The sequence below is a fragment of the Solanum verrucosum genome, unplaced genomic scaffold (assembly GCF_900185275.1).
Source record: "Solanum verrucosum unplaced genomic scaffold, falcon-dt-bn FXZP01000247.1, whole genome shotgun sequence".
Taxonomy (NCBI): Eukaryota; Viridiplantae; Streptophyta; class Magnoliopsida; order Solanales; family Solanaceae; genus Solanum; species Solanum verrucosum.
In genome coordinates, this window is record NW_026020125.1 from 1 (window position 1) to 144,179 (window position 144,179).

The 144,179-nt window shown below is 34.5% G+C and overlaps 4 protein-coding genes and 6 pseudogenes across 5 annotated transcripts in view; 2 read left to right on the forward strand and 8 right to left on the reverse strand.

Moving 5' to 3' along the window:
- Positions 1 to 3,695: 3,695 nt before the first annotated feature.
- LOC125825826 (ubiquitin C-terminal hydrolase 22-like) lies at positions 3,696 to 6,031 on the reverse strand (annotated as a pseudogene).
- A 555-nt stretch (positions 6,032 to 6,586) lies between these two features.
- On the reverse strand, positions 6,587 to 12,906 carry LOC125825829 (cyclin-A1-1-like; annotated as a pseudogene).
- Positions 12,907 to 13,631: 725 nt separating this feature from the next.
- On the reverse strand, positions 13,632 to 17,253 carry LOC125825830 (probable monogalactosyldiacylglycerol synthase, chloroplastic; annotated as a pseudogene).
- Positions 17,254 to 17,508: 255 nt separating this feature from the next.
- LOC125825831 (ubiquitin C-terminal hydrolase 22-like) lies at positions 17,509 to 31,972 on the reverse strand (annotated as a pseudogene).
- A 922-nt stretch (positions 31,973 to 32,894) lies between these two features.
- LOC125825832 (cyclin-A1-1-like) lies at positions 32,895 to 35,958 on the reverse strand (annotated as a pseudogene).
- A 790-nt stretch (positions 35,959 to 36,748) lies between these two features.
- LOC125825834 (monogalactosyldiacylglycerol synthase, chloroplastic-like) lies at positions 36,749 to 42,769 on the reverse strand (annotated as a pseudogene).
- A 4,325-nt stretch (positions 42,770 to 47,094) lies between these two features.
- Positions 47,095 to 50,459, forward strand: LOC125825828 (40S ribosomal protein S3-3-like). The gene is made up of 6 exons (XM_049505120.1): positions 47,095 to 47,260; positions 47,337 to 47,484; positions 48,685 to 48,856; positions 49,722 to 49,776; positions 49,863 to 49,994; positions 50,109 to 50,459. The coding sequence occupies exons 1-6, from the start codon at positions 47,228 to 47,230 to the stop codon at positions 50,283 to 50,285; spliced, it is 717 nt and encodes a 238-aa protein (XP_049361077.1). The 5' UTR covers positions 47,095 to 47,227; the 3' UTR covers positions 50,286 to 50,459.
- A 17,677-nt stretch (positions 50,460 to 68,136) lies between these two features.
- On the reverse strand, positions 68,137 to 69,354 carry LOC125825835 (uncharacterized). Its single transcript, XM_049505121.1, has 4 exons — positions 69,208 to 69,354; positions 68,980 to 69,165; positions 68,472 to 68,640; positions 68,137 to 68,351 (listed from the first exon to the last, which is right to left on the reverse strand). Exons 1-4 carry the CDS (start codon positions 69,352 to 69,354, stop codon positions 68,137 to 68,139), a joined length of 717 nt encoding a protein of 238 aa, XP_049361078.1.
- A 13,813-nt stretch (positions 69,355 to 83,167) lies between these two features.
- On the forward strand, positions 83,168 to 86,964 carry LOC125825827 (thermospermine synthase ACAULIS5). The gene is made up of 10 exons (XM_049505119.1): positions 83,168 to 83,434; positions 84,392 to 84,458; positions 84,576 to 84,670; positions 84,841 to 84,943; positions 85,196 to 85,284; positions 85,860 to 86,016; positions 86,123 to 86,198; positions 86,276 to 86,334; positions 86,428 to 86,564; positions 86,822 to 86,964. Exons 1-10 carry the CDS (start codon positions 83,253 to 83,255, stop codon positions 86,898 to 86,900), a joined length of 1,044 nt encoding a protein of 347 aa, XP_049361076.1. The 5' UTR covers positions 83,168 to 83,252; the 3' UTR covers positions 86,901 to 86,964.
- Positions 86,965 to 103,267: 16,303 nt separating this feature from the next.
- The window catches only part of LOC125825796 (mechanosensitive ion channel protein 10-like), a 676,215-nt gene continuing 635,303 nt past the window's right edge, over positions 103,268 to 144,179 (reverse strand). Inside the window, exons 1-6 of one of the 2 annotated variants that reach the window (XM_049505083.1) lie at positions 108,126 to 108,210; positions 106,210 to 107,693; positions 105,937 to 106,057; positions 105,133 to 105,426; positions 104,852 to 105,054; positions 103,268 to 103,771 (exon numbers count right to left, since the gene is read on the reverse strand). In XM_049505083.1, coding sequence (XP_049361040.1) covers positions 103,525 to 103,771; positions 104,852 to 105,054; positions 105,133 to 105,426; positions 105,937 to 106,057; positions 106,210 to 107,666 — 2,322 coding nt within the window. In that variant the 5' untranslated portion in view covers positions 107,667 to 107,693; positions 108,126 to 108,210 and the 3' untranslated portion in view covers positions 103,268 to 103,524. Of the gene's footprint in view, positions 103,772 to 104,851; positions 105,055 to 105,132; positions 105,427 to 105,936; positions 106,058 to 106,209; positions 107,694 to 108,125; positions 108,211 to 144,179 lie in introns of those variants that run through there. The other variant, XM_049505082.1, reaches the window with a different exon arrangement.

Sequence of the window (144,179 nt, forward strand, 5' to 3'; positions counted from 1 at the left end):
AGTTTAAAAAATATATATTATTTAATATATACTACTTTCATCCTGAATTGTTAATAATTCAATTTATTTAATTTTGTCACTGATATAATTTGAAATTATTATTATTATTCACCATGTAGAATAATGAAAAACTCCGATTCAAACAATTTTAGCTAGACATAAAATATTAATGACAAAAAATGCTCATTTTAAACCCCGTAATGCATTAATTAAGCATTTATGTGAGCAACATAATAATCTTGAAAGTTGGGTATTCATATAAAGTTTATATAATTGTATTTCATTAATGATTTTACTTTTATTTGAATTGTCCATTAATATGTATATTATATAATATTTGCTTGCAATTTATGTTATTCAGAAATTTAAAATAAAATCTAATTTTATCTCAAATAAAGAATTTGAAAAGAATAAAATCTACATTACATGAAGATTATATAGGGTGATTATTTGAAAAAAAGAAAGAAATGATTTATATTATGAAATAAGAAAATAAAAATTAAATAAAAATAATGATATAATATTAAGGAGAGGGAAAATTTCTTTTTTTAGTGAGTACAATAAAAAATTGGGTTGGAGTTGGTTGTCTTTAAAAATAAGAGAACTCTATATTTGGAGAGTAAAATAGAGAGTAAGTTGAAGATGTCAACGGGCATCTCCAACCCTACCCTCTATTTTACTCTCTAAATATAGATTTCTCTATTTTTCCAGACAACCAACTACAACCCAATTCTCTATTTTACTCTCTAAAAATAAAATTTTCTCTCTCTCCTTAATATTATATTATTATTTCTATTTCATTTTTATTTTCTTATTTCATAATATAAATTCTTTCTTTCTTTTTACAAATCATTACCCTATAATCTATATAATCTTCATGTAATATAAATTTGATTCATTTCAATTTTTTAATTAAATGTAGAATTATATTTTATTCTAAATTTCTAAATAACATAAATTACAACAAATATTATATATAATACATATTAACAAACTATTCAAATAAAAGTAAAATCATTGATGAAATACAATTACATAATATATAATGCATTATTGTAAAATTTAATTTTAAATTTTACAAAAATACTCGACTTTCAAGGCTATTACGTTGCTCCCATAATTCTCTATTAATGCATTACAGAGTTCAAAATGACCAATTTTTTGTCCTTATTTTTTTTATGTGTAGCTAAAAATTGTTTAAATTAACAATTTCATCTTGCATCCAATTATTTTGTGTACTAATTTACTTCCCCTATTCCATTTTGAACTATTGCAAAAAATATTTTCATGCTCATTAAAAAGTGTAGTTTAATAATTTATCACTATAACATAAAAATAGATTGTTTGAATTATCATGTAAATTTTGTGAATTCTTCATAGTGAAAAATAATTATAATTTTAAATTAAATATTTAAAGTGACATTTTTTTAGAATTTTTTTTAGAAAATTTGTTAATTCGGGATGAAAATAATATACTTATCAATAATATGTTTTTCCGATTTGATATTACTTAGAAAATAATTCAACTATTAAAGACTTGAGTCGTATATTAAAAATAGATATTTTATTTTACTTGTCAATTTTAATAATCAGGTTAAGTTTTTTTTTTCTATACTATACGTAGTATAAAATAATGGAAAAATGGATAAATATACCTCCGAACTTTCTTAAATCGTATGCAAATACCCTCCGTCATACTTTTGGGACATCGGTGCCCTTGTCATCCAAAAACTAGAGCATATATACCCTTTATACTGACGGACATACATGTGTCATAATCTTATCCATCGAGCCGACATTTATTAAATATCGGATCGACGAATAAGATTGCACCACGTAAGTATATTTAGTCTTCTGTTAGAGTGACACACTCTATGACTCCACGTGGCACACTCCATGACTCCACGTAATTGAGGCGCGTGGGAGCTGTTTGGATGCCACATAAGCTAAAAAGGTGTACAAAATTATAAAAAATGGGTTCAAGGGTAATAGGACGTTAGTTTAGTTAAGGCGTGTCTCTGAGATTTTGATTATAATCTATGAGATGCTTGTGTCATATCTCATATATTTAATTAAAGTAGATAATATTTTGGAAAAATTATGCAGAATAGCAAACATATAGCCTATATTAGGTACTATAGCTATAGAAAGTTGTAATTCGCGGCTACAATTTCCCCAATTCTTGTTATTCATTTGATTTGTATAAATCCAGTATTTGTATAATTCAATTCATGATGGTATAAATTCAAAATTTTGTATATGCTTACCCTAGTTAGTATTATGATTGAAGAAAAGTTTATAATAAATTACCTTGTTTGTATATTGACAAGTGAAATAGAAAAAATGGAGTTCTAAAAAACTCCTACATGTATAAATACAAAATTTGTTTATACTTTCCCTAATTGTATATTCGCTAGCGAATATAAAAACGGATAAAAATATATAAACCGCAACCTCCATAGCAATCAAAACTATAGCTATGGAGTGCAATTATTGAAACTATAGTTATAGAGCCTTATTATGTCTATTATGTTTGTTATTTCTAAAATTTTCTCTATTTTTTTTCCATTTCCTTGCCAACTTAAAAAATATTACAAAAATCAATTAAAAAAGTTAAATGGCCTGAATCTCGTTTTATGGAAGTCCATTTTAAATTATTATTTTAAAGGGGAAACTAAGCAAAAATACCCCATAAAATCAAAATAATTACAAATATATACCCCTTTACATTCATACCCTACTAAATAATTACACTATATAAGGTTGATAGTTTCACTTAACTAATACTAAATCGGTATCATATACTGTATTGATATTATTACGGTTGATAATTTTACTTAATTAATACTAAATCAGTATATATACTGCATTGGTATCATTAGACATCCCTCGGTAAATTCTTATGTGCTCACTCAAAATCCAAATCTAACTTCATACCACAACAATTAAACGTCTTTTAACATCTTCTCCCTTCCGCCAAAACACCCAACAAACATCCCTCTGTAAATTCTTATGAGCTCACTTAAAAGCCAAATCTAGCTTCACACATTAAGACGACGATGACGCAAATACATTTCGCGCTTCTAATCCAATTAATCGCGCAAATCTTTGGGGCTAATCTTTTTCAACAATCACAAGTTACATTTCTTTATGTTATTTGTTGGTAATTGATTTTATAGATAGGATCATCTCTCTGGTGAATAGGAAAAACATATTGATAACTTCTCTATCATAATAACTCTTTGACATTTACCAAAAATCAGCTTACATGTTATAAGTTACAACACAAATTCAAACAAACCAACAGGAAATGAGATCACTTTTAAGAAGCCAATAATGACCATTTGCGAAATCTTGAATAGATGAGACAAGGGGACCAAGCAAAAGATGGCCCTCCTGGCCCTAACATTGTTAAGTTACTGTGCATTCATAAGGCTTCTTTTAAGGCCTTAAAAGGAAAACTAATGCTAGTTGCATCTTTGTAAGAACTCTCATAAGTTAACAACTTTCTATCTAGAAATCCAAATTTTGAGTTATACTACCATACAATTTTTGGTATCATGCATCTAACGGAAATGCCTTGGCAGGTGAAGAGTCCCTAGACAATCATGCTTCACGGCCCCTGTGTACTATTTCTTGGATGGCCAGAATTATGCAGAAGACCGATCCAAGTCCGACACACAAACTCTGAAGTTCTAACAACAACCAACTATCGAAACAAATGTGTCTGCTCGCAGAGACATCGGCTGGAGCTAACATCCTTACAACTCTTGTGGTAGAGCATCTTCTGTACATAGTATATCAGATAGCACTATGAGGCCTAATTACTTCTTCGTTGACTTCAGTTATCCATGCATCGTCACATTTGTACCATTGGTTTTTCAAATGCAAATACGTCACATAGTGACCAGATTCTAACATTCTTGAATGTGTGACCACTGCAGAAATTTCATATTGTGTAGAAACATTTGATTCATCACCGTCAAACGAAAAGATTCTGTTCCCGTATCTTTTCCTTACAATTGAAGATGATAAATATGGCTTCATATCCAAAGGAAAAAGAAATTGCACATGGCGATCGATCTTTTTGGATATTTTTCTGGTGGGAGAATGTTCAAACCATTTTATATGAAAGCAGAGCACAAGTGGGAGCTTTTTGATGGACATTTGTTTCAACGCGTCTTGCTATTCTTGATAATTTTCACAGTACAATTTCTGATCGGATCCCAATTTTTCTGGTCTTATGAAGAGGTCCAAGCAACCTACAAGAGATTCATTTGGCTTACTGGACTTGCTAGCAAAATCCTTTTGGCTGGAGTTGCATGCACTCAAGTCAAGAGAAATGTCCATACAAGGATCATGAGTAGTTGACGTGAAACCGCATGATGCACTGGTGACATCAAATCTCAAGAGCCCATAGAAAGCCCTATGAGCAATACACTAATAATCTCCATTACCTGTATAAGAAATGTTTCTTATGTTATAAGAGACAATGTAGAAGAGGAAGCCACAAAACTCTCAAGTTCTCAAGGTCTTAATACACAAATAACCCATTTCTCATCAATGAAATTGAACCTAAATAGAAGTACAGGTAGAAATTTTGAAATCGGAAATCGAGCATATACATGACAAGATTTGTACTATATCTACTCACTGTATTGCATTTCAAACAGAAAGAGATGAACCATATGCATTTTCATAGGAACAGACCCTAGACCATGTCCTACATATAGACAAGAAGTATAAGAACCATTCTCATCAAAATATACCTTTGATTTCCAAACTTGCTTTCCCCTCTTTGTCATGGATCCTATCCAGCATTTAAATGAAGAAATCATGAGCATTTTGTTGCATGTAGGTAGCATGATTTTCCGAATGTTGCCACTAACTGCAAACATAAATTGTTCAATCAGAAAGAATCACTATATAGGTCTTCAACATGTCAAGTCTCTAACCAATGTGAAGAATTTCCATGTATAAACATCTGATCTAAGCCGACAAATGATGATATCTTACTACATCATAGAGATTTTAATTTTGCCATTATAAGATAATTGTAAACTTGCATATAGCCCCGTTATAGAGGAAATGCATCAAATATTAGTTTCACAATTACACTTATAATTAATAAGACAAATCTAATATATTAGCTATAAAGCAAGGTTGTGAATTTATGGGGATTAAACATCTTTTACATTTTAGCAGATCCTGTTATTACCAAGATCAAGTAGCAATAATTTAAATGGCAAAGACAGATAGAAAGCGATTCGAGTTTAATGATAGGAGATAAATCCAACTAACAATCACAAACCTATAAAGAAACTAAGCTGGACTTAAGGAGTATTAATAATAGGAGATACATATAGAAAACGATCCGAGTTCAATGATAGGAGATAAATCCAACTAACAGTCACAAACCTGTAAAGAAACTAAGCTGGACTTAAGGGGTTTGATCACAAGAAAATATAGCTGAAAACCTGAGATCAATGTCACAAGGTAGACACAATCGATTCGAGGAAATCTTTCTGCAAATTTTTTGGTTATGTCCCCCCACAACCCCTATCCGCCTCAAGGTCCCAACCCTGCCCGCCTCGAGGTCCCCTCCCCACCTCGAGGTGTCGTGCCCTAAGGCCCCCTACCCCCCTCGAGGTTTTGCGTTTACTTTTTTGGTTTGTTTTCCTTAAGCAATCAATTTATAAAATTTAAATATAAAAGTTATATATGCTGGATACACAGTTCATATGGTAAGGAGATACAATTACATCCCAAGATATATTGTGTTCAGCACAGACCAAATTTACATTCTTATTGCTGAGAGTTTATTTTTGTAAAGATATAATACTTGGCCTAACTCAACCTCAAAAGCTAGCTCATGAGGGGAGGATTGACCAAGTTCAAATAAACAGACCACCAATCCATTCCCCTACCGATGAGGGACTCTAACCCACTCTAACGTTTTACAATAATAGTTCACCAGAGACTAGCCTTGCTTTCTCTCTCTTTCCTCACCTATTTGCTTCATTCTTTTCATGTTTACTCCTACGGAGAGTGCAGGACCTGCTGAAAACTATAAAACTGTTGTGTTTCCACATCACCTATTATATGTCATATGAGAAGTCAATCTTTATGTATTAATATTAATCTTTTTCTTTAGAGGATTGAAAAAGAAGAAGTCATTCATCAGTACTTGACCAAGACGGTATCAAAATTATGTAGATAAATATATTAAGATGTGGCTCGACGAGAGTACTTAAATCGAGAAACATTCATTTTGATTCTCTTATCAAATTGAATACTTCTGATTTAACTATTGTGGTCTTGCCACATCTTAATATCAACAGAAGTTTGACACCATCTTAAATAGTTAAATCAGAAGTAGATATATTAACTATTGAGACGAATGAGAGAAATATATTCAATTCATGTTGATATTATGACATTCTTATTCATATCAGAATCTGGATACTGGTATAATTCAAGCCATGGCATATATAGTGGTCTCTCCTCTCCCTCCATACTGTATTTAGTGAAACATAGTATCTGCCGTAACTATTAATGCTTGCACTTCTATTGTAAATTCTCAACATTATCCAGCAGAAACCATCATACAAGTATCTACATATTCTATAACTCCTTCATTTTCCTTATCAAAATTCTTAACTCTCACCTATGAGATACCACACAACCATATAATTCTCTTATTCTCACAAAAAATCAACTAATGACAGAATAAAATAAAAATGGAAATACAATGAAGCTACGAGCCATTTATAATTTAAGGAACCACTTTCCATTTAAAATAAATGCACAATTATAACAGAGACTCAATGTTTCAATGTGTAGTCCAACCAAGGTAAGGTGGGGGAACTTCACTTACCTTTGGGCAAACATGCTTCACAAATGACGGTCGCACAGGAAGGCCAAAATCTTTTATTTGAGATGGTTGGAGGCCAACTTTCAGTGCTCGTCTTGCAACTTCTTCCGATGGATAGTAGCACCTTGTAACAAGTTTATGAAACCTGAAAGTGGGGGGGAAATCAGTACTAGTGTTCAGATTACACATTTGGTGAATACGTGCAAAATGTACAATGTCTGATGACGAGGGCATAAATCAATTAATATGTGTGTCAAATATACCATGTTGGATGACAAGTACATAAATCTGTTACAACAGTAGTAAATATAAATCTTCTTTAAGAGCCCCTTGGACCTCAAGAGACGTAGAGACACATGTTGCATTAGAGGATGTACACTAATAATGATATCCGGCTGGTATTTCATTATATCTTTAGCAACCTTCTTGCACACAGTATGAGAGAAGAACTCTAAGGTATATGACAGAAGCAACAATAATGAGCAAATGTCAAGTTAGTCAACTGTAAGCTGGGTGTATGAGTGAGAATATAGAGGTTCAAAAAGTCTAGCTCTATAGAGAAAACCACAAGACTATTTTTTTTTTAGCCAAAATGGTTAAAATGCTGTGAGATCCTAAGGTCAAAATGATGACAAAATATTCAAAGTAACATGCACGATAACAAAGAAAGTGGGGAAATTGATAATAAATTAACAATGTCTGATCAGTATGAGATGTATCAATAGTGTAATTTGATTTGTGTTGTTATGTGACACTTTTATTTTGACCACAACAATTAGAAAAGGTCTTACAGAACCCAACAATCAAGAGAAATTCATTGTCGCTCGATAGTGATTCAAGACACACAATTCTATTGTAAACATACTCATAATCATATTTGAAATTAGACCACGCCAAGTGGTTTGTTATTGACACGAATAACGATATGTAGCTCCAAGTCTATAAAATATTTGCTAGAGTAAAACATGAACATGGATTTCAATATTCAAAGATTAGTAACCGCATACACATTGAGCCTCTAATGAATTCAAGAAAAAGACATTCAAGAAGGTACATAACACTCGCCCAATCCCCCGCACCCGAGGCACTATTGTGTATCGAGACCCCTCCACCCCCTTCTCACCCCGAGGCACCATCGTGCACTGAGCCCCCATCGCCCCAAGGCACCGACATGCACCAAGGCCCTCCCGCCCCGAGGCACCGTCATGCACCGAGGCCCCCCACCGTTATGCCCTGAGCTCCCCACCTCGAGACACCGTCGTCCCCCGAGGCCCCCCACCACCCAGCCTCGAGGCACCATCGTGGCTTGAGTCCCCCCAACCCCACCTTGAGGCACCGTTGTGCCTTGAGGTCCCCCCCCACCCCTGCCCGCCTCGAGGCCTCGTGCCCCAAGGCCCTCCCGCCCGCCTTAAAGAAAAACAAAGTTAGAAAAATGTACTTAACAAAAAGAATTGAGAAGAAAAACTGAGTTGGGTAAAGTAATTATCAAATATTGTGATTCTTACCTTAATGCAAGTTGTCTCTCCAACCTTTTTACAATGAAGGGGAATGAAAAGGAAGGAACCAAGGGTCTCATTTTATCCCATCAATCTTGATCCTCTCTGCATGTACATGATTCTGAGTAAATAAATCACTATGGAAACACTAAAGGACACAAGTTATGCTGAAGTTTCACAAATTAATCAAGAAAAGGGAGATGAGAAAAGGAACACTTGTACTGGACAATAGCAAGGAATGGGCAAAAGACATGCTTAAGACATTCACATTTAAAATGACCAATCTGGGAAATTTGGAAGAATTTTAATTCATGTTGAGCAATTAAACTCAAAATCATGTTTTCAGTTCTAATGATGACTAATCAAAAGTCAACTGATCAATGGATTAAAATAAAGACAACCACCCCTCTACTTAGTTTCTTTCTGATTTAAGAACCAAACAATAATATAGCTGATACAAGTGACATATTAATGATAAGAAAATGTCATGAATGAATTTACTACTACTTAAGGAAAATAAGATTCCTTATAATAACTAATTACTAAACTAGTACTACAATCGTAAAAGTACATATTTGCCTCTTAGTTTGCAATCTAAAGTATAAATGAGAAAAATGTTCTGGGGGATAGCAGGACAATCAAATGAAGAATGACGGGTTTGCATATACAAAACAAGAAGAACGCAGTCATAAGAACTATTAAGAAGTAACTAAATGATTCAAACTACATATGCATCATAATTTGTATAGAGGAGCCTGACTACCTATTAGAGATTTGAGTAAATGCCCGAAGTCAGAAACTTTTAAGTTCCCTTGGAAATCAAGAAACAAATTTTCAAGCTGGGGAACAAGGAACAATAGTTAAAAGATTAAGATAGAGAATCTTCACAACTGATTTTCCAATCAGTAATCGCAAACCTTCAGATCTCGGTGGTAAACACCCTGGCTGTGACAATGTGTTGTTGAAAGTTTTTTGGGGAGGAGAGGTTTAGGCTATGTTTCAAGCTATAATCTTGAAGCAAAGCAAAATGTTGTGTTTCATGCTAAATGATCCATAAGGGTTTCGTTTGAAGGGGTCTTATTATGGACCTTAAGAGGATATATCTCAACAATAAGTTCCTAAATCATCATACTCAAAAGCAACTACTAGATAATGGAAATATATTAATAACCTCAGAAAACATTTGGCTGTCGAACCTGTAATTTCAAGCTTCAAGTAATTTAAAACAGCCGACTCCATTTGCAACACCCGCATAATACGTAAGTTTTAGTGTCACTGCAAAGTTTAACCACTGCGGGTCCTGTGAATCAGGATCATATACCTCCTCCTTGAAGTAAGTGTTGTCTGTTATGTAGCAAACTCTTCGACTTGAGGTGCACAGATCTCCTCATATTTTTCTGCAATAAAGCATTTCCCATATTAATATCTTAGAGCATTTTCTTTCAGATATTCTTGAGATATTTGAGGAAACAAGAATATAAAAAGCACTCAAGGAAAAATTTGTAAAGATTATGGCGAAAACTTACGCAGTAGAGGGTCAGGAGGTAGTTTCTTACGATGCGATCATCACGCAAGATACTCCAAGCAACTGTAGTTGTTGTCTGTCCATCAAATTGCCCGAAAGATATTGATCAGTAGTTAATTGTCAAATGCAGTGTGTCTGGGACAAGCCTGTACACTCCTTGGCAACCTATACCACCGAATGAGTTCTGTATCAAACTGACCAATTTCAGAGCTCATCCACATTAATTATTTCTTAAGTTGGGCACACTGACATTTCATCAGGGACACAACTTTATAGAAGAAAGATATTAGAAGTTTACCTCAACAAGCTAGTTAATTAAGATAACACGCATGCCAGGATTGATGTCTTGCTGTACTTTCGTCATGAAATATATGGAAGGCCTTTTCTTTGCCTAGTACAATGAACAAAGTTGACATTAAAACATATTCGACAACTGGCAGCAAATGTTAGTAAAACTGCAATTTAGTTAAAGTTAGCAGCATCATCCAATTCAAAGAGCCAAAGAGCTTAAAAGAGATAAGAGGGTAAACATTTTTATACCTTAGAGGCTCTCAAGTGGTTGTGTATGTCATAGGTCATTGTAGCACATAACTGTGGGTCAACAAGATTGTTATCAATGTTGACAATTTTAGCCTATGATTCCAAGTCCATAAGTGCATCTCCCTTGCATATATTTGCTGTAGGAACACTACTCTCTGCTGAATAAATCAAAACCTGCTTCTTTGACATGTTCTGAGATCTAGAGGGTGCTTCACACCTTCTTCTCGATGGAATCAACTGCAGTCGATTCATGGTCATCTACGTATTCGACCTCTAGACTTCTCACTATGTCAAAAGTTGACATAGATTCATCCATGATCCATCTGAGTTAGATGGAGAAATGTCCATGCTGCAAGTGGCAGAAAGAGGAATGGCAGTGATCTTAGGAACAATAGTTTGAATAGAAACAGGTTTGTTGTTTGGTCTGATAGAGGAGGATGCTGGCAGAACAGCAGTCCCTGAGGAAACTGCATTACTGTTGCAAGTTTAGAAATGTTCTTTCTTAATGCCAAAAATGATTCCAAGTTAGTCACAATTTCAGATACAAGAAACAATCTTTTTTTCAATTTACTGTTACATAGAACATAGTCAATATCTTTTTTCTCTCCTCTCTCAATATCTCAGAATCATAATCTCAATACAGCCTACAGAAACCATTAAACAAAAACAATTCCAAAGTTTCCAAAGCTTCCAAAGCAAGACAACATGACAATAAATTCATAACAGTTTCATCATCTAACACTACTAAGAAAAAAGTCAGATACTTCCACGCAATAAAAAGTCTTTCATCGAATTCACAACACATAAATTCAAATTTATTTATAACGAGAAAGTGCATATACATTAAGGCAATTCATGAATGCTACCACTACTTACATACAATGTAACATCTTTCACTTTGTTATACACTCTCATTGCAAAACAACTTATAAAATATAACATTAGAACTTTCTTCAAATGTTCAAAATGCAAAGAAAACAAATAAACAAAAAACAGGAATTGGGGGAAGATGTTTCAAATTTTCCATTCATAATACTTTTTAACCATTAAAAGAATACTTAGACATAATCACAAACAGTGAAGAATTCAACTTCCAAATATCATAATCTCGACCAAAAAAAAAGGAAAAAACCACGCAAATCCCCTCATATCAAACCCTCAAATCACTCCACTTTTTTCTCTCAAATTTAATTTTTACTCAGTATCTTCAATCACTTTACTTATTTAATCCAAGAAGAAAAAAACCCAAAAAAAATCACAAAACTGACCTACATTTCCCTTGCATTCACAAATTTATACAAGAAACCCCATCACCAACATAGAGAAAATGAATCATCGAACCAGTAATTAAAAAAATACGCAAAAAAAAGAAGATAAAACCCAATACTCCAATTATTTTCCTATAGTAAAAAAAAGTACACATAATAAACAGAGACCAAAAATAGAGAAACACTCACAAGTTTGGAGGAATGAGAAATCGAGTATACGAGCAGAGACAGTTGTATAATTCGAGATATTAGAAAGTTCCCGGCGTTTCTTGGCCACTCCAACATTCAATTTTCCGGCCTGATTATTCTCCAACCCAAATGAATTCACAGCTATTGCTTGTCTGCACTCGAAACGATCAAAAATTTTGAACCCTTATCAAGACAACGAAGAAGAAGAAAAAGAGGAAGAAGAAGAAAAAGCCGTTGCTTGAAAAAGACGTTAGGAGCGGACAAGGAAAAAAAATATTCACAAGACGTTTTTCAAACTTGAAATAGATGGAATACTATATTACTATGTTCATGTGTCCTATGTTCAAATCTTCACTTCCTAATTTTTTTTATAAATAGTTGATTTTACATTCTTTTTGAGATTTTGAGATTTTATTTCTCTTAAAATAATTTTTAAAAATGAAATTGTATGTTTCTCCATCATCTATATTTTTATTTTTCACTTCTCACATTATTTTATTGATGTTTTTGTCTCCTTTGTTGATTATATACTATCTTTCTTATTGGATGTTATGTTTTATACACTGTTTTCCTCTCCTTTTACTTGGATTTGATGTACTTGAGCTGAGGGTCTTTCGGAAGCAACCTCTCTACCTCCACGAGGTAGTGGCAAGGTCTGCGTACACTCTACCCTCCCCACACCCCACCTAGTGGGATTTCACTGGGTATGTTGTTGTTGTTGTTGTTGTTGGAGTTAATTTCCATCAATTGCATATTAAAATTACTTTTGTTTCATAAAATGCCAGTTGAGAGAGAAAAAAGTCTTTGACGTGTTACATATTTTTTTGAGAAAAAATAGAAGTAGTTGAATGGTATTTTTATTCTAAAAGAAACACAAGTAATTTTTATAGCTAATTCTTAAAAAATGAGTGAGCATCCACACAAATAACTCTTTAATTGAAAAACAAAACTTATTTTCTCAAATAGGTGTAATTCTCCCTTAGTCTCAACATATATGATATACTTTAATGTCATATTTTATACGGATTAAAAAAATATTTAATTATTAACCTCAATGAAATGATGCATAGTCAAAAAAATATCTAAGATTTGTTTTAGACTATAAATTTCAAAACCATTCTTTTTTTAAGAAAAAAAAAATTATGTGTATTTGAGAAGAAAAAATGATAATTTCCTATTTATGTGTATTTATTAATTAAAGTGATTTTAAACGAAAGGAAACAAGAACTAAATTCTTTAATAGGAATAGAGCATTTTTATGAAGAAAAAGTGCATCTTGACCTATTAAGTAATAATGACATTTTTGAGTCAAATCATTGGCAGAATGAGCATTTTTGGACCAGATTATTAATAGTAGACATTTTTTTAAACATTTTTCCATAAGAAAAATTACATGATATATTGTTTATACAGAGAGAGAGATGGTTAGATAGATTGATTTTGAATTCATAAATTACAAGACTCGAGATCGACTTAGTGGTAATAGAATCTCAAAATTCACCTTCACTGAGCTGGAGGACTTTTTTTTTCTCCTCCCTTTTTTCGTTTGTCAAGAATGTTTGAAACAAATCCAGATGATTCAAAGTGCACTATTAACCAAATGAACAGATAGAAAATAGATACAAAAAAGGGAGTGAAAGATGACAAAGTGGCAGGTTTAAGGGGTGGACAAAAATTGAGTTGATGCATGTCAGGGACAATCTTATATACATGTTTAAGGGGTGGGCAAAAATTTAAATTTAAGCAGGTGGTACAAAGCTTCTCTGTCTGAGCAGTTCATGCATGTCATGGACAATCTTAAATACAACATCAGGCTTTGCTAGCCTTAAAGCATTTAGAGACATCACTTTGAGTTCATCTTGTCTCGGACCAAACAACTCACCAACTATTATGGCCATCTCTTTAGATGATTTTGAGAATTTCCTGCATCCGTTCTCGATAACATGTGGCACATTTCCAGCTTCCTGCAATGACCATAAGATTAAAAAAAATATAGTGAATACTGAAGTACCTGACCAGCAATGTTGCCATTTAAAATTATAGTCAATCCTCGAATCATGGGTTCTGCAATAGTCCCTGGACCAGCCTATAGAAAACCAAAATAATCGGACTAGTTCACTTGTTTCCTTCCGTTCCTTTGACGTGAGGCATATATCATCTTCCCTCTTCACAATTTGTTTACGGAAGTAGACAGGTGGAAGAAGCTTGATGACATCAATAAGAGAGCTTACCTTGGTAATAATGCAATCACAAATGCCCATGCATTCCTCCATTTTAGTGACAAATCACTCAACCTACAATGTAGGTAATACATAAGAAACCCCGAGAACTCACAAGAAGTTCAACCATATTAAACCTTTATCAAAGTGCACAATATGTGGCATAAGTGTTAATGTTAACCGAACACACACACACAAACACCCATACACAGAACCAGCAATACTCAAAAACAAAACAATTTTTTACTCCAAGAAGTTTAGGGGTGAAGGTGGATTTTTTTACTACTTAAATGATAGTTGAAAAGGGGTTGATTGAATGGTCAATGGAGAGCTTCATAAAGAATATTCAACAACCTCATACACCTTTTAGATAATACGATAAAAGTCTAGTAGAAAACCTTCTAGAAAGTAAAGTTTCAAGTGAGACATACCTGGACAGGAATTTTCCAGTCTACTGAATTCAATCTATCGCCAAGCTTCTTGTTCCGCCCACATATTACAAGGACCTGGCCTATTGGCTCCCCAAGCCTTTCATTATATAGTGCATCTGCAAGTGCTCGAGCTGTAGCCTCTATTGGCCCCATTTCTTCCCCACCACCCATTAGCAGTACGACAGGTAGATGCCCCTCAATTTCAAGTTCCTTCCTCAATTCAACCTAGCATTTCATAACAAAACAATCAAGAAACTTTAATCATATTGTCATTGACAACCATGCAGAAATAATAACTGTTTCTACAAATCTAAAGTTGATTCAATCAAAATTCTCGATTGAATCTCTATAAATGGTGGAGAAATTAAAAGATATAGCATATTTACTGAGCATTAGATAGCATCTCTTTTCTACCTCATTACTAGATGTATTAATAAATCAGGAGTCCTAATGATTTTAGTTTCTCCACCTTTATCATCAAAACTTCACTTGCTCCAGTCCGATCTAACTAAGATAATTCATAATCCCGACACAATCACAAGTAGTAATAAATAGAGATAAGAGTTATGTGTGGTTTAAATAGAATGCCCGTAGTTCTTTGACATAAAAAAGAAAGTGGGTAAACATGAATTAAAATCATCTATTGTACTTGAGTTTGACATGATCCTGGACATGGGGAATTGGAACTATCTGACAAGAATTGTTGCACAGTTATTGATAATGACCATCATGAGGTACGTTTGGCGTTTACTTTTTCAATTTATATAATTTAAATATAAAAGTTATAGATGTTGGAAACACAGTTCATATGTAAGGAGATACTATTACTTCCCAAGGTATTTGTGTTCATAGACCAAATTTACATTCTTATTGCTGAGAGTTTATTTTTGTAAAGATATGGTACTTAGCCTAATTCAACCTCAAAAGCTAGCTCATGAGGGGAGGATTGATCAAGTCCAAATAAACAAACCACCAATCCATTCCCCTACCGATGAGGGACTCTAACGTTTTTCAATAATAGGTCACCAGAGACTAGCCTTGCTTTCTCTCTCTTTCTTCACCTATTTGCTTCCTTCTTTTCATGTTGACTCCTACGGAGAGTGCAGGACCTGCTGAAAACTATGAAATTGTTGTGTTTCCACAGCACCTATTATATGTCATATAAGAAGCCAATCTTTATGTATTACTATTTTTTTTTCTTTCGGGATTGAAAAAGAAGAAGTCATTCATCAGTACTTGATCAATACGGTATCAAAATTATGTAGATAAATATATTAAGATGTGGCTCGACCAGAGTACTTTAATCGAGAAGCTATCATTTTGATTCTCTTATCAAACTGAATACTTCTGATTTAACTACTGTGGTCTTGCCACATCTTAATATCAACATAAGTTTGACACCGTCTTAAATAGTTAAATCAGAAGTACTTATATTAACTATTGAGCGGAATGAGAGAAATATATTCATTTCATGTTGATATTATGACATTCTTATTCATATAAGAATCTGGATACTGGTATAATTCAAGCCTGGCATATATAGTGGTCTCTCCTCTCCCTCCATACTGTATTTAGTGAAACATAGTATATACCGTAACTATTAATGCTTGCACTTCTATTCTCAATTCTCAGCATTATCCAGAAACCAACACACAAATATATACATATTCTATAATTCCTTCATTTTCCTTATCAAAATTCTTAACTCTCGCCTATGAGAAACTACACAACCATAAATTCCTCGTATTATCACAAAAAAATCAACTAATGGTAGAATAAAAAAAATGGAAATACAATGAAGCTACGACCCATTTATAATTTAAGGAACTACTATCCATTTTTAAAAAATGCACAATTATAACGGAGACTCAATGTTCCAACCAGGGTAAGGTGGGGGAACTTCACTAACCTTTGGGAAAACAGGCTTCACAAATGACGGTCGCATAGGAAGGCCAAAAACTTTTATTTGAGATGGTTGGAGGCCAGCTTTCAGTGCTTCTCTTGCAACCTCTTTCGATCGACAGTAGCACCTTGTAACAGGTTTATGAAACCTGAAAGTGGGGGGGGGATCAGTACTAGTGTCCAAATTACACATTTGGTGAATACGTGAAAAATGTACAGTATCAGATGACAAGGGAATAAATCAATTAATATGTGTGTTAAATATACCATGTTGGATGACAAGTACATAAATCCATTACATGTTGCATTAGAGGATGTACACTAATAATGATATCCGACTGGTATTTCATTAAACCTTTAGCAACCTTCCTACACAGAGTATGAGAGAAGAACTCTAAGGTATATGACAAAAGCAACAACAATTAGCAAATGCCATGTTAGTCAACTGTAAGCTGGGTGTATGAGTGAATATAGAGGTTCAAGAATTCTAGCTCCATAGAGAGAAAGCCAAAAGACTAATATTTTTTTTAGCCAAAATGGTTTAAATGCCATGAGATCCTAAGGTCAAAAGGATGACAAAATATTCAAAGTAACATGCACGATAACAGACAAAGTGGGGAAATTGATAATAAATTTAAAATGTATGGTAAATATGAGATGTATCAATAGTGTAATTTGATTTTTGTTATGAGACACATTTATTTTGACCACAACAATTAGAGAAGGTCTTACAAAACCCAACAATCAAGGGAATTCACTGTCGCTCGATAGTGATTCAAGACAAACAATTCTATTGTAAACATACTCATAATCATATTTGAAATAGGACCACACCAAGTGGTTTGTTTATTGCCACAAATCACGATTTGTAGCTCTTTGTAAAAACTCTTACACGTTAACAATTTTCTATCTCGAAATCCTAATTTGAAGTTATACTACCATACAATTTCCAGTATCATCCCTCTAACGGGAATGCCTTGGAGGGTGGAGAGTCCCTAGACTTCCCTGGCTAGCCAGAATTATGCAGAAGACATATCCAAGTACGACGCACAAACTCTAAAGTTCTAACAACAACCAACTATCGAAACAGATGTGTCTACTTGCAGCGACATCGGCTGGCAGCTAACATCCTCACAACTCTTGTGGTAGAGCATACATCAGATAACAATGTGAGGCCTTAACAACTTCTTCATCGACTTCAGTTATCCATGCATCGTCACATTTGTACCATTGGTTTCTCAAACGCAAATAAGTCACGAAATGACCAGATTCTAACATTCTTGAATGTGTGACCACTGCAAAAATTTCAAATTATGTATAAACATCTGATTCATCACCGTAAAACGAAAAGATTTTGTTCCTGTATCTTATCCATACAATTGAAGATGATAAATATGGCTTCATATCAAAAGAGAAAAGAAATTGCACCTGGCAATCAATCTTTTTAGACATTTTTCAAGTGGGAGAATGTTCAAACCATTTTATATGAACGCAGAGCACAAGTGGGAGCTTTTTCATGGACATTTGTTTCAATGCGTCTTGCTTTTCCTGATAATTTTCACAATATAGTTTCTGATCGGATCCCAATTTTTCTGGTCTTGTAAAAAGGTCCAAGCAACCTACAAGAGATTCACTTGGCTTACTAGACTTACAACCAAAATCATTTTGGTTGGAGTCACAAGAACTCAAGTCGAGAGAAATGTCCATACAAGGATCATGAGTAGTTGAAGTGAAATAGCATGATGCACATGTGACATCAGAGATCTCAAGAGACAATGGGAATTTCCATTATCTGTTTAAGAAATGTTTCATTATAAGAGACAATGTAGAAGAGGAAGACACAAAACTCTCTAGTTCTCTCATCAATGAAATTGATCCCAAATGGAAGTACATGAGGAAATTTTGAAATCGGAAATTGAGCATGTACATGACAAGATCTGTACTATATCTGCTCACTGTGTTGCATTTCAAACAAAAAGAGATGAACAATATGCATTATTATCTAAGCAGCAGTCCCAGATGATGTCCTACATAGACAAAAAGTATTAGAACCATTCTCATCAAAACATACCTTTTGATTGCCAAACTTGCTTTCCCCTCTTTGTCATGGATCCTGTCCAGCATTGAAATGAAGAACTCATGAGCACCTTGCTGCTCGTAGGTAGCATGATTTTCTGAATGTTGCCACCAAATGCTAACATAAACAACAATTCAATCCGAAGGAATCACTACACTACATATGTCTTCAACTGTCAACTCCAACCAATGTTATTTCAACATATAAGTATCCAATCTAAGAGAATTTCAACTTGCATATTGTTCAGATTTCAAGGAAATGCATCAAATCTTGGTTATAAAACTCACAGTTATACTATAATTGATGAGACAACTCTAATTTTAACTAAACGTAAGGTTTTTCAATTTGTGGGAATTATTATCTTTTACATTTTTACATATCCTGATCCATAAAAAAGTGAGGACAAAAAGGAAGCTGCCTCGACCACAACCCCCACCCCCCGCCTCAAGGCCACAACCCCACCCCCACCCCCCGCCTCGAGGCCACAACCCCACCCCCCGCCTTAAGGCACTGTTGTGCCTCTATCCTTTCACTACCCCACCCCCGCGTCAAGGCACCGTCGTGCCTCGATCCCCTCACCCCCGCGTCAAGGCACCGTCATGCCTCGATCCCCCCCTTGATGCATAGTTAATTTCTAAGTCCTCGACAGCGGCTCTGAAAACTTGTTGCTCCCAATTGCACACGCAAGTGTACGTGGTCGCGCAAGTAATATAGTGGCTCTTAAAATAACCAGATTATCGAACCCAAAAGACTTGTCAATTAACTATTTACTAAATTATACTAGTCTAATTATTTGTAATTGAAGAACCATGTGTACTAGTTGAACATGCGCATCAGTTTCTTTCAGGATTACAGTCATCTTTATACTCGATTTTAGACGATATTGAATGACCATTGAACGCGTTGAGATACAAAACGACAGTGAAAGTGAGACAAACCTGGTTAACAAAGCTCTCTAATGCTTCAAAATTTTCCATAGAAGAAACCATTTGGGAAGTGTAATTTCCAGCTCCTGTGTTCATATTTAGGATGCTCTGAGCCAAAGTATGCTGAAGTTTATCCATTCCCTGTGTGAGAGCATCTTCAGCTAGCTAGCAACAGTGTCGCAAATTACACACTTTAATGATTTGTTGATCCACCAAGGGCTCGAGTTGTGGCATCACCACCTGTGTAAAGTTGATATACAATTAAAAATCTCGCGTTCATAATTTTTTTGCTTTCCATTTGGTGACAAATGAAGTAATATAAACTATATGGTATCTAATGACCTATACATCAGATATGATTTGTGCCTAGTTAAGGATATTTATGCATGAAAAACGCTACGAGAAAGTCAAAAGCAAATGAAGGTAAAATAGTTCAAAAAAAGCAGTAAAGTGCACCAGGGACTACATTTATGAGTTCTGATGGCTTGAATCCTCCAATCCAGAGGAAAAAGCACTCGACAAGAAACAATAAATATCTTTCTTCTCTCCTCTCTCAATATCTCAAAATCATAATCTCAATACAGCCTACAAAAACCATTAAACAAAAACAATTCCAAAGTTTCCAAAGCAAGACAACATGACAGTAAATTCATAACAGTTTCATCATTTAACGCTATTGAGAAAAAAGTCAGATACTTCCACGCAATAACAAGTCTTTCATCGAATTCACAATACAGAAATTCAAATTTATCAATAACGAGAAAGTGCATATACATTGAGGAAATTCGTGAATGCTACCACTACTTAAATACAATGTAACATCTTTCACTTTGTTATCCACTCTCATTGCAAAACAACTTATAAAATAAAACATTAGAACATTCTTCAAATGTTCAAAATGCAAAGAAAACAAATAAACAAAAAGAAGGAATTGCTGGAAGATGTTTCAAATTTTCCATTCATAATACTTTTTAACCATTAAAAGAATACTTAGACATAATCACAAACAGTGAAGAATTCAACTTCCAAATATCATAATCTCGACCAAAAAAGAAAGAAAAAATCACGCAAATCCCCTCATATGAAACCCTCAAATCACTCCACTTTATTTTCTCAAATTTATTTTTTCCCAGTATCTTTAATCATTTTTCTTATTTAATCCAAGAAGAAAACCCCCCCCAAAAAAAATCACAAAACCGACCTACATTTCCCTTGCATACACAAATTTATACAAGAAACCCCATAACCAACATAGAGAAAATGAATCATCGAACCAGTAATAAAAAAATTACGCAAAAAAGAAGAAGATAAAACCCAATACTCCAATTATTTTCCTACAGTAAAAAAAAGTACATATAATAAACAAAGAAACACTCACAAGTTTGGAGGAATGAGAAATCGAGTATATGAGCAGAGACAGTTGTACGATTCGAGATATTATAAAGTTCCCGTCGTTTCTTGGTCGCTTTGGCATTCAATTTTCCAGCCTGATTATTCTCCAACTCAGATGAATTCACAACTATTGATTATCTGCACTCGAAACGATCAAAAATTTTGAACCCTTATTAAGAAAATGAAGAAGAAGAAGAAGAAGAAGTCGTTGCTTGAAAGAGACGTTAGGAGCGGACAAGGATAAAAAATTTTGTGAATGAATTTCACAAGACGTTTTTCAAGACTTATTTTAAAACTTGAAATAGATGGAATAATATATTACTATGTTAATTTGTCCTATGTTCAAATCTTCACTTCACAATTTTTTTATAAATCGTTGATTTACATTCGTTTTGAGATTTTGAGATTTTATTTCTCTTAGAATAATTTTCGAAACTGAAATTGTATGTTTCTCCATCATCTATATTTATATTCTTGGATTGCATATTAAAATTACTTTTGTTTTCATAAAATGCCAGTTGAGAGAGAAAAAAGTCTTCGACGTGTTATATATTGTTTTGAGAAAAAAATAGAAGTAGTTAAATGATATTTTTATTCTAAAAGAAACGCAAGTAATTTTTATAGACAATTCTTAAAATACGAGTGAGTATCCACACAAATAACTCTTTAATTGAAAAACAAAACTTATTTTCTCAAATAGGTGTAATTATCCCTTAGTCTCAACATATATGATAGGGAAAAAGGACAAATATACCCCGAACTATCAAAAATGGTATACAAATACCCTTCGTTATACTATTGAGACACTAGAGCCCCTGCCATCCAAAAGTGGAACATTTATACCCTTCACTCTAACGGAAGGACACGTGTTGTCATCCTATGCATCTACCCTTATTATTCACCATATTTTAAACCCACAAAAAAAATCCACCCGAATTAAAAAAATACCCACCCAAATAGTAAAGCAAAATTAAAGTGATATTTGGGTCCAAATTCCACACTGTATAAGCATAGCCACGGAGCCACCACTGCGACAGCCACCACGACGGCCATAGTCATCGTCATCCTCATCAAAATCATCGCAGCTTCCATACACATCATCAAAGTTCTTCGATCTCCAATAACAATTGTGCAAGTATAGGATGTGTGGTCCGCCGGAGCTGAAAGTGATGAGCGTATGAGGTGAGAATGTTATGTGAAGTTTTCTGGAAAGATGAGGATTGTTGGGCCGGTGCACCAGAAAATTATTACATAAGAATAGTCGTTATGTGTTGGCGGTACGTTTGTTACACTCATTGGGCGAGTGAGATTTTTTTCGGACATATTTCGATAAAATCATCTTCATCGGCAGCGGCGGGGCGGAGGAGATGGCGGTGAATGAGATTTTTGAGTGAAGTTTTATTGATTAAGCTTTGAAGCCTAGATAGAACAACCATGGTTGCTAAAATTGTTTAGCTCTCTAAAACCTTAGCTTCTCCCCATCCTCTAATTCGTCCTCAACTTCTTGCTCAATCACGTCATCTTCTTCTTCTCCACTCAAATCCGAGGTTCTATCCCACTCCATCACGAGATTCACCCTTGTATATCTTCTTCTTCACCCATCTTCATGTTTGAACTTGAATTCAAAATCAAATGCTTACCCTTCCTTTCAAAACCAATTTTGGGTTGATTGTGTTTTTAGGTTTTTTTTTAGGAAATAAAATGAGTAGTCGGAAAAATTGCATGAGATTTTTGAAGAATTAAACAGAGGATCAAGGCGTGTATTTTGGTTGGTTTGGGTATATTGTTAGGTGTTAGTAATGGGTGGGTTAGGGATTATTTGGGTGGGTCTTTTTAATTCGGGTCGTGGGTTTATAATTTAATGAATAATAAGGGTAGATGCATAGGATGACGACACGTTTCCTTCCGTTAGAGTGAAGGGCATAGATGTTCCACTTTTTGGACGGCAGGGGCTTTAATGTCTCAATAGTATAACGAAGGGTATTTGTATACCATTTTTGATAGTTCGAGGGTATATTTGTCTTTTTTTCCCTAGATGATATACTTTAATGTCATACGAATTAAAAAATATTTAATTTCTAACCTCAATGAAATGATTCATAGTCAGAAAAATATCTAAGATTTGTTTTAGACTATAAATTTCAAAACTATTCTTTTTAAGAAAAAATGATTATGTTAAATAAATGATACCACATATACTGAGACGGGATAATATTGTATATATAGTACAACATTTTATCATACGATTTGAATTGATATTTCAAGGAATGGTCAACAAAGTTTTGTCATTTTTGTTGGTCCTTGCTATTTAGATAGTCCAAAAGTAATAATTCAAATATTTATACATTGTTAAGATGCTAAAGAAGCTATGAACATTGTTTTGTCTATAAAAAAATGAAAATCCATAGATTCTCTGTACTTTGAAAAAGTAATAATTCAAACAATGTTGATCCAATAGATTGCTAGTAGTAATTTGTTAAGTAGTAGATATATATTTCAATTAATAATAATTATTTTTAAAAGTCACTCAATTTTCTTTTCTTTTTTTGTTCCACTGAGAAAGTCTTTTCTTATAAAAACATTTAACTCTACGAGGGAAGATGTAGATAAAAGGTCAATAGCATGAACAACATAAACTTTAGATCTATCAACAAGTGACCACATATCATAACGTACTCTTCGCAAAAAAAATCCACTTTGAAGTTGACTTATTTGCTCGGCCAGTCGTCGAAATGTGTACGAGATACCATAAGGGCTCAATATCTCAATAGCACATTTGTCTAGAGGTTCGAAGGAGACTTCATATCCGAAACACATGAACGATCTGACGATAAAGTCATTCAAAACTTGATCGATCCAAGAACTAAGAGCGGTAGAAGTCTTGTCTCATGGAATGGGCTTGAAGGCTAGTGGTCATATTATTCGTCTAAGGGGAAATGCCTTTTTCGAGCCTATCCCCATTCGCCAATCGCTTTCTTGAGTTGATGTTTAACTTGCACCAAAATCCATCTCTATGTTCACTAAACTTGCTTCATTTTTTGCTTTCATCAAAGCCGACCTTAACAAACATCTCTTCCATTTTCAGCTCTTCCTATTCCATACCATAAACAGACAACTTTGTTTCATCGACATTGACGCTAAAGGCTCTATTCCCGCCCACCAGCCCTTTATGGAGTTAGCCTACCAAAAGAAAAAATTCTCCAATATAATAAAGAAGTAAGAAGGGTTTCGGACATTTGCAAAAAAATAACAAACTATATACAGTTTGAAAATTGAAATGCTGTTATTACAATTTGACCATAGTATTATCATAGGGAAGAAAACTTTGTTTTTCTACCATAGTATATATATATATACACTTTGGACTAAAAATTTCTCACCTTCTACGGTATGAACATTTGTCAGATAGGTTAGCTATGAAAAATCCAGCGAAAACCTTGAAAACAGAAGCAAAAGAGAAAGGTGTTAATGAACTTGAGTTTTTAACATGTTAATTTTTCTCAGTTCCTAAAACATACTCCAAGCATGTAGAAAAGTAATAGATTTATTGAAGAAAAACCTAAATGCATCCAAGAATGTACACTGTAGAGTAACGACGTCCATTAACTAGCATGTCAGCGATCATAACAAGGGGTATGGTCCATGACATACCCAGTGTAGCAACTAATGGTGTTGTCCATACTACTAAAAGAGCCCGGTTTCATATTCCCAAAAATTACGTGTGTTAATCTAAAAGCATATAGAGAAGATATCAATGTAGAGAAAAGTGAAGGGCAGATTCTGGAAGAGTTTGAGCAGCACAAATTTAAGACAGTGATCTTCAATATAGCAAAAATAAGGACTCTGAACAACCTGTCCTAGCTAATTAATTTTCTCTCGTTGTGGTTTAGTTTCATTTCGCCTCCACTATCATCTGATTAGCTGATGTGCAGAGAGGAAGGCTCAACTCCAGGAAATATTTTCTCCAGTGTTATTTAATATGTATCGAGTAATCGAGATGATAAAGATTATCTTAACCTTAGCACCAAATGAAAAAGGTGGATCTAACAAATTAAAGATCCAAATGGGTTCATTTGAAGTCGAGATTTAATGCAACTTTATTCATACTCTAGATGTTTTCTATTGATTTTGCCTGTCATTTCATAAGGAAGAAGGTCAAGGTTTGTGTTACTAGTAGACGATACGTTCACAAAAAGGAGCAACTAACAGATATCTTGATTAAGAGCCTAGAAAAGAGTTGGCATAAATCCTTCTTGTGCAAGTTGGGTGTGAAGAATATCTTCTGTCGTCTAACTTTAGGATTACTAAGCATGGTGTGGAAGAAACGGGAGTGGAATAAAGGCGGTGAGGAATACGATAAGCCATAGCTGTGGTGTGATGTAGAAAATAGTTTCTGAGCTTAGTTAAGTTAATTGGTCGGTTGGAAGCTGGTTTAGTCGATTAGCTAGTGAAGTTGCTATATTCTAATTACAACCAGACCTAGATGATGGAATGAACCATCTTTATATCTTTTCCCATTCAGTTGCAACTACTCAAGTTTCTTTCCTCTACTTTACTCGTCACTCAGTTACATCAACTCATGATATCCATTGATGGAACTTTCTTAACAAGATTAATTGTATAGAAAGTTTTCCTAATTCTGACATAATAAAGAATCTCAAGATTCAAGTAAATTTTCCTTATTTAACTATTTATCTCATTTCAAATAGTTTAAGTTAACTTATTTCTGGAGCCAAGCATATATCTTGTTTACAATCAATTCGAGAAAAGTTATTTGTTCTTATTTTTTACAAGGATAAGTGCTCGTACGTACCATAAGTAGTCACAGAGAAAACTCCCTATAAATCCATTCAGCAGCACAATCTCGGCAATAGAAGCTGAGCTTGGGAAATCAAACTTAGGTTCCAACCCAACAACATTTAATGGCCACACTGGGAAAAAGAATAGGGTGTGATAAAAATCAGTAATACACAACCATTTCTTTAAGGTAGATATTCAAATTAAGGATGGAAATGATATGACTGGTTGTATCACACTTGAATTATGCAAGTTCTCTTCCACTGGCTTACCAAATATTTGCATTCCACGCATTACGGAAAAGATCGTTTGTCTTTCCCTTTCAAGATGCACCAAAAATTATCAAACTTCTATCCTTATAAAAGGTCAGACTATGTAAGAAGTAAACTCTAATTGGACTAGATATATTATAATTTCTACATGAAGCCTTCAACTCTTCACCTACTCTTAAACTCCATTTCCAAGTCAAAACTAAGATGATTAAACTAGAATGGTGCTATTAAATGGAACACTATATCACTGTTACATCAACTTAGACCTAGAAGTACCAAAATGACACATTTTCATCACAAAGACAATTATGAGGTACAAATAGATCAACTCCAAACCTAAAAGGCCCAAAAGAACTAAATGAATTCAGTTCCAAAATTTGAGCACTACCTAAAGGACATCGCCTTCCTTAGAAGAACAATGGTGTTACCTTTTATTAGATACCCGAAGAATTTAATCTTTTGCATGGTTATCCTATATTTTCCCTCTTTCTATCCCTTCGGTATATACTTGGGGTTTTTTTCTGCGTCCACCTCCGATCCCGAACAAATTTAAAAGATCAAGAACTGATCACATTGTTCAATTCTTGTGCTTTTCAATTTATACCGACTCATAAGAATGTTATTACTTCTTAATAGACCAAACAGAGAGAAGAATGGGAAGCATCTCTAATTATGACAGAACAATTATAAAATTCATGCTGTCAGTGGTTTCCAAAATGTACATTACCAAGCCACCAAAGGCCAACCAAAGTGAATAAGCCTAGATATCCGAAGGACCTCTCCATATTTGCCTTTTCTCCTGATCCAGTAGATTTCATGAGAAGCACTGAGTACATCGAGAAAATCGTACACAGATCAAAATAAGGACCATGAAAATAGAATTATCAATGTAAAATAGAAGCGACAATATCATCCCAAACCTGATAAATATCCTACCTGTGAATAGGCCATAACACACTACTGAAAGAAGACCAAAAACATCGCCGATAATGGAATATTTAGCAATCCTGTCAGCGGCAATGAACCCACAAAAATGATGCACTAGTTTTAGCCACAAAAAGTAGCAGATAGAAGTAAATTGAGAATTCCCTAATATTTGTAATCCATACAAATTGAAAAGCCAATTATGTCAAGAACCAGACAGATTATTTTGTCTTAAGTAATATAGAAGCAGCACTTTTGCAGTAATAACATAACATCGTATAATGGAAGAAAAAAATGTTGCAGTACTGAAGAATTTAAGATGCTATAGATGGTAAACTTGAATAATCTACCGTTGCACATGTAGTCTGTAATATTGTTTCCCGACAAACGCATCAATAACACACCCATTAGCACTACGACAGGTATATGCCCCTCCATTTCAAGTTCCTTCCTCAATTCAACCTAGCATTTCATAACAAAACAATCTAGAAAACTTTAATCATATTGTCACAGACAGCCATGCAGAAATAATAACCGTTTCTACAAAATCTGGAGTTGATTCAATCAAAATTCTCGATATGAATAAATGAGGTGCAAGAAGAGAATCTCTATAAATGGTGGAGACATTAAAAGATATAGCATATTTACTGAGCTAATATTAGATAGAATCTTTTTTCTACCTCATGACCAGATGTATTAATAATCATGAGTCCTAATGATTTCAGTTTCTCCACCTTTATCATAAAAAATTCACTTGCTCCTGTCCTATTTGACTAGGATAATTCATAATCCCGACACAATCACAAGCAGTAATAAATAGAGGTAAGAGTTATTTGTAGTCTAAATAGCATGCCCGTAGTTCTTTGACATAAAAAAGAAAGTGGGTAAACATGAATTAAAATCATGTATTGTATTTATTAGCAAAGAGTTAATACCTAATCTTGAGTTTTACATGATCCTGGACATGGGGGAACAAAAACTATCTGATATGCAATGTTGCACAGTTATTAATAATGCCCATCATGAGGTACGTTTTGCGTTTACTTTTTTGGTTTGTTTTACTTAAGCAGTCAATTTACTCGAGGCACCATCATGCCTCGAGGCCCCCACCACACATCTCAAGGCACTGTCGTGCCTCGAGGGCCCCACCCCAAGCCTCGAGGCAACATCGTGCCCCGAGGCACCATCGTAACCCAAGGCCACCTAAACCCCCACCCCGAGGCATCGTCATTCACCGAGGCTCCCCACTGCCCCATCTAGAGGCACCGTCATGCACTGAGGCCCCTACTGCCCCCCTCTCCGCCCCAGGCACCGTCGTTCCCCATGGCCCCGAACCGCCCTGCCCCGAGGCATCGTCGTGCACCGAGGTCCCCCACCCCCTACCTAAAGTCATCGTCGTGGGCTGAAGACCCCAGACCTCGCCTTGAAGAAATGTCGTACCCCGACTCCCCCCCTCCCCCCGTTCCCGCCTCGAGGCACCGTCATTCCCTGGGGCCCACCAGCCACCCGCCTCGAGGCACCATCGTGCCTTGAGGCCCCCTCCCACCCCCATCTCAAGGCACTGTCTTGCCCCAAGGACCCCCTTCCCCACACACACACCTTGAGGCACCATCGTGCCCCGAGGACGCCCCACCACCCGCCTGAAGGCACCGTCATGCCCCAAGGATTCCCCCATCCGCCTTGAGACACCTTCATTCCCCGAGGACCCCTCCCACCCGCCTTAAGGCACCGTCATTCCCCGAGGACCCCTCTCACCCACCCGTCTCGAGGCACCGTCGTTCCCCGAGGCCCCCTCCCACCCACCAGTCTCGAGGCACAGTCGTTCCCTGAGGCCCTCTCCAACCCACCCACCTCAAGGCACCGTCGTACCCCGATGACCCCCCCACCTGCCTCAAGGGACTATTGTTCCCCGAGGACCCCACCCCCACCTTGAGGCATCGTTGTACCCCGAGGCTCCCTATTCCCCACCTCTGGGGACCATTGTTCCCCAAGCCTCCCCCCTACCCCCCACCTCGAGGCACCATTGCTCTCTAAGTTCCCCTCACCCCCCGCCTCGAGGCACCATCATTCCCCAAGTCCCTCCGCCCCAAAGCACCATCGTGCCCCGAAGGTCCTCACCCCCCTCGCTTCGAGGCACCATCATGTCTTGAGCCCCCTCTTCCCCCGCCTTGAGGCACCGTCGTTCCCCGAGGACCCCAACCCTCCCCCGTCTCGAGGCACCTCCATGCCCCGAGTACTCGATCCCTCCCTGCCTCGAGGCACCGCCGTGCCTTAGGACCCCACCCCTTCCCTCTCCTCAATGCATCGTTGTTCCCTTAGGACCCCACCCCATCCCTCCATCTCGAGACAGCACCATCTTTCCCCATGGCCCACCCCCACCCTGCTGCCTCGAGGCATCATGCCCTAATTTCCCCCTCCTGCTCGCCTTAAAAGAAAAAACCAAACTTAGAAAAATGTACTTAACAAAAAGAAGCGAGAAGAAAAACTGAGTTGGGCATAGTAATTATTAAATATTGTGATTCTTACCTTAATACAATTTGTCTCTCCTAGTTTTTACAATGAATGGGAATGAAAAGGAAGGAACCAAGGGTCTTGTTTTATCCCATCAATGTTGATCCTCTCTGCATGTACACAATTCTGAGTAAATAAATCACTATGGAAACACTAAAGGACACAAGTTATGCTGAAGTTTCACAAATTAATCAAGAAAAGGGAGATGAGAAAAGGAACACTTATACTGGACAATAGCAAGGAATAGGTAGAAGACATGCTTAAGGCATTCACATTTAGAACGACTAATGCAGGAAATTTGGAAGGATTTTAATCCATGTTGAGCAATCAAACTCAAAAAATCATATTTTCAGTTCTAATGATGACTAATCAAAAAGCCAATTGATCATGCTAATAAAAGGGATCAATGAATTAAAATGAAAACATAGCACAAAAGGGAGCTTTTTGATGGACATTTGTTTCAAAACATCTTGCTTTCAATTGAAGAAAAAGCTTTTTAATCCGTATCTTTTTCTTACAATTGAAGACGATAAATAAGGTTTCATGTCTAAAGAAAAGGAAAATTGAACGTGGCAATCGATCTTTCTGGACATTTTTCTGGTGGGAGAATGCTCAAATCGCTTAATATGAAAGTAGAGCACAAGAGGGTGCTTTTTGATGGACATTTGTTTCAAAGCATCTTGCTTTTCATGACAATTTTCACAGTACAGTTTCTGATGGGATCCCAATTTTTCTGGTCTTGTGAAGAGGTCCAAGCAACCTACAAGAGATTCAATTGGCTTACTAGACTTGCTAGCTAAATCCTTTCGGCTGGAGTTGCACGCACTCAAGTCAAGAGAAATGTCCATACAAGGATCGTGAGTTGTTGAAGTGAAACCACATGATGCACATGTGACTTCAGATCTCAAGAGCCCGTAGAAAGCCCTATGAGCAATACACTGGCAATCTCTATTATCTGTTTAAGAAATGTTTCTTTGTAAGAGACAACGAGGAAGAGGAAGCCACAAAAATCTCGAGTTCTCAAGGTCTTAATACATGAATCACCCTTTCTCTTATCAATGAAATTGATCCCGAATGAAAGTACATGCCGAAATTTTGAAATAGGAAACGAGCATCTACATAAACAAGATATGTACTATATCTACTCACTGTGTTGTATTTCAGACACAGAGATGAGCCATTATCTAAGCAACAGACCCCAGAAGATGTCCAAAATAGACAAGTAGTATAAGATCCATTCTCATCAAAATATACCTTTGATTGCTAGACTTGCTTTCCCGTCTTTGTCATGGATCTTGTTCAGCATTGAAATAAAGAACTCATGAGCATCCTGCAACTCGTAGGTAGCATGATTTTTTGAATGTTGCCATCAACTGCAAACGTAAACAACAATTCAATCGAAAAGAATGACAACATAGGTCTTCAACATGTCAAGTCTCTTACCAACATTAACAATTTCCACATCTAAGCATCTGATGATGATATCTTACTACATCATAGAGATTTTTATTTTGCCATTATAAGAGAATTGTACACTTGCATATTGCCCGGTTATAGAGGAAATGCATCAAATCTTGGTTGTACAATTACACTTATAATTGATAAGAAGAGAGATTGTGAATTTGTGGGGATTAAACATTTTTTACATTTTTGCAGATCCAGTTATAATTCAAGTATCTAGTATCAATAATTTCAGTGGCAAAGATAGATAGAAAGCTACTCGAGTTCAATCATAGGAGATAAATCCAACTAACAGTAACAGACCTGTAAACAAACTGAGTTGGACTATAAGGGGACCGATCACCAGAAAATACAGCTGAAAACATGAGAAAATGTCACACGGCAGACACAATCCATCCAAGGACATCTTTCTGAAAATTTCTTGGTTATGTCTATCACTAAGGAAGTAATTTCTCAAAAGGGGTGCATGAAGCAACACTTGCAACACAGAATTCATGAAACAAGTATTCCCCAAATTGTTCAAACCTCTTAATCCCAATGGAAAACATGATTTCGATTTCCGAATAAATAATCTCTTCATATTCTTTGAATCTAAATCCATCCCAAAACTCAACCTTCTTCTCTTACTCAATCGCATCTCACTCTCCTCAGCCCCATTTTCACTTCTTGAAAATCCCTTCATATGTTTACATATCACAACCTTATCAAAATCAGGATCATACACATGATCACAACACACAGAGCAATAAAGCTCAGCCCTTTCCATAACTACTAAAATCTCATGTCCATCTTGAGAGTGGCCATGCCAAAGGACATGGTTTGATTCTGTTGACAAACAACAAAACACTGATGAACAAATCAAACCTATGTTGCTCAGACTCTTCAAAAATGTCAAGGGGTGAGTGCCAGATTCTCCAAAAGTAGTGCGTTCTTGGAGAATCCGACATGAGTGCGGCATCAAAAGTGAAGAGCATGCAACTTAGGATCAAACACATGTATAATCTGCCCTGACACCCACTACAAAAAGTACATCTAGGTATCTCCAATTTCGACATCTCCAATGTTGTCCTACCAATGGAGTTGTCCTAAAACAATCTTGAATCAAATTGTACCCACATATACCATTTTTCACCATGTACTCTGCAAGATGCTTGCAGGGCTTTGGATGGAAGTAATATGACCATCAGAGCAATGATTCTGGGAATCACAAGACAATCAATTTGGTTTGTCAAGACTAAGTTCCCATGGATGAGTGGTGTTCCTAACACATGGCCAGAAATGGTTTAATATCTATAGGATTACAGGCCATTAATTTGCAACAAAATAGTGATATAAAAGGCACCATCTAGTAATTGTTTCAAAAGTAATACTAATGGGGCTAGTAGGGGCAACCCTGGGCCTGCCTCAGTAGCATTCTGTATCAGAAAATCAGATGGAGATTTTATTATGCTGAAGCCACAAAGTTGAAAGATTGTGTAGCTATTGAGGCTCAAATCAAGGTTATTGAGGGTGGCCTGGAGTATTGTCTAGCTAATGGATTGACACCAATAATCATGGAATTTGATTCATTAACAACTATGAAGCTCCTAAATGGTATATGGTAGGTACCTTGGTTGATTTCTGTGAATGTGAGGGCTATTCAAAAGATGATGAACAATGAGCATGTGGAAATAGCTCATGCATACAAAGAGGGGAATAAGTTGGCAGATTTTTTGCACTAACTATGCCTTCACTTGTGCAGGTACATGTATTAATTAGTTTCAGAGCATACAAGATATTTCACAAACAGCTAAAGCTATTGTACAATTAGAGAAAAACAAATGCCCAAATTTGAGAATCCGTAAATATCAAAATAGGGCACCATACAATGTAAATGAATAAAGCGGAGACATTTGATTACAAATGCTACAAACAAAATGTCTAATGGATTCCCACAGGCTACTAGAAAAGGCATTCTGACATTCATGAAGGTGAACTCACAAATACAACCTGAATGTCTAAGGATTCCCCCCGCTATTTTGACATTTCTTTACTCTTATATTTGGGACGCCCAAATTTTTCTAGTTATAACATTGCTCCTGCAGTATATCTCAACAATAAGTTCCTAAATCATCATACTCAAAAGCAACTACTAGATAATGGTAAGATATTAACCTCAGAAAACATTTGGCTATCGGAGCTGTCATTTCAAACTTCAAGTAATTTAAAACAGTCGACTCCATTTTCAATACCTGCATAATACGTAAGTTTTAGTGTCACTGCAAAGTTTAACCACTGTGGGTTCTGTGAATCAAGACCATATACCTCCTCCTTGAAGTAAGTGTTGTTTGTTATGTAGTAGAACTTTTCGACTTGAGGTGCACAGATCTCCTCATATTTTCTGCAATAAAGCTTTTATCATATTAATATCTTAGAGCATTTTCTTTCAGATATGCTTGAAATATTTGAGGAAACAAGAATATGAAAAGCACTCAAGGAAAATGTTGTAAAGATTATGGTGAAAACATATGCAGTAGAGGGTCAGAAGGTATTTCTTACGATGCGATCATCATGCAAGCTACTCCAAGAAACTGTAATCATTGTCTGTCCATCAAATTGCCCGAAAGATATCGATCAGTAGTTAATTGTCAAATGCAGTGTGTCTGGGACAAACATGTACTCATTGGCAACCTATGCCGTCAAACAAGTTCTGTATAAAACTGATGAATTTCTGAGCTCATCCACATTAATTAAGTCGTAAGTTGGGCACACTGACATTTTATCAGGGACACAACTGTAGAGAAGAAAGATATTAGAAGTTTACCTCAACAAGCTAGTTAATTAAGATATCACGCATGCCAGGATTGATGTCTTTCTGTACTTTCACCATGAAATCTGTGGAAGGCCTTTTCTTTACCTAGTACAATGAATAACATTAAAAATATTCGACAACTTGCAGCAAATGTTAGTAAAACTGCAATTCAGTTAAAGTTAGTAGCAACATCCAATTCAAAGAGCCAAAGAGCTAAAAAGAGATAAGAGGGTAAACAATTTTATACCTCAGAGGCTCTCAAGTGTTTGTATATGTCACAGGCATTGCAGCATATAATTGTGGGTCAATAAGATTGTTATCAATGCTGACAATTTTATCCCCTGATTCCAAGTCCACAATGCATCTCCCTTGCATATATCTGTTGCAGGAACAAGGACTACTCTCTGCTGAAAAAATCAAAACCTGCTGCTTTGACATGTTCTGAGATGTAGAGGGTGCTTCACACCTTCTTCTCGATGGAATCAACCATAGCCGATTCATGGTCATTTATGTATTCGACCTCCGGACTTCTCACTGTGTCAAAAGTTGACATAGATTCATCCATGGATACTAATGATCCATCTGAGTGAGATGGAGAAATGTCCATGCTGCAAGTGGCAGAAAGAGGAATGATAGTGATCTTAGGAACAACAGTTTGAATAGAAACAGGTTTGTTATTTAGTCTGATAGAGGAAGATGCTGGCAGAACAGCAGTCCCTGAGGAACAATCTTTTTTTTTTCAATTTACTCTCATTGCAAAACAGCTTATAAAATAAAACATTTGAACTTTCTTCAAATGTTCAAAATGCAAAGTGGACAGATTAACAAAAAGCAGGAATTGGGGGAAGATGTTTCAAATTTTCCATTCATAATACTTTTTAACCATTAAAAGAATACTTAGACATAATCACAACAGTGAAGAATTCAACTTCCAAATATCACAATCTCGACAAAAAAAAATTCCCGCAAATCCCCTCATATAAAAAACGCTCAAATCACTCCACTATATTTTCTCAAATTTAATTTTTACCCAGTATCTTCAATCATTTTACTTATTTAATCCAAGAAGAAAATCCCCCCAAAAAAATCACAAAATCGACCTACATTTTCCTTGCATACACAAATTTATACAAGAAACTACATAACCAACACAAACAAAAAAGTAATTCATTGAACCAGTAATAAAAAAAATACACAAAAAAGAAGAAGATAAAACCCAATACTCCAATTATTTTCCTACAATAAAAAAAATACACAGAATAAACAAAGACAAAAAACAGAGCAACACTCACAAGGTCGGATGAATGAGAAATCGAGTATACTAGAAGAGGCGGTTGTATGATTCGAGATATTAGAAAGTTCTCGTCATTTCTTGGCCGCTCCAGCATTCAATTTTCCGGCCTGATTACTCTCCAACCCCGATGAATTCGCAGCTATTGCTTGTCTCTTCGCCACCACACTCGAAATATCAAAAAATTTGAACCCTTATCAAGAAAACTAAGAAGAAGATGAAGAAGAAGTCGTTGCTTGAAATGGACGTTAGGAGTGGACAAGGGTTCAAACTTTTGTGAATGAATATCACTAAGACGTTTTTTCAGACTTCTTTTCAAAATTGAAATAGACGGAATAATATATTATTATGCTAATTTTTCCTACGTCCAAATATACACTTCACATTTTTTCTATAAATAGTTGATTTACATTATTTTTGAGATTTTGAGATTTTATTTCTCTTAGAATAATTTTCAAAAATGAAATTGAATGTTTCTCCATCATCTATATTTTTATTCTTGGAGTTAATTTTCATCAATTGCATATTAAAATTACTTTTGTTTCATAAAATGTCAGTTGAGAGAGAAGAAAGTCTTTGACGTGTTACATATTTTTTTGAGAAAAATAGTAGTTGAATGATATTTTTGTTCTGAAAAGAAAACACAAGTATTTTTTATAGACAATTTCAGAAATACGAGTGAGCATCCATACAAATAACTCTTTAATCGAAAAACAAAACTTATTTTCTCAAATAGAAGTAATTCTCCATTAGTCTCAACATATATGATATACTTTAATGTCAAACGCGAAAGAGCCAAGCTTGGATACAAAATCAAAGGGGTTGGTGGATTCTTGAGTCACAAAGTAAGGTTGTATCATTCTTGAAATTTGAGATAACAATATGTCAAAATCAATCCTTGGGAAATTGTTTCTCTCTTATGTGGGATTTGTTCCTACGAATCTTATATATAACCTGAAAAGCTGGCAACTGAGAGAGTGATTTGTGAGAAATGTAATATCCTCGGAATTTCTCTTTAGTAGAGTAATAGAAGCGACAAATTTATATGCTAATTTTGGTTACGTGAATTCATGGTCTCTTGTAAAATTAAATATTTTATAAAATTAGTAAATTATATGTTGGTCAAGGCTTAAGCCTAAATGATGTCGTTTACTTGTCTTAATATAATACTAAAGCAATAAGATAGATTGTTATAAAACCATTCAATTGTGGATGTTTCTTTTCATCAACCTAACGTAATGAAACTATTTATTGTAAGTCTTAAAGTTGTACTAACATATTTGGTTAAAGGATGTAAACAGATGTTTTCTAAATCTTATAAAAGGATATCTTGTACCCTTGTGAAAGAGACACTTGAAGAAATTAAATAAGACTCTCAACTTTATGCACACCATCACCATTTGTCTCCCTTTCTTGTTTATATTTTTTCAGGTCACCACCCTCAATATTAGAAATCTTATTACCGTTATCTAAATAAAAATTAATGAAGATTATTATGATTTTATATATATGAAATATACTTTCAGTGAAAAAGGTACATTAAATTATCTATTTTAATTGTTAAAATGATATTAAGAAGAAAAAATGATAATTTCCTATTTATGTGTATTTATTAATTAAAGTGATTTTAAAAGAAAAGAAACAAGAACTAAATTCTTTAATAGGAATAGAGCATTTTTATGAAGAAAAAGGGCATTTTGACCTATTAAGTAATAATGACCAAATGAATAGATAGAAAATAGATACAAAAAAGGGAGTGAAAGATGACAAAGTGGCAGGTTTAAGGGGTGGACAAAAATTGAGTTGATGCATGTCATGGACAATCTTAAATACAGGTTTAAGGGGTGGGCAAAAATTTAAATTTAAGCAGGTGATACACAGCTTCTCTGTCTGAGCGGTTCATGCATGTCATGGACAATCTTAAATACAACATTAGGCTTTGCTTGCCTTGAAGCATTTAGAGACATCACTTTGAGTTCATCTTGTCTCAGACCAAACCACTCACCAACTATTTTGGCCATCTCTTTTGGTGATTTTGAGAATTCCCCGCATCCGTTCTCGATAACATGTGGCACATTTCCATCTTCTTGAAATGACCATAAGATTAAAAAAAAATAGTGAATACTGAAGTACCTGACCAGCAATGTAGCTATTTAAAACTATAGTCAGTCCTCGAATCATGGATTCTACAATAGTCCCTGGACCAGCCTATAGAAAACCAAATTAATCGGACTAGTACATTTGTTTCTTTCTGTTACTTTGACGTGAGGCGTATATCATCTTCCCTCTTCACAATTTGTTTACGGAAGTAGACAGGTGGAAGAAGCTTGATGACAGCAATAAGAAGGCTTACCTTGGTAATAATGCAATCACAAGCCCCCATGCATTCCTCCAATTTAGTGACAAATCCCTTAACCTACAATGTAGGTAATACATAAGAAACCCCAAAACTCGCAAGATGTTCAACCATATTAAACCTTTATCAAAGTGCACACTATGTAGCATTAGTCTTAATGTTAGCCGAACACACACACATAAACACCCGTACAAAGAACTAGCAACACTCACCAAGAAATCAATTTTCTACTCCAAGAAGTTTAGGGGTGAAGGTGGAATTTTTTACTACTTAAATGATAGATGAAAAGGGGTTGATTGAATGGTCAATGGAGAGCTTCATAAAGAATATGCAGCAACCTCATACACCTTTTAGATAATACAATAAAAGTCTAGTAGAGAACCTGCTAGAAAGTAAAGTTTCAAGTGAGACATACATGGACAGGTATTTTCCAGTCTACTGAATTCAATCTATCAGCAGGCTTTTTGTTCCGCCCACATATTACAAGGACCTGGCCTATTGGCTCCCCAAGCCCTTCATTATATAGTGCATCTGCAAGTGCTCGAATTATAGCCTATATTGGCCCCATTCCTTCCCCACCACCCATTAGCAGTACGGCAGGTAGACTCCCCTCCATTTCAAGTTCCTTCCTCAATTCAAACTAGCATTTCATAACAAAACAATCTAGAAACTTTAATCATATTTTCACAGACAACCATGTAGAAATAATAACCGTTTCTACAAATCTGGAGCTGATTCAATCAAAATTCTCGATTGAATCTCTATAAATGGTGGAGAAATTAAAAGATATAGCATATTTCCTAAGCATTAGATAGCATCTATTTTCTGCCTCATGACTAGATGTATTAATAAATCATGAGTCCTAATGATTTCAGTTTCTCCACCATTATCATCAAAACTTCACTTGCTCATGTCCTATCTGACTAGGATAATTCATAATCTCGACACAATCACAAGCAGTAATAAATAGAGGTAAGAGTTATCTGTGGTCTGAATAGCAATGCCCGTACTCTTTGACATAAAAAAAAAGTGGGTAAAAATGAATTAAAATCATGTATTGTACTTATTAGCAAAGAGTAATACCTAATCTTGAGTTTGACATGATCCTGGACATGGGGAATTGGAACTATCTGATAAGCATTGTTGCACAGTTATTAATAATGACCATCATGAGGTACGTTTTGCGTTTACTTTTTTAATTTATATAATTTAAATGTAAAAGTTATATATGCTGGAACCACAGTTCATATGGTAAGGAGATACTATTACTTCCCAAGTATATTGTGTTCAACACAAACCAAATTTACATTCTTATTGCTGAGAGTTTATTTTTGTAAAGATATGATACATCGCCTAAACCTAGCTCATGAGTGGAGGATTGACCAAGTCCAAATAAACTGACCACCAATCCATTCCCCTACCGATGAGGGACTCTAACACACTCTAACATTTTTCAATAGTAGTTCACTAGAGACTAGCCTTGCTTTCTCTCTCTTTCCTCACCTATTTGCTTTCTTCTTTTCATGTTGACTCCTATGGAGAGTGCATGACCTGCTGAAAACTATGAAACTGTTGTGTTTCCACAACACCTATTATATGTCATATAAGAAGCCAATCTTTATCTATTAATATTAAATTTTTTTCTTTAGAGGATTGAAAAAGAAGAAGTCATTCATCAGTACTTGACCAAGATAGTATCAAAATTATGTAGATAAATATATTAAGATGTGGCTCGACCAGAGTACTTAAATCGAGAAGTATTCATTTTGATTCTCTTATCAAATTGAATACTTCTTATTTAACTATTGTGGTCTTGCACATCTTAATGTCTACATAAGTTTGACACCGTCTGAAATAGTTAAATCAGAAGTACTTATATTAACTATTGAGCCGAATGAGAGAAATATATTCATTTCATGCTGATATTATGACATTCTTATTCACATCAGAATCTGGATACTAGTATCATTCAAGCCATTGCATAGATAGTGGTCTCTCCTCTCACTCCATACTGTATTTTGTGAAACATAGTATCTGCCGTAACTATTAGTGCTTGCACTTCTATTCTCAATTCTCAGCATTATCCAAAAACCAGCATACAAATACATATTCTATAACTCCTTCATTTTCCTTATCAAAATTCTTAACTCTCGCCTATGAGATACCACACAACCATATAATCCTTGTATTCTCACAAAAAATCAACTAATGAAAGAATAAAATAAAAATGGAAATACAATGTAGCTACGACCCATTAATAATATAAGGAACTACTGTCCATTTAAAATAAATGCACAATTATAACAGAGACTCAATGTTCCAACCAAGGTAAGGTGGGGGAATTTCACTTACCTTTGGGCAAACAGGCTTCACAAATGACAGTCACAGGAAGGCCAAAAACTTTTATTTGAAGGCCAACTTTCAGTTCTCCTCTTGCAACCTCTTCCGATGGACAGTAGCACGTTGTAACAAGTTTATGAAACCTGAAAGTTGGGGGGGGGGGGGGGGGGGGGAGAATCAGTACTAGTGTCCAAATTACACATTTGGTGAATACGTGCAAAATGTACAATGTCAGATGACGAGGGCATAAATCAATTAATATGTGCGTTAAATATACCATGTTGGATGACAAGTACATAAATCCGTTACAACAGTAGTAAATATAATCTTCTTTACGAGCCCCTTGGACCTCAAGATACTTAGAGGCACATGCTGCATTAGCAAACTTCCTGCACACTATGAGAGAAGAACTCTAAGGTATATGACAGAAGCAACAATAATTAACAAATGTCAAGTTAGTCAACTGTAAGCTGGGTGTATGAGTGAATATATAGGTTCAAGAAGTCCAGCTCCATAGAGAAAACCAAAAGACTAATAGTTTTTTAAGCCAAAATGGTTTAAATGCCGTGAGATCCTAAGGTCAAAATGATGAAAAAAAATTCAAAGTAACATGCACGATAACAGAGAAAGTGGGGAAATCGATAATAAATTAACAATGTATGATAAGTATGAGATGTATCAATAGTGTAATTTGATTTGTGTTGTTATGAGACACATTTATTTTGACCACAACAATTAGAGAAGGTCTTACAGAACCAAACAATCAAGGGAAATTCATTGTTGCTCGATAGTGATTCAAGACTCACAATTCTATTGTAAACATACTCATAATCATATTTGAAATAAGACCACGCCAAGTGGTTTGTTTATTGCCACAAATCATGATATATAGCTCCAAGTCTATAAAATATTTGCGACATGAACATGGATTTCAATATTCAAAGATTAGTAACCAAAGCTTATAGCATACACATTGAGCCTCTAATGAGTTCAGAAAAAAAGACATTCAAAATGTATTTCAAGAAGATACATAACACTCAACAGCGTACTAGGGCAACTTGTCCTTACCATTCCCATAATCAAATATACATTATCATTTGATACATTAAAATGGAGTAACTTCCCATTTGTGAATGTGTTAGCTTGCAAAACAGAAATTGTCCCTTTAACAATCTTGTTGTATACTCCTGTTGCAGCAGTAACTAAAAATTATTTTTTCTTACACAAGTTAAGTCTTATATTTTCTGTCAGCAGACGTGCAGGCCAAACTAGGGCATCATTATGGATTCAACTAATGAAGTTGTCTAACCTAGAAATAAAAGCAGATGTAGCAGCAAAATTAGATTGATGAACTACACGAGGCTCATATGCATAATATGTCATTCTCCATAAAGGGTCATATTTCACCAAAAAATTTTAACTCCTTGGCAATTGGCTGAAGGTCCACGGCGTATGATCAGTCCATAAATCAGTAACAAATACCTGCAATGCACACCCTCTTTAAACTAATAAAACATAATTCACAAACATACACATACACTCACATTCTTAATCATAGCTAACACGCATAAATCCTACACTATCTAACAAAATCAACCAAAATGACCTGATATTTATATCTCCAAATTGTTTGTTGAACGTTTCCTTAATGGCTTCAACAGATGCCTTGTGACCCCCACCAGTATCACTCATCAAAATTAGCACATGTTTTGGACATTCTGATTCAACACCATCAATGGGTACTATAAAACATATATTTTTAACATAGTAGACAAATAAAAACAAACGTATAAAGTATTATATTGAGCATTTTTTTACTTTCAAAAAGAAAGAAAGAAGTCACATTAATGTTTCAAAAAATATATGCAATGACAAAATTAATTTTTAGTCGTCGATTTAAATAAAGAAGATTCACGTTCCATAATGTACTATTGATATAACTATGTCTATTTGTCAATTAAGCAACGTCTTTTAATGTCCTCTCCCTCCTGCCAAAACACCCAACAGATATCCCTCTGTAAATTCTTATGAGGTCACTCAAAAGCCAAATCTATCTTCACTGATTAATACGGCGATGACACAAATATATTTTGCGCTTCTAATCCAATTAATCGCGCAAATTTTTGGGGTAACTTTTTTCAACAACCACAAGTTACATTTCTTTATGTTATTTATCGGTAATCGATTTTATAGATAGGGGCATCTCCTCTTGTGAATAGGAAAAACAAAATAACTCTGACATTTACCAAAATCATTCATCTTTCCTGAAATGAAATTCATCAAGTTGTTCGTGTACACTATGTTCTTGAATGAGAAATCAAGTTACATGTAATAAGTTATAACACAAATCTCAAACAAACCAAAAGGAAATGAGATCACTTTTAAGAAGCCAATAATGAACATTATCAGAATCTTGAAGAGATGAGATAAAGGGGACTAAGCAAAAGATGGCCCTCCTGGACTTAAAAGGAAAACTAATGCTAGTTGCATCTTTGTAAGAACTCTTACAAGTTAACAACTTTCTATATCGAAATCCAAATTTTGAGTTATACTACCATGCAATTTTCGTATATCATCCCTCTAACGGGAATGCCTTGGAAGGTGGAGAGTCCCTAGACTTACCATCATGCTTCACGGCCCCCGAATACTATTCCCTGGCTAGCCAGAATTATGCAGAAGACCTATCCATATCCGACGCACAAACTATGAAGTTCTAACAGCAACCAACTATCAAAACAAATGTGTCTGCTCGCAGCAACATCGGCTGGCAACTAACATCCTCACATCTCTTGTGGTAGAGCATCTTCTGTACATAGTACATCAGATAATAATGTGAGGCCTTAACAACTTCTTCATCGACTTCAGTTATCCATGCATCGTCACATTTGTACCATTGGTTTCTCAAACGCAAATAAGTCAAGTAGTGACCAAATTCTAACATTCCTGAATGTGTGATCACTGCAAAAATTTCAAATTCTGTATAAACATCTGATTCATCACCGTAAAATGAAAAGATTTTGTTCCTGTGTCTTTTCCTTACAATTGAAGATGAGAAATATGGCTTCATATCAAAAGAGAAAAGAAATTGCACGTGGCGATCAATCTTTTTGGACCATTTTCTGGTGGGAGAATGTTCAAACCGTTTTATATGAACGCAGAGCACAAATGGGAGCTTTTTGATGGACATTTGTTTCAACGTGTCTTGCTTTTCCTAAAAAATTTCACAGTACAGTTTCTGATCGGATCCCAATTTTTCTAGTCTTGTAAAGAGGTCCAAGCAACCTACAAGAACCATTCTCATCAAAACATACCTTTTGATTGCCAAACTTGCTTTCCCCTCTTTGTCATGGATCCTGTCCAGCATTGAAATGAAGAACTCATGAGCCCCTTGTTGCTCGCACGTAGCATGATTTTCTGAATGTTGCCACCAACTGCTAACATAAACAACAATTCAATTCGAAAGAATCACTACACTACATATGTCTTCAACTGCCAACTCCAACCAATGTTATTTCCACGTATAAGCATCCAATCTAAGAGAATTTCAACTTGTATATTGTTCAGATTTCAAGGAAATGGATCAAATCTTGGTTATCAAAAAACTCACAATTATCCTATAATTGATGAGACAACTCTAATTTTAACTAAGAGCAAGGTTTTTCAATTTGTGGGGATTGTTATCTTTTACATTTTTACAGATCCTGATCCATAAAGAATGAGCATGCGGAAATAGCTCATGCATACAGAGAGGGGAATAAGTTGGTAGATATTTTCACTAACTATGCCTTCACTTGTGCAGGTACATGTATTAATTAGTTCCAGATCATACAAGACATTTCACAAACAGCTAAAACTATTGTACAATTAGAGAAAAACAAATTACCAAATTTGAGAATCCGTAAATATCAAAATCGGGCACCATACAATGTAAATGAATAAAGCGGAGACATTTGATTACAAATGCTACAAACAAAATGTCTAATGGATTTTCACAGGCTATAAGAAAAGGCATTCTGACATTCATGAAGGTTAACTCATAAATACGACCAGAATGTCTAAGAATTCACACATGCTGCAGGAAAAGATAACGGCACTCAAAGTAAATTGGAATCCGCTGATAGAGATACCAAATACTGAAAGGGAAATGCTATAACAAGAAAAATTGGGCGTCTTAAATATAAGAGTAAAGAAATGTCAAAATAGCAGGGGGAATCAACGGAACAACAACTACAACTCAGTTCTGCAAATATAATCAGCTGAATTAAATGATACCTCAGTCTACGAATCAATTTTGACAATGGAAAGGTTCCAAATTGGAGTCTTTAGACAGTAATATTAGCTTCGCTGGAGCTCAACCTGTTAGGGATGAAGAAATGGATACCTACCTATGAGTAATCAACAGAACAAAAACAACAACTTAGATCTGCAAATACAATCAACTGAATGAAATGATACCTCAGTCGGTGAATCAATTTTGACAATGGAAAGGTTCCAAATTAGAGTCTTTAAACAATGGTATTAGTTCCTCTGGAGCTCAACCTGTTAGAGATGAAGAACTGGATATTACTTATAGTCATATTGTAGCTATGAAGATCGATTTGAGTTTCTGCGAGAGTTTGATGCTTGCCATAGTTGAGAAGGAACCCTCGGTTCGTGGGACTTGTGAATGTCCAAGGTGAATCTCTACTCGACCGCGAGATTGTGTTTAAAGAACATCGATTCAGCTTGCAGCTCTCTCCCACAATTTCTCAAGGTCGTCCAGAGCTGTTGTACTGTCTATGCTTTCTATAATTGTTTTGTTTATTTTTGTGCTTAGCTCTTTTAGTAATTGCATTATTAAATTTGGGCTTGGGTTGGACTCAAGTCATGTATATCATGGCTTAATTTTTGTATAACTTACGTAAATTTTATAGTGTAAAACCTAAATTACCTTTTATTCCTATTTTTTTTTTCTAATTACACAAATTCCATGTCTTTAGACAATCTGGATACATAACTAAGGATCCGGATACATTATTGTTGATACATTATGTATCAATCTGTTGCACCAATTAAGGGGAAAAAAACTGAAAATCAAATTAAGATCCCATAAATTACGTTATACCATTCCAAATTACTTTTCAAGAATTCAATCATATAGCGTAACAAACAAAAAAAAAATTCAAAATTCAAATTTCTTCTTCTTGTATCTGTATCCGCTATGCATTGATATGGATTGCGTCTTTCGACAACAAAAGACCCTTGTGTAATTATGTGTGATGCAGGTTTCTTGAATGGATTGGTTACTGTTGTGGTGGAGTTGAGAAAATTATGCAGAGCTGTGGCCTATGAGCAATATATATTTTTTCCAGATTCTTCTACTTCAACTTGTAGATATGTTATGTTTCAGCTTCCAACAACTTATTGTGATTTACTGGCTCAAGTCCCGCCTTCTCTAGCGCTAGACTCCAGATACATGTTTGGCATGTACCTTTCTCCTTTCTGCTACAAGAAAATTATACAAATAAAGGGTAGTTCAGTGCACTAAACGCTGGCTATGCATTGATACAATATACAAAATGGCTGAAGAGATACATAGCTTGATGGATATGTGTTTGTGTGGTAATTGTTATGTATCAAATACATTTAGTATAAATTCGAATTTACGTATCATGCCTAAAAATTAGTGCATGATATATTACAATTTATGTATCTTATTTTGTATGAGAGATATTGTATTTTATAAAGAGATACATTATACATATAATTATTTCAAATAACATTTTTTTTTGTGATGTATAGCAAAGTGGTGATCAGTTGACATGTATATAATATATATAATAAAGTTTGAAAACTATTGAATTTGATATATATATATTATGTATCATGCACATATAATTAATTTGATACGCATTGTCTTAGCTATAGAACATAGAGAGTTTATAAATCAAGTGTATTTATTGGGTAATGTTTACATATATATAGTCTTCTAGTTCAATAAATATGGGTGCATGTATCTGCTAGTAAAAGATTGTCACTAACATGTATAATATACATATTGTTGAATGTGATAAACAGTTCTCTAGTTATAAAACATTATGATTTATGTATCAAGATTAAAAATACATTATATAACTTGATACATTAGGTAGTATTTATGAATCAAGTACATTTATATTGAACATGATAAACACAAATAGAATATTCAACAACATTAGAGTTATGTATCAATACCTTAAATATGAACATGATATATTGCACAAAACAAAGTCTATTGTAGCAGTGATGTATCGAATTAGTAATAACACTAACAAAAACTAATTTAAGAATCAAATAAACGAGATACATTGAAAATATGTATCTTTTGGTAGTGAAGATCGTGTAATAACAGATGCAACTTTTTTCCTTCTTCTTTTGAACGCTTTTCAACAATAGATTTGGAACTCGAGTATGCATCCTTTTTTCGACTTCTCCGCTCTCAAATTCTTCATGATTAACGGATCATTTCGTTGATTAGATCTATTTTCACGAAAGTTTTCATCATCAGAATCAAATACACAAGGTAACATACTAAAAGGGGGAGCAAAATACATATGTATAAGAAATTTGTAGATGAAAAGACTATTTTTTTTTTTATATAAAAAACGACAAATTGAAGAACTTGGAAGAAAAAAAAATTGATGAAGAAATAGTTCTATCTCTTTTTGAACTTGAAATTGATGAACCGGAGAGAGAATAAATTTGAAATTCTCAAATGGAATGATGAATGTAACTGTCAATATATGAGAGTGATTTTAGGCATGAAAATAGAAGCAAAATCATTGAATTAGAAGGGTTGTGAATTATGTATCCGAAAATGGAGAGAAAAAGAGGAAAAAAAAGGGATTTTTGCATTATTTTGAAATGGTAGGGAATTTTAGAGAATATGGAAAGAAAAGTTGTGTAGTAAGGTAATTTATCCTTAATTTGTCAGTAAATGGGCAAGACCCAATGCTTTTGATTAAAAGAAAAAAAAACTATACACTAACTTTACATTATAAGACACTCAAAAAGCTGAATATAGCTTAACTATACGTGAAGAATGCACTGACTATATATGAAGTCCTAAATTTTAAATATGAATTCCGTTCAATATTTTGAGTCTTATGATATATAATTCGCTTGAAACAATTTATATTTGTGATACTTTAAATTTTTAAATCAAAAAACTTTTTTGAAACTTTAATAAAAGAAGAAGGAAGAAAGAGTGAGAACAACAAGTAGTAGAAGAAGAAAGAATGAAGAGAAGTAGAAGAACCAAATTCGATTAATTTTCGATAATTTTTAATAATTTAGCCTATTTTCTCATAAAGCAAATGGTTTTGAATGACCACTTTTCCTAATTACCCCATTTTTGGCTATTATTTTGCTAATTTAATCATTGACTACAAATACTAATATGCTAAAGAATGTCTATTTTGGGCCCACTTGAATGCTGTATACAAGTAGACCAAGCCCAATCTTTTAGAAGCGGGCTGGATTAATATGTAATGAAAAGAGCCCAACTTCTAACCTGCCTTAAATCTTTGACAAACCCTTTCTCCTCCATACCCATCGAACTCTTCTTTGCCTCTTACTTGTATCTGCTAGCGGCGGCAGTGAATCAATATCAAACCCTAATCTCAACATGGCGACGCCTCAGATTAGTAAAAAGCGAAAGGTATGTCAGTTCAATTTCTCGCTGTCATTTTAGATCTAACAAAATATGGCTTGAATTGATTTTTGTATGTGTTTAGTTTGTAGCAGATGGAGTTTTTTTTGCGGAGTTGAACGAAGTGCTGACAAGAGAGCTGGCTGAGGATGGTTACTCGGGAGTTGAAGTTAGGGTTACTCCCATGCGAACTGAAATCATCATTAGAGCCACTCGTACTCAGAACGTTCTTGGTACCTAAAGATATATATAAGCAAAATTTCTCTTGTTATTTTTTCTTCATGAAATTTAGAGATAGAGTTACATCCATCAGCTAGCAGAGTAGATGTAATTAACATTCTATAGAGCAGCAACTAGATTCATCCTACCGGATAAAAAGAATACAGCATTAACTGTATATATTTGTCAGACTCGTGTACAAACAAGGTTAACCAGACACTACTTTATACACTTAGGGGTCGTTTGGTTTGAAAATGAGCTATGATGGGATAAGTTATGTTGGGATAAGTTATGTTGGGATTAGTTATGATGGGATAAGTTGTGTTGGGATTATTTTTTATTGAGTGTTTGGTTTGTTGTATTCAAAATAATAAATTTTAAGAACAATTTATTTGTTTACAAAAATGCCCTTCATTAATGTAAAAAGTGATATAACAAAAGGGTTGAAAGAGACATTTTTGTCATTTACCTATTTTATCCCGGGATAAGTTATCCCGGGATTACTATACCACCCAAGGAGAGGGATAACTTATCCCGGTACTAATTATTAATCCCGGGATAAGTTATCCCGAACTTGCCAACCAAACAACAAAATAAGCGGTACTATAATTTAATCCCGGGACTATTTGTTATTATACCTCACACCAAACGAGCCCTTAAGGTTCTCACTTTTTAGTTTAGTTAGTCGAGGTGCTTGCTGCTAACCCTGACACCACAATTATCAAAATAAAATTATACCCTTGATTAGATTTATATTATGCATTTGTAAATAAGGATTTAATTTTTGCAGAAGGCTTAAGAACTTATTGTAAAGATTCTGAATGCTGTGCATTGTGCAATGCAGATTACTCTCTCTATTTCATTTAGCTGTCTTAGTTCATACGTTGCTCAAAAAAATGTTATTTTGTATTTAGATAGATTGGGTTCCAAAAATGGAGGTAAAAGTGATACTAGGAGAGATTAGACTTCTCCCAGTGTGATGTTATGTTCTGGGGTACTTACTTTTATCAAAATACGAAATGTCAAAGATGGTAGAGGAAAAAACTTTTTATGTGGAAATGGGAAACATTTTGGGATAACTTAATAAAATAGGATAATTAGTTTGAATAGAGGCAAATGAATCATCCTTGCTTATTATTGGATGAGCTGGAGGTAGTTGTCTTTTAATGGATTGAATTATTAGTTGAGTAAGTGTTTGTGTCTGTATTTTCCAGGTGAGAAAGGTAGGAGGATCAGGGAGCTGACTTCAGTTGTTCAGAAGCGTTTTAATTTCAAGGAAAACAGTGTTGAGCTCTATGCAGAGAAAGTCAACAATAGGGGTCTCTGTGCCATTGCTCAGGCAGAGTCACTGCGATACAAGTTACTTGGAGGACTTGCTGTCCGAAGGTCTGTTGCTTGGTTGCACTTGTTCCCTGCCTTGATTTTTCTTTTTCGTCTGACTTTTGAAAGTCTCATTTTTTCTTTGTTGCCTAACTTGAAAGCCATCTTTACAGCGAGTGTGCTAGTACCTTTCTCGTGTCTGAGGGTGACTATAATTGATCCCATCTATTTAGGAATCAGAGAAATATATTTATACCTGATTTCCTATTTTGATGAATCTAAGCGAGGAAACTTCTGATGACGTAAATACCTGTGAGGAAAACAAAACTTTCTGATAAAGAAGGTGTAGTCAAGTACAAACTGTACGGATACAAAATATCCTCCAATATGGTTGTGTGCATATTTTGGGTCCCATTATGCATGCATCTAGGCAGTGGTGGTTCCAGGATTTTCACCCGGGGTTCAACTAATAAATTTTTTAAAAACAATGCATTCCCTGAGAATTCAACCTTAGATGTTGGGGGTATATTTTGAATTTCCTAGACCACTGAGCTAACCTTTTTGCCGAGGGGGATCGGGTGAATAGCCTCCTGCCTCCCCAGATCTGTCCCTGCATCTAGGTGTAGTTAGTAACATTTCAATACAGATTCATCTTCATCTTTTCCAAGGGTGAGATGATATCATTGTAATTAAGGTGACACAACTTTTTAAGGTCACCATGCATCATGACTATTGAAGCAGATTTTGCCATGTAAAATATGTGTAAAATAATTATATTTGTTAGTTCAGTCAAATATTTATGTTGCACGTTTTTTCTTCAAGATTAGGTAATTTGTTGGAGTTTAATTTGCATGCCATGATCAAATTCCGCGGATGTCTGCAACTCTTTGGTATAATTATTTTACCAAACTTATCCTTTGTCATGATATAGGGCTTGCTATGGTGTTCTGAGATTTGTAATGGAGAGTGGAGCCAAGGGATGCGAGGTTTGTTGGGTGTCAATTTCCTTCTCTATATCTATCTCCAAGTAGACGTTCTTTGAAGATTTTTATACTGGTCTCTTTTTCTTTAGGTGATTGTTAGTGGAAAGCTCCGTGCTCAGCGTGCCAAGTCCATGAAGTTTAAGGATGGTTACATGATTTCTTCTGGCCAACCAGTTAAAGAATACATTGATGCAGCTGTTAGGCATGTGCTACTTAGGCAGGTTAGTGTCTTGTCTTCATTTATTTTTTTACTGATCTGTTATTTTTGTGCTGCAGCTTTGTTATTGTTATTTAACATTGCTGCTACTTTACGTTGTTGTCTATTTACTTTATAGGGTGTGCTTGGTATCAAAGTCAAGATCATGCTTGACTGGGATCCTAAGGGTAAACAAGGGCCTATGACTCCATTGCCAGATTTGGTGACTATTCATCCACCCAAGGAGGAAGGAGAGTTTGTTGTTCCTCCTCCTATAATAGCTGCTCCCGCGATTGAGGTTCTTCCCGTGGCATAAAAACCTGTGTTATGATGTTATCTTTGTTCTTGAGATCTACTGCACTAGCTGGCTTGTGTTTTTTATCTATTTTCCTTTTTCACTGCTGAATACTAGATTTTACATAGTGAACCATTTTGCTCTAGTTTCTGTTATGTAAGATACTGACTGGTAAGCATTTTTGTTAATCTTCAATCTCCCTAATTTGTTTTTTACTTTGAAATGAAATTGTTTTTGATGGTTCACTTTATTTAATATAAATCTGTGCTCCTGTAGGGCAACTAGGGGTGTCCGGTAGGGGGAGGAAAATACTTTTGGAAAATGTTTTCCAATTTTTTCATAGTTGGTTGGTCAAAAGATATTTTGCTAAGGAAGCAAGTATCTTGAAAATAAGGAAAATTACTTTCCTAGTTAAAGTAGAGAGCAAGTTCAATAAGTGGAAGCTAACATGGCGTCTTTTCAATCTTCCCAACACATTTCATCTTAACGCAACATCTCTGTCGTCCACTTACGGTATCTATTTGTATTGTATACACATATTTTTAGGGTAGTATTTTTTGTTTATGTATCAAACACAAAAAAAATAAAGAAATTCTCTCCTTTGTACCGACACCTTAGATCTTTTAATTTCATTATGTGTGTACTGTTAATGGCTTTGAACTTGGAAAGGGGATATTCCTGTGGAGTTGCCACATTACGGGAATATCTAAGGTGTTTTTTTTATCAAATAACACAAAATATGATGTGAATGATAATATTAAAATATTTAATAAAAAATAAAAATGAAATTGTAAACAACAAATATTGCAAATAAATAAGTTAGAACGTAAATAATATCATAAGGTTAAATTACTAAGCTCTGCTAAAATAAATCTAATAAGTATTAATTACAAGATTAAACATTAAAGAAAAACTAAAATTAGGTTATGTTATCAATGTAAAACTAAAGAATAAAGATTCAACATTATTGTCATTTTTAGTGTTGAATTGATTTTTTTTTGTTTACATTAATATTGATTTGATTTTGATTTGAGCTTTATTAGAGTTACTAATATCTATGGAGTATAGACTATTACTTTTATTGGACCATTCAATACGTTAACATATAAAAACTATAAAAAATCTATAAGAAATTTTTATAATTATATCAAAGTAAATAATTTATGTATAAAATAAATTTTAAAATTATATATATATGTTGGGTTGGTTTGGACTCGAGTTACTTTTTAAAGTTAAAATTAAATCAACCCACGTATAATTGAATTTTTTTCTAATACCAAACCAAGTCAAATCCATCCACTAATCAAGTTTATTTTCTCGATATGATTAGATTTACGATTTGGTTTGGTGCAGTTTTTAATTTGATTTTGTTCTAACCTTACTCGTATCAACGTCTTGACCAGCTAAGTGGTACTAGGTGTATCCGCAGGTAGTTATGTAGCAAATTATGAAGATGCATATCATGTGGGATTTATGTGCTTATGAATGTCTACTCCGTTTCATTTTATTTTTTCATGTTGATTTGATGAAAATATCTATAGAGGTCTATTTTATTAAGTTGATCTTATTAATTATTGCTTTGAAAATTTTATAGTGTTTTTTGGCCAAACTTATTTTTTTAAAAAGTGATTATTTTAAAAATAAGATGTTTGGTCAAAAGCTTCTAAAAGAAAATAAGTGCTTCGAGAGAGTAGTAAAATTATTTTTCAAATGCTAAATTATTATTTTTCTCTAAATTGTTTGAACATTTTGAACAAAAATATCCTTTAACTATATCTAAACTTCATGTATATTCTTCAACTAATATACTGAATAAAAATCATCTCTAATGTATTCAAAGTTTAGCAAATTTCATTCTTCCGTAAAATTTATGTTAAAAAACATTAACAAATCCCACCGCATGTGCAATCACATGACTCTAAACGCTCCAAATATCAAATCCCTCAAACTAGCCACATACCATTTTTCTTGTTCGGCTAAAAAATTAAAGTTATTTCGAATTAGCTTTTGCTAGGTGTATATGATATACCGTGAGTTTACGGTATTTCTAATACATTTCACTTACAAGTTGTGTGTGTCTAGGGCTTTTTTATATTGGTTTTTATGGTTTTATCATGTTTTGCAGGAAAGGTGTTCAGGCGCGAAAGTTTAGAGACAGCTGAAGGAAATGCAGAAAAAAGGCATCTACGGAGGTGATCTACGGACCGTAGATCCATCCACGGTCCGTAGGTTATGACCGTAGATCAGCAGGCATGCTATTGAGGACAAATCAGGGAAGTCTGACCAAGTGTGGAACCACGGTGCCCATTGACGGTCCGTAGATTGATCTACGGACCGTACTGTTGATCCGTAGAGTGAGACTGCGAGGGTTCCAGTACCTGATTTTTTAAGATTCTAAGTATGGAGCTACGGAGGGGATCGACGGACCGTAGGTCGATCTACGGTCCGTACTGCTGGTCTGTCGTTTGCTTCAGAGAAGCTGATTTTTGGAAGCTGAAATATTTTCTAAGTCTCGAGTGACGGAAGGGACTTATGGACCGTAGATCCATCGACGGTCCGTAAGCCGGTCTCGTGGATTGAAGACGCGTACCTGAACAAAACTTTCCTTAATTTGTTTCCTTTTTTATTTAGGATTTGTTTTCTATAAATAGGACATGTAACCTCGTTTTTGGAGGTTAGACACTATTATTCTATTTTTTGCTTTGTAACTTTGGAGATTAATTTGCAACTCTAACAATTATTGATTTCCCAAGTTCGTTTTGAAGATTTTGGCTTTGCAATTCAAGTTAAATTTCTGGGTTTATTATTCTCTTTACGTAAGTTCATGATTTCTTCATCTACAATTATGAATGGTGTTCTTGCCAATATGAGTAACTAAATCCACAACTAGGATTGTGGGAACCATGATCGATTAACAAAGTATGAATAGTAAATAAGCAATTCTTGACTAGTATTTTGCATGCATTGATAATTCTTTCGTTTAGAAGTCTTTTTAACGGTGGCCAACGTTAGAACTCGCCTTGTTACTACTTGCCGGACCAAGGAGGTAATTAACAAGAAAAGAATTATCAACATAGATTTAGTGTGATACTATCTAATAGGCTAGTGTCGATTGGTGCGAAGTAATAACTAAGCCAAACATCGATTATGATGTCTAATATGAGGTAAAGGTAAGGGTTAGTAAATTATACACACGTAGCCGGACCAAGGTGCGGGGTGAAATTCTCTAGATGCCGGACCAAGGATTTAGAGATACCTAACTTATCACTTTGCATGTAATACACTAGAAAAAGATTGCTATTACTAGGATTACTGCGTTATGAGATTGTGGGGAACACGTATACCCTAGTTATTTCTCTTAACTTGATAACAACCAAAGTTGAGTTTGATTATTGATTACTTATTAAGTTCTTACTATTTGTTTCACACAAGCACAACCCCCATTTTATTACCTGTTTCTGGAAATAATTTGACTAATTGAATATAATTGTTGGTTAAAAGTAAAGTCTAAACCATTTTCCTCATGGGATCGATCCCAACTTACAAGTTGGGTTCTTTACTTGATAACGATCGCTTATGCTTCTGAAAGGAGGTGTAATTTGAGCGTATCAGTATACGAATGATAATAGAAAGAAAATAAAATAAAGTTAGGATGACTCTTCTTCTATGTAGTGGTTGAATTTTAAGTATACTCGATGTGAGTTTTAAGCTACACTGTTGCTTCCCCAAAAAGTGATAGTGGGAACAACCTCAAACGAATGACAGTTTGGCTAACTCCAGATATCTCGAAAGTCTTGCAAGTATTCATAAAGTTCATCAAGTGTAGGTCTGGATCATCTCCAACTACATTTCTGAATAAGCCCTTCAAGTTCATAAGTTGGATCATCATACTTGTGATATTGAACTTCGCTCCCAAAGTCAACAGTGAAGGAACAATAGCCCCAGTGGTACTAACTCCATTCAAGTCGGCCTCGTTGTTCTTATCATTATACAAAAGAGTAGCAGGTCTCTACTGTGCTCTAACTCTTTAAGGTGGGCGACGATTCGCAAGGGCAACCATCATCACCATCAGTTCCAATTACATGTCACACCCCGAGACTACCCTATAGATGCGACACAATGCTTATAGCCACAAGTGACCCAAGCTAACCTCATGGCATGACATGACCCTAAGAAACATAAATAGACTCAATAAACTGAAAAGCGGAATCAAGTCTAAATTAATCTAACATACATAAGAGAGAATCTAACACAAAACACATGCAAAAATCTACTGTTTGTCTGAAAGCCTCTACTCATAACGAGTTGCTAGGACAAGTCCTTATCTAACTCTAAACTGGTTAAAACTGTAAAGAAAGTATTGAAGAAAATCATAATAGGTTGTCCTTGAAACATAAGGACTCACCGAAAGTGATCTTGTACTGATTAGAGTCTGTACTAACAACAAAATGAAAGATGTGCATCAAAATCTATATTATCAAACAATATAGGTAGAAAAGTATGCGGTCAGTACGTGAAATGTACTGAGTACGAGAAAAATACATAAAACACGATATTTGAACATGATAAGTCTGTAAAACAAGTTGATGCAATGACCAAATAAACATAATATGACACTAATAATCTGATCTGAAATACATAGTATAAGGTCATGCAATATCTGAAAATATATCAATTTGTGGGAGGTATACTAATAACCGACATAAACCACGTGTGGTACTACATGTAATTTGATGTTCTGCTCCCACATAAAAAAATGAGTGGCTTACTTTCCAGTGTAAGGACCATAATATCTGAGCTAAAATGGATCCACTAGCTAATGTCTATTCGAGACATAACCTAAGGGGCACATATTTCTGAGACTTGGGTAATAGACCCTAGTCCTACTCAGTGCTAAGTATACTCCAACATAAATTATGCATAATTCTAAGAACAATAATAATTTGATAATACAAAATCATATTGATAATCTGATAGAAAACTGAGTAGCTCATAAATCATGATAACTGATTATAATTTAAAAAATACTTAATCGAAAGCATCTAAATAATGATAATCATATATACTAAGAGATACTTTATTCGAAAGCATCATAATTCATGAAAAAATGATAATAAAAAATATGCATGTGAAAATAGCATAATTATGATCATGAAAATACTTGCATGTTATGAGTTCATACAATTTTCATTGAAAAAATGAAATTAAGATCAAAATATGATCAATCATGAAGAAAAAATTGAAATTCAATACGAACCCATGAAGAAATCATGAAACCCTAGATTTGAGAATTTATAGCTTGAAGAAGTTAGGGCTTTTTTGGACTCAATTCTTGTGCAATTTTGTCAAAACCCCTACATTCACATAAATCGCTTAAATTAGTCAAATATCTCATAATCAACATAAGCAAAGGCATATCTAGGAGGGGATCACGTGAACCCATGCTCCCCTCCTGAAATCATATATACTGAGTTGTATTTTTTTTAAAAATATCTAAATATAGATGTGTGAACCCACACTTGAAGTATCAATAATGTCGTGTGATGATGATTGGTTGCACTTCTCTGAGTAAATTTAGAAATTTTAATCTTTTATTTATCTTGTTTTATTTTCCTTTTTAAAATTGGGTAACACCTCTCTAAGTGGCTTGGATTGTTAAAAAAAAAATTGGAGCAATAATTTTAAAATTGTAATGGTTTTTAGTAGAGCTGTCAAAAAGGGCCGACCCAGCCCTACCCGACCCACACCTCGCGGGCCAAGGAATTTGAAGTGCTAGGGTGGGTCGACCCTTCATTTGGAAGGGCCTGAAAATGCTCAACCCAACCCAACCGTAGAAGGGTTGAGGGCTGGGGCGGGCTAGCCCTTCTTTTTTTCTTTTTTCATTTTTTTTCTTTTCAAACTTATAATTCTATAACATCAAGAAAATGAGAAGATTTTTAAATCAAATATGGCAACAATGGTGTTGTTTCAGTAACACTAGCAAAAATCCAGTGTAATTAGCCTGTATCTCGCATACCAGATACACGAGCAAGATAAGAGATTGACAAGCAAGATGGGAGGGAAACCAGGGCGTAAGATTTGTCTATGTATCCTAGATACATGCGACTCTACCTGGAAATGCTTACATAAATTAGGTGTATTTGTTACTAATTCCTATCAAAACAAGGTACACATATACATAAAGTAGTGTGGTAAGAGTTAAGACATATAAATACATTATGCATCTAACATTACAAGTCAACAATGTGAATATTCCATGCATCTTGAGAGGGACAAACAAATGTACTATCTTTTTTTGCATATAAGAATATTGAGTTCTTGCTCCTAAAAAATTCTAAACTAAAATTAAGAATATTGAGTTCTTGCTTCTAATTTTTTTTAAACAGGGCAGCTTATAAATAATTTATTATTACTTTTTAGTATTTTAGATGTACAAAAAAAGAAAAGAAATAAATATGAATTGAATATTGTATGGATATCAATGGAGTCATTAATATGAGAACTAGTTGCATTTGAAAGTGAAGAGCTAAAAAATGTTAAATTTTGACGATAGTGGAGAACCATTTTTACAATAGATGAATTTGGGGGAAAAACAATATGTTTGTTGGTTCATAAATCAAAATGATGAATATTATGAAATTTCAAAGATCATGTCACTAGATCATGACACTATAAAATCCCCGAAGGCATGCCTCCTACAACCCACAAAGAGATCATATGGGTCCACCACCTTTACATGCTTTTTATTGTAAACCAAAATGATAGGCAAACCTACAAAAAAAAGTGGATTAGTTGGCCGTAGTTTGTTCCTCTTTTTCTTGATAGGCTAAAACATCAAAGGCATAAATACTTTCCTTAGTGTGTCATTAGTGTATTGACATTCAACACATTGTGAATTATCATGATATATATTAAATACATGCATGAATGATGAATCATGATGGATGAACCAAACTAACTTTTCGTTTGAGTAAAATACACATAGCTAATACATAAATTGTTATACTAAAATAATATTTTGTTGGTTACGAATTAACCATATAAATAACATAGTATTGGAAGTTTATGTTCTTTTAAAATAGTTTTAAGGATATTTAGTTATTTTAATTTTTAAAAAAGTATCTACTTACATTTATTCAATAAGTTTACCAATCGCTTACTTTTAATTTTAATAATTTTATCTAACCATATAATTATTCAATTATGAAATTTGTGTTAGTGCTTTACTAGTTGTTGACTCGATGTATTTACACAATTTAAATTAGTTAAACTAAATGGGTTTGTCTAATTAAGTACGATAAATGCAAAAACCTAACTACGGAAACTAGAAGTTATAAACATCTATATATTAGTAGAATGTATTGTCATTTTTTTTTCTTAGTATTAGGATTGGGTTATTATTAATGAAATTTTAACGAGGTAGCTTTTTGAAAGGATGATATTTAATTGTTTACTCCTAAAAAAAAGTTGTACAAACATGTACATTCGCCACAAATTTCTCTTCCTCCTCCTCCATATTCATACATAAAGAAAAAATTGAAAACTTATTACTTATTCGTAATTATTTCAAATAATTTGGGTTGAAGAAATTTAAAGAACATAATTATTGGATTTTATGCAACTTGTTTGTACAAAAAGATAAAGTAAATCTATTGATTTTGAAAGTTTGAGTTAAATCTAATAGTTGAAATTAAATTGTTAAGATTGACATTAGAATGTTGGATGTCTAGTTTGAAGTTGATTTGGAATAATTTGAAAGTTTGAGTTAAATCTAATAATTGAAATTAAATTGTTAAGATTGACATTAGAATGTTGGATGTCTAGTTTGAAGTTGATTTGGAATAGTTCAGATTTTAAAGAATTATACCATATTATTATGAGCAACTTTCACATAAAAATCATATTTGTATGTTATAGCTATAGTTTGCATAATTGCGCTTTATAGCAAATTTTGTGTTTGCTATGGAGCTTTTGATTTGTATAATTTGCTAGATACATTCAGTTTTATACAAATTGTTCAGTTTTGTATAAATTCATTTATACATTGTAATTTGAATAATAAGATCTGTATTTGTATAATTATAAGTGTATAGGATGAAAATATGTGTATTTATATTTGTATATACACTTTTCTCTTGCTTTATACAAACACAAACGCATTTTATACATTTGTATACCAGATGACTAATTGTATACCGAAAATGGCTAATTGTATACCGAATTAGATGACAAAAAGGTGGGATATTTGCTGTAAATTACAAATAAAATAAACTATGGCTATAACATTTAATTTGAATTAATAGTTTGCTATTTCATACTCCCTCCGTTTCACAAAGAATGATCTAGTTTGACTTGACACGAAGTTTAAGAAAATAAAGAAGACTTTTGAATCTGTGGTCCTAAATTAAAGTTATGTCAAATGTACAAAATTGCCCTTTAATTTTGTGGCCTTAAACATGCCACGTGGAAAGCTGAAATTAAAATGTTGCCAAAAATAGAAAGAGGTCATTCTTTTTGAAACTGACTAAAAAGGAAAGGAGGTCATTCTTTGTGAAACGGAGGGTACAATTTTTCCTATTATTAATGAGATTAAGAGCCTATTTGACATTACTGCTAAAAACTGCTTATATTTAGAAGTACTTGTGTTTGGCTAAGCATATTGTGTTAGACTAAACTTATTTTAAAGTGCTTTTTAAAGTTAAATTAAGAGAAAAGACAAATATCAATGCACTTCTAATATTAAGATTATTTTATAGAGAGAAACTGTCTTGAATATCTAGTATAATTTTTTTTTTTTTTTTTTAAATATACATATGCAAATTTTCAATCAATATTATACATAGATAAATAGAAAAGATAAATTAAATATTGATGTAAACTTATATATTGTTGTTACCTTTTTATAATCCTACAAAATGATACATAAAATAATAACTAAAATATAAAATGACAATATGCAAACATAAAATAAAATTTAAAAATATTACATAAAAATTAAAAATAAATTTCTTCAATGAAATTTAATTAGACTTGTAAGATATATATTCATTAATTAATTATAAGAGATATATTGGTAAATATGTATATATATGGAAGGGATATTTCGGTCTTGAAAAAAATATTTTTCTGCTTCTGTTTTTTTTAAGAAAGCAAAAAACTTCATTTTCTTTTCAACCGCAAAAAAAATTGCTTCTACTTCCATGTAAAAATAATTTTATTAATTTGCCAAACACCTAAATTTTTCAAAAAAAAATATTTTTTTCACAAAAAAAATATTTTTGCTCCTTACGACGTGTCAATCAGACTTTAAATTTAGGGCAATTTAAATTTTGTGGCAAACACGTGTGTGTAACCTTTTTGGGAGGGAAATCTTTACCTAAAGATGATGCTATTGAAAAAGCTTTGACTTGTATGAAAGGTCATATTCAAAAATATAAAATCCATTGACTTAGTGGGGGAAATGCAAGTCATTAAGGAAATAGCCTTTTAAGATGGAAAAAAGGGCCTTGAAAATGATTGAAAGCCACCCTCCTCCATATTAACAACACTATGTGGATTGATTTCCTTCTCTTTTTTTCAGAGGGAAGTGCAAAATAGTCAGAAAATTTGGCCAGAATTTGATCAGAAATTTTTAAAATAAATTGATTTTTTTTTCATTTTTTAGTTAAAATGTATTAAAGTTAAAAGGGTAAAAATGATTAAAAAAATAAAATAACATAGATAAAATATCATTATAGCTAAATTCTAGTCAAATTTTTTGGCCAAAAAGATTTTTCCTTTTCGAAATTTTCTTTTACCCTTGTCATCCCATTAGAAGGAAACTTTAACAACCCAATGAAGATTTCTTTTTGTGCATGGCTTTTCTTTTGAGTGGTCATATACATAATACTCTAAAAAACTACTTTTTCCTTCTTTTTTTTTTAATCATTCTCTACGCATTTCCATTTTGATTAGATGACATGTTCTAGATCTTGGTGGCCAAAAAATGAAAAACGTGAATGGAAGCATGTATAAATACTTATATAAGTAATACCATATTTGATAGTTGATTAGGAGATAAAATTAATATGTGATTTGATTTACATTTTAAAAACTCGCATAATTTATACATGTGTAAGTTATGAGGGAATTCTATGTATTATATTATCCAGAATAGAAGGTGAAATAAAAAAAATACATGAATAACTAAGCCTTGCATAATTAATTATTGTATAAAATAATATACAGATTCTCTTATAACTAATACACGTAGTATTACTGATACATTCATAACTCTAAACAATTATCAAATGACCCCTAGGATTTTATATATTTAGGGTAAACAACACAAATCATACTATTTTAGAAGCTAATTACTTAAATTCACGCTATAGTTTGTAATCAGTGGCGAATTTACAGCCAAAAAATAGGTCACCCGCACCCGTGGTCTCTTAGTAAAATTAGATATTTTATATGTATATTTTTTAAGATTTTGTATAATATTATATTCTTGCACCCGTACTACAAGAATTCTAAATGGTCTACATGGTTAAATGTTGAGCTTTTGACCTTGAGGATTAAGAATCAATTCTCACTTTAATACATTTTACTTGGTGCACCCAAGTTCGAAAAATCCTAGATTCGCCTCTGTTTGTAATATTACGTTCCTTACCATACTTTGGATACATGTATTTGCCTCTTCCATATAGACATGTACCTCAGATACATGAGGTGAAACTTAGATGTAGTTTATTATAGATACATTGTATCCAAGTGTTGTATCTGACTTTCTCAGTCGCCTCTCTTCTCTCTCGCTTGCCCCTCTCTCTCTATTTCAGTGTAAACATACATGTATCTCAATGTATTTACTTAGTGAAATGACTTTATTGTCTCATTCTCAGTTTTATCTTCTCAAAAACAACCACTTCTATTAACCTTTGCAACAATAAATTCAGATTGTTTAACTAAAGAAAGAATACAAACCTTCTTGAAGGGCATTAGATTTTAAAGATAATTAATTAACGACAAAAGCACCTGAACTTGAAAAGAGTCGGCTAAACCTTTTTAATGGAAATACACACACCGACAGGGGGAGACCTCAGACAAGTGGGTGCAATTGAAGTATTGAATTTCTTAGACTTTTTGATACATTTCTTGTTTAATAATTTGAATTTTTCTCAAATAAAATTTTTGATTCCGCTATTATCCAATACATGTCTTATAAGAAAACTTTTTAACACAACAAAATCAAGATTCGTTCTTTAGCTAGGATGATATGTAGCTATAAATTTTAATCATTTTACTAACCCACCCTATTTGGCTAACATGCTAAAATTATAGGAAAAAAAATACGTAAATTATTCCCTAAAAGCAAATCAATTATCCTAAATTTATCCTCTCCCTTACATAATTTTGACCTGAAATGTTCCCTTATTTTGCATGCTGGAGTGCTATATTTTGGTCGTTTGATTTATTACTTTTGTCTTTCACTTTATTATTTTTGTCAAATCATTTATTGATTTTGTAGTTTCTTCATTTATTATTTTATACCCCTTTTGTCTTCTTTTCTCTTTTATTAGAGATATTGTGTTTCTTTTAGTTAGTTTATTAGCTATATCATTTGATAATATTTTTATTATTATTGTTTTTTTCTTTTTTGGTCTGTTTTTTCTCTCTTTTGACTTTCGTTTAATTCATCTTCTTTTTAATTCCTTATTCCTTTTTTTTTATGCATTGTAAAAAATAAAAAAATTGACAAATTATTTTTAGAATAATTAAAAAAAAAACTAGACTACAATAAAAAAAATATCAAGAAAAATATAAAAGTCTACTAACTTATTTAATTTTTTTAAATCTAAAGTATGAGAAAAGAGTATGCAATGTAGATTTTGAAGAAGAGTATTTGACTTTCATTTATTTTGATATAATTTTTTTATACTTAAGTAGTGTAACTATGTTACTATTGCTAGATTTCACTGCCATAAGACGTATTAATAATTTTCTATTCTAAATAGAAAGAAAGTCAAGTTTGTCTAAACACTAGACATAAGGAAGCAGGGGCTAAATGAGGGAAAGAAAAAATTCTAGGAGGGATTATTTGTCTTTCTAGTCTTCGACACACAAGAAATGGGGTTCTTCTTTCTTTTATCACTTAGAGTCATGTGAGATGAAAGTCTCATGCATGATTTTGGATGAAAGAAAGAAGTAAGGAATCCTCTTTTTTGACTCTGACTCTCACAATTCTGTAACATTCCGGTCTTGGAAAGAATTAATTTTAGCAAGAACTAAGTTAGAAAGAGCTAATTTGAGATTTGTTCAAGTTAAGCTTAAATTGTGAGTTTTGGGTAAACTTCAAACAACCATAACTTTCAGCAAATGATGAGTTAGATGGTCCTTAAGGTATCAAATGAAAGATCTCTGAGTCCTCTTTCCAACACCACCGAGTTTGCTAAATTTTAAGTTCGGATGAGGGAGATATGCCCATTTGAATTCAGCTTGTCCGATTAAGGAAAGTTCATCCAAATTAAAGAGGGGTATTTTGGTCTTTTCCTTACCCCATTATCTTTAAACGTTTTAGTAATATTTTAGGGGTCTAAATTGATTTGGGTCAGTTTTTACAATTCTAAAATATGCTTAGGGTTTTAGAGAGAAGTTCGAGAGGAGAAAGAAAGGAAAAGATTCAAGCGCTCAAGGATTTCTTGCAATCTTCGAGGGGTTTTCGCCAAGGATTCGATCCTAACGAGGTATGTAAGCTTCCATAATGATGGATTCATTCACCCTCATGCAAAAAGATTGGGAAATTTAAGTTCTTGATGAGTGTTCTTGAGGTATTGTTTTTGTTCTTGAATCATGATGTTTGGTTGAGTTCTTGAGGCGAGGATCTTGTTAATGAGTAATGTTCTTAAGGGTTTTCAAGTAGATTTTTATGTAATTAAGTTGGATAAACGAATCTAAGAGAATTTGGAAGAAATAATTTGATTCTAGGCGAATTAGGGTAAAAAATCGAGAAGAAAATTTCGTCGGTAGGTTTTGGTGAAGGGGTGGTGCGATGCGCCGCTGATGCGACACAGTGTCTAGCGCGCCGTGCTTGCGGTGTGCCAGAAATGGTGCTTTGTAGTTTAGGGGCTGGCGCCCCATACCACTCAGTGCGCCAAGACAGTCTGCCCCTGCTCCTTTTCATTGTTTGTTCCGTCTAAGTTCTTTTAAAACATATCATTGCTTTCTTCCTGATTATAATTATCCAAACTACATCTAATCATTGAGAAATACGTATATCCAAGTCATAACCCTTGAATTCATAATTCAAATTCAAGATAGAGTTTAGAGTAAAGATCGAGGGAGTTCTTTTGAGTCATTTTGAAAAGTCTTTTGCAAAGTTTTAAAACTTGTTTTAAGACTTGAGTACTTGAGTATGAGGATGAGAAGAGTTGAGTTTCATTTTTCAAAATGAATATATGGGAACTAAGTATTCCCAAGAGTAAATTTTTTTTACATTTAAAATGAGAGGAAACGTCGATTTCCAAATGAGTTCATGATGAGTTTTTAAGTATAATCTCTTTTAAGAGAACCTAATTATGGCTTCCTCACTTGATTGATTTGAAATGGCACGATGCTTCACACATGTAATTGGAGTCTGTTTCGGGGCTTACAGAAGCTCGTGCAAAGAAGATTTATAGGAGAGAAGTTCCCCATCTCTCTTAGGCCTTCTGCCTTTTGAGTAATATTCTCAAAATTTGAAGATGATGAAATGTTTTTAAACATATGAGTTGAGTAATATTATTGGGAGTAGTATTGAGCACCGATATAAGAACGAGTTCAAACAACTCAAAGTCCTCATAAACTATGTAGCCAACGTGGATAGAAAGGGTCATACTTTTTAGATGATTTCTTATTGCTTAGCTTAGTGGATCCACTTATTTGAGGATGTACTATACTCTGGCAAAGTATAGGACAGTTCTGGCAGCGTGGACGAGACGTTGTATCATCACATAACTCATAGTGATGGTTGTCGGTTAGAAAATCTCCCAAATAAGACTAAAAGTTATTATTGTATTCTTAAATACATTGAGTTATTATCTACTGTTTTAAAAGCTTTCCTTATAATGCGTCTTTATTGTTGCTTTTATATTGAACTGAGTTCAGTATTTTTTGAGTTGGAGTATCTTTGAGTATCCTTGATTTGAGTTGAGTTGAGTTGAAATGAGGTGAGTATGTTTTTCCTTTATTAATTCAAGCTTATGTTTGTGCTTTAGAGTTCCCCTTGTATGCTCGTACATTCCATGTACTGATGTCATTTGGTCTGCATTTTTTATGATACAAATACAGGAGTTTAGGGTCATCAACATGTGCTTCGTTGATACCACTTGCAGTCCCCGAGTTGCTTTGGTGAGCCTCCTTACTTCCGGAGGATTCCCACATTTACTTTCAGTCGTATTATGATGTCGTGAGTCTTGTCCCGACTTCCATTATAGTTGTTAGAGGCTTCATAGATAGACAGTAGAGTTTTAAGAAATTCGTTTCATTTTCAATTGTTAATGTTCTAGACTTGAGTTGCCTCTTTGGGCCAGTGAATGTTTTATTTAAAACATTCTGAGTATCTATTTTGAGATATTGAGTTAAATCTTTACTTTTGAAGTTCATTTATTGTGAAGTAAGTCTTCCACTGAGAGCTGAATCAAGCCAATGGTTCGCTTGTGGCCAGCAATGGTTCTCGAGTGCTAGTTACGTCCATGGTGTAGGCTCAGGGCGTGACAAACTTGGTATCAGAGCACAGAGTTTAAGAGTCCTAAGGTGTCTATGAAGCCATGTTTGTAGAGTCCTAATTATCGGTGTGAAGCGCTCCACATGTATAATTAGGAGGCTGCAACATTTAGGAACTATGTCATTTCTTTCATACTCTTTTCGTGCGATAAAGTTCATCTTTATAAAAGTTTCGATCTAATTCATGCTTGTGCGTATCTTTTAGATCATGCCTCCACGAAGAGTTGTTTGAGGTTATCCTGCTAGGAGAAATGTTGATCCTCAGGATCAATGGGTACCCAATGAACCAGAAGTGCAACCCCAAGGAGAGGTCACTAATGTTGAGTTCCGAAATGCTATCCGGATGTTGAGTCAAGTTGTGACCAACCAAGTTGAACAACAAAGAGGGAATCGACAGGATGTGGCTGATATATTCAGGATTCGTGAGTTCTTAGACCATCTCCAACCTAACACCAAATTTTACTCCAAATCCTAAATTTGGTAAAATTTAGTGTTTTGAGCTCCAACCCACACCAATTTTTAACCAAATTTGGTGTAACACTATTCATCACACCAATTCACTTTTTGAATATTTTAATATTATTTCATTATACAAACTTTTAATTAAACATTATATAAATTGTATGTTTTAATTAAATCTCTTGTATATTTAATTATTTTTATGTAATATTTTTATAATATTAATTTTAGATATAAAATTTAGCTTTTTTATAAATTATTTTTTCTATATATGACTTTAAAAAAAATTAAATTCCTGTTAATTCTACTATAAATTATAATTGGATATAACTACAATTAACCTTCACAAAAATTAAAAATGCAAACATATAAATTTTTAAACAAATAATACAATGTATTTAAAAATAATCGAAAATAATAAACATTCAATAAAGTAGTAATTGACATACATCAAAATTGAAATATAAAATACATAGTAATTTTAAAAAGTACAACAAAACATAATAATTTAAACTTCATGATATATTAACTTTATGTATATATTAACTTCATGTATTATAATGCACAACATGATAATTGAGGATGCACGTGATCTTAATGCACCAATTCAAGGTGCGTCGGAAGGTTCAACGCCGACCGTAGAAATGGAAATAGATGAAAATTATCAATATCAATAATTTCTAGCTCGATATAAAAAAATAAAGGAAAAAATAGCTCATTTTGAACTACGTAATGCATTAATAGAGCATTTAACCGTAGTGATCTTGAAAGTTGAATATTTATGTAAAATTTAAAATAAATTTTCAATTATGTAATGTTTATTTAATTGTATTTCATTAATGATTTCATTTTTATTTGTATTATCCATTATTATGTATAGTGTATAATATTTTCTAACAATTTATATTATTTAAAAAATATGGTACAAAATAATTTTATATTAAACGATTATAAAAGGAAATAATATGAATTATATATGGTGAATGTTTTAGAAAGAATTTGTTTTATGAAATAAAAAAATATAAATGAAATAAGAAATAATAATATAATAATGAAGAGAGAGAAGAATATTCATTTTTGGTGTAAAATTTGGTGCAGTGGATTGAAGTTGATTACACCAAAAATAGTGTTGACACCAAATTTGGTGTAAAATTTAGTGTTTGGATTGGAGATGCCCTTAAGGATGAATCCTCCAGACTTCATCGGTTCAAGTGTCATTGAGGATCCAGAAAACTTTGTGGAAGAGTTGCAAAAAGTATTTGAGGTAATGCATGTTGTAGATGTTGAGCGTGTGGAACTAGTTGCGTGCATACCAACTAAAGGGTGTTGCTAGAGTCTGGTACGACCAATGGAAGAAGATTAGAGTTGAAGGGGCACTAATTGTGAGTTTGGCTGTCTTCGAAGAGAACTTCTTAGGGTGTTTCTTTCACCGTGAGGTGAGGGAGGCTATGGTAAGAAATTTTCTTAACTTGAAGTATGAATTCATGAGTGTGCATGAGTACAACCTTAAGATCACTCAATTGTCCCGTTATTCCCCTGCGATAGTTATTGATATGAATAGCAAGATGAGCTTGTTTGTGTCTGGGTTGTCTCGTCTGTCAAGCAAAAAGGGTAAGGATGCGATATTGATAGGGTACATAGATGACCAAAAGACATGACTAGAAACTCATAATGACCATAGCAGGTCATGAATGCAGTCTTTGGAATATCACTCTCTCTTACTCTCAACTGATGATAATCAGATCTGAGGTCTATCTTAGAAAAATAAGTGGCACCCTGAAGTTGATCGAAAAGATCATCAATTTTCTTAAGGGGATACTTATTATTGATAGTAACCTTGTTCAATTGGCAGCAATCAATACACATCCTAAGTGAACCATCTTTATTCCTCACAAACAAGACTAGAGCGCATTCCTCACAAACAAGACCGGAGCGCCCCAAAGTGAGATACTGGGTCGAAGGAAACCTTTATAAAGAAGGTCCTTCAACTACTTTTTTTAACTCTTTCAACTCAGTTGGAGCCATTCTATACGGCAGAATAGAGATAGGACGAGTATCAGGAAAAATATCTATACTGAAGTCTTTTTATCTCTTAGGGGGGACTCCGGGAAGATCATCTGGAAAGACTTTTGAAAACTAGCTCACAACTTGAACTGACTGAATAAGTGGTGTCTCAACACTAGAGTTATTAACTCAGACTAAGTGATAGATGCACCCCTTGAAAACTAACTTTCTCGCCTTAAGGTACGAAATAAAACGACCCTTAGGCACTACTGAACTACTCCTCCACTCTATAACAGGCTCATTAGGAAACTTAAACTTTACAAATCGATTTCTATAATCAACTGAGGCATATAACATGCATGAAGCCAGTCCATACCTAGAATAGCATCAAAGTCCACCATATCTAGCTCAACTAAGTCAGCCATGGTGTCCTTGTGATTGACAAAAATGGTACAATCACGATAAACTCTCTCAGCTAAAATAGACTCACCCACATGTGTGGAAACACTGAAAGGCTCTAGAAGTCGCTCATGAAAGATATCAAATCTCATAGCAATATATGGAGTCACAAAAGATAGACTCGCACTTGGATCAAGCAATTCATATACATCAAAAGTAAAGACTTTTGATCATGCCAGTGACAACATCAAGTGAATTCTCTTTCTCTTGGCTATTGGTGATAGCATACATGCTGTTTTCTCCTCCGCCTGTCCCTGAAGATTGAAGTAGCTTTTCTAGGTGTAGCTCTGTGTGACGGAGCCACTGAAGAAGATTGGGCTCTATTTCCCCTATTACCATTACCCTGCATGTTCTTCGGGCACTCTCTCATGAAGTGACCTACTTGACCACACTTGAAGCAACCAGTGGATCCATCACGACACACTCCTGGGTGGTTCCTACCACACTTAGCACATGCAGGAGTCCAATTACCCCCTTGTGCCACACTACCTTGAGATTGTGTAGGTCTAGCTCTGAAGTTCTGAGAATTATAATTCTTAAACTCACCTTTGTTCCTTGGTGCAGGTGCACTAGCAGATGATGAAACAAGTCCAGTTGGCTTTTGTTGAAAAGATGGCCGGTTCGCATTACCTTTCTGCTGGCCAGACTCATTACTGGTTGTCTTGGCCTTCTTGTTCCGGAACTCTCCTCTATCTCTCAACTTATCTTCATCAACCTGCTGCACATGGATCATAAGCCTTGCTATGTCCATGTCCCCTATGAACATCGCAACCTTACCCCTTTTGCTTGACAGACGAGAAAACCAAGACACAAATAAGCTCATCCTGCTCTTCATATCAACAACCATCTCCAGAGTATAACAGGACAGTTGAGTGAACTTAAGGTTGTACTCGTGTACACTCATGGATTCCTTCTTAAGAGTGAGAAATTCCATTACTTTTGCTTCTCTTAGTTCACGGGGAAAGGAATGCCCCATGAAGGCCTCTTCGAACACAACCCAACTCACAATTGGTGCACCCTTAGCTCTACTCTTCCTCCATTAGTCGTACCATACTCTAGCAACACCCTTCATTTGGTATGCAGTTAGTTCCACACACTCAGCATATGCAACATGCATCACCTCAAATATTTTCTGCAACTCTTCCACAAAGTTTTTCGGATCCTCAGTGACACTTGAACCGGTGAAGTTTGAAGGATTCATCCTTAAGAACTCACAGATCCTGGATGTATCAGCCACATCCTATAGATTCCCTCTTTGTAGCCCAAATTAATTGGTCACAACTTGACTCAATATCCGGATAGCATCCCGAAACTCAGCATTAGCGACCTCTCCTTGGGGTTGCACTTTTGGCGCATTGGGTATCCCTTGATTTTGAGGATCAACATTCCTCATAGCAGGATGACCTCGAATATCTCTTCGTGGAGGCATGATCTGAAAGATACACGCAAGCATGTATTAGAATGAAACTTTTATAGAGATGAACTTTATCGCATGAAAAGAGTATGAAAGAAGTGAGATAATTCCTAAATGTCGTATCCTCCTAATTATAGATGTGACGCGCTTCACACCAATAACTAAGACTTTACAGACACGGCTTCATAGAAAACCTAGGACTAATGAAATCTGGCTCTAATACCAAGTTTGTCATGCCCCGAGCCTACACCCTGGACGCGACTGGCACTCGAGAACCATGTTGGTTCCCAAGCGAACCCTTGGCCTGACTCAATACTCATCGGGAGACTAACTCATAAATATAAGAACTCAAAAGTAACTCAACTCATGACAAAACGATTTAACTCAAGTCTCAAGATGATTAACTTAGAACATTTAAAAATATTCGAACTAGCCACAAGAGGCAACTCAAGTCTTAAACATTAACAAAATGAAAATGGAAAAGACTCCTCAACTATTACTGTCTATGAAGCCTCTAATGACAATGATGGAAGTCGGGACAAGACCCACAACATCCTAAAAACTAAAAAATAAGTGGGAATCCTGCGGAAGCAAAGAGGCTCACCAAAGCAACTCTAGAACCGCAAGTCGTATCAACGATGCGCCTGTTGATGACCCTGAACTCCTGTATATGCATCATGAAAGATGCAGGCCAAATGGCGTCAGTACATGGAATGTACGAGCATGCAAGGGGAACTCTAAAGCACAAACATAAGCTTGAATTGATAAAAGAATAACATACTCACCTCATCTCAACTCAAAGATACTCAAACTTAGAAATACTCAACTAAGTTCAATATAAAAGCAACAATAAAGATGCACTATCAAGAAAACATTTAAAACAATAAATAATAACTCAATTTATTTAAAAATATTATAATAACTCTTTTACTCTTATTTGGGAGATTCTCTAACCGACAACCATCACTATGAGCTATGTGATGATATAACGTCTCGCCTACGCTGCCAGAACTGTCTTATACCTTGCCGGAGTATAAGACATCCTCAACTAAGTGGATCCCCTAAGATATGCTTAAAAATCAATAAGGAATCATCTAAAAAGTATGACCCTTTCTACCCACGTTGGCTACATGGTTTATGAGGACTTTGAGTTGATTGAACTTGTCCTCATATCGCTACTCAATACTACTCCCAATAATATAACTCAGCTCATATGTTTAAAAACATCTCCTCATCCTCAAACTTTGAGATTATAACTCAAAAGATTTCTCTTAAAAGAGATTATACTCAAAAACTTCTCATGAACTCATTTGGAAATCGATGTTTCCACTCGTTTTAAATGTAAAAATATTTACTCTTGGGAATACTTAGTTCCCATATATTTATTTTGAAAAATGAAACTCAACTCTCCTCATCCTGATACTCAAGTACTCAAGTCTTAAACCAAGCTTTAAAAGTTTGCAAAAGACTTCTCAAATGACTCAAAAGAACTCCCCCGAACTCTACTCTTAACTCTATCTTGAATTTGAATTATGAATTCAAGAGTTATGATTCATGATATGAAGGATCTCATGATGAATAAATGTGATTTAGAATAATTAAAATCAGAAATGGAGTAAAGGTATACTTTAAAGGAACTTAGACGGGATAAACGACAGAAAAAAGGACGGGGCAGGCAACCCGTCGCACTGAGTGGCGCGGGGCGCCAGCCCCTAAACTTCAGAACCTCTTTTCTGGCGCACTGCTGACGCGGCGCGCCAGCCCCTGCCCAGAAATTTCCGACGAATTTTCTTCTTTGATTTTTAGTCCTAAATCACCTAGAATCGAATGGTTTCTTCCAAACTTTCCTAGATTCGAATACTCAACCTTAGTAAACGAAAATCTACTCATAAACAGCCCTCAAAATCCTAACATTCATCTCAATAATTCATCAAACCTCATTATTAAAGATTTATGAAATGAAACATCAAGAAAACTCATCAAGAACTCAATTATTCGACCCCAAGAACGAAATTTTGGATTAAAATCACATGATTAGCGTGTGGGTGAATGAACCCAACACTATGAGAGCTTACATACCTCTTAGGGATCAAACCCTTGGTGCAATTCCCCGATAAATCTCAAGAATCTTGACGAACGTCTTGAACCTCTCCTTTTTTCTCCTCTTAAACTCCTTTCAAAACGCTAAACGTATTTTAGAATTGTGAAATCTGACCCAAATCAGTTTAGACCCCTAAAATATTACTAAAAATGTTTAAAGTTGATGGGTTAAGAGAAAGACCAAATACCCCTCATCAATTCGGGTAAATTTTCTTAACTGGACATGATGAACTCAAACGGGCATATCTCCCTCATTCGAACTCAGATTTTAGTAAACTTGGTGGCGTTGGAATGAGGACTCAGAGTTCTTTCATTTTGTATCTTATGGGCCACCTAACTCATTTTGTACTAAAAGTTATGGCCGTTTGAAGTTGACCCAAAACTCAAAATCTAAGAATAACTTGCACAAATCTCAATTTAGCGCTTTCTAAATTTAGCTCTTTCTAAGGCGGGATGTTTCACACACACACATATATATATATAAAGTTTTGAGACCCTTACACCGAACACCAACGAAGAATCAAACTTTTGAAAAAATACATCGACACCGAACTAAAAAACTGAAGAATCAAAATCGAATAACTGAATTAACTTAGTTCGGTCAATTTTTTTGGTTTTATGTATTTATGTACACCACTAAGTCTCACAATTGGATTCTTGACCAGTGTTAGAGTCGTGTCTTGGTTCGAGTGTTAGTGTCAGATAACAGTTCAAAAGTCAGGTTCCAAGTTGAATATTAAGATTGAATTTCGACTCAAAAATTTGGTTTTGAAGTCGGGAGTCAAATTTAGATCCTGATTTGAATATTGGTTCCTAGATCAGGACGGGGTCAGGATTGGATCTTCGATTGGGTGTTAAGGTCGGGGTCGAGTCCCAAGTGGGGTGTAGGGGTCGAGTATCGATTCGAAAGGTTGGGTCATGTGTCGAGGTTAGGGTGTCAGGATCGACTTCTAGTTTGAATGTCTAGTCCTAAATTTGGAGTCAATGTCAGGTCTTGGGGGTTGGATTTCCAATGGTTTGTAAGGATTGTGCCTTAGTTTGTGTTGCAAGGTTGGGGTCAAATCCTAGTTTTAATGTCAGATCTCAGATTGGGAGTGAGTCAGAACTCGAGTCGAGTGTCGGGACCAAATCCAGAATCGATTGCAAGGATTAGGTCCTAGAAAGTATCACTTAAAACTTTGTTTAAACCTCACTATCCGAAATGAGTGCAGATGTGGGATCCAAGTTTTGATCCCGACTCCTGATCAGACCCAAGGCCCAAATTTTGACCTCTCAACCTCAACCTAAATTTTTAATAAAAATATGAAAATATTTTTCTAAAATTCGAAGGAAAAATCTTGTAATGAAAGTACGCATTTTTCTACATAACAGGAAGTAATAGGTAATACGAATACCCATATTAACCATTGCGTTTATCCATTTTTATTGTAATGACCCAAAAGTTGAGATCATGATGACACCTTGAGAACCCCAAAATAGTGTATAAGCCAAAAGAAATACACATACAAGACTCTTAAAGGGAAGTCAAACCACAACCAATTAGAAACAACAAAGAAATTCCCAAAATCTAGTAGCATAAGTATAAAGAGCATCTAATACATTTCTGTATTCTGCAATACATCTCAAGTCTTCGAGAAGAAATTAAATAATGTAAATGATAGATGAAGACCAATGTTGATTCGGAAAGCAGGAACTAACCACAACTTCGAAAGATAAGAAATTGCTAGATCCGATTAGCCACTACGAAGATTGTCTTGACTAGGATCTGCATCAAAAGGGATAACAAAAGTAGGGGGTGAGTACAATCCACAAGTACTCAGTAGGTTAGACCGATTGAGTATAAGCAATTAATCAACCTTAAGAAATAAACTATGAAACACTTCCACCTACACGAAGAAAAGTTCCATTCCGACATCGATGACGCCAATTTACATAGAACAATGTGAATAAAGCAAACACATGAGGGTACATATAATATTTAAATCAACACATAAACAAGTTACACAACATAACAAAGCTCGCCAATGCGATGCAATGAGATGATGGAATGATTTGGTGGTACCAAAGTCATCGCACAACCTTTTGTATACACCATGTCGGGCATTTCGCTTCCGGACAAGGACCCATGGGGAACTCGCAATTCATATACCAATCTCATAATCTCAATATGTCATCAACTTGCCACCTAGCTCATGGTCAAAGATATAAATAATGTGTCACATTTTCTTTTTCAAAAAGATAGTATCTCTCCACTTTCTCATATTTTCATGATCAATGATATACTACATGAGGATGAACACATCACAACACATACAACACAAAGTCACAATCAATTCATCAAGAATTTCAAATAGTATCAAGTACCTAAACTCTACAAGTCATGATACACTTCCTCAAATGATAGGGATAATGGAGGAAACCATTTGAATTCATTCTTTACCACTTGGAAAACATTTCTTTCATTTGAAGATGTTCAAAAATGAACTCAAGCCCCTAACTCGGCCGTCTCAATCTCAAAAATAAAGATGTGCCACACAATTCCTCGCTTAGGCAATTACTCAAATATCACAAATTTTCAGCAATAGTTGCAGGTATCAAGCAAGCCTCCACACAAGCTAAGCATCACAAATAGGCATCATATACACTAAGCAAGGAAGTCAACACTTTCCAACTTCTACGACTCAAACTATTACTCATTTCACAGTTGAATTACTAAGAATGGTTAATTACTCATCTCAATCTAAAAGAGGGATAGCCAAACCTACCTCAAGACTGAAACTTCACTCGAACAAATCTATCAGAGCACTTCATCAACCACACGATCATCAATTATAAAGAATGGAAATAGTTCATCAGAATGAGTCCAATGATACCCATATTGATAGGATTTGAAACTAGGGATAAAATAGTCCACAAATCACTTCAAAGACCGAAAGGATAAAAACATATTTATTTTAGTTGAAAAAAATGTTCTACTAGTCAAGAGGAATTCATGGTTGAAAAACCCATTAAAATTGATAGGGAAGGAGTTCCAAATCAAGAAAATACCCCATTTTCCAACTTAGGGAAACCCTCCCCCCCCCCCCCCCCCCCCCCCAAATCAAATCCACATTGAAATCAAGATTTAAAAGTGTTTTGGATGATGAAAATTGATGTAGTCAACAAGGAATTGGTAAAGAAAGCTAACCCACATGAATTTGCTCAAGTATGCTCCCCAAAATTGCCTCCCCTAAGCTCCCAAAGATTGAAAATGGTGAAATTGAGAAAAATGGGAAGAATCTCGAATTTAGGTTTTGTCCAGGTGAAAAATGGTCATTGCGATTGGACGGTCAAAATGACCTGCACCAGAAACTGAAAATCAGCAACTCAACACAAGGAAAAATTGTCCCCAAATGGATCCTCAAAAATCGTTCGGAGTTCGATAAAAATAAATTGGACATGCTACCCCACTAGAATCGACATTTCGGACTCAATGGAATTTTTAAATTTCCGAAGAGAGGTTAAATGACGGAATTAATATCCCGGACCACTCTTAAGGCTTAAAATCAACTTCTCACTCAACCACCTAATTACTAGCTCAAACTCGACGTTTCAGATGTGATGAAACGAACGGAATTCCCATCTGATGCTCAAAACTCAAAATGTTGACCAAAGTCAATCCTAACATGAATTCTCAACTCAAGAGGGGTCAAATTACCAAAAATATACCCGATTGCATCGGGGACCACACCATCCATTCTCAAAATACAAACTAAGCGTGAAAGCGCTAAGGAAAAGAGAAAAATGGTCATTTCACAATTAAACGCAAATTCACAAAAAATAAGACATTACATTTATCCATAGTAAATATGAGTCTTGTAGAATATTTTACCCATTTTTATCTGGTTCATTTTTAACTCAATTCACTAGTTTGCCATCCCTACTTTCATCTGTAACAAGTCATCAGTTAGGAAGTTTAGACCTAACTCAATCAATACAAATAAAAAGATCAGGTTTTATGTCGCTTTTCCGTTTTCTCCAGGTGTTTAATTTTCTATTTTATACAAATAGGAAGTCAAGCCTCAACCCCTCCAAATGGTACCTCTTTAATAAAAAGAAAATAAAGGTAAAACTATAAGGATAAATCTCATCACATTTTCACACCAAAGTGAGATGAGATACTACTACCTCCATCTCATTTTATATAATACCATTTCTTTTTTATTTCATTCCAAAAAATATTATTTTATTATAATTTAAAAATTATTTAACTTTAAAATTTTCCTTATCCTTAATGAATGACGTACAACCACGTAAATATTTATGAATTGTTTAAACTATCAGTTTCATCCGATTAATTCTTAACAAATTAGTATTCGCAATTTGTGAGGATCGTTCTAGCTATATAAGAAATCCTTGATTAATAATAACATAATAAGATAAATAACTTACTTTAGAAATCGAATCGCTTACTATTTCTGAAAAGTTTTCTTTTAAACACCTTATCAAGTCAGGGTCTCGCATAAAATAGGACGGAGGAAGTAATTTGTAATATAGAAAATCATAATAGGTAATATGTGGACCCCATAGTCCCCACCAATGTGTTGGGCTGCCGGCCGCCATGATATATATCCTTGAAAATCCATTACAAAAAGAGCACGCCTGCCTACTTAGTTAAACTAAAAAACAAATCTCCCCAAATTCATTCATTTCATCATAACATATGAAAACATAATTCATATTGATAGTGTATAGTGTATAGTTTATAGGACCAGTTTCACATAATAGTATTATTGCCTACCAACTAAACCCATTTTCTCAAGCATATCTTTTGATTCTTGTGTGCAATCATGGCTATCCAAATACATTACATCATTTAGTCCAACCTCCAACCTTGGTTTTGCAATACCATCATATGCTATAAACTAATGACATTTTGAACTTTTGATGTGAATCTTAAAAGGCTAGTTTGGTAGATGATTAGAGTTATGCAGGTATTAGTAATTATATAAAGATTAATTATGAAAATTTTTACGTATTGTTTTATGTAGATAGTAGTTATGCAGGAATTAGTTATTCCATCTTTTATCCTACATAAAGTAATACATAGATTTCTTCATAATTTTTACATGTATTAATTGTGCGGGGTTGTAAATTTTCAAATAAATATTATATTAGGCGTGTTAAATTCTATACATAGAAAAAATTTATTACAAACATGATATTACTTATGAAAGATATAATATATCAAAAACGCGTAGATGATAAAATGACAATGATCTTCCTAGTCATCTCAAATTTTGATCTTTAAAGTTCACATGTGAGAACTATATATACAAAAAATAAAATAAAATAAAATAAAATAGAGAATTTATATCATCTTCATTCGATCCATTTATTGAAAAAGAAAATTTAGAAGATATTTTTACATAAAATTGACAAAGCAATTACTACAAGCCATTAGCTTAATCACGAGTGGAATGATGAAAACACGCATAGAAGTTGTAATGAATATGGCTATATGGCATATTGAAAGTGCTCCACCATGAATTTTAAACATTTTGGAACAAGCTCAGTTAAAGCTCCACATACGAAATATTTAATTTTTTATTATTATACTAGTGTATTCATCCACGCTTCGCGCGGAATTAAATATATTTTTTGAATAATTGATATCGTTAATTGATTAGTTTTTTTTAAAATAGTGTATAAGAAAAAAAAATACAAATCGAGTCACAATCAGCTTGATGTTTCTATTTAAAAAAAATGCTAGAAAGATATTTTTAAACTGTAATTTCGCTTAACATTGCCGATAAAAAACATAAAGTATTAATTTGAAAATTTTCAGTAAATTGATTATCATAGTTTCTTATTAAATTCAATGATTTTTTATAACAATAATATTAGTCAACCAAAGTGACATTAAATTTAATTCATTATAAATTATATGACTTTGTTTATGTATAAATCACTTGATTTGTAATACAAATAATTTAAAATATATTTGTGACGAATAAAAGTAAGAAAAATATTTGAATTATGTTTCAACATAGTTATACATGAAATTAAGAAGTTAGTGAGATCTTCTTCTTTTTGTTTGACTTTCTTTGATATTTGATTTTTCGTATTGTGATTAATCTAATGTGTACTTGCATGACATATGATTTATTAATATCAAAGGATCACATGATTCAACTTTCATTTATATATAATATCTATTGAGAAAAACATCTCAAAAAAAGAAATTAAGTTGATTATATAACATTACATCGGAGATCATACTTTGCAATCGAAAATAAAAGAATTGAAAAACATAACATAAAAAATAAAATGTATATTTATAAGAAATCATAATGTCATTAGTAATTTGATTTGTTACTTATATTTTTGATCATATAAAAATTATCATAGAGCGACAAAATATTAATTTTTCGAGAATACATTAAGTGTCAAGTTATAAAAAAGTATACCAAGAGTTGAATCAATATTTGTCCCTAACACATTTAGAGCAGTGGAAGAGTTTTTATAACGTTAAGCTAATTATTATTGTCCTCATCACTAAAATAAATTAATATAGGATAATTATATAACTATTCAAGAGAAAACTCCTTCTTTAATGTGGAAAATTTAAGATAAATTATTTGTGCTTTAAATAATTATAAGCTAACTACACATTAATCACATATGTACATTTATTATAGTAGAACTATAAAAAAGATTATTATATATGTACATCTTATTTATAATATCATAAAGAAAAATATTTTATGTATCAGATCATACTACAGAGATATGTTATTGGGAGAATTAAATGAGGGAATTTAAAGTTTTTTTATAATAATTAAGAGAAGTTAAAGAAATAGTATCCTTTTAGTTTTAATATAATTAATGTGATTAAGAGGAAAAATGATTTGACTTTTGAGCTTTTATAATATGAAACTGAGAATTTTTTTTATTCTTTTCATTAAATAATTTGTTTATTAATTACAAGTTTTAAAAATACTAAAAAGATGATTTATTTATTTATTCTATGACTGTTTTTTAATATGATAAACCATATCATATATTTTTAGGGGCAATACTATATAATAGCTGTGAGAAATGTATCATGGGTAATATTATATCTTTCAACAGTGGCATAAATTTATAATACTAATTAGAAATTGATAAACAAATATACACAAAAATAAAATTATATAATTTTTCATCTTCATTATTCACATAATAATAATAATAATAAGAACAACGTTATATCATATATGAGTAAAAAAATGCTAAGCTTTCTAATATGTTGGTTAGTAGAGTTTCACAATTTAATTTTTGGTGCATGAAAGGAAGATATATATCTAATCAAAATAAAATAAAAAAGAATAGAATAATATTAATTGAAATCAAAACAATACATGAATGAATCTTCAAAATATTGAAACCATTTAAACTTTTGTACTTATAATATGACCATCTCTCTTGATGAAATCTTTCAAGATCATTAAGCTTCTTCTTCATTTTGATGAACTTGTACCAAACTAATGTGAACATCTATGTGATGAATCTTGAAGAATATATCTAATGATGAATTTTTAATTAATATATCTATGATCTTTATCAAAATGAAGACCATATGGTGACATTATTAAGTACATCATTGATGAAAAAGATGATGAATTTTTTTTTTTAAAAAAGGAAAAAACTATACTAATAAAAAGAAAGAATTAGAAAATGAAAATAAACATTCAACATCTCCATAGATAATTGTTATTCATATATTATGTAAACCATAAGTATAGTTAGAAATGATTTGAAGAGACATGTTATTTAAGTAGGGAAAGTTAATAGTTGGAGGTTTTTTTTTGTAACTTATTAGATATAATTAGAATAGTAAATATGATTGAATTTTTTTAATTAAGAAATTAATTGTTTAATGAAAAGGAATGAAGAAAACAAAGGAGAAAAAAGATAAATAGGAATGGAGGCCATAGAGAGGTGCCACATCACCTTGTCTATGTTTTTCCTATATATATATATATATAATTCAAAGGTGGATTCCTCTCGATATTTCGATTCTTTTGATATATAATTTGCTGGAAATAATTTATATTTATGATAAGCCAAATTTTTAAATAAAGTTTTGAAACGTTAATTAGTGACTGATTGATCATAGAAGAAGAAGGAAGGAAGACTGATAGTAACAAAGAGAATAAAGGAATGAGGATGAGGAGGAGGAGGAGGAGGGAGGAGGGAAGGAAGGAAGAAAAAATCATTAATGGCGAGACTAGAAGTAGCTTTGGACATTTGTTAGCTATAGTATGATCTTTAACCTACGTTGACATAAGTAGCTTTGGACATTTGTTAACTAAACTTATAGTTTCTCGGTGTTAACCATTACTACAAAAATCATCATGAATAACTTAAGCTCTTAAATATTAATTTGGCATAACACCCATGAAAAAAACATGTTTGGCTTGAAAGCGCATACATTATAATTTGAATTATATATGTACATATGTTATAGAGATCATAAGAGATACATGTTTGACTTAAAAGCCCATAATTCATAACATGAATAATACATATATTTTGTTGGGAAACTTATATAGATATTCGTTCTTTTTTACTTTGCGCCATTGATTCTACTATTTATAGCTATTAACTTGACGCCAAAAAAGAGTTCAACCCAATACTTTATTTCTGTCCTAGTTGATCCTGATTCGATATTAAAAGTATATTAATTTTCCCCCAATAACCATATACTTTAATAAAATATAATAATTTCCCCCCAATAGTTCATAAGGTAAATTCATCGCAAAACTTTTTGAACAATTCATAAACCAAAAATCATCCCTTTCTGCAGGATCCGACTCCCCTCCATTACCCCTTCCCTCCATTTCGTCAAGTGTACATCTAGATGAGAGACATATGTCTTATTTAAAGTTTAAAGGTCAAAATTATATTATATTAACAAATATCATAACCATAGTTGAGTCAACTAATTTTAGAAAACTGCTCTCCAAATTTGATAAGAATTACTTCTATACGAAATTTAATATTTATTAATATCATTAGTTCATCTTAAATTTGTATATTTAAATATTAAAATATAAAAATTCTTCTCACCATATTAGTTAATAGCTTTTGAAAATCAGTTTTTGCTATTTACGTATTTAATTTCCTCTCGAGATATATAAATGACAAAGAAAATTTTTAATTCCTCCGACACATTTGCAATTTCTTCTTTACTCTCTCTTTTCTATTTTTTTTTTTCTTTTAATTTGTTGGGCAGATGTTAGTAAGAATTGGATTTTACCAATAGGTGGGTAACAATATATGACCAACGTTACCTTGCTTTACAATATATTCCATACAAAATTTGATATTTATTAATATCATTAATGTCATCTTATATTTTTATATTTGAAATTAATGATATCAATAAATATCAAATTATAAAAATTTAATATGAAATTAATAACATTAATAAATATCAAAATTTGTATGGAATATATTGTAATTCTTACTAAATTTAGAGAGCAGTTTTCTAAAATTAGTTGACTTAACTATGATTATGATATTTGTTAATATAATATAATCTTGACCTTTAAATTTTAAATAAAACATATGTCTCTTATCTAGACGTGCACTTGACAAAATGAAGAGAAGGGATAATGAAGGGGAGCCGGATCCCTTTCCGCACGGCATGGGGGCTTTGACCTGTCCTCATAGCATTATGTCATCTACGTCCCCCGCATGTAATAAAGTGGGGTCTCATAAATAGTCATGCGCATATTTCTTATTTTATAACTAATTTCTTGAATATAATGCGCATGCCAACAACATATATCATCAAAATCCCCCACACCCCTACACTTGTACTAATGGTCAACCATATACCCTTTTTTTTTTCCTACTCTCTAATTTGTTATTATCTATGCATGTATTAAATAAAAAATTCACTTATGTAACAACTAGCATGGCTCAACATATTATTTTTTTAAATTTAAATGATTATCGGAACTTGATATCGTACTATAATTTAAAATACATTTGGGTCAAATCATTCCTAATAGTTACAAAAAGAATCTTGATCCTGAAGACCGGATATGTTTGTTATATCCTTTACGATTTGTTTAGAAATAATCAATTTACGGAGTGGTTGGATTAACTTGTAAAATTTAAGTATATATATATATATATGGTATAACTTGTAAAATTTAACGATAATTGTATGAAAGTACAACCTACAATATTATGTTGTATCTATGCAGCTAAGTTTTCAAATTTTCAATTGCATAGCCTATTAATAATTTTATATAGTAATGTTCATAAATTTGATATATAATAATACTATACACTAAGTATATATAATATATACAAAACTTCAAGTTTTTTAACATTAATATTTTAAAAAGCAATATACAATATTAACTATATACAATTTTAAAGGTGTTTATACATTTATATACAATATTATACATTATTATATATAGCTAATTTCATCTTTTTCTTGAATGCAAGCACCAAAGTCCTACTCCCCCCCCCCCCCCCTCCCCCCAAAAAAAAAAAAATTACACAAAAACACCTCTAAATTCATATTTAGGATCTTCAATAAATATCCAATTTGTTGCCATAATAACCACTCGAAATGAAACTTATTTGTAGAAACCTATTTTTTCAAAACTAGCAGTTTCGAGGTTCAATAAATCTACCTTTGGAGTTTTTGCTCCTTGTTCATGTTCTCGGCCTTAAATTAATGAATAATATTTTTTAGCTTTAAAGATCATTATTGTTCAACAAATTCAATTCAATAAATTCGAACTCCTTAGAACATAACAACAATTTATATACATTTTTTCCAGATTTATTATTCAAATGAAATCAACTGAAATAAGCTACTCTCAAAACAGAGAAAACATATCTGAAAATTGTAGATCAAAGCAATGATCAGATTTTTGTTCTATTTTCTTCTTCACACATTCGATCGAACAATGAGCCAATTTGCACAAGATTTTGAATATAAATCAATTTTAGTAACATTGTTATTTCAGTTGTATTTGCTTGTAATTATTTCTAAAATTTATAATTCTATGCTTATGATCAATTTTCCATTTTTTTCTTTGTAGTAAAAGAAAAATTCTCCTAGAATTCTCATGGGAGATATATAGGTTCTAAAGTGAGAATATATATATATATATATATATATAATAAAAACAAGCTAAGTCAATCACTAGTACTCCTGTTTTTTTGTGGCATGCCCGCAACTTCCACTCGTTGATATAATTAAATAATTGGAGCAAGTCGATAAGATAATTAAATAGATTTTTTATTATTTTTTTAAAACATAGTTTAAAATAAAAATCAGATTTCAACAAAATTCAATGAAAAAATCATTCAAATTGATTGAGTAACTTTCTAAGTAAAATATCAATAGTTGAGTGATTTTTGAGTTATAAAACAATGTTGAGTGTCTTTCTAAGTGAACAATCTAAGTTAAGTGACTTTGTTAGTGAACTATTCAAAATTGAGTGAGCATACGAAAAAATATTTGACTTTTGTTCATATCCATTTTGATAAAAGGAAATAACTATTAAATTAAACTATTCTTATTTCAAAAAAAATAATTAAAAGAGGGATTCTGCATTTAATTTAATTTAATTTTAAAAAAAAGGGCACTTTTGTCAGGTAGTAGAATTTAGCTATAAAAGGGTACTCACGTTAAGCATCCTGTATCATCCATCACACCAAACTTGTTTTTATTAATCCTTGCTCCCAAACGTTTCTCTACTTAGATCTAAAAAAACTGATATTCTTCTTCTTTACTTTTAAGTTTTTAGAGCACTATGGGTAGTGAAGCTTTGGAATTTTTTTCTTGTGATAATAATAATAATAATCATGGTTTTTGCTATGAACCAAAAAAGAACACAATTATGGAGGAAACTGATAATCTTTCCATTATTCATGATGGTTCTTGGTTTGAAGAAGAGATTGATGTTGATCTCAAATGGTCTTTTGCTTTGAACAGGTATATATATGTATATTTTCTGTCAATCTCCATTCAAATTGTTATGTTTTGTGTATAGAACTTAAATTCTATAAATAAAATCTGATTAAACGTTAGGATGTTATGAAACACGTTCACATCGACTCTTTAATACGTTTTATAATTAAATTCTCTTTTAAAATTGCTTATCTTCTTCCTATGTATCTTTTTTTCGTCATAGATTATTATATAAGCAACATGACTTGCCTACCATGGAGTATAGGATTTGAAGGGCAAGGGGGGGGGGGGGGGGGTTCTTTATCCTTTTTATATGATTAGATTAGACAAGAAAAACCAACTATATAAATGTTTACATAAAAATAAGTCAGATAAACATGAAAATAAAATTAAGTGAACAAATGAAGTAATTATTATTTCTTTATAAGTATTATTTTATCCGTCTCATAGTACTTTTTCATATTATTATGAATATATGTTGTAAATTATTTGTTATTTTATAAAATTAAGGTAAAATCAATTGATTTATTTTCATTTTGCTTTTAAAATTAATTATTTTTAAAAGTGTGAGCAATATCAATCATCTGCATAAATATTATAAAGTTTTTAAAAGTTCAATCATTATTATAATCTTTATATGTACACATTTTTGTCGAAAGAATTAATTATCTAAATTCTTTAACCTCCATTCATTTGTATATTTTATAGTCCCGTAAAAACTGTTTTTAAAAGAAAAACTTTTAAGGGTAAAATGAGGAAAACATAATTAATTTTATTTTGATCTTGTAAATTACAAGTAATTTAGGATAAATATTTTTAGTAATGTGGACAAGTAATATGAGACGGAGGAAACAATATGAAATTAATAAATTTAATAACGTGGACAAGTAATATAAAACGAAGAGAGTATCTTACTTAAAGATTTGGATAATTGCTTGGAATGGATTGACTAATTAATTTTGACTTTCTTGTTTTTACAAGTGTGCTGTATAAAGGAACAAGCGAGTACCAAGATATTGCTCTTTTGGACACCAAACACTTTGGGAAGGTAGATATAAATAATTTTTAATACTTTTTTTATTGGAAGAAAAATTAAAAAAAAGAGGTTGACCCAACTTAATATATAATATTATTGTTGTTATTAAAATATATGCATGCATTGTAGATATTGGTGATAGATGGGAAGATGCAGAGTGCAGAAGTGGATGAATTTATATATCATGAATGTCTCATTCATCCAGCTCTCTTATGTCACCCAAAGTGAGTATTTAATTAATCAATATAATGATGCCATTTAATTTGAGTATTATTAGCTAGCTAGAATTATACTATTTAACTAGTATAATTGGATTAGCTGTAACTACCATAATTAACTAAAAAGTGAATATTCTTATAATTATTATGTATAATAATAATGATGAATTTTGCAGCCCCAAAAATGTGTTCATAATGGGAGGTGGTGAAGGGTCTGCAGCAAGGGAAGCTCTTAGACACAAATGTATGGAGAAAGTTGTCATGTGTGACATTGATATGGTAAATTACTTACAAGGAAACATAAAGATGAATCGAACTATGCTTATTATTATTAATAAAGCAAACCAAACATTCACTAAGACATAACACTCAGATAACTAATCCCGACATTTCTAATTCCAACATAGCTAAACTCATCACAACTTATATACTAGTATATCCTTTTTTTAGTTTACGATCGAATGTTTAATAAGCAACACCTGAAATTCTTATTAAAAATTTCTAATAGAAATTATATTTACTTTGTTACAGGAGGTTGTTGATTTCTGCAAGAAACATCTAACAGCAAACCATGAGGCTTTTCTTCACAAGAAGCTAAACTTGGTCATTAACGATGCCAAGTAACTATTCTTTCTTTCTTGCTAGCTTACTTGATTTTCTTTTCAATCCTCAGGAGTAAAATGTATTCCCCTACAAGTAGGATGTAAGTCAATAGTTTGCAATATTATGAATTTTACCAGATTTTAGTGTGTCAAGATACGTCTAGATATATATATCGCAAGATAAATGAGTCAAGATTAGGTGTGATTTTTTCTAGATACATTGCATCCAAGTGAATTTACATGTATCTAAGATACATATATAGACAAATCTCGCTCGCCACTCTCATATCTCACTCACTCGTGTATCTAGTGTCCCAGATACATGTGAATTACACCATATACATATATATTGTGTACTGTATCTAGTGATTTGCATGTATTTGACTTGACATCTGGCATGAAATTCTTCAATAGTGAGATAAAACTATATGGAGAATCAATATATTATGATAGGAATATTTGCATAATTAGGTAGTTGCTTCCTTAATTTATGGATATATGTCCTCGAGGGTGTAATTAGTAATTGAAGTTGGCTTTATCGTATGTTGTTGAGTTACTCTCATTACTGGTTTGATTTTGCATGAATAATAAAGAGCTGAGCTAGAGCAGAGGCAAGAAAAGTTTGATATCATAGTTGGGGATTTAGCTGATCCAGTTGAAGGAGGACCTTGTTACCAACTCTATACCAAATCTTTCTATCAAAATATCCTTAAACCTAAGCTTAACGATACTGGCATCTTCGTTACTCAGGTTATCTCTCATTCTTCGTTATTCTCGCATCTATAATATATATATATATATATATCGACTCATATCAACTGATCGCGCCAAAAATGTTATTGTTAATGTATAACAGGCTGGACCAGCAGGGGTTTTTACACACAAGGAAGTTTTCTCATCCATTTACAACACAACCAAGCAGGTTTTCAAATGTAAGTCTTACCAACTTCGTAAGAGAAAATTATAGTTTTGATAATTTTTTCTTACATAATGTGTTATGTTGATGCAGATGTGCTGGCATATACAGCTCATGTACCCTCATTTGCTGATACTTGGGGATGGGTTATGGTTAGTACTGATTATTAGGATTTACTCCAAATTAAGAAATTAATTGAATATTGACATAGCAATAGTTATGACATTATTTGATACCAATTGCAGGCTTCTGACCAACCATTTTGTCTTGATGCTGGAAAATTGGACAAGAAAATAGCAGAAAGAATTGAAGGAGAATTGTTATATCTTAATGGTGCTTCATTCTTCTCTTCCACCATCTTGAACAAGACTGTTGCCAAAACGTAAGCTCCATTAACAATTTCTTCTTCTTTTAATCAATAAAAGCCTTTGGCGGAGCCAGCATCAGGAGTTAGGGGTTTGAACCCATAACTTCAGTGTGGAAAGTGTTTCCATGGGTCATTCCTAACTACTGAGTTGTCAATCAATTTTGTTATGGAAAAAACCCCCGAACCCTCACTTAGCTCCGCTTCTAATTCCACCAATTTTTTATTTTTTTTTGGTTTAACAAAAAAATATTGTTTTACTTTAATGTCAACAGGCTGAAGAATGAGAGTCATGTGTATACTGAAGATGATGCAAGGTTCATTCATGGGCATGGATTGGGATGTAGAAATTGAGGCAACAAGGTTTTCTGATGGGGGAACTGTACAGCCAAATGTTTGGGTAACAAAGGAATATGAAGTAGGGGTGGGAGGGGGTGAGGGGGTGGTGGTGGTGGTGGTTGAAACATTAATGTTTTCTTAAAGATATTGGTTATTTAGTAGCTTTTGATTTGGTCAGCAGCATAGGCTTAGGCTTATTCTGATTGTCCAAAGACTATATTTACTATTTCATGTAATGGCAAGATTTAAAAGAAGAAAAAACATTTTCTATCACTGTCTTCTTTTTATTGTGTTTAATTACAAGAACCCCTACACCCCTTCACAATTTATTAATTATTTCCTCGGTTCTATATTAACTGAATTTTTTGGGTTTTTTTTTCATTATTCAAAGTTCAAGATGGTATTTGAATTTTTTTCCATATTTCTCTTTTTCTTTAATTAAGTTAGATATTTTCTAGGAGATAAATTGCACTACTTTCAAAGTTGTATTTATGATTTCACAAAGAACAATACTGAAAAATATGATTTAAATTATCTCCTTAAATATTTTTCTTAATAAATGTGCATTGCCTAAGTAAAATAAGGCTAAAAATATGTACCCAATATTTATGAGAAAAACTCATCAAAAATCACCTATAACAGACCTTTCTAGCCCCCAAATTGTCAAAAATATGAAAATGGGTTCGAGTATATTTTTAACTCAACGATTTCGTCACAAAAACCCAATTTCTGCCGCTAAAAGTCTATTTTTCTGTCGTTAAAAGTGTCCACCAGCAACCTTTGAAACATCATTTTGATCCTCGAAACAAAAAATTGTCGTTAAAAGTTCATCCAAGCTCATGGTTATCAAATCCTTTGCTTCTCTAATTGCAGTGACCTTGATCTCCCATGACCTAGGTAGAGTCCTCAGCACTTTATCCACATGTTCCTCAGTAATATATATTTTTCCCAAAGACACCAGTTCATTCACAATAGTAGTGAATCTAGTAATCATATCTTGAAGTGATTCACCACTCTCCATCTTAAATGCTTCATATTCAGTGGATAGTCTAGCAATTCTAAATTTTCTTACTTAGGGAGTTCCTTCATGTGCATTGACTAGTGTGTCACAAATTTGTTTCGTTGTAGTACAACTAGAGATGCGATTGAACTCGTCAGGTCCAAGTCCACATATAAGGATGCACTTAGCTTTAGCATTCTTTGTGAGTATTCTATAATCAGCTTCTCCATATTGAGCCTTGGGCTTTGGAATGACTTTCCCTTCACCATCCTTCATCATAGGAATAAGAGGACCATCTGTAACTCTCATCCATAATTCATAGTCATGGGCTTGTAGAAAATCTTCCATTCTCGCCTTTCACCATACGTAGTAATGTACATTGAATAGTGGTGGTATGTTCATGTGTTGACCTTCACTGTGTCCAAGAGGAGGTGTAGAATTCATAGTGATCTTATTTTGAGTTATTAGACTCTACAAAGATAACCTGCTATGATACCAATTGTTGAAATACTGACCCGCAGATTTGCCTAAGGAACAAGTATATTCTATATGTTCCTTTGCAGATTACAACAGTTACGTTATGTAAAGCAAATAAAGTAATGACACAATATTTTATCGCGAAATACCCCTGCTTATAAAGGGTAAAAAACCACGACCTACACCTCTGTAGGATTTAACTCCATTTCATTAAACTCTAAGTCTCAACAAAAGATTACAAACCTATGTGACCAAAAGAATTATAAACTATAATTCCTAGACGTTAACAACCAACTAGATCGTCGACTCCACTCAAAGTTATGAATTCAGATTACAACTCTTGCAATCCTAGGAACTAACTCTAATTCCTAAACTCCAACACAAACCCCCCAAGGTTTATGTTCCCAAGTCTTTAAGTCGCCCCAACTTGAAGACTTTATTCCTACTCCAGTTTATACTTCACTGGATCTAGAAAGAATTAAAAATACAACTTGATAAAAACTCAATACAAGCAAACTTGACTTAAGAACTATAAAACATAAGCCTATGAACCAGTTCTTCAATTCTTCTTTCCTTGTGTTGGTTGCACTTCGTAATAAAAAATCACTCAAGTTTGAACTCTCTCTATTTGATTGTATTTTGCTTGTAACTCAATATTTAAGTGCGCGCGTTTCGTTGGAAGATTCTTGCTCTATTTATAGACTAAGTACACCAAGAATCCTTTTCCTATTTCAACTATGTTTCCTTATCCGTGTGGAATTTTGAAATTCTTGTAAAATAATTTTATGCACGCTTCCTCTTCCTGGAAGGAATTCTTTTTATGAAAGTAAACCTTTTTGCACTGGTTTCTTATCGAAAAAGCAACCCTTCCACCGCTTTATTACTTCTAATTCGCATGGTTGACGTTCTCCGTATTCCAGTCGGATTCAGTCTGAAAGGAACATGTCGGCGCAACCGGTTCCTTTCATCTGTTCCTCTATTTGTCAATTATCAAAATCTTTCTCGATCTAACAAATTTCCCCTTTTTGATGATGACAAACCATTGCTTCTTGTGTGAATAGATCAATATGTGTTATGTCAGTTTCTTAAAGCACAACACGCAAAGAAAACACATTAGAGGATCAAGTTAGACCAATTGGGTTATAAATATTACACAAGCATGCTCTTCCCCCTTTTGACATCATAAAACACCGTGAAGGCATACACCACACTAAGAGAAACAAATTTGATACTCATGGCCACTGGGGCTATCACCTACACAAACACTTAAAAATCAAGAACTCAGTTAGCTATAGCAAAGTATTTGCACAAACATAGGAGATAGACATGAACCTGAAACTCAAACTCAACATTAGCATTAATCAAAAAACATATACACCACAAACGTAATCAAAATTAAAGATAGAATCAAGCACTTGTGATAAGAAAAAAATTGGGAAGTCAAAGGCTAGAGTGGCCAGGTAATAGCAAAAGATCAGGCATGAGAGAGTAAATGAAAGTCCTTTTTCAGCAACACAAAAAACATCGCACTTAGAATCTCCAAGAATGTCATTAAGAACCATAAATTGTAATTAATCAAGCATGACATGTTTTTTTTTTTTGAAGAACACTTTATTCCACAATTTTAGAAAAAGAGGATTTCTTGGTTAAGAAGTTTATGAAAGAGAAGGGTGTGAGTTGTAGAGACACACTAGGATAAGGCTTTAAATAGGCTTTTTAAGAATATGTTTGTTTAGTAGTATTGAGGACATGAATATATCTTTTGGGACAAGTGGAAGGAACAGGTACATGTGCATTGATTTTATATTTAATTAAGAATAATTGTAGTGCACATACCTTAGATCTCTGAAAAATGTTGAACTTTGATCCAATTTACTAAGCCTTTCTCCTGTAACAGATGCAAATACAATGTTATAGTGCATGAGTAGCTTGGCTTTAAAAGTGGTATAGAGACATACAACTAAATGTACAAGACTAAGCATAAAATTCATGATTGGGAGGCAATATGTGCAATGTTCATTAGCCACCGAGGGATACTCATGTGATTTGAATCATCCCCAAGCTCCAACATGTTCCTTTAAAAGTGTTTCTTTAGTCTTGCCTACTTTTCCAACTTCTTTGATTTGACCAAAAAGAATTTTCACCACAAAAAATAATATTTCATCCTTTTCTTCTACAGGTGAGAGGAATTTCTTCTAGTTTCAATCATGTGTCTCAAGCAACAGGTGTTCATATAGAATGTTGATTGCTTCCTCTCACTTTTCCTGCAAATTCAAAGGTTAGATTTAGGAACCCAGACTAACTTGGGTCCTTTGTATTAATAAAAAAGGATGAATGAGATCTCTATTGATCCATACTGGTAAAACATTTTTAGATATTTTTTCTTTTGCCTCAACTTGTTCCTTTGACATGATTCCTTTCTTTTAACAGGGTTGATTTTTCTATTTGAGGTAGCTTTGAAGTTTTTATTCATATGAGTTATAACTATTGGGCAGGTACCCCTTGAGTGACCAATACTACCACAATGTATGCATAAATAAGAGGTTTTCTTAGGGACTTCTTTAACAAAACATATTTCAGCTTTAGTGTTATGTATTCTATTATTGAGTTGAGTCACAATCATTGAGGACAAAGTCCATTTGTTTGCCCTCTCAAGCTCATACTTAGTTCTAGACAGGTCAAGATTTATCCTTCTAGATTTTCCCCTTTCAGAAAATAGTTCATCTTTTAACCTCTTTAGATCTTGGTCACATCTGATTTGGTCACCACTAATTTTTTCTTTCCCATTCCCAATAACACTTTGTTTCAAAATTTCAGATTTGAGAGCCAAAGTGCAGGAATCAAGTTGTTGTACTTGTTCCTTAAGGAATTGATTTTCTTTCTTAACATCATACTTAATTCTTTCAAGATCAATATATTCAAATTTTAAACTGGTCAAGGAAGTCAATAACTGATCTCTATTTTCATTGAACTCTTGAAAATTATCTATGAAAGTTAAAATAAGGGAAGATAATTTTTTCTTTGAAAAATATTTTAGTTTATTTTTAAGGTCAAGAAGATTTACCTACCTTTTATAAATGTCCGATTCAGAGTCTGGTTCAGAGTCCTCCATGGCCATCAAAACAACATCTTTTGTATCATCTTCAATTGAGTTGTTTGAACCTGTTCCCCAAGCAACATACATAGCAATGTCAGATTCTTTTTCTCTGCTTGGGGACAATTTTTTCTCATAGTCTACACCTTTCATGAGGAGCTTTCTGAGATTTTTGTTGATCACGACTATGTCCTCATCATTCAGATCAAATTTATCACTCTCAGTTGCCTTGAAAGAAAAAAATCATATCTTTGCTTCTTTTACTAATTTTTGTGTTATCAACATTCATCTCGTAAGTCTTTAGATTTCCTACAAGTTCATCCAAGCTCATGGTTGTCAATTTTTTTGCTTCTCTAATTGCAATGACCTTGATCTCCCACGACCTAGGTAGAGTCCTCAACACTTTATCCACCTGTTCCTCAGTAGTCTATATTTTTCCCAAAGACACCAGTTCATTCACAATAGTAGTGAATCTAGTAATCATATCTTGAAGTGATTCATCACTCTCCATCTTAAATGCTTCATATTCAGTGGATAGTCTAGCAATTCTAAATTTTCTTACTTAGGGAGTTCCTTCATGCGCATTGACTAGTGTGTCCCAAATTTGTTTCGTTGTAGTACAACTAGAGATGCGATTGAACTCGTCAGGTCCAAGTCCACATACAAGGATGCACTTAGCTTTAGCATTCTTTGTGAGTATTCTATAATCAGCTTCTCCATATTGAGCCTTGGGCTTTGGAATGACTTTCCCTTCACCATCCTTCATCATAGGAATAAGAGGACCATCTGTAACTCTCATTCATAATTTATAGTCATGGGATTGTAGAAAATCCTCTATTCTCGCCTTCCATCATGTATAGTAATGTATATTGAATAGTGGTGGCATGTTGATGTGTTGACCTTCACTGTGTCCAAGAGGAGGTGCAAAATTCATAGTGATCTTATTTTGAGTTATTAGACTCTACCAAGATAACATGCTCTGATACCAATTGTTGAAATATTGACCCCCAGATTTGCCTAAGGAACAAGTATATTCTATATGTTCCATTGTAGATCACAACAGTTACGTTATGTAAAGCAAATAAAGTAATGACACAATATTTTATCACGGAAAACCCCGACTCATAAAGAGTAAAAAACCACGACCTACACCTCTGTAGGATTTAACTCCACTTTATTAAATTTTGAGCCTCAACAAAAGATTACAAACCTATGTAACCTAAGGAATTATAAACTCTAATTCCTAGACGCCAACAACCAACTAGATCGTCGACTCTACTCAAAGTTAAGAATTCAGATTACAACTCTTGCAACCTAGAAACTAACTCTAATTCCTAAACTCCAACACAAACCCCCCAAGGCTTATGTTCCCAAGTCATTAAGTCGCCCCAACTTGAAAACTCTATTCCTACTCCAGTTTATACTTCACTGGATCTAGAAAGAATTAAAAATACAACTCGATAAAAACTCAATACAAGCAAACTTGACTTAAGAACTATAAAACCATAAGCCTATGAACCAGTTCTTCAATTCTTCTTTCCTTGTGTTGGTTGCACTTCGTAATAAAAAATCACTCAAGTTTGAACTCCCTCTATTTGATTGTATTCTGCTTGTAACTCTCTGTTTAAGTGTGTGCTTTTCGTTGGATGATTCTTGCTCTATTTATAGACTAAGTACACCAAAAATCTTTTTCCTATTTCAACTTTGTTTCCTTATCCATGTGGATTTTGAAAATTCTTGTAAAATAATTTTATGCACGCTTTCTCTTCTTGGAAGGAATTCTTTTTATGAAAGTAAATCTTTTTGCACTGGTTTCTTGTCGAAAAAGCAACCCTTCCACCTCTTTATAACTTTTAATTCACGTGGTTGACGTTCTCTTTATTCCAGTCGGATTCGGTCTGAAAGGAACATGTCGGTGCAACCGGTTCCTTTCATCTGTTTCTCTATTTGTCAATTATCAAAATCTTTTTCGATCTAACATTCTTCAAAATTTCAAAAGGGCCAATAAACCTCAAACTAAGGTCTTCTTTTTTTCCAAACCTCATTGCACTCTTTGTGGGAAACATTTTACGCAAAACCCACTTATCAATAGCAAAGGATACATCACGAACATACATATCCTCGTAGCTCTTTTGCTTACTCTAGGTAGTCACAAGACATTGTTGAATCCATCTCACTCTAATCATTGAATCTCTCAATAAATCTATGCCTCAAGGTTGAATCTCAAATTAACTAAACTATCCAACGGGTGATCTATGATAATAATTCACTATCCCTATGAAACTTTGAATCTAGGTAAGGTAAGTAGGCCTAGCTCAATCACGAATTATTGCAACTTTGGTAAGATATGCCATAATATCATCCTTGGTCACCAAACGATCCTACAAAGTCAAAACTCACACTTGGACTTAGCACACAACTTCTCCTCCCTTGATCTCTGAAGTACGGTCCTTAAGTCCTTAAATGGTGAGCATGATCACACCCTCAACTTAGAACCATTGTTTGTCCTCAAGCGATGAAAAAGACCAATACCCCACTCTCAAATACACAAGAAAACTATCAAAGATATGCAAAATCTACTTCCACAAAACTTACATCCCAAATCATCTAATTAGCATGCAAGGATCTATGGATGACATTTCATTATACACATGTCGATCATGCGTTGCTTGTACCAGTAACAATCTTTCAGTCAACTTAAATGATTAGCAAATGCAAACATAGTGCCTCACCACAAATAAGTCCCTCACACATGATTTAAATTAAGAATTTGGGACTGACAGATACACTCACTCTCCAAAAGGGCTTCTAACACTGCAAACATACAGACTATAGACTTGCCCTTGTTTTCGACACTTTAACTATCAAACAACCGAAATAGAATCACTTTCTCTTCGTAGCCTTACCGTGGTCATTATCCCCTCATTTAATTAATTTATTCTCCTAAGCTTACACTTATCTTCAAAGCACCCACATTGTACCATTTTAATAATGCATTACTTATGTGTTGTTGATACCATTTTACACTTAAAAAGATGACAATTTCCATAATCAAAATTTTGTGGAAATATGGGAGCCATTTAATATCATAAATATCAGTCAAGAATCTATTAAGCTAAGGTTATTTCTCTTTTCCCTCACAAGAGAAGCAACGACTTGGCCAGAAGAATCGCCTCAAGGGGCCATTACCTCTCGGAATGAGTTGATTGAAGCATTTCTTGACCATTTATGTTCTGGGAAAACTGGGATTCAGCATATTTTACGACCCAAAGTAAGGGTCATAGACTCATAGTACACTACACTTTACGGCTTGTGAAGCCTTCTTGTAAATGACAGTGAACTACAGACTCAAGACTTCTTACCGTCGAGATCTACGATCCGTAGAATGTTCTACGTCTCGTACTATCCATCGTAGTCCTCAGGCTTCTATTTTCAAAACTCTTTGTATATCAACTACGGATGCCTATTTACAACTCGTATAATCTTCTACAGCCCTGTCCTGATCACTCATATTTTTTTCAGTCCACTTTTGCAAACTTTAGTACTTTTTCTACATTCAAGAGTCTATGATTTGTAAATACTTTTATGGTCTGTACTATTGTCTGCTCGCACACTTCATACCATGTTTTACCATTCTTTAATCTTTCTTCTACAAGACCATCTACGTCTCGTAAACTGGCACGTAGATGGCCAAAATTTCATTGCCACAACTGACTCCCAACACTTAGCTACCAAAACATGTTTTCCTGTGAAACAACTATCAAATCTACTAAAATGCGCTAAAAGACTTTAAAAAATTCTATGTTTTAAGCATTAAAAGTGTTGTAAATCTATGGTACATCAATAAGAAAGAATTGGTTGCTATTGTGCATTGTTTACAGATTTAGCGTGTCTAATTTTTGGGTACTCATTTTGTGGTGAGAACTGATAATGTGGCAAATATGTTGTTTAAGACACAAAAGAAGGTTAAGTCCAAAACAAGCATGCTGACAAGAATTCTCAGCTGAGTATGATTTTGTGTGGGAGAATAAGTTGGAAAAACATGTTGGATTTACAGTATCTAGTGAAGATGATGATGCGATTCAAACAAAGACAAAGTTCTCATTGTGTACTCAAGATTCATCTCTTGGGCCTAAATTGTTTGGGCCTAAGTCAGTAGGCTTATCTACTAAGAATGGTCCTAGTAATGACACATCTAGCCCAAGCAAAAATACAACAGATATACAAGAAATTTTAGATTTAGTTACATAGCACTGTATAGGAATATTTACAGTTGTATAGTTTGTTATTTATTGTCAGTATAGTATCAAATGAATAGGTGACAACTGTAGGTACTAGTCTGTCCTTTTTCTTTAAACGACTTGTATAAATACATATATGCACCAATAAATAATATTCATTGGAAAATTCCCAAATCAACTCTCATTTCTTCAGTCTTTCTACATGGTATCATAGCAGTAATTGGATCATTTCTTCTATATATTTTTTTGTTTCCTTCTTTGTTTCTGTTGTCTTCAATCCAATGGTTACTCCTACTGAATCAGTGGATGTCACCGGCTCTTTCAATGCAGTCACTGTTGTTTCTCTGGATAACAACCCTTATTTTCTTCATCCTTCTGACTCACCAGGCATGAATCTGATAAATTTTGCCTTTGATGGACATGGTTATGGAGGGTGGAGAAGGTCTATCTTAATAGCTTTATCAGCTAAGCACAAACTAGGGTTCATAGATGGTTCTTGTGCTCCTCCTACTAGTGATTCTCCCAACTTCCACCTTTGGACCAGATGCAATGATATGGTCACTTCTTGGTTGCTGAATTCCCTCTCTAAAGAGATTGTTGGGAGTGTGATTTACTCCAAATCAACACGACACCTCTGGAATGACTTTGCTGACAGGTTTGGCCAAGCTAATGGAGCTCAGCTCTTTCATCTTCAAAGGGGTTTAGCAGACTCAATCCAAGGTAATTTTGATATAGCTGGGTATTTCACAAAGATTAAGAAGATCTGGGATGAGCTTGATGCAACCTCCATAAATGAGGTCTGTTGCTGCAACTGTACCTGTGGAGGAAAACAGAAGATGGTCAAGTCCACTCAGGATGAAAGGTTGATACAATTTTTAATGGGGCTTAATGATGTGTATGCAGGGGTTCGGAGCAACATCCTCATGATGACATCTCTGCCCAATGCCAATCTTGCCTATTCTCTTCTCATTCAAGATGAGAAGTAAAGAGAAAGCTATGTAAGTTCTACTTTCCCAGGGAAATCTTCCTATTTTCTTGCAGCTCATCAACCTTTCCCTGGACAGAGAAGTCAACCAGGTGAACTCAGAGGATGAAAGTCCTCACTCACTTGCTCTCATTGTAAGAAATCAGGACACTCTATTGAAAAATGCTACATGATAATAGGCTTCCCAACTGATTTCAAGTTCACAAAGGGGTCTAGACTCTAGGCTGGTGGTAAAGGGAGTTCACTAGCTAGTGCAAAGCAGTCAGTAGCAAATATGCCTCCAGAACAGTTTGCAATTTTTTCTCATCTAGTTCAATTTGCACAGGCTAAGAACATGAGGGCGGCTGCGGTTGATATTAAAGCAAATACAATGGATTGTGCTGGTAACATTTTTCACAATCCTATGGCATATCTGGCTCATGCTAACACCAGCTCTTGGATATTAGATTCAGGAGTGTCATATCACATGTCTTATGATCCTGTTTACTTTACCACTTTCATCCCACTATCTCCTTCTTTACTTATTAGATTGCCTAATTCTTTCAAAGTAAAAGTAACACATATAGGATCTGTTCCTCTTTTTCCAAATCTTTTATTGCAGAATGTGTTGTTTGTTCCCTCATTCAGAGTAAACCTAATCTTTGTTTACCACTTCTGCAAACAGTTTTGTTGCAATCTAATATTCTCTGTTGCATCTTGTCTTATGCAGGGCCCTTCAGTGAAGACCCCTCTGGTTCTTGGGAAAGATAAGGATGGAATCTATCTTCTGGAGCCTTCTATAGAGTGTTCTTTTGTTTCTGCGAGTTCTTTTAACTCTAGTTCTGAGTCTAGTAATTTAACTTCAAGTTGTATTTCAGTTTCTAGTCCTTTATCCATTTCTGTAAAGAGTCAATCTGATGTACAAATATGGCACAAGAGATTGGGTCATATGCCTTTTGATTCAATGAAAAACATCAGTTTATCTACCTCTCAGTCTCATTTTGATTGCATTTGTGATATTTGCCCTTTGGCTAGACAAACTAAACTTCCTTTCTCTTTTAGCTACATCAAAACTAAGGGGATTTTTAAACTCATACATGTTGATACTTGGGGACATTATAAATCACCTGCATATAATGGATTTAAGTATTTCCTTACTATTGTTGATGATTATAGTAGGGCTACTAGGACCTATCTTCTATCTAGCAAGAGTAATGCTTTTTCCACACTTAAAGACTATTTGGTTCTTGTTGAGAGACAATTTGGAGCCAAGATAAAGATCATAAGATCTGATAATGCTCTTGAATTGGGTGGTAGGGCCATTTTATCTCAGTATTTTCTTTCCCAGGGTATAGTCCATCAAACTACTTGTGTCCATACTCCCCAACAAAATGGCGTTATTGAGAGGAAACATAGACACCTTTTGGAAACCTCTAGGGCTTTGTTACATCAATCCAAAGTTCCCATCTCCTATTGGGGGGACCGTTTGCTAACCGCCACTTTCTTAATTAACAGGTTTCCTTAGTCTGTACTTAAGGGGAAAACACCTTATGAGCTTAACTTTGGGACCCCTCCTTCCTATTCTTTTCTTAAGACTTTTGGTTGCCTCTGTTTTGTATCCACTTTGTCTCACAATAGACCTAAGTTTGACCCTAGGGCAGTTCTTTGTATCTTTCTTGGTTATCCTCCAGGCAAGAAAGGTTACAAGGTCATGGAACTAGTTTCTAAGAATATTTTCATATCTAGAGACGTGTCTTTCCATGAGCACATTCCCTTTCATATTCAACATTCTGATACTCTCATATTTCCTTCCAGTTCTTCTATTCATGATCCTATAGTGGATTCACATTCTCTTTCCATTCCTCCTCTCTCACCTATGTTCTCTACATCTTCTCTTTCTCATGAGAGTGTTGACATGTTGTCTACTCCTTCTCATGTTACCTCTAACTTACCTAATATTGTTGTGTCCTCCTTCCCTGATCCTCTCATTACCTCCCCTCCTCCAGTTATTGCACCAAGAAGATCAGAGAGGGTTCACACGAAGCCTGGCTATTTAGACAACTATGTTTGCAATTCTCTCTATTTCGATGACATCTCTTCCTCTTGTTTTAATGCTCCTGGTACTACTCCTGTTTTTCCATTCGCTACTTTGTCTATTTCTAATCAACAAGTACTTAACTCTATCTCCACCATCATTGAGCCTAGAAGTTTCTCTCAAGCAATTTTGCATCCTGGTTGGCAGAAAGCCATGGAATCAGAGTTTGAGGCTCTCGAAGCCAATCAAACTTGGGATGTTGTCCTTTTACCGCCTGATCAGAGAGTTTTTCCTTGTAAATGAGTTTATAAGGTAAAGCACAAAGCAGATGGTTCTATTAAGAGGTTGAAAGCAAGGTTAGTGGTGAGAGGTGATATCCAATGAGAGGGCATAGATTTCAATGAAACCTATTCACATGTTGTCAAGATGAAGACTATCCGTTGTGTACTTGCGGTGGCCGTCAAGAGGAATTGGCCCATTTGTCAACTAGATGTTAATAATGCCTTCTTGCATAGGGATTTACAAGAAGATGTCTATATGAAATTTCCTCCCGGGATGGATCCCCCTTCTTCTAATTTTGTTTGTAAGCTTAGAAAGTCACTCTATGGATTGAGGCAGGCATCAAGACAATGGTATGCTAGGCTTGGGGTAGCATTGCAGTTCAAAGGGTTTGTGTCTTCTCTTAATGATTATTCCCTTTTCTACAAACATTCAGGATCTTCTATTTCCCTGATTGCTATATATGTTGATGACATTATTCTCACTGGAAATGATCCTGAGGAACTCAACCTACTTAAAGATTTTTTACACAAAGAATTTCAGATTAAAGACTTGGGAGATTTACATTACTTCCTCGGATTGGAAGTTGTGTGTGAGGCTCATGGTTTGATTGTGAATCAAAGGAAATTCACCCTTGAACTTCTTGTTGATTACAATTGTGAGCAGTTGCCTGAAGTTTCTTCTCCAATTGATCCTTCTCAGAAGTTTTCTGCTGACATTGGAGACGTTCTTGCAAATCCTTTCTCTTATCGCAGACTAATAGGCAAGCTCAACTATTTAACACACACTCGCCCTAATTTAGCTTTTGTTGTTCAACACCTTTCTCAGTTTATGCAGTGTTCGCGTGTTCCTCACTTCACAGCTGCTATCAGGGTGCTTCGTTACTTGCGCATGTCTCCTGGCCAAAGACTGTTCATGAGCAGTGATCCTTCTTTTTCCATCCTTGCTTTTTGTGACGCAGATTGGGCGTTGTGTGTTGATTTTAGGAGGTCTGTAAGTGGATACGACATCAGTTTAGGAGGCTTTCCTATCTCCTGGAAATCCAAAAAGCAGGTCTCCGTTTCACTCTCATCGGCAGAAGCTGGGTATCGATCAATGCATCGGATTGTCGCTGAACTTACCTAGTTAGATCGCCTTCTTCACGATTTGTCAGCTCCGCCCACTTTACCAATTCCAGTACACTCTGATAGCCAAGTCGCATTACATATTTCTCGCAATCCCGTGTTCCATAAACGGACAAAGCATGTCGAACTCGACTGTCACTTTGTCCATCAGCAATTTATCTTTGGACTGATCTCTCTCAATTTTGTATCTTCTTCTGCTCAGCTTGCAGACATTTTCACTAAGCCCTTGTCTGGGCCATCTCATTGTTCGATTCTCTGCAAGTTGGGTGTAGCTCCTCTCCCCTCCAACTTGAAGGGGGTGTTGGATTTACAGTATCTAGTGAAGATGATGATGCAATTCAAACAAAGACAAAGTTCACGTTGTGTACTCAAGATTCATCTCTTGGGCCTAAGTCAGTAGGCTTATGCACTAAGAATGGTCCTAGTAATGGCACATCTAGCCCAAGCAGAAATACATCAGATATACAAGAAATTTCAGATTTAGTTACATAGCATTGTATAGGAATATTTACGGTTGTATAGTTTGTTATTTATTGTCAGTATAGTATCAAATGATTAGGTGACAGCTGTAGGTACTAGTCTGTCCTTTTTCTTTACACGACTTGTACAAATACATATATGCATTAATAAAGAATATTCATTGAAAAATTTCCAAATCAACTCTCATTTCTTCAGTCTTTCTACAAAACACAATCAAGTCGCGGATGCATTGAGTAGAAAAGAGGTATTTGCTGCATTTATATTCAATTTATAAGCTTTAAAATGATTTCCTTGATCAAATTAGGTTGTGCACATTAAAAGACTCGTTATATGTCAAGTGCAAGAAGGGACATTGAGCGGTACTAGATTGAGGACGATCTGCTCCATTTTAAAGGGGATAATCGTGGTATCAAAGGGTGGTGGATGATGTAAAAACTTAATGAAAGAGGCACATGACGCTACTTGGACTGGTCATTCAGTTTTTGAGAGGATGCTAGCTTTATTGTCGCATGTTTATTTCTAGCCTAAGATGGAAAACGATATAGAGTCATACGTGAAGAGTTGTTATATCTACCAAGAAGACAAGACACGTTGCAGCATCTGCCTATTCTAGAACGGCCAGAAAGGTTGAAGATACACCCAACCTTCCATGTAAGTTTCTTGAAGCCTTATTTTGCAGATGATGATGATCTGGACAGGAATGAATCGAAGAGGGCTCCTCCTTCCGTACCAATTACTTAGTTTGAGGCAAAAATTGAGGAGATACTTGATCACTCGGTCGTGGGCAGAAGTAAGACACACTAAGATAAAATTCTTAGTTCATTCGATGGGCAACGCTGTAGCAGATGTAGTTCGGCACAATAGTATAAACTTGTGGCAGTTTGATGACCAGATCGAGGACTACCTCAAAACAGTCTTGATGAGGGAATCGAGTTCAATTGGGTGGGGGTAGTTTGTTAGACACTCGGTCTAAGTAAGCAACATCAGCAAGGGCATGGAAAGGACTTCTACATTGTACTTGGCATGTGCGTAATGAAACAATGTAGTTTTGGTGATTAAGTGTTAGTTGGGTGACATGAGACAAGGATGCTAGAGTGTTGGTTAACAAGACTTGGGCATAGTGGAAAGGACAGGCGCATGACACCTGATGGGAATGCGTGCAAAAACAGTGGACACCGGCAAGGCAAGGCAGACGGTTGGCTTGACAATGGCAAGGCAGTAAAATGACCTGACGATGGCAAGAAAGGTTGTTCAATGTGGGCATGAAGCTGGCACAAACAGGGAAATAAAACTAAGTGTTGAAGAAGGCTGAAATGTTCCAAGTGTTGGGGACGGAAATTTGGCTAAGGCAAATGAAGACCATGTGTGTACTCTGTGGCACATGGGTTGTTTTATTTTGAAATTTGAATGTTGTATTGCTCTTAGAACTATTAAGTTGTACTTCGTTAATTTCATATAAGAATTTTGTTAAGCCATGTGCAGGGTACATGAGCAGTTGTAACTGCCTATGTGTAGAGCTTTAAAACTGGGCATAAATTCGACCAAGACATGAGAGAGTGTTTTGTGCCTTAGTAACTTCGTGAAGCCTAGTCCTTTGTGTATCTTTGATATTAATAAAGGTTGGGACTTGTTCCTCTACATTTCTGTGTTGTTGCTACACTTACGATGCCTAAGAAAAGACTTAGACGAATTTGTGAGTGTGTGTGTGTGAGGCTGAGTTTGTGAGTGTACTGACTGCCTAGCAGTGGTGACGAAGAAAAAAAATCACCCCTGTATCCACTCACGTGTCGTTCAACCAGTAGGTATATCATATTTCTTGATCTCTCACCTATTTCATGGAAGAGCAAGAAACAAATAACAGTGTCGCATTCTTCTGCTGAAGTAGAATATCGTTCCATGGCAACAACTGCTTGTGAGATCATCTCGTTACGCCAATTCCTTTCACTTATATGTCCCTCATTCAGATCCAGTTTCTTTATATTGCGATAGTCAAGTCGCACCTCATATTACCAATAATCAAGTTTATCATGAACGGACTAAGCATATTGAGTGGACTGTCATTATGTTCAAGACTGTATTCAACAGGGGTTTGTTGGTTTGTCATCACATTTCAACACAACAACTTGCTGATGTTTTTATTAAGCTTTAGATACACGCCAGTTTCAAATATTGATTGTCAAGTTAGGCATTCGAGCCCTCTATGCTCCACTTAAGGAGATGTAATAGTGTACTTGGTAGTAAGTTATAGATGCACATTAATTTGAATTTTTAATTATGAAGATTTGGTGTACAGTTTGTATTCTATAGGACTCCTCTAGGATAGAGTTTGTGTTCTCATAAAGAGTAAACTACCGGAAAACATTTTCAAAAGGATGAAGTAGCAGCAATCTGGGGTGCAATGATCTGCTTAGAGGAACAACACTACACAGGAATGTTGTACAGATCAAGAGGGAAGTAAAATATACATAGAATTGAGTTGTTTAAAACTTCAAAAAAGGCACATAGAAGTATAGTTTTTTTTTTTGCATATATTAATTAGGATACATTACTGTCACTCACTGATTAGTACTAGTTGTTGTCATACAAATTCACCACAAAGGCTCAGTTATCTCTTTTTTGCCTTTTTGCCTGTCATCCATCACAGAGATGCTCATTACTAGTTTGAAATATGAAAAAGAGTTTGAAAGCTAATATAGAAAAGGAGAAAGAATAAGTACTCTTCTGACTCCTCTGCCCACCAACACTCGAAGAACACAAGAGTTGGTAAAAACATCAGAAACCAAATTTGTGAAAACTGACAAGGATAAATCCCTTGCAACATAATTTCATCAAAAAATATTAGCAGATGAAACTTCTATGTTACAAATATCAGTCTTCAGCATTGCAGAGCCAGGTGGAAGCTACACTATTAATCTAAACATTTTCTTCATTGAGGATAAAGTCATCTAGTGTCCTCTCTGTTCGACAAGATGAACTTCCTGAGGAAGAAGATCATATTTTATATTCAGGTCATCAAACATTTTCTTCATTTCTAGGATCAGTACAGTTCTCCGTCTGTTCTTTTCGCCATAGTTCTGAAAGTTCATCGTATGATTGAAAAAGACTGCCATTTTTATTTTGTTCATATTTTCAATCTCCTTCACCACAACACTATGATTTGGATGCCAATACTGGGGAGTTTTCTCTAAGTACCTGATACATCAATAACAAGAAAGGTTAAAAATCAAAAACTTGACTGAAAAATGAATGTCATTACAAGGTATAAGGCAACAACATACCCAGGGGTGGGGTGGGTACACAGACCTTACCTCAATTCAGGTTCAAGTAACACATTTCAAAGCAAGTATGAAAATGTAAAACAGAAGTGACAAGGAAAACTAGACAATGTCGACTACCTAATAACCTTCTACCCTAATCCTCGACCTTCAAATCCTCCAATCTAAGGTCATGTCTCTCCTCAATAGTTTTTCGGCCTACCTCTACCTTTCCTTAGACCCCATGGCCAAACTCTCACGTCTTCTCACTGGGGCATATGTGCATCTCTTCTTCACATGTCTGAACTATCTTAGCTTCACTTCCCTCATTTTGTCCACTACGGAGGTCATTCTCACCTTGTCTCAAATATCTTCATTTCTAATCCTATCTCTCCGAGTATGTCCACACATCCATCTCAACAATCACAAGGTATAGGGCAAAATTTTTTCTTTTCTTTTTATGAATAGGAGTATAGGGCAATACTTTTACTTTTCTTTTTTTGAATAGGAGTATAGGGCAATACTTACACACGTAAGATATCCTTATCTAACATCAAGTTGAGGATTTGCATCGTCTTTGAGCAGGTTACAGTTTTGCCATGGGAGAAAAACTAGTCAACATCTCGTGTCCAAACTGTAATATGTTTCCTCCAAACTTTAAACCTTAAACTAACTACCCTTGATATATAAAGCCTAAGCTCAAATTCTAAATTAATGGTAGTTGTTGGAGAATAAAGCCTAAGCTGAATCTTAAATTCATGGTTTTCAGTACTCAGCTTTGTGGAAAGGCCCCTAGTATTAAACCGCTTTTCAACAGTTTGAGAAATCCAGGGTTTAAGATGAATTTTCAACATTGAATATTCAGATTCTAGCTAGACTAGCTTTAATTTTTGGATGCACTTACAAACTGCTGTAGAAGTCAATATCTTTAATGATGAATGTTGTGTTTTCTCCTAATAACTTTCAAATGCAAATTTACTGCAGATACTGGAAAAAGATGACAAGAACTTTCTATTACCTCTTTATTTTCTCTTTTAAAGCTCCTATCTTTTCCACAGGTGTTCTGTAATCAATGGAAAACTCGAAGTTATCACCCATATCAGGACTTCTGTAGAAATTGCTGATTGGCTTGACCGCCAAAACTGAATTTGGGTAGAATATCTTTTCGTTATCAAACCTCAAGAATACTGTGGATAAGATATTCATTTCTTCAACAGTCATCTGACAATTTGCAAGATAAAAGTGTGAATTAACAAAGAAAATGCAAAACAACAAGAAGATGCAATTAGCAGACATTACCTGAACACCATCAATGACACATCGATCGCCAACATCAAAAGGATGCATCACAAATACAAATATGATAGCTTCAAATATAGTCTTGCAAGTATTCCCAAAAATAAAAGCAGCTACCACGAGTTGTGACGACAGAAAGACAAGCACTTTAGTAGTCGCTATACCCACCAAGAGGAGCCATATGATGATTATTATGACAATCAGAATGCATGTCACAAGCTTGTTCAATTGCTTTACAGCAGTTTTTGTATCATTCAAAGCATGTGATAGAGCTCTGCGTCCTTGATAAACCTTAACCTGCAAGACATTGATATGCCAAAAAGTACAGTGATTGGTATGCCAAAAATGATAAATACTCATTCCATGACCATCTCATAAATCCAACGAATGAGCTAGCAAAGTCAATAGGAAGGACTCATACATTTGACATCTAATCTACACCAGCAGATGGCTTCTATTCACTTAGATGGCTGCTTTCCTGTTTCCTGAGGTGCTTGCAGGAAAGCAGTTATATTATGTGGTTCATGTGCATGATGCGATTACATAAACAGGAGAGCTCTAATTGTGCTTCACTAATCACCAGAAAAATGTCAAGAATTATTATTATTTTTTATTTTCTAGATCCCAACATTCTGTATCATTTTGGTCATTAAACACCAGATGAAATGGATCTAGTTTAAATCATGCCAAAAGTTATTGCAAACTCAAACATTATGAGCATGGTGTACCCTTAATCCGACTGATTTAAATTCTTTTACATCAATTTGCCAAGCATAATCCAAAAAAATGATTAAGTTCTGAGCATACCACCCATTCCGTCAATGCTTTCTTATCAATCTGTCCAGTTTCTGCCACATCTATCATGGGGAGCACAATATCGACCTCTTCTTTAATCAAGAATCTCTTAAGGTCATACTCATCAATGTACCTACACACACGGAAAAAAATAAACAAAGTGAGGTTATGATTTATGTGAATCAAGAGAGATGACACTAAATAAAAGAATGTCATAGGATATTTACTTAGGATGTGACAAACTATAACATCATAGTGATGTTTCAAATGCAAGTGTTTTCTTACTTGGAGCCAGGCGGTGCGACATTCCTGAAGATGTGATAGGCAGCAGCAATTGCTTCCTCCTCATTGTTGATCTCCTTATCTGCTTGCTCACATCCTATATCATAATCATTTTCACCTAACGAGCCAGAGATAGTGGAAAGTCCTGAGTTAGATATTACATCAACTAACATTTTCATGGTCCATGCAGAGACCTTTTCTCGCTTCATCTCATGAAGCTTATTAATATCAATCACCGCCTTTTCCTTCTTTTCCTTCCCATCTTTTCCCTTCATTGTTTTTCGGAAACTGAATTGACTGGCAACACTGTTTGATCTCCCCAGCATCTGAGCAGACTCCATAACTGGAAGTCCTGATAGGGTCAGTAGAATATACTGATGAAAGATTGATTCTTGAATCCTATCAAAGAATGTATTTACATGGAAGGAGGCAGCCAAAATCTTTAGCAGCAAAGTCTTCAAGAGCCACAAGAATGATCCGATAAGTAAAGCTGCTATAGTCCTTGTAATAAAATTAGTAACCTTCTCAGTGGAATGTGACCGTTCCTCATTTGAGAAAAGCAGAACCCATGTGAGAAGAACCAAGCCAAACCAAATGCAAACTTGAACACTTTTCTTTAGACCAAAGACAAAATATAACACCTTCTTCCTCAATAAAAAGTTCAACTCTATCAACAAGGCAACAAAATGTATAAACCACTTAGTAACCAACATGCCACTAAAGGTCACCATAACAAGGACAATCCACTTCCAGATCTTCAAATCCCAAAGTTTCCAGTGTTCAAATTTCTTAACCAATAAACTAGCAAGCAAACATCCTAAAAGACAAAGAAACACCAGCCATTCAATCAGAACTTTTGTCTTAACTTTGTTATACTTCAACTTCTTCCTTGAGCTCACTTTCTTATATATCTCCTCATCTTCATCGACTCCTCCAAAACCACCAGGTGATGCCATTAACGGTGTTCTTGGGGTTACTGATATAGATACTGTTCTTGTAGTCTCTTTAAATGTATCACTAGAACCCATTTTAGCAGTAGGCGAAGCACGGTTAGATACATTCCTATAAGGGGAATTTGCACTTGGCTCAGGTTGTTCATCAAACATGTTGGCATCAATAGGTAGAGATTGTTCACCAAATCTTGACTTGGGTTTTGAAAATACAGAGCTGGCAAGCGATTTTCGCCGAGTGAGAGTTTCATTAGTTGGGATTTTGGGTGGTTTGTTGGAGCTTGGGCTTGGAGGATACCTTGCAATTTCAGGTGAGGAATCACTGACTTGCACAGTCTTTGGAATCTGGGAAACTAAAGGGGGATCAACTGTTGATCTTGATGGTCGAACAGGACTCTTAGAATCCCTTTCATCCTCAGAGATCAAGACAACCACATCACTGGGGGGTTTCTTGTTCTCTGCCATGCCAATCTCCCCACTAAATTTTACAGCTTTACCATTTGAATCCATTCCAAAGCCAAGTTAAACATCAAATAACTGAAGAATGAGAAAGAAGAAAGGGTCACACAATGCAATAACAGAGTAATATAACTGTAGAGAAACTACAAATTCAATGTTTTCACCCAACTTTTGACAAAAGAGGCAAACACAGACTGGTTAATCCAAGATTCAGGAAAAAAAAAAAAAGACATGTTATTATCTACTTTATATTGTTCTAAAGGAGGGGGACAAGTTCTTTTTCCAAAGATGCAATCTTTATGGGATAATCAAACAGAAACAGTGAGTAAAAAAAGAATATGTTTTGAATCAAGAAAAAGAATAAAAGAAGCAGCAAAGTTGGTACAAAAGAAAAAAAACAAGAAAAGGGAACAACAGAGACTGTAATAGAACCATTGTAAGTGAATATAGTAGTATCCTAATTAGACAAAGATTTTACATAAACAATGGAAGAAGGAAGAAACAACTTACAAGTTCAAGGGAGGCCAGGGTTTCAACTTTCAAAAAAGGTGCCAGAGAAGAAAGAGTGGAAAACTGAGGGGGAGGCAGGCACATATTTTAATGGAAAGCTTTGCCTCCTTTGGAGAGGGACAGTTCACACCACAAAATAGTATTTGAACTAGCCACGTGAGTCGAATCACAATTAATAAAATGTACTTGTACCTCGATCCATTTTAGTTCTTTCATACGACTATATTTTTAAAGAATAGTACAGTAATAATTTTACTATATCATTTATTATATAAATATCTCGCTAATTTAATTATTAATTTAGCATAAATTGTATCGATACAATTATACATAAAATCGGTCTAAATGGACGAGTAATGATGTGAAAAAGGCTGAAGGCCAACTGTTCAACTGGTCATCATCATTGGATATAAAGTATAAAGAGAGAAGATTTAATTTAAATCATAAAGAGAATAGTCCAACAAACAAACAAAAACTCCAACAAATACCCCGCAACTTTTTTTAGATTTACAGATCAACTACATTTTGGACAACCAATCAAAAAAACTTTCCTTTCAAAATATTTTTTTGGACATGGACTTCTTTTTGCTTTTTTCACGATATTTTTTCAAAAACTGTTTTGGTTGTTTGTACCATATTATGTTAATTTTTTTTAGAGAAGTATCAAAAATACTCAGAATTTGATTCAAATAATATAAGTTACTTCCTATGTCTCAAGAACACAAGTAAAGTTTTCAAAAGTCAATTAAAATTTTAATATATTTTTAAATATTTAAATTATTAACTATTATAATTTATAATATTTCAGATTTTTTCATAATTATAATAACCAAAGATAAAATAAAAGTTTAAGGGCCTGTTTGAAAGGCCACAATGGAATTGAGAATTGATGTAATTGGTGTAATTACTCTCTTTGTCCTGTTTGGTAGACCAAGTAATTACTTGGTAAGAGGGAAATTTGGTGTAATTGAAGGGGTGTAATTACACTCCTCAATTTCCAAGGGAGGGTACGGAATTGAGTGTAATTACACCATGTAATTACATGAATTTTTTAATATTATTTTTTTAAATATATTTTTATTTGGAATACCAAAAGTTACTTCTTTCTTTTTGTCCGGACATTTTTAGTTCTAACAACGTCACAACAACAAATCATGTGCTTCTTCTTTCAAGTAAGACTTCTTTCTTGATTCATTTTACTTTCAAATTTTGATGTCTAGGTAGATTATGTATGAATTTGATCTTTGTATTTTCTCCTTTTAGTTCTTGAGATTAAAATAAATATGAGAATTAAATTTTTTTTCTTTAATTCTGATAATAATTATAATAAATTAGAAAATCGATTTTAACAATCAGTTATACATATTTCCTACAATGCAATCATCTGGTTATGTAATTTCAGGATCTGTTTGATTTTAATAAATCATGGCTTTAACTGTGTAGTAATATTTTTTATTTAAAATTTGATTTATTTTAAAATTTAACTGAGTAATTACATTCATCCAACCAAACAGGACAAAGGAAATTACACTGTAGCAAACAAACAGGCCAGCATAATTACCAATGTAATTACTAAGTTGATAATTACACCAAATTCAATTACCAGGTAGCTTTCCAAACATACAATAAATTACCTTCAACCTTCTTAACATAACTACCACTAAGGTAGATAGCCACATGGCCATGAAAGAGAAAGTGAAAAGCAACTCAAAAGCTGCAGTTAAAAATTTAGGGGTAATAAAGATTAATTTGGTCAAAATAATTTAAAAAATGATACAATAATTATAACACATTTTTTATTGAGCCAATGCCATTTTTGGCACCTCAAACTTTCTTATTATATATACCCATTTGTCCCTAAATACTTGTCCACATTTTTTTTAGTTATCCTTAATTACTTATCCATTTTAACAAATTAAGAAAGAATATTATTTTTTTTAACTATTATACTCTCAATTAATTACTTTGAAAAAAGGTAGAACTTCTTGAAAATATTAAGTTTTTAATTCATCCACTTCATAATTAATTAGGGTAAAATTGTAAACGCACTATGTCAATTATTGATTTCTTAATAGCTGTGTCAATTCAAAAGTGGATAAGTAATTAGGGACATAGGGAGTACTAGTCACAAGAACCGTGCAAGCATAAACCCAACATATGTTACTTTTTATCTTAATTTTTATTATACATATAGGAATTGGAGAGTCAACTAATTTGTTAATATGAATTTTAGATATATAAAGTTGTTAGTTATTATGATTTATAATATTTTTATGTAATTTTAATAATATATGTTACTCTCTATGTTCTAATTTATGAGATACTGGTAATTCTTTTATACTTTTTAAATTTTTAAGTTGTTAATTATTGTGATCTACTACGGGCCCAAACTTTGTGATGAATATTTTGAGTATCGTATAGTATTAAATTTTATTTTTAACTTCAGATAAAGTCATATCACAAAATATATCCCAAAGACAAAGTAACACCTCGAAAATTGGAAAGTTGGATTAAAAAAAAGTTTAATTTTGGCACTGATGCAGTAACTACGAGTCCTATCTATGGACTGTAGGAAGTAGGAATGTCATTCAACATTTGGCTCAGAGTGTGACTAACCAGAAAAATCAGCAGGTTCCAGATCCTGCAAATGCTAATCATGGGTCGACTGCAGCCAAGGTCCATGATTTTGTTAGAATGAATCCTCCGGAGTTTTTAGGATCGCAAGTTGGAGAAGATCCCCAAAACTCTATAGATGAGATCGTAATCAACATATTATTCTCCCCCAAGCTCTCATGCCAACACTATGACCCTTTATTCATTTTAGTAAACCACCTACAAGACCTTTACTATGTCAACCTGACTCGGATCCTCCCTTATCATATATGATTTAAACACTGAACAATCATAACCAATCCTAGCTTTTATACTATGCATTAGACCCCCATTCATCAACCTGACCTAGTAACACAACTTAGCAAAACAGATAACATACAATTATAACTACAATTATAACCACAAGTATAACATAGCTAGGCTCTCTATCCTCACCCTTAGATGGCATGGACAAAAACATGAACAACCTCAATACAACAATTCATACTTGATTCATCACACCTTTCGAGTCCATTAAGATCACTAAAATATCATCCATTGTATTTAACATGCAAACCTGGTCTACTCAAGAACCATCCCACATATTTAAACACAAGCCTGCCCATTCATGAATCAACATGTAACCATTTTAATTACAAGGAAGTTAACTTTCTTCTCTTATGGAATTCACACGCAAACTATTAGTATATCAGCGCGGTACCTAAGTCAACCATAAATGATTCATACCATGTGTGGTATCTGAGCCAATCATTAGTATTTCGTATCGGTGTGGTACCCCAACCAATCATCAGTCACAAACAACATACACAAGTACAATCACAATGAACAATCACATTTGAATATACAAGTAAATAACACGTTCATTGTATGAGGTTATCAACATAGTTCATTTCACATTAACCTTTAATTTTTTCACATGTATCGGATAAGTAATACTAAAACTAGTAGACATACATGTATTACATACTTGAAAAACACAACCATTACCTACCAAAAGATAATCTCCTAGGAAATCCATCATCCTTAAATCTCTCACAATTTTCATTCCCGGGACAATACCCAACAACCTCATAAAGCAACAATACTTCGCTAACAATCATCATCCTAACCATTACTAGCCACACATTCAATCATCAAGACTCTGTGTGTATGAAAGCCTATACATGAAATCTCCTACAATTCACAAAATATGATGTAAGTTAAAATTGGTCTAACTATCTAGTTAAATAAAATCCAACCTACTTGGCCGCCAAATAACTACTGATAAACATTGATTATGAGCTTTTGGCTCCGTGAGAGAATACCACGATGAACTAGGACCAAAATTCCTTGGATTTTCACCTCTCTTGCGCTAAAATCTCTCCCCTCCATACCTCTCATTCCTCGGGTTGCTTCGAAGGGTTTTTGGAGCAGCCCTCATCTATTTTCTCTTTCAAAAAGTGAGAGGAAAATAAAAGACCTCGTATTAACTAGGTTCTGATTCCCGTCAGCCCGCTATAGAGACCATGCATGCGATATATCAACGCCGTCATAATGGGAGACTTTTTGCTATGGTGGACTGACATTAGCCTGATCAATTTCATCGTGTGCTCAAATTTTTTAAATTTGGCATCATATTTCCATGATTTTAGGATTCCGCACGAGCTGTCTTTGAGTAACGATGGATCGGATTATTATATATATCAATCAAGTGACTGCACTAGATAGTGTGGCGTAGATAATTCTGGGTCACAATATGCACTCCAAGAAAAGTGCAGGAGTAGCATCAGTCTATACATTACATAATTGTAGACATCATAGATAGTCTAAGATTGGTAACAACACATAATCAATCAACTCATCAATCCAAGAATCAACACCAATCAAGTAAATAACTCCATTATTTTATCAATGTCAAGTAATCACTAGACATATAAATCACCAAAAATAAACACAATAGTCATCACACAACTCTGCAAATATAAAATAGTCACACAAAATCTTGATTGTATACACATTGAGTCACATCTATATTACCTTTGTATCTTATCATTTTCACGTAGTGCTATATTCCACACTCACAACAATCAATCATCTAGACATACATGCTAAAGAGACTTCAATTTTACCCAACTAGTTATGATATGTATGAGACCCTGGGTATCAATGTATCGTATCGATATGGTATTCAATCCATGATATAACCGCTTGTCTGTAAGTTCACATCAGACTCGAGCCACGAATAATCAGAATAGTATATATAGTCTTAGTTCTCTCAACATATCTTAGTATATACTTTGTTTAGTTACCTCTCAAGATAACAACAAGAATTACATAATAAATAGTACAAGTGTATATCATAATTATAGTCACATAATGACATGCTTCAACAATTAACAACTTATTCATACAAGTATTGTCATGCTAATAAATATCAACCACAGACTATGTACGAAGACTACACAATATACTTTATCGACTCACAACACATACAAGTAAGTAATCAAAGTCTAACTCTAAATAAATTATAACCCACCTTAATTGAAGAACTTGAACAAGCAAGTTATCTTGTTTCAGCATTCCCTTTCCTTAGTGCCTCAAAATGCTCAAAGTATAAAACAAACAATTACAAGAGTATTCCATCACTTCTATCCTTTCTCAAAGTTTAATACGTTAACTAAGGGTTAATATTCATCACATTCTAGTTTTCTAGTGATTATATTAGTCTAATTCATGGAGTTTCTACTCCATTAATCCAATAAAAGCATTTTTTATGCTACAAGGATCTATAGTTATTGGACTCTAGGTCCGCACAACATCATCATGTATTAAAGCATCAATTCCATCCTAAGAAGTATTAATTAATAACTTAGAAGTAAGATAAACACTAATTACTTCAACCCATAGATTTTCTCACAATATTCATGATCTCTAGAATTCTAACCGATAATTTACTATTTAAATCACCCTCTTCGGTCCCAGGGAGTTAGAGAATCACTACGTGGAATAGTTGAAGGAGTAAGCTTACCTCAAATGGTCTCTTCATTTCAATTTGTTTGTCTTACTTTTCTCTTTAATCAGTTTAAAAAGAGAATGTTTCTTTCATTTTCGTGACAATTCTTTACTTCTAACTTTTCTCATGTCTTTAAGACCACAAGATTAAAAAATATTTTGATACATTTTACATGTCTTTAGTTTAAAATTACAAGTTTCAATTAAGGGTACTATTTTTTAACTTCAACTTTAAATATGAGTACTATTTTTTGCTCTTTCAAATATCACTCAATTTATGTGGCGTTCCGACGAACCCAATTAATTTTGCTTAAAATTTTTTTTGTTATCTGTCTTGGAGGGGACACCATTAGTTTTGAAGATAAATCTCTTTTATTTTGGTCAAACAATTGTTTCTTCCAACCAATTGGTATTTATGTTGTTTAACTAGTGGTTACTGTCATACTGCTACTCCATCAACCCATTTACACCTTTTCTTCTTCTGATTTATATAAGTTATTACAAGTAAATCCAGATTTTGGAGGCTCCTTTTCTTTCTTTTTTTTGTTTTTTGTTGAGTGAATTTCTTTTGTTTATAAGTAGATGAGAATGTTTGTTTCCGTCATTATTTTGTAACTCTGTACATATATTAAAAAAGACAGTCTAGAACAGTCAATTATACTATCGATAGAAAGTAATTAAGTAATTAATTATTATTATTATTTTTATATCCTAACAAATATAATAACTTGTTAGTTTTTCTGTTTTATCCTAAATAATTGAAAAATATGAAGCTTTATGATTTTGTAAAAGAACTAAGAAGATTAGGGCACAAATCATTAAAAATGATAGAATAAAGTATAAGGCACAAAAGAGACCATACATTACCAGCAAATCACAAATTACTCAAAATTATATGTTGACTAGATGAAATATAGATATATATGAATTAGACTCGGTTTATATCTATATATATACATATATATTAATTTTATTTCCACAACAAAGTAAAAGATGAAAAAAGGAGATGGCTAACATTTAAATACACTTATTTATTAGCTGGTACTTGGTTTTATTTTCTTATAGTAATCATTACTATATGAGGTCAAAAAATGGCATCTTAATAATTTTGTTGGAACACTATCGGCTAAGGGCCAAAAACAAAAAAATACCAATAAGTTATTAAATTAAATTATTAAGAAACAGAAAAAGTGAACATAATACTTTAGCATAAATATTTTCATGTCTCCGTATTTATGTCAAAACAAATAATTTAATTTACCAATTAAAAATATAAAATTACATCATTCAATCATATTCAAGCAATAGATATATTTATGAAAAATATATATCTAGAATTTATTAGTTTAAGGTAAATCATGCATATACTGAAAATTCGTTAAAAAAATACTTTTGTGATAATTTAGAGTACACTAATAATCTCATTTATAACACAGAGTTGGCCATAAGAAATCAAACGAAGAAAACATGTTATTTATCAATTACCACTAAATGGATTACATTTTTTATTCATAAATGACTTATAATATTATCACTTGCCAACTTTTTTAAACCAGACATATCGCAAGCAGACAAATTGAGCTAATAAAAAGAGAATATTATTTTTTCTTCTTTTCTTCTACTTTATGTTTTTTTTCCACTAAAGCAGACATAATTCGGGGCCTATATGTTGTCTATTCATTCAATTATTAATAAATCAATAAGACAAAAGAAATCAAAAGATGATAAACAGTACATAAGGTGGGTGGCTTCTCAATCTCTTCTCTGCAATAATGTAATATTCCTCTGTTTTAATTTGTATTATATATAATTTGCAAAAATTGACAAAAATTTAAAAAATATAAAATAAATTATACCAAAGATGATAAACAGTACATTGTTAAAATACACAAAATTGTATATGAAGAAGCTGTAACTTTGTTTATGTTTTTATTGATTGTTTACGGCTACAGTAGTACTGCATCTTATATAGGAACATTAACAATACTAGTTCTATGAGGATCATAATATCTAAGGTGTTATAGATATACACAACTTCACTTCTAATAGGTATCCTGCAGAATTGTATAGCTAACCAACTTCCTCAAGTAATGATGTCTCAATACTCCCCTTGCAAACGGAAGGTGGGCAACCAACTCTAAGTTTGTCCCTTAAGAATTGGAACTGAGCTGATGATAAGGGCTTGGTGAAGACATCAGCTAGTTGATCCTTGGAAGAGATAAATTGCACAAGTAGGTCCTTTCTCGCCACCTTATCCCTGACAAAATGGAAATCGATTTCCACATGCTTGGTATGAGCATGAAATATAGGATTAACGGATAAATAAGCAGCGCCAATGTTGGCGCACCATAAGATAGGAGCTTTTGGTAGAGAGACGCCAAGTTCGAATAAGAGCGATTGAATCCAAGTTAGTTCTGCGGCAGCATCAACTAAAGCTTTATATTCAGATTCAGTTGAAGACCTAGCAATTGTACGTTGCTTCTTTGATGACCAAGATACTAAGGCGGATCCCATGAAAATAACATAACCACTTGTCGATTTTCGATCATCCAAAGAGCCAACCCAATCAGCGTCCGTAAAGGCTTGAAGAAACTGAGTATCAGACTTAGGAATAAAGAGACAAATATCCTTGGTGTGCTGTAAGTATCGCAATATCCTTTTGACAGCAGCCTGCTGATTTGTGGAAGGATTATGCATAAATTGACACACTTTGTTCACCACAAAAGAGAGATCTGGACGGGTGAGAGTGAGGTACTGAAGAGCTCCCACAATTTGTCGGTATATAGACGGATCATGAAAAGGAGGGCTGTCATTTTTGTGAAGCTTTATAGAAGTAGACATGGGTGTTACCAGTGGCTTACATAGCTACATTTTGGCACGTTCCAATAAGCTTGAAATATAGTGACGCTGGGATAAGGAGAGGCCAGACTTTGTACGGGCAACTTGGATGCCAAGGAAAAGATTCAATGGTCCAAGATCTCTGATGGCAAAGGCAGAACCCAATCGAAAAATAATATTCTCCAAGAATGCAGAATCACTCCCAGTAAATATTATATCATATACATAGACAAGCATGTAGGCCTTGATTCCATTTGAAGTATAGACAAAAATGGAGGCATCAGACTTTGAGCTGGAGAAACCCATATCCAACAAAAGGTTGTGAAGCTTTAAATACCATGCACGATGGGCTTGTTTGAGTCCGTATAATGACTTGTGTAATCGACAAACATGATTGGGGAGATGTGGGTGAATAAAGCCAGGGGGTTGAGCCATATATACCTTTTCACGAAAGTCACCATGGAGGAAAGCATTTTGGACGTCAAGTTATCGCAAAGGCCAGTCATGAGAAGAAGCAATGGTTAGGATAATGCGAATTGTTGTGGGTTTGACGACAGGACTAAACGTCTCAAAAAGTCGTGCCCTTCTTGTTGATGAAATCCTTTGGCTACTAACCTGGCCTTATAGCGCTCAATAGTGCCAACAGAATTTTTCTTGATTCGAAAAACTCATTTGCAGCCTAAAACATTCATCGAGGGGTTGCGAGGAACAAGATACCATGTTTTGTTATGCAAAAGAGCAGTCATTTCACAAGCCATAGCATCACGCCACTCCGATGATCTGTTAGCAATGGTGAAACATGTTGCTTCACTGGTTGGAGGAGCTGGTGAGGAAGATGCAACTGCAAGGTTGGAGGATGGTGGCATATGGCGTAGCTGCATGGTGTGAGTCCTAATAATCGACATAGGGACACAAGGAGGATTGGTGGGCTGAAAGTTAGTGTGATTAGGGAGAGATGAGGAGGGGGAAAAATCAACAACTAGTGGTATGGAGGGAAGAGGAGCAACTATTTTGGAATCAGTAGGGACAGAGGACGATGGGATCGACTGGACTGGAATGATTGCTTGATTGTGACAGAGATTTAGAGACACTGAGGTCGAGATTGATTTGGAAACACTAGATAATATAGGGACATAGGACGTGGGAGAAGAGACAGGCAATCGAATGGGAGATGAGAGCCAAAAAGATTTAGACTGGACCATGTGCGCAGGAGGTGAGCCTAGTAGAGAATTCGAGAAGAAAAGAAACATTCCTCGTCGAAACGTACATGACGGGCCATATATAACCTGCCTGACTTTGGATCAAGACATTTGTATCCTAAGTATCTTGTATTATAGCCCAAAAAAACACAAGGCGTTGTGCGAAAACCAAACTTGTGTTTATTATAAGGACGTAGATAGGGAAAACAAAGACACCCAAATGCTTTAAGAGAACGATAGTCATGTAGATTGTTGTGAACCAATTCGAATGGAGAAGAATTATTATTTGATGGAGAAGGAAGACGATTGATTAGATAAACAGCGGTCTCAAAAGCAAATTGCCAATATTTTGATGGAGTGGAGCTATGTGCCATTAGACTGAGACCAGTTTCAACTATGTGACGATGCTTTCGTTCTACTTTTCCCTGTTGTTCATGAGTGTGGGGGCATGAAAGGCGATGAAGAATCCCTTGCTTATTTAAAACAAGAGTGACCACACGAAATTCGCCGCCACCATCTATTTGGATAGACTTTATGGTAGTATTGAATTGATTTTCAACAAGTCCCTTAAATTGAAGAAAAATATGTGAAACATCTTATTTCTTAAACATTGGAAATCCCCAAACAAAATTGCTATAGTCATCCACAAAAACAAGAAAGTAATGATGACCTTCTGAAGAAAGAAAAGGAGATGGTCCCCAAACATCCGCATACAATAATTGTAAAAACGAAGAACTTTTATTGCTACTAATGGAAAGAGTTAATTTGTGTGACTTGCCAAGTTGGCAAGCGGTACAAATATTATTCAACTTAGAACTAGAAAGCGGTAAAACATGTTGTTGTAGGACTTGATGAATGACTCGTTTGTGTGGATGACCCAAGCGAATATGCTAACAATTTTGAGAAGCTTTGGCTGAAAGATATGCAGAGGGACGAAATGTTGAGGAGAGCTTGAGTGGGAGAGTGTAGAGACCATCTTTACTTGGACCGGAAAGAAGGACCTTCCTGGTAGCTTGATCCTTAACAAGAAAATAAGTAGGATAAAATTCAAAGAAGACTCTATTATCATGAGCAAAACGCTGAACATAAAGTAATGGCTTAGTAATTGATGGAACATAAAGAACATTAGTGAGACGAAAGGATTTATTTGGTGAATGAAAGAATGAATTACCAATGTGGTGGATAAGTAGACCAGCCCCATTGCTAACCTGCAATTGATCTACCCCTTTGTATGGCTCTGCTTGATGAATGTCTGAGAGATCTGGCGTTATATGGTTTGTTGCTCCAGTGTCCGGGAACCACGATTGAGTCAATGGAATCGGTGCCTGATGAGAGAGATATGCAGAAGGATTAATTGTGTGACTATAACGCTGAAAGCATGTGTTTGCTAAGTGATTGGTGCCATTACATATTTGGCAGCGAACTTTGCTGTCAAGAGACGGCTGCCAAGGTTGTCCATTCAAATTATTTTGAGAGGATGAGAAACGACCACCTCTACCACCTCTTCCTCTAGAGTTTCTTCCACGACCACGATAATTGGAGGTATTATTTTGAGAGCGATCATTGGCGGTGTTGGATCGTTGACTGAAGTGAGCAACAAGTTGGTCAGTATGTGGAAGGGGTGATATAGTGAGGGAAGATAAGGTGTGTCCATGCATGAACTCATGATTAAGTAACAAACTATGAAGTTCAGAATATGTCACAGGTTTAGGCCTTACAGAAAGAGCGGTTACAAGGTCCTTAAAGTCATAACGGAGACCTTTAAAAATATAGATATTAAGATCCGCAAGACAAAGAGGTCTACCAACGACAGCTAACTCATCAGAAATAAGTTTAGCCTTTTGAAGATATTGGGTGACAGGAAGACCATCTTGCTTGAGATTTTGAAGGGACATATGGAGGTTAAGAATTTGAATATTTGAGGGGGAAGAAAAAGCCTTTTCGAGAGCATCCCAAACTTGTTTAGAGGTAGCGAGACCAATCACAATCGGTAAGGTCTCTTCAGAAAGAGAAGATATAAGCAAACTTAATATGAGTTGATCCTGTTGGATCCATTGGGCATGATGAGAATCAATCTCAGGGTTGTGTTTTCCTGCTATGATGATATGGGACGACGGACACGGAAAAGAGCCATCAACGTATCTTAATAAATTTTGACCACGGAGAAAGGGTAACAATTGAGTTTTCCAAAATAAATAATTGGTAGAATTTAATTTGATGGAAATAAAGTGGTGAGCATGGCTGAGAGGGGAGGGAGCCGAGGGAGAGAGAACGTTGATCAGAGTTTCGGAGGAAGAAGAAGAAGATGTGGTCATGGCGGCTTCTGATACCATGTTAAAATACAGAAAATTGTATATGAAGAAACTGTAACTTTGTTTATGTTTTTATTGATTGTTTACAGTAGTACTGCATCTTATATAGGAACATTAACAATACTAGTTCTATGAGGATCATAATATCTAAGGTGTTATAGATACACATAACTTCACTTCTAATAGGTATCCTGTAGAATTGTATAGCTAACCAACTTCCTCAAGTAATGATGTCTCAATATACATAAGGTGGGTGGCTTCTCAATCTCTTCTCTGCAATAATGTAATATTCCTTTGTTTTAATTTGTATGGAAAAACTTGTTTATTTATTTGCTTTTAAAATCAATGGTAAGTAAATTTTATTATTTTAAGAAAAGAGTAAAATACAAGGTACAACATACAAAATGTATGACAATTTATAGTAGTCTGTTTATTATACGGTAATAAATAAATAAATAAATATACTAAAAATGTATTACAATTTTTATATGTTAAAAAAAATAGAGGTGTCTTATATAAATGTATCAAAAATAAATGTTGGGTTTAAAAGATATGAAAATTTGTCGTTTTATTATATATAGAATTGAGATGTAAAGGAAATAAAATAAGATAGTAGTTGGGCGTAAATATATACTAAAATAATGTGTATATTAGAGTGTAGGGATTTATGAATTATAAAAAAAAATATCATTTGCAAAATTGATAGTAGATATATAAAAAATAATATGAAAGTGTAACAAAATAATAAATCACGTATAGAGAAAACTAAAAAAATATAGAATTTTGTACCTCTATGTGTGTGACATATATATGTATGTACCTTGTATTTTGAACCTGTTGGCATATCTAAAATCTTGAAATGACATGTTAAGAGATTAAAATATTTTAGCAATATATGAAAATAACAATAATGATAATAGTAAACATAATTTCTTTATAAAAGGGTGATTTAAAGAATATAAAAATTGATCTAGTTATTGAGGTAATCCAACTCAAGGTTGTTCTACCTTTAGCTTTTAAGGTTTAAAATTGACGTCTAATTATTTCAAAGGTAAAAAAAAATCTAAATATTGAACTAAATAATTCTAAGATTAACCCTTATTAATGGTATATTTAACTCGTGTAATTTTAGGTAAGAAATTTTATTATCATAAAGAAAGCGTTAAGCATCCTTTAAGGAGCCACTAAAATGGTTATTGTCAAACTTAGGCTAATAAGATAGCAAAAATGAATAAATTTGTTCATAAGCTCTACAAGATAACAAGCTATTAGTTTTATAAAAGGGTAGTGATAAATGTGTATAGATAAGAAGGAAAAAGGAAATATATTTTACAAATTTAAATTTAAAGTATTTGGTCTTACTTGGAACAAACAACTTAAGCCACGCATTCTTTTTAAGACTAAAAGACCAACAATTCTAACAAACTATAATACTTGTTTTGCGCTCTTAGAAATAGTGCACTTTTAACCTCTCAAACTATAATGTTTTAGTTTCAAAATATGCACTTTTAGGTCCTAAGAGAAATAGGTTTCAAACTACGAAAAATGGCACATTTTACACTTAAAAATCTATAAAATGAAGTTGTTATAAAAACTGCAGTTCTTATCTTTTAAAATCTGTATTTTTTCAAGCTTGAATTTTGCACCTCAAAGCCCACAAAAGGGCAGTGTTTTGAGCTTCAAAACCTGTAGTTTTTACACTCAAACTATGCACATTTTGAGCTCAAAATCTGCACCATTTTGAGCTCAAAAAGCTACATTTTTTTAGACTAAATATACCACGCTTAAGCTGTCAAGAAAGTGATTTATTTAATCATAAAAATCTACACTTCCCTCAACCTTAAAATTTGCACTTTGAACCACCAAAATCTTCACATTAGGCTACTAAAATCCGCACTTTGGGCTACTAAAATCCGCACTTTGGGCTACCCAAAGTCATACTTAAAGCACTTAGTTTATCAAACACAAATCTGAAATAGGAAGTTAACATTTTGAAAAGATTGTTCCCTAGTTCCTCCCTTTGAAAAGACATGCTTTTGTGACCACAAAGCATCCAGTAACAAATAAAACTAAGTTGGAAAATATTGTTACAAGCAAAATAATTATAAATGAACCCAATGTCTAAAGGGATGCGAGGTGAGCGACTATACTTCACCATCGATCTTAGTTGTTCCAAACCAAACAAAATAAAAGCAAGCATAAACATAAATACGAAAATATGGAAAATGTTAGTCAAAAATAGAAACACATGTATGTATATAAGGCACATGAAACTTTGAAACGAGAAGGAAGCGAGAAGGAAGCGTTGGACACTATTGATGCGATAAAGGCTGCTAGACATGAGCTTATAATGTATCGATGAGCACAAATATGATTTGGAACAGATGAACGGAGTTGTATCACAACTCCAAATGCGCTCCCGAGTGTACATGTGAAATAAAAAAAAAAGAGGAAAAGATTAGAAACTTCAAATCAGTGGAATATAACCAAATTAGAATTCCAGCAAGTTATGATTACTACAAAAAATGACTAGAATAATATTATTTAGAAGGAATAATTATGATATGGCCTAAACCAAGGACAAAACATGATCACATTCTTACATACTTGGAATTTAAAAGACTACGAAAAAAAAAGCAAATCAAGAAGCATAAGCTCAAATGACCGATGTCATGCTTCTTGAAGGAAAAGAAAAACAAAATAAAACATATTTACTAATGAACATAAAATCCATTAATGGAGATAAACAAATGAATAATAGCCTTTCACAGTGGCCTCTCTTGTACACCATGAAACATAAGAAGAAGAAAACATTATTTTATATAGTATAGGATGAACCAGCAACAGGTGAAAACTGATCCTTAAAGCCAGAAAATGGTCCATTCGCACAAAAAAAAAATATTTAGACAAAGCTTGGCTACCCTTGAAAGGCGTAAGCAAAGTTTAGAATAAAGGCCCATCGAACTTTAAATGGAATCTGACTTCCGAAACCATGAGATTACTTATGAATTTTTTTTTTTAAAAAAATGCAAAATCTCGGCCTAGACGTGGATGTCATTTAACAACAGAAAGCAACACAAATCATCTCACGAAATCGCTGAAAGGCAGAAATACAGACATGTCTTGCGCTTTATAAGCCGATTCTAACTCGAATTTATATTAACAACACAGGCGGCCACGGGTTTCCATATTTTACAAACAACTAGCTAAAGTGCAAAATCTTAGGACGAGCTAGCAGACCAATATTTAATCTAATGTACTTCACGATAAGATGAGACAACAACAATTTGAATTTTGCCAACTTTCAGCAAATAAGTAGTGCATTTTAATAAATAGAAAGAGGCATTTGTAGTCACATATGTGTTCATGTTCTATTGTACGTCCAGATATCACGAGAAGACAGATAACAACTACTACCAAACTAGAAAAACACAAAATGGGCAGAGAAAAAGCTACGGGTAATAAGTTATTTCACACGTTCTGAGCAAAATCAAAATTTATTTTCTTGATTACTAACTTTAGAACCAAAAGTCTAAAACAAATAGGGGGCAGAAAGTCAAGCGACTGCTTAGTCATTTGGGCACTAATTCATATTAAGACCAATTTAGAGCAGAACGATAACAAAAGTAACATGCCAATATTTTAAAACTAAAAAAAAGGAAAATATTTACCATCCCAAAACTTGATTGATACAGGAAGAAAGATTTTAACGTGCAAATTAACATTCATCAACCCATGTAAAAAATGGTTAACATGTAGATATCCGGGAAGGGAACACATTTCAAACCTTGTAACTTAAATGTTTTTAGCTAAAAGGTGAACCAATCAACTAAAGATAAAAAAAATTAGCGTAACAAGACAGATTAGGATGACTCAAATGGTTAATTGTATGTATTTAGACAAATATAACTTATACAAGGCAATGTTCATGTCATAATACTAACTGGCAACAAACGACAAACAGTACCAACAATTCCTGGAAAACAACACAACCAAACTAAACCTGGACAACCTCCAATAACAAAAAGGGAAAACCAAATTAACAGAAATGAAAGAATCATTCATTCTACCAGACGATCATAACGAATTAAACTCTATTAATTCAAGCAACAACTATTGATCTGTACTCGAAAATAAGCACAAGAATAATAGGACAAAGATTTGTCTAACATTATTAGGTTTTATAACAATGAACATTCAAATTATTTTGAAACAGTGGTTCAACTAGTTTTCATAATAAGATAAGTCATGGCGAAAATAAGACATTGATTCAAATTAGCAGTTCACTATCTCACATACAACAGCTCAAATCATTTTGATTCGTAACAAACAAGATAGAGGCAAAAGAGTAACAAAATGTACCTCTTTTGGGGCAGCAAACAAGAGCTTTTTACGTCAAGAATTCCAACTTTCAACTCTTCTTCGGACTTGGATTCAAAGCCAAAATAGAAAGATGAAAGAAAATAGAAATTTTCTTAAATCTAATGCTTGAAGTGTGTTCTATCCCTCTTCTCTGTTGTTCTTGGATCCGTCTTTCTTGATGGATATTCGCCTCTCTCTTTCTCTGCTTCGAATGGGAAGACGCCTACCCTTTTATAGGTGAAAACCGGATTCAAAAAAAATAAGAATTTGAAAACTAAAATAATGCAAGAAAACAGAGAGTTGCAACTTGATATCAAAATCAATCATCACTTTTCAGATTTTGATGTGTTGGACTAATTTAAACCACGAATTTTGAAAATATTTTGAACAAAAACCCGGCTAGAACAAAGGTGTAGGGGGCGTAGGGGTCTGCTTTTATCAGAAAAAGGTTGAGGGATGAGACATAAAACAAGGGACCGCCAGAAATTATTATTTTCCGGCGGTTCATGGCCGTTCTTTAATGGGACGAAGCAGTGAAGGCCATGGGGAAGGAGAGAGTTGAAGGAGCGTCTGGGAACAAAGATTTTATGGGAAAGGAAAAAAATTGTACTGTCTTTATGAAATGCTGAAAAGTTGAAGCGATGGTCTTGGAAAAGAAAGAGAAGAAAAGTCTTGTTTGTTTTGGGCCGTTCGATCATTTGATCGGACGGTTAAAATAAATCAGAAGTTAAAAAGAAAAAGTTATATATATATATATAATCTTAATTAACTAGGACCATTAGATTTAATCGTAGGGTTAAGATTTAAGTTAAAGAAGCACAATCCATGTGCTCGCCTACGTGGCATACACGGATTGGCCGGTTTAAGAAGACTTTGATTGCCAAATTTGCTCAAATTAAATTCATTTAAATTATAACTACTTCTTTATTAAATAGTCATAATAAGAGATAATTATTTTACAAGATTAGCTTATTTGATAAAATTAATCGTTCTTAAAATTAAATTAATATAGATTAGTAACTTATTAATTAATTAAGCTTTCTAATTTTAATAAATACACGAAAAATATCTATAGTGACAAAAGGAATTATATTTGAACAAAAAATAGATTTGATTCTTAAGAACGACACTTATTTAAAAATGAGAAAGTAAGTAGTAATATAATATATTTAATTTTTATAAGAAATAACATTTAAGAAATAAATTTATCAAGTCAAATAAATAATTAAAATTTTTTGTATTCCTATAAAAAAATTCATAACATATATATTTTATTATTATTATTATAATTATTACTATAGTTAAATGTGGAGAGCCAAAATAGGGTGTCAACAGCTTGCCCCTTTCTTTGTCTATGGAAGAGAGTAAAGAAGACGTGGGCAAAGAAATATTGACACAATCCAATTTTAGGCGACCCACAAAAATACACTTTGAGCAATAACTTGACAAGAATGTTTATGGAGTTATGGCCGAACTCTGGCTTCCGAGCTGCCTACATATCTCAGGTTTCATGAGAAATCAGGCCACATGTAGTTCGAGAACATAGAAAATTTTTATTAAAATTTTTCCCCAGTATTGAATTATGATAATACTGAAATCTTTCGGTGGTGAGGTATGAAGAGATTAGCACGAATAGAGGGATGAGATACAATTCTAAAGAAACTTGTATGAGAGATACCGTAGCAATTTCTACTAAAGACTCATGGTAGATGAATTTTAAAAAGAATACCCGGTGTCGAGTTACAATGAACTGAGACATAAAGAGCTATAAGTGAAATTTAAATCTAAACTTCTGAAAGTCGAGTTGAGTTGAGTTTTGAAAGTGAATCATTGACGTAGCTAGTGCTGCTTGACATTGCACTAACTTGCCCTAGTTTGCTGCTTAGAGGGAGTTCCTCGTTGTAATGATTTGTCCTGTAAATCATGTAAAAAGGTGAAAAGTACCTGTTGTGGTTCAAAAATTATAAATTGAATAGTAATGTAAAGAGTAGAGTGTAGATGTTCAGACGATTGTTGACGCCTCTTTTTGTGTTGTGAGTGTGATGTAGGTAAAGTAACTTGTAATGTAGAGGCCCTCAACTGGCGGGGCTGTTGTAATGTAAAAGCCTGCATCTGGCTGTGTAAAGCTTGTAATGTAAAGCCTCCGACTGGCGGGGCTGTTGTAATGTAAAAGCCTGTATCCGGTTGTGTAAAGCTTGTAATGTAAAGCCTCCGGCTGGCGGGGTTGTTGTAACGTAAAATCTTGTATCCGGCTGTGTAAAGCTTGTAATGTAAAACCTCCGGTTGGCGGGGTTGTTGTAATGTAAAAGCCGGTATCCGGCTGTGTAAAGCTTCTAATGTAAAAGCCCTCAACTAGCGGGGCTGTTGTAATGTAAAAGCTTGTATCTGGCTGTGTAAACTTTGTAATGTAAAGCCTCTGGCTGGCAGGGTTGTTGTAATGTAAAAGCCAGTATTCGGCTGTGTAAAGCTTGTAATGTAAAAGCCCTCGACTGGCGGGGTTGTTGTAATGTAAAAGACTGTATCCGGCTGTGTAAAGCTTGTAATGTAAATTTAATTGCCGGCGTGTGACAGCGTTTCTATGCGTGCTTGCACCCGATCGATGGAGCTTCAGTGACGTCACTACGATATGGTCTCTGATTGGCGGAGTTTGATCGATGTTTGCTATGTACAACCTCCGAGTGGCGGAGTTTGACGATGTTTGTTATGTACAGCCTCCGATTGGTGGAGTTTGACGTGGTTAGACGGTGGTCTCCGATTGGCGGAGTTGCTAATGAGGTTAGATTATAAGCTCCAGTTGGTGGAGTTATTTTGAAAGAAAGGTAACTATCTTATTTTCGATGAGGATCCTCTTTTCTTCAGCAATTGATCCAGATCTTAAGCGTACCTGCAAAATATTTAAATGAAATATTCTAAGACATAAGATGCAAGTTGAAGTACTTCGGGGAAATAAAGTAAGGAAAGAGTATTTTGGCTCATGATTGTGAGAAGTCGAATGGCGTGTCTGGTCATGCCCCAAAACATGATGTTATTTTCTTGATTCATGTGTTCCTGCACTCAAAGAAAATTTTAGTTTAGGAGGGGGTGTTGATTTGCATCGACATGTGGACTGAAACCTCGTCACTAGAATCCTTCGACACCTCCTCAGTACCGCACATAGTTTCTTAAGCTAGAGACTTGGTAGGTGGATTAGTGGAAAAAATATTTTTGAAAAGAATTAGCTTGTTTTTCTAGAAAATAAGTATACTGCGTGTATTAGGTGTGTATATATATATATATATATATAGTAATTCTCCAGCGTTTTTAGATTATGACATGTTCCGAAGTCCATCGAGTTTTCCATTTTGTTGACTATATCCAACGTAGGCCTCCTGTAGCTTTTACCCTTTTGATGAAGATTTCCTAACTTTTTTGCAAACACTGCGACGATCGATATTCTTCAATATTCTGAGGTTATGCTAACTATGAGGAATGTTTCCTAAGGTTATGCAGAGAATTGATCGAGCCTAACTCAGGCTACCTACGTATCCCCAAAATAGGAATTAGATCATAACGTAGTTCGAATACAAAAAGAGAGAAGTAGAAGTATGTAATGCAATGACCGAGCTTGATTCAAGCTGCTTACGTATCCAAGCGGAATCATGTTGTAACGTAGTTCAAATACAAGAGGAAAGTGAAAAATATGAAATGCAATGACCGGGCCTGACTCAGGCTGCCTACATATCCAAGTGGAATCAGGTTAGGACGTAGTTCAAATACAATAGAAGAGTAAAAAATACAAGGGACCGAATCCGACAAGGATTGCCTACGTATCCCACCTAGGGAATTCAGGTCGAGCGTAGTTCTAAATACATGAAAATGATGATTTTGGGTTTTCTAATAGAGATCGGATCCGATGTGGGTTGCCTACGTATCCCACTGTGGGAAGTCAGGTCTAGACGTAGTTCTGTTACATTGAAAAATGTAAAAGTACACAAACTAAGCGCTAATCTTGAGGTCTTCAGATGTAGTATTTCTTGATGGCGTCTGAATTGATTGGCTTTGGGCTTACTCTGCCGTCCATTTCTGCTAAGACTACCACTCCTCCAAAGAGTACTCTATGAACCATGTAGGGTCCTTGCCAATTTGGTGCAAATTTCCCTTTGGCTTCTCCTTGATGAGGAAAGATCTTCTTCAATACTAATTGCCCCGGTGTGAACTGTCGAGGTTTGACTTTCTTGTTGAATGCTTTGGTCATTCTGTTCTGGTAGAGTTGGCCATGACAAACAGCGTCCATCATCTTTTCATCGATGAGCATCAATTGCTCATGCCTGCTACGTATCCATTTTGCATCGTCCAGACCCACATCTTGGATAATCCTTAAAGATGGTATCTCCACCTCAGCAGGTATTACTGCTTCTGACCATAAACCAACATATAAGGAGTTGCCCCAGTTGATGTTCTGATTGTGGTGCAATAACCGAGCAAAGCATATGGTAGCTTCTCATGCCATTGCCTATGACTGTCTACTATCTTCCTTAAAATCTTCTTGATATTCTTATTTGCAGCCTTAACTGCTCCATTCATCTGTGGCTGGTAAACTGTGGAATTTCGATGAGCAATCTTGAACCTTTCACAAGTTTCCTTCATAAGATCGCTGTTGAGATTGGCTGCATTGTCTGTTATGATTGATTCCAAACCGACAAACTATGTTATTGCGAACAAAGTCTACCACTACCTTCTTTGTTACTGCCTTGTATGTCGAAGCTTCAATCCATTTTGTGAAATAATCGATAGCCACCAGAATGAAACGATGCTCATTTGATGCTGGAGGCTCTATGGGTCCGATAACATCCATGCCCCAAGCGGCAAATGGCCAAGGGGAACCCATCACATTGAGCTCATTTGGTGGAACTCGTATAAAATCTCCATGCACTTGACAATGATGACATTTTTGCACATATCGGATGTTATCTCTCTCCATGGTCATAAAAAATATCCGGCTCTTAGAATCTTTTTTGCCAAAGAGAACCCATTCATGTGAGGTCCACATGTTCCTGCATGTATTTCTTCCAAAAGCCTTGTCGCTTCTGCGGTGTCGACGCACCTCAGCAATCCTAAATCTGAAGTTTTCCTATACAGGATTTCTCCGTTAATGAAAAAATGATTGGCTATCCTCCTCAAAGTCCGCTTTTGGTTGCTTGTGGAATTTTCAGGATATTTTTGTGTTTCTATCAATCTTCTGATGTCATAGTACCAGGGTTTTCCATCCAGTTCCTCATCTACATGAAAACAGTATGCATGTTGATCATGTATCTCTATATCGATAGGGTCGATGTAATTCTTGTCTGGGTGTTGAATCATCGAGGACAATGTTGCCAAAGCATCAGCAAACTCATTTTGAACTCGAGGGAAATGTTTGAACTCAATCCTTGTGAATCTCCTACTCAACTTTTTAATGCAATGCAGATAAGGCAAGATCTTGACATTCTTAGTGGTCCATTCTCCTTGCACCTGGTGAACCAATAAATCGAAATCTCCTATCACCAAGAGTTCTTTGATGTTCATGTTGATGGCCATCCTGAGTCCAAGAATACAAGCTTCATATTCCGCCATGTTGTTGGTACAATAAAACCTGATCTTGGCTGAGATTGGATAATACTGACCTGTTTCCAAAATTAGGACTGCTCCTATTCCAACTCCAATAGAGTTTGATGCTCCATCAAAGAACATTCTCCATCCATCATATGACTCTGATATGTCTTCTCCTACAAACAAAACCTCTTCATCAGGGAAGTAGGTCGTGAGTGGCTTGTAATCCTGGTCCACCGGGTTTTCTGCGAGGTGATCAGCCAGGGATTGTCCTTTGATAGCCTTCTGTGTCACATACACAATATCAAACTCACTCAACAAAATTTGCCACTTCGCCAGTTTACCCATAGGCATGGGCTTCTGAAAGATATACTTTAGTGGATCCATTCTTGAGATCAAGTAGGTGGTGTATGCAGACAGGTAATGCCTAAATTTTTGCGCAATCCAAGTCAAAGCACAACATGTTCGTTCCAACAACGAGTATCTTGCCTCTATGGTGTGAACTTCTTGCTTAAATAGTAAATAGCTTGCTCTCTTCTACCTGTCTCATCATGCTGCCCCAATACACATCCAAATGCATTATCCATGACAGATAGATACAATAACAAAGGCTTTACAGGCTCTGGTGGGACCAATACTGGTGGGTTGGACAAGTATTCTTTGATTCTATCGAAAGCCCTTTGGCATTCCTCTGTCCATTTTGTGGCAGCATCCTTCTTCGTAGATCACTGTAGATTGAGCTATGAACCGACTGATGTAATTCAGTCTTCCCAAGAAACTCATCACGTCTTTCCTGGTCTTGGGTGGAGGTAGCTCTTGAATTGCCTTTATCTTTGATGTATCCAACTATATGCCTTTCATACTAACGATGAATCCCAATAGTTTTCCCGTGGGTACTCCAAATGCACACATTGTTGGATTCAACTTCAGATTATACTTACGCAACCTCTCGAAGAACTTTCGTAAGTCATCCGGGTGGTCTGAACTTCTTTTGGATTTGATAACGACATCATCCACGTACACTTCAATTTCCTTTTGGATCATATCGTGAAAAAGGGTAGTCATGGCCCTAATGTAGGTTGCACTGGCATTTTTGAGACCAAATGGCATTACTCTGTAGCAATACACTCCCCATGGAGTGATAAACGCTGTCTTCTATGCATCATCTTCATCCATCAGGATTTGGTGATATCCCACAAAGCAATTGACAAATGATTGTAACTCATGTTTTGCACAATTATCGATGAGTATATGAATATTTGGAAGAGGAAAATCATCCTTAGGACTGGCGCTGTTGAGATCTCGATAGTCCACACATATTCTGATCTTTCCATCCTTTTTTGGCACAAGCACAATATTGGCTAACCTTGTGGGGTAATTTGTGACCTTTACAATGTTCGCCTCGATTTGCTTAGTTACCTCCTCCTTGATCCTTAAGCTCAAATCCGGCTTGAATTTTCTTGTCTTTTGCTTAACAGGTAGACAAGTGGAATCAGTCGGTAATTTGTACGAGACAATATCAGTGCTCAATCCTGGCATGTCATTATAAGACCAAGCAATTACGTCAACATACTGCTTAAGCAATTCTATTAACTCTTGCTTTCTTTCAGCCTCCAAATGTATGCTAACTCACGTCTCCTTCATGATTTCCTCATCTCCAAAGTTGACAACCTCTGTTTCATCCATATTGGGTTTCTTCTGACTTTCAACCTGCTCGATCTTGTGTGGCAGATTTTCAGGCATCATGCTTTCATCATACCCTTCGTGATCTTGTTCATCATTTTCACCTTGCTGGGCGGATTCATTACAAGTCATAACCGTTGAACAAGGATTTTTATTAATATGAGTGCTGAAAAGTGCAAAAGGTAAGTAAAAATAAATAGATATTTAAAATAACGAGATTTTTAAAAAAAAAGAAAATAAAGACTTTTATTTCAAAGCATTCTAGCTTTTAGAAGAGGCAAGCAACAAAAGATTAGGCATGATTCAAGCCCCAATTTGATCATGCAAATTTTTAAAATTAAGACTACTTTTCCACACTACCAGGACTCTGGTTGAAACAGGGACGGGCTGGTGGTCCAATTCTGCAAGATTTCTCCTGGTTTGGCATCACGAATGGTCAACTTGTTGAGATTTATCCCTTCCTCTTCTCTAGCCATGGCCACGAACAGATTGCCTAATCCTTCTACGATGTCATCAACGCCAGCTTGATCTGGAATAGAAGATTGTTCTAGTACAAAGATTGTATCACTTGACCCGTGACAGTCTCTTCCCGAGGCAGGCTCATATCCTAGTCCATTGGTACCTCTCTGATGCTCAACTGGATCGGCTCAACTATGCCATTGGACTTAGGTCCAAGTCCATTCTTAGGCTGATATCCATACTTCAACATTCCTGACGCAACCATTTTCGCTGCACTTGACAACTTGGTATCTTCGGGCTCTGCTCCCTCATTGACCCTTATAGCTTGCATGATTTCCAAAGTGTGAAAAGTGGCTCCGTCTAACTCGTCGGTGACTGGGATAGAATTAACATAATGAATGGGGTGACTGAGTTCTTCGTGGGTGGTAATTTCTGTGTGACCCCACTCAAACTTTACACATTGATGAAAAGTGGAAGGAACCGCTCTTGCCATGTGAACCCATGGTCTTCCCAACAACAAGTTGTAGTTGGATGATACATCCATCACTTGAAATAGAATGGGGAATTCAGTCGGCCCCACTTGCAATGTGAGATGTATCTCTTCGATGACACTTCTTTGCACTCCATCAAAGGCTCTAACTTTCACACGACTTTCTTTTATCTCTCCCATATTAACACCTAAATTTCTCAGAGTAGTGAAAGGACAGATGTTGCATCCAGAGCCACCATCAATTAAAGCTCGAGTCACAATCTTATCACAACATTTGACTGCGATGTGAAGCGCTTTGTTGTGCCCAGCCCCTTCTGCGGGCAACTCATCATCATGGAAAGACATCTTGTTAGCTGCCACTATTCTTCCAATCGTTGCAGCTAAGGTCTCACTTGTCGTCTCTTTTGGAATTATCACTCCGATTAACACCTCCATCAAAGCATTCCTATGAGCTTCAGAACTCATAAGCAAAGACCAAATGGATATGTGGGCTGGCGTCTTCTTCAACTGTTCTTCAACCGAATAGTCTTTAGACTGCATCTTCTTCCAAAACTCTGCGGCTTCAGCATCAGTAATATTCTTCTTTGGATTCTGTTCTTTTCCGAGAACTCTTTGATTTAGGTACTCTGGGGCATAGCACCTCCCCAACCTAGTCATCCCTTGAGCCACGACAGTGTCGATCATTTTGCCCTTGGCACTTGCTCGATAGTCCCAAGGGACTGCTTTAGTATCATACTCAAGCTTCTTAGCAATTAGAGTGGTCACTACAACTCTTGGGAGATATGTTTGGACAGTCAGAGGTTCCCTTAGTTGAACAGTGATAAGAGGTTGCGCCGAAGATGTCATGGCATCCACTTCATCTATGTTCGGATAGTCGAGGATCCCATATTCGTCATCCAGAGTAACCATGTTGACTTCTCGATTCTCATGGTTTGGCAAGGGATTGTTGTTCACATTGGGAGGTGCTGGAGTGCATTTGATTACTCCTCTCCTGATCAAAGACTCGATCTGGTTCTTCAAACCATAACAATCTTCTGTGTCGTGTCCCTAGACTCTCGACTGGTAAGCACATCTCTTGTTCCCATCAAAATTACGAGGGATTAGATCAGGAAGTTTTCCTTCAACTGGTTGCAGCACTCCCGTTATCCTCAATCTCTCAAACAATTGAGCATAGGGTTCAGCAATCAGTGTGTAAGCACGAGTATTTCTAGATTCAAGATTTGGACGTGGTCTCGGTGCATATGTTGGTCTATTTTGGTGAATTAGTGCTTGGACAAGGACATATGGTCTTGGAGGATTTTGGTATGTTGGTGCTCGGGGTGGGTTATAGTGTGGTTGGGTATTATAAACTGGGACGTATGAAATATGCGCAGCGATTTGGGGATAATTGGGGTATCGGTGAGATGGTCCTCCTGGTTGGTAAGTGACAGCTGAAACATCCTCCCTTTTCATTTTGATGCCGCCAATGGAACCCGATTGTATAGCCCTACTTGCAGCTTGCAATGCGACCATAGACTGAATCTTCCCAGATTTAACACCCTCCTCTATAAAGTCTCCCATCTTGACCAATTCTGCAAACTTCTAACCCATCATTGACATCATCATGTCAAAGTAGATACCTTCTTGAGCTCGAATTAAGTACTTCGAGAGCTCACTCTCATCTAGTGGTGGTTGCACCTTTGCGGCCTCAGTTCTCCAACATCGTGCATATTCCTGGAAATTCTCATATGGCTTCTTCTGTATATTGGCCAATGAGAATCTGTTAGCAGTAATTTCAGTATTGAATCTGAAACGAGTCATGAAGTCCTCGGTCATTTCCTGCCAGTCACGCCATTTGCGAGGGTCTTGGCGGGTATACCAGGTTAATGTTTCTCCAGACAGACTCTGAATGAACAACTTCATCCTCAACTTCTCATTTCTCCCTACACCGACTAACTTGTCACAGTATGCCCTTAAATGTGCGTGAGGGTCGACCTTTCCATCAAACATGTCAAACTTCGATGGTTTGTACCCTACTGGCATGTCAATGTCTGGATGGATGCACAAGTCATCATAATCCAGACTTTCTGTCCCTCTAGTGATTTGTAAGTTTTTCAATGCTTTTCTTAGACCCTGAAGCTAGGCATTTATCGATGCATCTTCTTTCAACCGAGCATCATTCTCCATTTCTTCATATTGATCGACCTCGTATGAGACATTAACCACAGCTGGTATAGTGAAGGTAGGAGCCCCAGCGGCATATACGGGTGGAACATGTGGCTCATACGAAGCGACGACATGTGCCCCACGTATCTGCTGCATTGTAAGTATGGTAGGGTCGCGGTTAGAAAGGTCGGGAACGGTCCTGACTGCGGTTGGAGAAGCTGGTGGTACTTGACCGTGAGTAGGACGCGTTGAGTTTGTTCTGGCTGATTTGACAAGTCAGCTTTTGTGAAGTAAATAGGCGTCTTGAAAGTAGGGAAAGTTGTAGCCGATAGTTTGGCCAAGTCTCGCACTTGGCGTAATTCTTCCCTCAAGACCTCGAGTTCTTACTCCATGTAAGCCATTTTCTCTTCATTTTGGATGTCCATCATGTTTCGAGAACCTTCGGGGTTCTCAATAGGTATCATTATGTTTGCAGCAGCATTGAAGTCGTCTTTATCAGTCATTTTTCTCTTTGATCGAAGGTTGTATCGTGATTCAGCCAGTTTGCAAGTCGACACAAATCAACGTACTTTTGGGGATAAATAAAGAAAGGAAAACAAAGAAAAATAAAACTATGTTAGTTTGGGAAATATTGAAAGTCGTAACAAATAAGTAGATGTAACACATATATACGCCAATTCGGCGACATTCAAAGCGCGTCCTAATACAGAACCTCTTTTTGCCTGAGGTAGGCCTACGTTGCAATTAGTTTAATAATAAATAATCCATTTAAACCCATTTTAGATTTGGAGCAAACATAACTTCATTGATTAAGGTTTGGCTATTACAACGATGTAGGTGGTTGGAAGCCGAAGAAATGAAAGTATAAGGGTGGCCATAAGGCATACAAGAGGGATAGGTCATACAGCCTTTTGAGGAACTTATGAGGGAATTCAAAAAAGAAAGATGATCTACGGCCAAGTTGGAGCATCATCATCATCATCATCGTCCACATCATAGTAAGGACCCGGGTGATACTCTGGAGATTGGTCGATTTTCCATTCTCAGTTGTTTGAATCTTCCCTTTCATCAAACCCTATGGAACCATATTCTGAGTGAGCGTCTTCTACTGTTGGAACATGTTCATCCTCTATATGCATCACTCTTCCATCTCTAGGGTTATACAAATTAGGGTCATGCTCTGAGTATTCTTCTGGATCCTTTTCCATCTCCTCAGTTGGCTCTCTAGGATCTTCTTCTGGGTCTTCCTCCATCTCTTCATTTGGTTCATCATCAACTGCTTGTATGAGATGGTCGATAGACCGTGGGGTCACCTGCTGATACATGGTCGTAGTGATGTGTATGAGGTTTAATAGCTCCATGCCAATTTGATTTGACCTTTGAGTGTCTGTGAACCCCAAGATTCCCTCATAGTTAGGCCTAGCGAGAATTCCCTCATAGTTAGGCCTAGCGAGAATTCCTCCTATCATAAACCAAGTATAATATTCAGGCGTGCACCACGATTCAACCCCCATGTTTGAATCAAGAATACCGCACCATCCTTGTACCAAAGCAGCGATCCTTTCTATCGGAATTCTTCCTTCATAATTGACCTCTATCAATGCCATATTTGACCATAGAGAAACGTCTTGGGTAATCCCAAACTGCCGGAGGACTCTTAAAGATGCGTAGGGCTGGAAGCCTTTCAACCCAATCAACTCAATAAAATAGGCCTGGTTAGTTCTCAACAAAGCTCGGCCATGGACCCACAGGAGTCGCCACTGAATGCGGTTCCCTGTGACGTGGGTCAGGAAAAGGTGCCAACCATCTTCATCATTTGGGGCATCCCACATGCTCAATCTCGTTAGATGGCTTCTGATTTTATTGCGTAAGTCTGCTTCAATGTCATTTTCTGCATGTCTTTGATAAAAGTGTTCCAACACCCAAATCTGCAGTAACAAGTTACTTCCCTTAAAGTGATCATATCCTCTAGAGCAAAGGGATAATGATCGAAATATTTCTGCCAAGATCATGGGTACGATGGTCACTCTAATAGGTCCCCTAAACATAAAGATGACCATAGGTAGTAGGTTGATGTCGGCACACCCTTTTTTCTTTGGGAAGATCATAATACCCAAAAAGGCCGTCACGAAGACAATAGCCCTGAGTCTCTCCCAATCAACCCTGGAGATCCAGAATTCTTGATGGAACCTATCATAGCTATCTCGACGTCCGAACCTTTTAAACAGATAATCCAACTTGACCCATACTTCATCAACTCTTCGCAAACATTGGCCTACCCTTAAACCCAAAGACTGGAGAAAATTAATTCCTAATGTAGTGCGCGGGGCCAAAGGTACTCTGCCAGCTAACGATAAGTCAGCAATTTGACTTATCTCTTCCAATGTTGGTGTGATTTCAAAATCTGTGAACTGGAAGGTCACCGTTGTTGGTTGCCAAAATTCAATCATTAGAGTAATGAGTGACTTGTTTGCCTCCACATTCAGCAGATCAATTAACGACCCTAAGTGTAGCATAATCTCATTTCCGTAGGCCACTCGGATGTTTTCCCACGACTTTTTCAAAGTTCGGGGGACCTCAGTCATCATCCTGATATCAGGAAGGTTTTGGTTGATTTGCATCTGAAAGAAAGGGTAAAGGGTATGATGAGTTTATTTGCTCCAAATCTGTTAAGTGTTTAAGTTTGGATAATTTATATCAATTTCACACAAAGTTTATGTCGTTGAGTTTTAAAGAAGAAACTCATTGACATTTGGGTGGTTTCCTAAATGCAGCGACAATACCGTATATTGTCTTGCCTAAGGCTGTGCAACATGACCTATTCTAAGAGTAAGATTATGTTCCTAGATGATTGAGAGTGGGACTGAGTAATTGCGAGAAGGCGCACTATCTTAATTGCACCAACTCTGAAACTAAGGAATCGAAAGAGAGTTTCGGAGGAGTGCAGGAACACCCCTCGCATGTACAGTGTGTGCGTGTACGGCCAAGACTCGATAGAATGTGCAAATGACAATGTAGGGAAAACAGTTACAAGTAGTGTCTTAAAACAAATAAGGAACACAAGCTTGGATTTCACTTGCGACCTTTCAGTCAAAGCAATATATAAATAGCAAGCTGAAAAATAAACACGTAATCACAAATGTTGCTCCTAAATTGAGTTTTTCTAAGGTTAAAACCTAAGTAAGTTCCCCAGCAGAGTCGTCACGCTGTCGCACCCTATTTCGAACTAGCCGAAATAGTTCACAACATTATATGACTGACACTCTGATTTTTGGAAAAAAATGTTTTTGTTTGTTTTAGAGTCGCCACCTAAATTTTAAGGAAAATATTAGGAAAATCATTTTTTTAATATATATATGTAAACTCTGTTTTGATTTGCGAAACCAGTGAGATTCTGAGTAAGGGTTTTGGTTACTCGAGGGGAAGGTATTAAGCATCCCTCAGAGTCTATCCGAAGATAGTCCTTAAACTCAATTTAGGAAAATATACTTAGGAAAAACTTGTTTATTTATTTGCTTTTAAAATCAATGGTAAGTAAATTTTATTATTTTAAGAAAAGAGTAAAATAAAAGGTACAACATACAAAATGTATGACAATTTATAGTAGTATGTTTATTATACGGTAATAAATAAATAAATGTACTAAAAATGTATGACAATTTTTATATGTTAAAAAAAATAGAGGTGTCTTATATAAATGTATCAAAAATAAATGTTGGGTTTAAAAGATATGAAAATTAGTCGTTTTATTATATATAGAATTGAGATGTAAAGGAAAATAAAATAAGATAGTAGTTGGGCGTAAATATATACTAAAATAATGTGTATATTAGAGTGTAGGGATTTATGAATTATAAAAAAAAATATCATTTGCAAAATTGATAGTAGATATATAAAAAATAATATGAAAGTGTAACAAAAAAATAAGTCACGTATAGAGAAAACTAAAAAAATATAGAATTTTGTACCTTTATGCGTGTGACATATATATGTATGTACCTTGTATTTTGAACCTGTTGGCATATCTAAAATCTTGAAATGACATGTTAAGAGATTAAAATATTTTAGCAATATCGGAAAATAACAATAATGATAATAGTAAACATAATTTCTTTATAAAAGGGTGATTTAAAGAATATAAAAATTGATCTAGTTATTGAGGTAATCCAACTCAAGGTTGTTCTACCTTTAGCTTTTAAGGTTTAAAATTGACGTCTAATTATTTCAAAGGTAAAAAAAAATCTAAATATTGAACTAAATAATTCTAAGATTAACCCTTATTAATGGTATATTTAACTCGTGTAATTTTAGGTAAGCAATTTTATTATCATAAAGAAAGCGTTAAGCATCCTTTAAGGAGCCACTAAAATGGTTATTGTCAAACTTAGGCTAATAAGATAGCAAAAATGAATAAATTTGTTCATAAGCTCTACAAGATAACAAGCTATTAGATTTATAAAAGGGTAGTGATAAATGTGTATAGATAAGAAGGAAAAAGGAAATATATTTTGCAAATTTAAATTTAAAGTATTTGGTCTTACTTGGAACAAACAACTTAAGCCACGCATTCTTTTTAAGACTAAAAGAACATTCTAACAAACTATAATACTTGTTTTGCGCTCTTAGAAGTATTGCACTTTTAACCTCTCAAACTATAATGTTTTAGTTTCAAAATATGCATTTTTAGGTCCTAAGAGAATAGGTTTCAAACTAAGAAAAATGGCACATTTTACACTTAAAAATCTATAAAATGAAGTTGTTATAAAAACTGCAGTTCTTATCTTTTAAAATCTGTATTTTTTCAAGCTTGAATTTTGCACCTCAAAGCCCACAAAAGGGCAGTGTTTTGAGCTCCAAAACCTGTAGTTTTTACACTCAAACTATGCACATTTTGAGCTCAAAATCTGCACCCTTTTGAGCTCAAAAAGCTACATTTTTTTAGACTAAATATACCACTCTTAAGCTGTCAAGAAAGTGATTTATTTAATCATAAAAATCTGCACTTCCCTCAACCTTAAAATCTGCACTTTGAACCACCAAAATCTGCACATTAGGCTACTAAAATCCGCACTTTGGGCTACTACAATCTTCACTTTGGGCAACCCAAAGTCACACTTTAAGCACTTAGTTTATCAAACACAAATCTGAAATAGGAAGTTAACATTTTGAAAAGATTGTTCCCTAGTTCCTCCCTTTGAAAAGACATGCTTTTGTGACCACAAAGCGTCAAGTAACAAATAAAACTAAGTTGGAAAATATTGCTACAAGCTAAATAACTATAAATGAACCCAATGTCTAAAGGGATGCGAGGTAAGTGACTATACTTCACCATCGATCTTAGTTGTTCCAAACCAAACAAAATAAAAGCAAGCATAAACATAAATACGAAAATATGGAAAATGTTAGTCAAAAATAGCAACACATGTATGTATATAAGGCACATGAAACTTTAAAACGAGAAGGAAGCGAGAAGGAAGCGTTGGACGCTATTGATGCGATAAAGGCTGCTAGACACGAGCTTATAATGTATCGATGAGCACAAATCTGATTTGGGACACATGAACGGAGTTGTATCACAACTCCAAATGCTCTCCCGAGTGTACATGTGAAATAAAAAAAAAGGAAAAGATTAGAAACTTCAACTCAGTGGAATATAATCAAATTAGAATTCCAACAAGTTATGATTACTACAAAAAATGACTAGAATAATATTATTTAGAAGGAATAATTATGATATGGCCTAAACCAAGGACAAAACATGATCACATTCTTACATACTTGGAATTTAAAAGACTACGAAAAAAAAAGCAAATCAAGAAGCATAAGCTCAAATGACCAATGTCATGCTTCTTGAAGGAAAAGAAAAACAAAATAAAACATATTTACTAATGAACATAAAATCCATTAATGGAGATAAACAAATGAATAATAGCCTTTCACAGTGGCCTCTCTTGTACACCATGAAACATAAGAAGAAGAAAACATTATTTTATATAGTATAGGATGAACAAGCAACAGGTGAAAACTGATCCTTAAAGCCAGAAAATGGTCCATTCGCACAAAAAAAAAATTATTTAGACAAAGCTTGGCTACCCTTGAAAGGCGTAAGCATAGTTTAGAATAAAGGCCCATCGAACTTTAAATGGAATCTGACTTCCGAAACCATGAGATTACTTATGAATTTTTTTTTAAAATAAAATGCAAAATATCGGCCTAGACGTGGATGTCACTTAACAGCAGAAAGCAACACAAATCATCTCACGAAATTGCAAAAAGGCATAAATATAGACATGTCTTGCGCTTTATAAGCCGATTCTAACTCGAATTTATATTAACAACACAGGCGGCCACGAGTTTCCATATTTTACAAACAACTAGCTATAGTGCAAAATCTTAGGACGAGCTAGCAGACCAATATTTAATCTAATGTACTTCACGATAAGATGAGACAACAACAATGTACAATTTGAACTTTGCCAACTTTCAGCAAATAAGTAGTGCATTTTAATAAATAGAAAGAGGCATTTGTATTCACATATTTGTTCATGTTCTATTGTACGTCCAGATATCACGAGAAGACAGATAACAACTACTACCAAACTAGAAACACACAAAATGGGCAGAGAAAAAGCTACGGGTAATAAGTTATTTCACACGTTCTGAGCAAAATCAAAATTTATTTTCTTGATTACTAACTTTAGAACCAAAAGTCTAAAACAAATAGGGGGCAGAAAGTCAAGCAACTGCTTAGTCATTTGGGCACTAATTCATATTAAGACCAATTTAGAGCAGAACGATAACAAAAGTAGCATGCCACTATTTTAAAACTAAAACAAAGGAAAATATTTACCATCCCAAAACTTGATTGATACAGGGAGAAAGATTTTAACGTGCAAATTAACATTCATCAACCCATGTAAAAAAATGGTTAACATGTAGATATCCGGGCAGCGAACACATTCCAAACCTTGTAACTTAAATGTTTTTAGCTAAAAGGTGAACCAATCAACTAAAGCTAAAAAAAATGGTGTAACAAGACAGATTAGGATGACTCAAATGGTTAACGGTATGTATTTAGACAAATATAACTTATACAAGGCAATGTTCATGTCATAATACTAACTGGCAGCAAACGACAAATAGTACCAACAATTCCTGGAAAACAACACAACCGAACTAAACCTGGACAACCTCCAATAACAAAAAGGTAAAACCAAATAAATAGAAATGAAAGAATCATTCATTCTACTAAACGATCATAACGAATTAAACTCTACTAATTCAGGCAGCAACTATTGATCTGTGCTCGAAAATAAGAACAAGAATAATAGGACAAAGATTTGTCTAACATTATTAGGTTTTATAACAATGAAAATTCAAATTATTTTGAAACAGTGATTCAGCTAGTTTTCAGAATAAGATAAGTCATGGCGAAAATAAGACATTGATTCAAATTAGCAGTTCATTATCTCACATACAACAGCTCAGATCATTTTGATTCGTAACAAACAAGATAGAGGCGAAAGAGTAACAAAATGTACCTCTTTTGGGGAAGCAAACAAGAGCTTTTTACGTCAAGAATTCCAACTTTCAACTCTTCTTCGGACTTGGATTCAAAGCCAAAATAGAAAGATGAAAGAAGATAGAAATTTTCTTAAATCTAATGCATGAAGTGTGTTCTATCCCTCTTCTCTGTTGTTCTTGGATCCGTCTTTCTCGATGGATATTCGCCTCTCTCTTTCTCTGCTTCGAATGGGAAGACGCCTACCCTTTTATAGGTGAAAACTGAATTCAAAAAAAAATACGAGTTTGAAAACTAAAATAATGCTAGAAAACAGAGAGTTGCAACTTGATATCAAAATCCATCATCACTTTTCAAATTTTGATCTGTTGGACTAATTTAAACCACGAATTTTGAAAATATTTTGAACAAAAACCCGGCCATAACAGAGGTGTAGGGGTCTGCTTTTATCAGAAAAAGGTTGAGGGATAAGACATAAAACAAGGGACCGTCAGAAATTGTTGTTTTTCGGCGGTTCATGGTCGTTCTTTGATGGGACGAAGCAGTGAAGGCCATGGGGAAGGAGAAAGTTGAAGGAGCGTCTGGGAACAAAGATTTTCTGGGAAAGGGAAAAAATTGTACTATCTTTATGAAATGCTGAAAAGTTGAAGTGATGGTCTTGGAAAAGAAAGAGAAGAAAAGTCTTGTTTGTTTTGGGCCGTTCTATCATTTGATCGGACAGTTAAAATAAATCAGAAGTTAAAAGAAAAAGTTATATATATATATATATATATATTGAATAATGGTAAAAGCTTAATTAACTAAGACCATTAGATTTAATCATAGGGTTAAGATTTAAGCTAAAGAAGCACAATCCATGTGCTCGCCTACGTGGCATACACGAATTGGCCGGTTTAAGATGACTTGGATTGCCAAATTTGCTCAAATTAAATTCATTTAAATTATAACTACTTCTTTATTAAATAGTCATAAGAGATAATTATTTTGCAAGATTAGCTTATTTGATAAAATTAATCATTCTTAAAATTAAATTAATACAGATTAGTAACTTTTTAATTAATTAAGCTTTCTAATTTTAATAAATGCACGAAAAATATCTATTGCGACAAAAGGAATTATATTTGAACAAAAAATAGATTCGATTCTTAAGAACGACACTTATTTAAAAATGAGAAAGTAAGTAGTAATATAATATATTTAATTTTTATAAGAAATAACATTTAAGAAATAACATTTAAGAAATAAATTTATCAAGTCAAATAAATAATTAAAAAAATTTGTATTCCTATAAATAATTTCATAACATATATATTTTATTATTATTATTATAATTATTACTATAGTTAAATGTGGAGAACCAAAATTGGGTGTCAACAATGGATCGTGGTTGTGTAGTATTGAGATTGAGTTTATGTCTCCTATATGACTATAATTGATCAAGAATGAGGCATGTGGTTAGGTCACCTTGAGAACTAGGTATATATGATGAACATGTGAGGTATTGCTTGAGAGTAAGGATTGTAACGTGAATATGATTCCTAGGGCTTTAAACTTTAAAGGGTAAAAGCTAAAATGAATAAACCAAGGATGGCAAGGCTTTAAGAAAGAAGCTATTATGTACGTTGAGTTGCATATGACCCTATTGTAAAAGTACTTCACCCACATGACCTATAACATGATCACATGAATCTATGCATGAAATGAATGGATTACTTGAGTCATGGTTGTATCTATGTTTCTTGTATTGAAAGCTAGAAGTGTTGACTCAATATGACCCTTGAATGCAAGATATGAGATGTATGCATAACTATGATATTATGTGCATGTTTATGAATACTTTGAGAATAAAGTGTCTATTATTATAATGTTGTT

What these genes read in the sequence shown, in the direction of transcription:
- LOC125825828 (XM_049505120.1), top strand. Translation starts at nt 47,228, where the DNA reads ATGGCGACGCCTCAGATTAGTAAAAAGCGAAAG. An exon ending in AGATTAGTAAAAAGCGAAAG is followed by an intron (nt 47,261 to 47,336) that starts GTATGTCAGTTC and finishes GTATGTGTTTAG; the next exon opens with TTTGTAGCAGATGGAGTTTT. An exon ending in GGCATGTGCTACTTAGGCAG is followed by an intron (nt 49,995 to 50,108) that starts GTTAGTGTCTTG and finishes TTTACTTTATAG; the next exon opens with GGTGTGCTTGGTATCAAAGT.
- LOC125825835 (XM_049505121.1), bottom strand. Translation starts at nt 69,354, where the DNA reads ATGCCTCCACGAAGAGATATTCGAGGTCATCCTGCTATGAGGAATGTT. An exon ending in CTATCCGGATATTGAGTCAA is followed by an intron (nt 69,166 to 69,207) that starts GTTGTGACCAAT and finishes GGGAATCTATAG; the next exon opens with GATGTGGCTGATACATCCAG. An exon ending in ACCTGCACCAAGGAACAAAG is followed by an intron (nt 68,352 to 68,471) that starts GTGAGTTTAAGA and finishes GGAACCACCCAG; the next exon opens with GAGTGTGTCGTGATGGATCC.
- LOC125825827 (XM_049505119.1), top strand. Translation starts at nt 83,253, where the DNA reads ATGGGTAGTGAAGCTTTGGAATTTTTTTCTTGTGATAATAATAATAAT. An exon ending in ACACCAAACACTTTGGGAAG is followed by an intron (nt 84,459 to 84,575) that starts GTAGATATAAAT and finishes CATGCATTGTAG; the next exon opens with ATATTGGTGATAGATGGGAA. An exon ending in ATACTTGGGGATGGGTTATG is followed by an intron (nt 86,335 to 86,427) that starts GTTAGTACTGAT and finishes TACCAATTGCAG; the next exon opens with GCTTCTGACCAACCATTTTG.